The sequence below is a fragment of the Amblyomma americanum genome, chromosome 6 (genome assembly GCF_052857255.1).
Source record: "Amblyomma americanum isolate KBUSLIRL-KWMA chromosome 6, ASM5285725v1, whole genome shotgun sequence".
Classification (NCBI taxonomy): Eukaryota; Metazoa; Arthropoda; class Arachnida; order Ixodida; family Ixodidae; genus Amblyomma; species Amblyomma americanum.
Window position 1 is genome coordinate 70,102,120 of NC_135502.1, and position 144,179 is coordinate 70,246,298.

The following is a 144,179-nucleotide window of genomic DNA, read 5'->3' on the forward strand; positions in this document are numbered from 1 at the left end:
CATTTTTCAGACTCAAGCTGTTTAACTACCCATGGCGGCGTAAATTGATGATCACATGCTTGCTAGCGACTGAACTGTGTGTAGGGGGGAAGTCACTACAGGAATGCAAAGGCCTTTTTCGTCCCCTTTTCCGTCAAGTTACTGCCCGATTTTTTCGGCCTCACCACATTGTGTCGCAGGCAGACTCCGGTAGGCGCGCGCTCTGCTCCTCACAGACCGTGCGTGCGGCAGTTTTGGAGCAGGCAAAGGTGCTGTCACAGTGCAGGTTCCTGTAATGTGAAAAGCTGTTGTTATCATAATGAACGCTTGACGCTTCTTGCTTCCAGGAACTCTGGGGAATCCCAGACTGGAGCCAGCAGCATGGATGGTGAGCTTGACAGGCTGTACTCCAGGCCACTCTGCTCTCAGCCAGGCAAGTGGGCCGGAGGACAAAGCAGTGGCCCAGGCTGGGTGTAGGTTGCATCTCAAGTGCTCAGCCGAGAGATGTGTCCTGGCGAATGTTTCTGTCTGTGCTGCACAGCTGAGTTATTGTATTTTGATGTACAAAATGGCCAGTATTTGTTGCACTACATTGCAGAGTGTAATAGTTTCGATATTCTAAAAAACTAATACCATTATGGCCAGCGACAAATCTAGTTATGACAAGGTGTACCGGGCTGTAATAGTTATGAGGGTAACTGTTAGAATTTAACCAGCTTACTAGTTGCCCATGTCTCACTGGTTTTTTGATGTTTGCCACCACAAGTATTAAGGTAAGGTGAGACTGTTATGTGCAGCAAATCGCACTACTAGGTCTGCATCTGAGCTTGCTGCCAAGAACTAGCAATCAGTTCACGTCGCGAGTGGATTTAATTAGTGAACAGAACCGAACCTTAAAGGTTCACTAAAGAGTTATCTAAACTCTTCTCTTACCACAGGAACCCTGTCTACACTTTCCAGGCCTTCTTAGAAACTTCAAATTATTGTCCTGTGCGGCCGATTGCCCTAATTAAATGGGAATAAACATCCCGGCTCCCGCCTTTTTTTTTTTTTTAACTCAACGCGGTAGGTAGGAGGAGTCAACCAACGTGTCAGCCAGTCCCGCGGCAGCTTGCCGCTCTGCCATCGGTGGAGTGATACGCAAATCAGGGAGTCCATGTGTATTTTTATTTCCGTGGGCCCAATTTGAGGCTATGTTGTCTGCGACTGAAACCGTTTATTCACAGAAACATAAAAAACAAAGTAAAAGTGAAAGTGAAGCTGCCACTGGACTGGCTGAAGGCACTCTACGCGTTGGTTGACTCCGCCTACCTACCGCGTTCAGTTCAAAAAAAGGCGGGAGCCAGGATGTTTAATCTTATTTAATTAGGGCAATCGGCCACACAGCATAATAATTCGAAGTTTCCAAGAATGCACGGAACATGTAGATAGAGTTCCTGTGGTAAAAAGACGAGTTCGGATTCCTGTTTAGTGCACCTTTAAGGTGCATGGTGAAGAGCTTGAAAGACAAAAAATCATTTTGAAGTTCATTTCTCGTCTCGGGAAAATGGATGCTGTTATTACTACTTAGGTACAACGAAACCGTGAGTACCTCAAGTTATGAGGAGAGCAGTGAAATACAGCATTTCGTGAATGTTCTTCATACAGTTGAACAAAAAGGGTCGGGATGATGTGGCTCATTGAAAACCCTGTGGCAACTTTTGGGTGTACAGGCTGATGTGCAGGTGCAAGCAGCATGTAGGGGAATACTAATACCTCTGGCACACTGGAAGCTGTATACGATTTTCATTGAATGACATTCAGTCTAGTGCCATTTTTTTTTACTCGACTACAGTCGTTGCCACGCTGGTGGTGATGATGATTTGCTCAAGTTGAGTGAAAGTGGCTCAGAAATCTGCACTTTTGAATGCGTTGTAAGCAACTTGTAAGCATATTTGCACCAAGTTATTGAACACAACTAGCCATTGCGAGCCAAGCCAGTCAAGCCAGCTCTCGAGCGGCAGGCATGTGGTGGACCTTGGGATGGACAGTGCATCGCATTAAGTTCATTTCCAAGGAAAGCAGTGTGATAGCTACTGCGACAAATGACATGGGCATACTTCGTCACCATTGATGGCGCTCCCTCGGGGAACTTGGCAGAGTGCCAAGATGTTGTGTGCTCTAAGCTAAGGCTTAAACGTTCGCATTACCCTGTTTTACCCCCTGTGTTTCTTTTTTAACCTCCTCGTGTAAAAAAGCCTGACCTTCAGGATCGATGTTGGGCATGTTCGCGGTATCTCCCCGAGATTGGACGGTGCGGTGCAGCACCGTCTGCTACCACAAAATTGTCAGATCGCGTCAAAGTGAACAATGCTAAACACATCTGACCACGTGCCTGCGTTTGTTGAAAAGGGACAGGGACGGAGGTATATGAAATTTCGACCCTCCCAAAAAAAAAATCTCTTCAAACTTCTTTTTTCCCCTTGTAATGAACCCTCTCCCCCAAACTGATGGCAACATTTCTTTCCTGAAAAAAAAAAGGGGGGGGGGGGGGGGGGGGGGTTCATTATGAGTGTATATAGGGTATATTTTGTATTTGCATAACAATTCCTATAGGATGGACTTTACCAAGAGTCTTTTTGCTGGTAGATTGTTTTGTGATTTATTACAATAATTTTATCAAATTTATTATTGTCCCAATGTGCAGCATTTTCCGCTCTGTGCTATGCCTCCTTGTCCTTGCATTTTTACTGCAGAAATCTTTTACGTGAAAGTGGCCATTTGGAACGCACGACTAATGCTTTAGAACAGTACATCGTGCGCATGTGTGTTGCTCGGTAAAATGATGGCAGTGAGATGATAGGCTATTATCTGCATGTGGTTTGGCTACTCAGTTCTAGCAGGTTCAGCCACAAAATTTTGCCCCCCCCCCCCCCCCCCTTCCATTCTGGGGAACCTTTCCCCAGAATTACTGCCACAAGGTACCACACATCCTGTTTGTCCTCCTTTTGAAAGAAACTCTTTTTCAACGCTAAGTGGGTATTTATAACATGACAATAACTTTCTACAGGTGCGCAGTGTCCTGACCTGCCCTGACTAAGACCTTCATGACCGTTCAAGGCGCATTGTAATGCTGGTGCCATTCAGCACTCCTTTGATTCAGTATGGACCTTCAGTGAAGCCAAGGGCTCTCATAGAGTTCGAAAAAAAAAATGTTAGCATTGCACAGTTTGGTCTTCTCATGTGCCCGAGGATCCTTGGCTAGTATGTTCACCTGATGGAATTTTTAGGTAAGCAGGTTTGTAGAGCAGTTCTCTGTTGAAGTCGTGAACACTTGTTTGGTGTGTTTTCTTTTGGAGACAAAGAAGGGAACACCCTTCTTCAAATAGTGTCCTTAAGGCTGCAAGAAAAGCACAGTGAAGGTTAAGTGCTTGCTTATTTACTTGTGCGCTGTCAAGATCTCGCGAAGATGAAGTCATTGGCACTGCATTCAAGTTCAAGTGTGATGCATGTGCCTAGGACTTGAAGTTTTCCACTTCTCTGTGTATTCAAGTGTGGACTCGCGAACAGTACCTGTAAAGAAAGAACTTTTTGCCATCTGCAGTGCCAGAGCTGCTATGCTTTTACTTTGAGCTCTTTTTAAAGGCATTGCATGAATGTGCAGGCCTCTAATGTGTTCCACAAAAAATATGGGCACTGCATTAAAATAAAAAAAATCATTTGCACTGTGCTTTCTTCTCTCCATGCACTCTTTAACGAAGACAGAACGTTTCAAATTGGTTTTAACGGCTAGTACATGCAGGGCTGCATCAGCATAATGAGTTGGTTCACGTTGCATCTTATGCGTGATATGGTTAAATATTTTCAACCTTTGAATAACTCCATGTGCATTTGCACCGAGGATGTCTCGTACGTCGTTTCCATGAATTGTGGGCTTCTAGCAAATGGTGGCATCACTAATGTGGCCATCTGAGAGCTGACAGCTGTCCTGATACCAGGACAAGGTAGTTTGTTTGAAGTGCCAGGAATCCAGACTCAACAGTTACTGTTCCTTCTGTACCTTGCTCGCCGCACCTTTTGAAAGAAGTCGCCAGTCCGTTTGATGCGATGCGGATAGGTATTTCATTGTGTGCCTGCTTTTGTAATGCGGATACCAGACACTTTGTTTCTCCACTCTTTGAGGAACTTATATTTTGAGTTTCATGCAGTCAGTCCTTACTCTGCAGCTTGGTTCTGATTGCGGTTGGAAACGTAGACGCTGGCTTTCTGTCACTGCCTGTAGACCCATGTTCTTGTAGCAGCATTCATATTGAGATTTCTTTAAAGCCTGTTGATGCTTGTGTCTATAGTCCGGTGAACGTAAAGGGCTCCGAGGAGAGAAAGTGGTGTTCGATGCTTCAACTTGATTAGAAATGCCAGAAGTCTTCATTGCATAACTCACTGGTGACAGCATGCTTAAAAAAGAAGGGCAAAAAATGGTAAAACTGCTGTCAAGTCGTGAAGTTTGTTTTCACGCTCTCAACATGAACTGTGCTCTCCGAAGACAGGCTGTTTAGCGAAGGACAGCAGCTGTTGCCAACAAAATTTGTGAAAGATCTGCCCACACCTGTTGAGCAAACTTCCTCATGGACGATATATGAAGCATGTCCATCAGCCAGCTCAGAAATAAGGTGAAATCATTGCTGTATGATTCATGTCATCTACCTTTTGTGCTGACACCTAAAAACAGTGAGTTGGGGCAAGGTTGCTAATCAAAATCCAGGCCTGAGCCTATAAGCCCAAGCTTGACCATGCGTATATAACTTCATATTCCTTCAACACATTGACAGTGAAGTCCAGGCGGAGTGCCTTGACCGATAGGACGGGACCACAGGGCTACTGCTGCCAGCTGCTCGTGCCTCTGGAATCTGCGGCATTCTCATTTTGATTGTCCATATTGGCAGCCTGCTTACCCACATCAACAGCCTCCTCATCTACATCAGCAGCGGGCTCGCTCACTTCAGCAGCCTGCTTGTTCCACTGCTTCCTTTGGTAGTTTCTTCCTTTTGCTAGTGTAATATAGATATTCATAAAAGCATTGAGACACAATGCAGAAATTAATCTGCTCCAGTATACCATGAATGATTGACGAAGAATACTGCACAGGTGGTGTGTTCAGTCACTGTTAATTCGGGGCTCAGGTTTAAGGCAACGGTAACATCACTTATCGCATCGCATTGTGATCGGCATAGAGGGGTCCTAGTACTGCCCTGTATGAAGGCGGGAATATGGAGGGGTGATGGGCAGGGTGCCGCTCTTCATTTGCCTTAATGCCATGCAAAAAGTGCTCACTGCAGATTTTTTTGTAGCGGGTAGGTTGCCAGTCTGCGTTGTCTTTGCTGTGGATATCTAGGCCACTTATATGTTCAGTAAAAAGAGACACCTCATGCTCCACGACATCTAAGAAAAGGAAACTGTTGAAGTTAAATTTTCAAGGGGCTTTCAGAGAATTTATAAAGTGGGGTAAATCACAGTATTTGTGAACATCACAAAACAGATCACTCATGTGTTAACTTGTAAGCTGGTTTACTTATTTCCCATAGTTCACTGTTTATAGCTATTGTGGACAAGAACTTATTACCTCTTATTACCTTTGGTGCTGTGACTCAACAAATTTTGGCGCTCTTGCTCACCTTTCAGAACCTGCACATATTTGGTGCGTGCACAGCAGTGCTTACTAGCACATGTGAACCCGTGGGGACATGCCAACAGACCTCTGTCTCACACTCGGTACGGTACTCGCTGCTGCAGCCCACGCTGGAAAAAAAAAAAGGTCATGTTACATGTACGTTGTGGATTGACGTGCACGGAGCATTGCTGTGCGTGCGCCTTACAGTTGCCTGTCTAGTGGTGGTTCAACTAGCCCAATCTGCAGTTCTACAGTTGCCTGTCATTCCTTTCGTGCCATTTTTCGTTAAAAATGTCCATTCTTCATGGCTGTTACTAACCACCAGCTGCAAATCTCTGCACCCAGGTTCCCAACTGATATTTTGAAACTAAACTAATACAAATTAGTTAACCATCTTGCTAGTTGACATGTTGCATTGCTGTTTTGATGTCCTGCAACACTGGCATTCTGTGGTGCAAAAGCCACCTTTATGTCTTGGTGCATTGTTCAAAATTAATGGCAGGCTTCCCTGAATTGCCCGATGTTTGATGGAGCAATTAACATTACATTAACAGACACATCGTACCCTTCGGTGATTGGAGACGCATCTTTCGTAACTTTGTTGAGTATAAACCAAGCTTACCTCTACTCTCTATGACAGTGCTGAACATCGCTCAGAGCCTCTACATCCCAGTCAGTAGGATGTCGGTTGCCTAACTAGAGTCAATAGCATCACTAGGCACTAAGTTTGTATTAGACTGCCAGGGAAACCCGCCGTTCGGCACTATCTCGCCGCAAGAGAATGGCATGCTCCGTAACCATCGATTTCAGCCTGGTGATTAGACGAGTCTCTTTTTCGTTGCTTCGGAAGAATAAGAAGCCTTCCTGAACAGAAGTGCTTAAGGAGGAGGAGCAGATGGGAAGCATGGAGCTAATGTGTGGCATAAAACGAGACAAGGCCAAGAACGCGCAAATGAAGGGGAAAACAAAAGCGAGAATGTGTGGGCTGCATGAATCCTGAGCTGCCGAGCTGGCAGCGCCAAGAATTGCATTTTGGACGCCAGCCCAAATGCCAGGTTCCAAAATTCACGCTCTTGCGCCTCAAAGTCCTCTTATATTTGGCCCTTTCAGCCTTCATTCTTTTATCATCTTCTTAACCGCTTTTACTTCCTGCATGTGTTTCGCTTTTGATTCTTTTAACTTCCGCTTTGTTTTCTGCTCCGCTCTTTCCCTTCATTTTGTCATTTTCAACGCTGATTTCGCACTTTCAGGCTTCCCTGCAATACCCAGTGTTTGATGGAGCAATTAGCATAAGGACACCGCTGTTACAAAAGGCTCCCACAGAGGACGCCAACCACACCAGCCACTCATCGGGTCTTTGGCAATAGGACGGGCTGCGAGCAACGCATCAGACGCACGGGCTGTCGGCCGCTGCCTTCCTCCTCACTCTCATACAAACACGGAGCAGACGTCTCGCACTGCAAGTGTCTCCTCGCAAGCTGCTTTGCAGCTGACCCATCGCTGTATTTTTAGCAAGCACACCTATGTAATTGAGCCAGAATTAAAATCTGTTATCCCCTAGCAAAGAGAAGTCCCCAATTTATTAAGCCATCCTACAGTAAACAGGCACGAAACGACGGCTACCTTGCAATTCACAATCAAATTACAAAAATATGCACCTGTTTGGTAGAAAGTTGGTGCAAATTACTTACGAGAGCAATCCAGTGTTTCTGCCGTTCTGCTTCGTAAAGCTTGTTCGGAGCTCAAAAACTTAATCCTTAGAACGCAGCAGTTGTTCGGTTGTGGCATGCTGCCAATACAAACGACAAACACAATGTCCGCCTGGGCAGCTTCGCAGCGTTTGGTTGGTGTGCGGGGTCTCCCACACTATCTTCTCTGTGGTGGGAAAGTTGGCATGAAAGATGCGGCGTGGTGGCGATGATTTGGCTACAAAAACCCAAGCACCGTTTGTGGGTTTAGGTGCTCACCAAAGGTACACAGAGCAAAAACTAACTAGGGTAAGTACTGAAAACTGGAGACAAAGTGGCCAGCAAATGGGGCAAAGTTAAGTTAGAACAGAGCACTGTGCAAGAGCAGGAGGGGGAGAGCAAAGGGCAGGGGAAAAAAAATTCCTCGAGGGCAGAGATGAGAGTGGTAGTAAAACGAGAGAAGGAGTAAGGAAGTGGCAAAAAAATAAATACATTAAACTATTCTAAGCAAGAAAGAAAATTGCATTGAAATACCATTCCAGGAAAGAAAGACAAATACGGAAACATATTCAAATACGGGAGGGAACCTGGCGAAAAGCTTGAAAGTAAAAAATCCCTCAACCTACCACGCTTGGGGGAAAAAAGTGGCATTTCTCTTTGTGTGAGAATGGCCGAAGGAACTTTGAAATATTCTTCGGCAGAAGTAATTTCAAAGGGTTTATCATGTTTATTTACCTATGACAGTGGTGCCGGCTACTCCTTTTCACAAGGTCAAGAAAACACTTCACACAGAATACACAACATAGAGAACTCTGTGCTCATGCAAGAAATGTCTGATTTGTGCACATAAGCTTCAACTGTCCTTCTGGTGAGGCGGTTTTTGTATTTCGCGGTCCCTGCAGCGAGCACCAAGGTGCCAATTAATCAGTCTGCATTCTATCATGGGCACAGTGGCCCGTTTAATGAATGTAGTCCAGACCACAGGTTAATTCAGGGTTATGGAATAACAAACTGCATTGGCGGCGCGTCACCAGACATGATCTGTGGGTTTCTAGTGCACGAACTTTCCTTCTGCTGGGCAGGGTCAAATAGGCGCAGAAAATACAGGGGTGTTGTTGCATAGCAGCTCAGTTTTTTTCAGGTGGCGGAAAAAATTGCAAATGCAAGGGATTCTAAAGTGCCTTTCTTTTTTTCTCTTTTGGGAAGAATGCTATTCACCGAATCCTGGCATGACTGCCGGCTCACAGCCCGTTGGAATGAGAGTTGCCCGCCATTCTCATCGCTTTGCGTTGTAGAGCTCGTCTGGGGTCGTGAAAAACCTTGTCCCTTGCAAGTTCAAGTTATGTGCTATTGCAAATTGCTATGCAGCAATTCATGTGCGACCACAGAATGCCACCGATGCCAAGAATGAAGGAAGAATGTCTACACACGCCTGGGCAGTTTCACTGCATCTGTGCAGGGCAGGCGGGCGCATCTCCCGACAGGTCTGCCCTTTCTGCTGCTGTAGTTAGTCCTGCACGGAGCCTCTAGGAAGCGGTGCCGCAGCACGAGTGATTCAGTGCAGGCTTCCGCCAGAGCTGTACACTAAATATTTAAATACGTGTACAATGCTAATGTGTCAACACACAAGCGAGAAGGTTAGCTTGCAGCGTGACAGAAAAGATGAAAGCTGAGAAAAACTCTTCTGCTGGTCACCTTACAGCTCCTAAATACATAATGAAGGAGAAGCATAGGGACATATTCAAGTCAATGATGCGATGTTTATCATGAATGCCAAAAGGGCATGCAGGCCATGATCTGGAACAGTTTGGTTTGGTAAAGATAGAGCAGATGAAAAAAAAAATCAAAAGGATTCAACTAGACCCGGCTCCAATTTGAAGCACTGTGCATAGACTTCATATGCAATAGAGTTGATGCATGCAGATCAAGCTTGAGGAGACTCGGGATGTATGCCATTTGCAAGCATTTATGTTACCCATTGGTAAGCAATTGCAAGAAGCAGAAGATTTCAAGGCAGAAGCTAAATGGTGCGCAAAACATCTTAAATGTGTCGTGCTCATAACTAGTTTGTATAGGTCAGACCACAACTTTCATTGAAAGAGGGAGATAGACAACAGAGGTGTACAAAAAAAATCTTTTATTGGAATGCTTCAACCAGTACGGGAAACTGCAATTAAGGCCCATACCGTGCAGCAAGTAATGTCTACGCATTATGCAGCGTACACGTAATGTAAGTTATTACAATCTTGCCATAAAACTTTCTCCCCAGAGATACAGACCACAGCAATACTTATATAGATGCATACTAGCAATGTTTCTTGTGTCGCACGTAATAAACACGCAAATAACTATAACAGAAATAAAATATTTAAAACGGAACTCGAGAACTCTCTCATTCAACCAAACACCGTCGCATCAAACTAGAACTTGTGTTCCTCTTAGCTTGCCAAAAAGGGGGAAAAAAAAACTAACATCAGTGGCAGAGTACACACTTCAGAAATATACTTGTTCAACAATCAAAACATAGCCGTAACATAAAACAAAATGCAAAAATAAAAGTTGCCATGTTTTACACATGCAGTGAGCGCTTGCGTCCACTCGTTTAATCAAGGTGAAGAATCCCCACATAAACACACTTGCCCTGCCAAGCATTTCAACCTCAAAGCTGCACTGTCTGACAAAGTTTGCTGAAGTTCCACACTGTGTACATTAACATTGGACAGTTGAAGAAGTTTTCAACACACGTGTGAAAAGCTTGAAAGCACCAATGCAAAGCAGCAACACTGAGGAACTTCAAGCAGTACGCATCTCCAATTTATTTTCACACTCGAGGGGGGGAAGGGGTGTGAACAAAACAATAAGCAGACTCTGTTTTTTGGTACCATCATTTCCTAAGCCACCTTTTCAGACCACTGATCTTCACAATGGCCGAGCAAAACTAAGTGGGATGAAAAATGCTGTTCTTGCTCGCGAGATCATGAAGCCTTGGCCTTGCAAAGCGTTTCTGGCACTGTAGTGCCCCACTTAAAAGCACGTGGGAGGCAAAATCACCCCTTTGCTTGATACACCTATTGCTATCCATTATCACCAAGGGATACATAATAAAATATTTTCTAAGCTGAGCCATCACTTCCAGATAGAGCTGTGGCCTGACAGGCTTGTTTCTGGCTCTACTACTCAGTGGTGCAACCAGTGAGCATTCCCCATTTGACATCTATCATTTTATCTGCGTGTCGGTGCTCATGCTCCTTCATATTTCTGTTCCATGTTCACAGCTTACAACATGAGGAAACCATGGAAGAAGAAAAAAAGTGTCCTTTCAGAAAGAGTCAGTGAGCTAAGCACACTCAATCTAATTATCACAACTCAGCTTAAACATATTTGCTTGAGATTCCCACAGCAAGGTGTGTTACTAGCACCCACTTGACTTTCTCCATGCCATCGGAATGACAGGTAACGAAACAGCAACAACACCCCTGTACAAAGGCTTATACCATAGAAGAACAGAGAGTAAAATGTAGCCTCAACTACTGTCAGTCGGAAAACACAAAAAACTTAGTAAGCATAAAAAAAGTCTCGAACGGCAAAACTTTTCAATTGAAACATGCAAATGACTGCCAAGTTGGCAAGCACACAAAAGGAGTTCACACTGCTTATTTTAAGGTTCAACATAAGTCAACAATTACAAAACTATCCATATCAAATGTTCACATGAGTAGACAAATTTTGAAGAAACACATGTTAGAGCAGAACTAATACAGCTCTTCTATTGAAAAGGAGTCTCGCACCCTGAGCTCATTATTACATAAAAGATACACAGGAACAGCATCAACGTTCACAATGTATTATAATTGCAGGCAAAAATTCAAGTGACTAAGAGATGAGACCCGCAGGTGCTTGGTATGCAATTCACGAAACATATCGTTAATAATCGATGATTTCACTCGTTGCTAGTAGGACATCATAGTGAAGCACAAGTGTTTTCTGATCATGTATAACTGGACATCAAAGAAAAAAAAGCTTAATACTACAAAATTTATTATCTGATTAAATCCAGAGGCATTCATTCTGTGAGAGGAAAAGCATGCGCATAAATGGCTTCACAAAATATCTTACGCAACACAGCTTTTAATGGGTACAGAAAAATCGGAAGCGGATTGGAGCGACGACTGCAAGCAATGTTTAGTAGTAGCATCACTCTACTACAGTAGCCAGTTGATTTTCCAGACTTGGCAGGCCACAAAAAATGGCCGAAATAACTGGATTCTAATAAATCCATAACTTGAAAAAAGTCACTTGCTTGCAAAATAGCAATAATTTTGCCTTCTGCCATGTTTCGCCCACATGCACTTTTTTTGCCCACAGTATTGTCATCTCCAATGTTGCCCTTGCCGATGCTCTGTACGAACATGCTCCATGTGAGATCTCTGCACATGTGTGCCGTGCGTCAAGGATGGTCCGTTTCCAGGCAACGACGGCTGGGCAGACTATATGAGAGGACATGTGGGAAGCAGATGGCTATGATGGCACCCCCAGCTGCTACTTCCCGGTTCCCCATTCTAAGGGGCAGTGGTGTCTCGCATCTGAGCTGTGATCGCGTGCTCATCTTCATAGGCTGTGTTTCTTGCACTGCCATTGCTACTGGAGATCTCAGAAGGAACTGTGTGTGCTGCCTGGAGTGGCACAGAAAACTGCCATGCCTATCCAAGCCAATCTATCGGCAAATTAAATCTAGAATAGCACATCCCTCGGCGGCAAAGGGTTGGCTTGACTGTGGCAGCGATGCCCATTCGTGACTTAGTCTGAAAAATGGAAATTTACGGCACTGCAGAGCGAAATACTGATTGCGAATGTGTACATGTTCATATGAGGTGCGTGAAGGTTCCGCAATGAAGTCCGAAATGTCGCATGGGTCCAAATTATTGGAGTCCGATGGTTGCTGTAGTAGTGTCAATCGAAGAGCTTGCATTCGTGTTACGAGTAGTTCAAACGCCTTCATTTAAAACGAAGCTTGAAGTGATTTAAATTATTGCACTTCATTTGCCGCAAGAACTAATCTAACCATCAACATCCTTACTATGTCCCCTGCACATCAATGGCCTCTTTGTAGTGGGATGAGCATCTAATTGCCATCCCCCCTAAAGGCTGTGCTTCAGTGTTCAAGATAATCCGGTCTAAACTTTGCAGTAAGAAGCACATTCTTACAAGGGCATAGAAACTGCAAGTTCTGCATTCATTCTGCAATTAACCTTCACACAAGAAAAAAAAAAGCCTAGTGGAGTTAGTGCACTGGGTTGGCAGGAAATAGCCTTTTGCATTCAAGAGGCAGAACTGTCCCATGTAACACATGAAATAGAACCAGATAGTATATTCTTCAGTAAGAAGACATACTTGGACTTTGCGAAGTGTTGGTATCGTTAGGGTTCCTCAATGTAGCTTCCCTTGCCAGGGTGGCGACATTTCTGCCATTTTGAATCGCGGCTTCATTTAGCCGCATCGAAGTATTTTTGTGGAAATCAATATTTTTGTGTCCGATGCATGATGGTGTTTAGCGCTATGTCCAGATATCGAAGTTTTAATTTGAATTAAATTTTAGAACCTTTTCTCCATTCCAGGGGTCAGCGTGATGAATGTGGTTTAGAATGGCATCTTGCGATTGGCCAAAAAGGTGTCACTACCATTCCAAAGGAACGTTATATCGAGGCACACTACGTTGCATTCACATTATGTGCCCCCTTGTGGCAATGTACTGCACTTCTTCACAGCCACTTATCAGAAACATGCTGCAACCGGGAACCTATTTATCCTGATCTCCTCCTTGTTCTGGCAACAGTTCCGAATTTAAGATTTGTTCATGCCAGTCAAAAAGTGAGAAACAAGTCCCCCGAGCTTCTCCCCTTTCTCCTCGCACTGTCGCTGGCACGTGCCAGACTGGGCGTGACACATGCAATGCTGAGCCAATCTTATGTTGACATGCCATTCTCTCCCTCCCGTTTTTTTTCTATCAATACCCATTGGTAATACCCTTCCTTCCCCTTTCACAAGGGAGGTCTGCCCTGACTCAACGGAAGCCGTGAGGAATAGTAAGAGATTAAGAGATGCTGAGAGAGGTTAACAGTAGTGTTTCAGGCACATCAAGAGTTGCTTTTTCATAGATGGCATTATCAATTGTCGAGAAGCAAAGCAACTGTCAAGCAAGACCAAAGTTCTGGTCCCCAGGCAAGCAGAAAGTGTATGCAGGAAAGTATTCTTTCGTATACCTTGTCACGAATGACGAATTAACAGTTTCTGTTGCATGTATAACAAAATTAGCAAGTTAAACCTTGGCAATAAATGTCGCAAAAGAAAACAGCAACCATGATTTGGCCACACAAAAATGTAACAAATTTTTTCTGCAGAAAAGGCCTTTCAGCACATATGCACTATAATATATGAGATAAAAGGCTGCCTTATGTGTCTATAACAAGACATCAGGCAGACAAAAATACTGACCCTGAAGAAGCACGTGCAAAAGGAGACCTTGCTACATTAACTCAGATAAAAATAAATGCTGTCTAATGTCCTATGCCTTAAACATTTGCCCAAGCCATCCAGCCTTCCAATCCAATCCTCTCGTACTTTTGTTCTACTGCAACAACACAGTCAAGCTAACTAATGAGAATAATAAAAGCATTTGGCTGCAGCTTCTTTACAACACGCTGTTTGCGAACAACCTATCCATCAAACTACAGCGCACAAATAATTTTCTTGCATGGACTTGAGCTAGGGCTTAGAAGCGATGTGAACTCCTCACAAATATGATGAAAACGAATATCTCTATAGTTCTAAAGCCCACCAAAAAAATAGACCACACTGCCTAGCACACATCCCTTCACCCTTTCACTCACACACACACGCATCCAGGTATGCACAGGTGATTAGCCCATCTCCCAGACCACGATGCAGTGTCCTTTACTAGCTTTTGCTCACTTTTCATATAAATGTAGGTCAGGTGAGTTGCCCCCCCCCCCCCCCCAACCTCAAAAAAAAAAAAAACAGACTGTGGGTTTTGTGAATGCAACCAGGTGCTAGTTTGATTAGCTTGATGAGAGTATAGGCTAACAGCCTCTCTTTGGTGGGCAGGGTAGCGGGAAAGCCTTGAAAGCAGTGTCCGTGGCAGCTGGCTGACTACTGGACGAATACGGTTCGATTGTAGCTGATGAGCAGTTCGACCACGGCACTCTCGGTGTGCCAGGCACTCATCTGGTCCAGGCCCATGCCCATGATGTCCGGCGTGCGCATAACGGTCGGTGAAAACACGGTGCTTAGGTTCTTCGGCGACATGAGGTTCTTCTTCTGGTGCTCAGAGACCCTGCACCAACAGCAGACATGGACATGAGGAAGAAATATAATAGTAATCAACCTCGTCACTGAGCGCTCATGAAAGCATAAATACTTTGCAGTTGGCAATTTAGCACTGCATGCAAGGAACTAGCCACACTACACCGGTGTCATTGTTCACTTCAGCTCCAGCTGTTGCACTTCTCTCAAACATACTCAGTTACATCTTACATGACCTATACTACAACACGGTACAGAACACTGGTTTGATACTGCCACTCAACATGCTTCCCAAGTCAGTGCAACCCTGATGGATTTTGTGATGAATGGACCAGTGTGTTTAGCTGCAAAGTTCAACTGCAGTGAGTCTTCATTGAGTTAGCTGCTTGAAACACGCACAGTAGTTCTAAGATTTCATGGTTTCACAGCATACTGGAGTCTTCTGGTTTGGCTGGGCATCGGACAAGAAATGCCTGCCAGCCCAGGATGCAGAGAATTCAGAAAATAGAACACCATGAGCCGGTTTCTGCCATGTCTCATCAAAGGGGGTTGCACTTCCTGTGTGCCAATGGCAGCATAATGCTCATTTTAGCGGCTGCCATTTGTGGCTTGCCATTTTACAATTTTGACATTCTGACAGCATGTGCTAGGACTGAACACCACTCAACAGTCCGTAAGTTGCCGGAATACTGACCGAATGCCGACAACTAACAGCTGCAGCTATAGAACGGAACTTTTATTTCACCACCTGGTGATACAGGTTGTTCTTAAGTGAGCAGACTGAGGCTTTATGGCGGGGACTGCCATTAGAACCGTAATGCAGGAAATGCAGAACAAATAGTACCTATGACCTTGAAACATAGCACTAACTTTAATCACTAACTAGCGAGATGTAAAAACTTGGCGTGAATTTAAACGGTTGATTGGGTGAGGGGCATCGAGTCCAGACCAGAGCAATGACGTCGACCCCAAAAAGACCCAGCCCCAGCCGGTGAAGAACAAATTACCACTGTGAATAGTACTGGCTCTATAGGAAAATTTTCCAGTAATATTCACAGCCTTTCAAGGTCCTTTTAGAAAATTTTCAAGGACCAAATGCAATGGTGCATTTATAGGAAATCTTGGCCTGGCCATTCCAGAGGTGATGGCACTGCACTCTTAGAATTCTGGCAAAATCCAGTTCTGCTGTGCAGACCACAAAAGAGTACTCCACCAAGGAGTGGGCTGCTCTGAAAGAGCTGGGAAAGCACGTTAACTCGATCCTCATCGGCCAGCAAAAGACGCATTCTCTGCAGCAAGGGCACCGTAACGCCCTTAGGGGGGGCAAGGGGGGCGGTTGCTCCCCCCCCAGTCTCCAATTGCTTGCACTTGGGTCAAATTTCTGACAATTGAAACACTTCAGTTCCAGGACTCTTTTAATTCAAATCACAATGGGGCTGAGCTACTTCGATTCGTAGCCAGCTGTAAAGCATTTCGTATATGAGTAATCTAAACTAGTTACGTCTCAACAGAAGTCAAACTATGCACAAAGTTTTTTAATGCAGTTGATCACTCCTCATGCCTAAAGCTTCCCATTTCGCTTTGTTTTATATTGCCGTGAATATCTGCACCATTTGTTCGTTCGCAGTCAAAACCACTGGCACGCAGTTTTATCATTTCGTTTTGTAATGCGAGATGCGACCAGACTTATCTACTGTACGGGATCCGATGACGCCCATGGCTTTGTGGGAACCATCCACCCTTTTGTTGCTGGCTGGGCACCGCGGAGCGGCGATTTCCCCTCGCTAATCCCCGTTGGTGCGTTGGCAAGAAGTGGGCAAGGCGAGGCAGACAGACGGCGACCCTGGCAAAGGCGCCATAGCCCCCCCCCCCCTAGCAAAGACCACCTAGGCTGGAAGGTCGGCAGAGTTTTTTTTTTATTATTTAAAGGCTAAAACCGCCGTGCGAGACGGGTCCAAATGCTCGCGCTTGACTAGGAGTAATTAAGCACAGCGTATGGTCGGGCGCGGACGTAACTTGCCGGCGCCGCGGCGACTCCGATGCGCAAGGACGTTGTATGCTCTGGGGGAACGGGCTGGCTTAACAAAACGTAGCCAGAGAAAAAGAATGCCGCTGCGAAGGCAGCAATGACAGGCTTGGTGCCACTTTGCAGATTTTGGGGGACGCCTGTCAACAGTCGTCGCGAAGATGAGTAGTTTGTTACCCGCGGTGGCGGCGGCTCGGGTGAAATCGATAATTGCCCTAACGCTGGGAACCGCCAGGGTCACGGGTTCCCAGGGAGCTTGCGACACGTGAATGTGTTTCTGATGTATTTTCGTGGGCTTTTCTCTTTGCTTTTTAGGGGAGAGAGTTGAGTAATACTGTGGAAGTATGGGGCGTGGCACGTAAACCTAGTGGGCCAATCATTTTGGGGGTCCATTCCTGCAATGCCATTTTTTTAAAGCAACATTGACATTCTTTCTGTGTTGTGCATTTTAGAGAGAGGGTTTTCAATGTTGCGGGAAATGGAAGGCGTGCCATGCAGTTTGTTAACCAATCATGTGCTAGTATGTTTTGATTAGGTCGTGCAAAATGTGGGCTATGCTCTGAGGTCCTTAAAACCGGGCCCCGGAGCCTGGAAAATCGTTCTGGACTATGGCTATGCCGAGTAGAGGTCTCCCCTAGTGTTAGCCAGTTCCACCCTTTTTTGTTTAAACCTTTTTGCCGCTTTAAGTTGTCTCCTGTACACCAACTTGTATAATGTAAATTTTTCTACATAAAGCCTCAAGTCTTACTCCCTTAACACCTGCACCCTAATTCGTCGCAAGACTGTCTCTGACGGAGCACTCCTGGTGCGAAGAAGCGTTCAGTCAGCCAAATCAACGAACAGTCTCTGGCGGTGGGCACCCCTGGTGCAAAGAAGATAAAGAACCAAGTAGGTCAGCAAGAGACCAGTACATCTTTACTTCTCCACTGATTGTGGCCGCATGCAAATGCTGCCACGTTTTTATAGATTGTTGCAGTCGCTATTGGTTCTTTACCGAAGGTTCCTTGCTAGATTTAAATTGAGCGCGACCAAGAACTGCAGGCATTCAGTCGATGACCGCCGAGCATGCTTGTAGCTATCGCCACTGCAGAGTCGCTCAGTTCTTAGTGGGCGCGAGCCAGCCCCGTAAACAGTTTATTCTGGAAGCCTTTTCACTGTCTTCCCGACTGCTGGAGTGTCGTCACCACAATGCGGCAATTTGCATCAACCTTTAAACATTGAAAAAATAATAAAAATAAATTTATTATGTAAATAAGCATTAAAAAAATAAATACCAAAATAAGCCCGAAGTCTTGCCCCCGCCACTAAAAGTTCCGGAGTCCCTGCACTGGAGGCACTCAGTAGTGCCTGAACAGCAGTTCAAAGAGTTTTTCACAGTAGCCATCCCAACACCAATGGATTAGGGAGAGTGCATAAAAGCGTTGGCTTTGCACTGCAGTTGACTGCAATGACAGACTGCTCACTTCCTAACATATGGCTATGTGTGAGTGACGTGTGTCTCATATATACATTTGTCCCGAGAATGACTTAGTAACACGAGCGTCGCTAATTATTAGTTTTTTTTTTCTTCACCAGTGCAGTGTCTCGTGCCACCAGAGTAAGCGTTCTTCAAAGGCTGTGCACTGTGATAGCACGTAACAAGTGCAGTACTGTTGGCAGACACCTGAGGCATTAAAATTGATCTCTGAACAAAACTAAACTGGTCCAGATAAATGAACTCTCCAAACACGGGAAAAGTTTAAAATGGAGACTTTGCTTGTAGAGCAATAAAAACCAACAATTCGATTTTTGTAATCATAGCTTCAGTGTAGAAGTATTTTCCACATTCTGCACATGCCTGATGTGAAAAACGCCTGTGAAGAGAGTGCATGTTCTGAACACCCACTCTTGGCAATACTTCCTCACTGCCCATTACCAAGGCGAATGTGCGTTTTGCGTGGCTGCTGCCATCCACAAGCAGTAGCTGTTTAGTGCATCATCGTTGTGGCTTTGCACACTTCATTCAGAGCGTGAAAAAAAAAAGTTAGAATAAAAATCCCTTTTAGCAATTTGCATCATTCTGGATTCTAGTGACTGTCCACAATGATCTGGTTGAAAGTTCCCGCTTGCCTTGAGTGATTAAAAGGTTATTTAGCTAATGTTAGCAGATTCATTTGTACTCTTTGGAATGAATGTACGTATCTAATTGAGTGCAGGCTGCCGCAATTGTAGACGCTTCACTTTTATGTTCCGAATTGGCACGGGCGCTGTGAGACACCCAAGTGCAGGGCGCCGGATTAATTTCGACCATCTGGGGTTGTAAACATGCACCGACAATGCATAGCGCACAGGCCCTTTTGCATTTTGCCTCCATTGAAATGTGGCTGCCGCGGCCAAGATGCTCAGGTTACTCAATCCTGGTAACTCGCTTTACCGCCGGCTCAGGTTATGTGGGACACAGCACTACCTGAGCCATGCCTCCAATACTGTGGGCAAGAAACTGGAGAGTGACACACCAACACAGGCCATTCTTTCAATGTCTCACAGCAACACTTGCAGCAACAAGAAGCAACAGCCAGTTCCCCTGTGCGCCTTAACCGTGACAAGTTTCACCACAGATCAACATAGAACACGATGGCCTGGGTTTCAAAACAAGTTTACAAAGCAACTTCTCACAGTGGCGGTGGTAGCTTTAAGAAGCAGCCAGGGTAGCATCAACTGTGGAAAGAAAAAACTTGCCAGCAGAGGACACTTGCTGTTTTAGCAAGTGAAAAAACATGGATAAGTGTTCCGCACGTAAGGTAAATGACAGTACCAAAATTCCAGGCCATAATACCATTCGGCTCACTGAAACGTAGTGACTCGCTAATTGAAGTCACTTGTATGAAGCCCTGTCAATAGATATGCAACTGATGACAGCGCACTGTTCATTCCACAGAACATCAAGAAAAGAAAAAAGATAAGCTAGGAATGCATAGTTCAGGTTCACAAGAATGGTCCACATGATTTCTATTTCTGCTACACAACTTTGCATCCAAAAATCTGAGGGAGCCACAGCATACATGCAAGATCTGTGGGAACCAATCGTGCATACCTTTGCAAATGACATGCACTAGTAACTAACACTGCAACACTAGATTTGTCAAATAAGCACACTCAAGAGCCAAGGGACCAAATATTTTTTTTTTTTTTGAACATGCACAGGACACTAGTAACCAAGGAAAAAAAAATGACAGGTGACAAAACCTGCCTACAAAACTGCATTAAAGGATGTGCTACCAAGCTCACTGTTTTGAGAAATATTAGTTACAACATTTGAAAAATGAAAATTGGTTTTTGGGGAAAGGAAATGGCACAGTATCTGTCTCACATATCTGCCCTACTGTAAGTGAAGAGGCTGTGAAAGAAGAAAGGAAGAAAGAGGTGCTGTAGTGGAGGGCTCCGGAATAATTTCGACCACCTGGGGATCTTTAATGTGCACTGACATCACACAGCACACGGGCGCGTTTCGCCTCCATCCAAACACTGCCGCCGTGGTCCGAAACAAAGAAAGCGATGCTAGCAGAAGCATACACTCTGAAAAAAGTGCAAATCTGCAAAGCACTACTGCGTTCATTATGACTTGCAGCGCATGTGAAGTGAATCAACTGATGATCCCACTTTCTAGTAAATCGGCATGCCTTCATACAGAGCCCCCAACTTTAACAATGATTCATCATACCTTTTTCTCTGCATCAACTGCTAAGTGCACAAACTTACTACTTCACGAACTGAGCTCCTATCACGTCTTATGCATTACAGCTCAAGTTGAACGCGATAGTACACAACTGTATGCACAGCAGCAATTGAAGGTCGTTGACAAAGAGGTGCGCATGCCCTGCATGATCTCTGAGAAAAGCCAACTGGACAATACCTGTGGCCTTCTTCTTGTACTATACTCCATCTCATCAGTTCCTTGCAGCACTACTAAAGCTGCGATGAGTGCAGAGGCCTTGTTGTGACGCTACAGTATGTAGTGCAAGTATATGTATATTGGATAGCGTACGCTAAAATAACAGTGTGTTTCGTAGTATACATGTGCTGAACATAATTTCAAACTGAGCATCACCTTAGGCCATTTTCAGACTGTGTCTGTCATTGTTACTGCCTTTTTTGGTACATTCACTGGCCATAAATGGAGTCACCTCGCCTAAAAAAAAGCATGAGCGATAAATTTGCTCTATTTTTTTTATTTAGAGTGACGATTCTGCCAGTTCTGAGCCTAAAGAAAAGCGTCAGTTTGTTGACAAAAATGGTCCCCGTTCTAATGACCAGACGGCGCTGCTAGGCTGAGCTCGTCATCATGCATCCGTTTGCATATGCTGAACTAAAACTAAATGTGTGAATGTGACAAATGGCGCAACGTCTCACAAAATGCTTGCGTAGACAGTGTTGATTTATACTCTTTTCTAGCCATATCTGTGTACGCCATGAGCAGATGATGAGGTGTAGAGGAAGATGTTTAACAAGCTCTACTGATTGGCTGAGGAGGTCTCTACCTTCCATAGTGCTGCAAGGAACTTATGTATAGCCTTGAAATGAACACCTTTTATAGCAACTGCACACTGAATTCCTGCCCGGAGAAACTTGTCACTTGTGTGCAATTATGGAAACAAACATGAATTTTGGTCGTGTTAATCTGTGTGCTACCAAGAATGAGAAATCTGACAGCCTGGTGACGTTTTTGTTTTTCTAGCGTATCCTAGGTGGCAGCTCTTTTCAATGCATTTTTTTTTTGCTCCGCAGCTGCAACTCACGGCACTAGTCAATTCGAATTTCTTGCACCAGGGCTATTTCGTATTTCCAGCATCTGTTCAGCAGTATAGTAGAGAGGGACCTTACAACTGGCCATTTACACATGAAACGCACGAACATCCTTCTCCTCACAAAGCATCACATAAAGTATTGGTAAGATCGGAGCAATTTTCACAGCCCACATCTGATGACAACATTGACTCATTTGTCCTTAGTATAACTCAGTTCTGTGGCTTTTTCCAATGTTTTTTTTTTATAGAAACAGGATATTTATTGCTGAGAAAATAATATTTCAAAATAGAAAGTTTTTTCTTTGCCACATGATTCAAACTCATGATGTCAACATCAAAAATGAACCTGTGATTGCCATTTGGAACTGAATGCCAGTGTAACCTAGCCTCCGAGATCCACGTTAAAAAAAAACCTGCCTTGACATCACCACAATTGGTTTGTGAAGGCAGCGATATCTGTACTTCGTTTTTTGCCCTTTTCTAGATTATAAGAACTTTGCTGACCCACACATTATATGACACCTTCACATGCAAAGGGGTTTTTCAAAGCTTGCATTGAATAAACCAGAGAGATTTAACAGCTTTCGTGCAGACATTATTAATCCAGTCTTTCCAACTCAGACTGTCTCTTATATAGTAACTCCCAAGACATTTAACAGCCACCACTTCCCCAAGTACTACGCCATCTACAGAGTAAGGACACTGCAAAACTGATTTGTTCCTGCATACAGGGAGGACTGAGCACTTTTCAGTATTTAGGAACATATTCATTTCTTGCAACAACCAAAAATTTCAGCGAGGCTTTAGCCAAATATGGCCTGCTACAGGTTTATTGAGGTATAAAGAATGTAGTCACCTATGAAAAGCTTCATCCTAACATCAGTGTCATGGACATTTACAATATCATTATCATAAATAAGGAATAAAAATCAGTCCCAAAATTGAGCCCTGTGGCACCCCTGTGTAACCTGTAGGGTCTCTTAGCAGTACTTGTCAACCTGAACAAGCGATACTTAAGCCCCCTCTCTAATCTCGCACGGTTCCATGAAGCAGATTTTAGCATTTTTCGAAGAATGATGCGTTCGCAACCATGCTCTCTTTTTATGTTTTTATTATGGCCATCAGTAGGAATGGCAGAACGATGGATGAATGACTAATTTACAGTAGCAAAAAAATGTAATGCGAAGAAGGGGGAGTTCTACACCTCGAAAATTTTAAAAAGAATATATTGCAATCAATGCCAGATATCAAACTGTTCAGAATAGCCATAGATGTGCACCCCCCCCCCCCAAAAAAAAAAATCCGGAAACAGCATGCTAAAATACGGGTACAACGAATATGTTAATTTTATTTGAGAGGCACTGCTTCAACCTCCCTTGTAGCAGCAGCCACAGTCACCAATGTGCTGCCGCTGTTTAGTGTTTCATGCTGCCCAGTCCTGCGCCCATTTGACATTCTTACTTCTCCCTATACTCCTCTGAACCCTTAACTGTGCCTCTGTCAATGGCTCGCACCTGCCTCTATCCACGTTATAGCAACCTTCTGTTTTGCCCTTGAGTACATCGCGCTTTGCCTCAAGGTGGCTGATAATCTGGCTTCTCCTACCGACTCGCAAGCTTAGTGGCGAAGGTCGCTTTACTATCTTGAAGAGCCAGGGGGAGGGGGCCATATATCATGCTACAATTGTACATTGCTTCCACATGACTTGAATAATTTGAGGAAAAAGCTACGTGCTATATTCGTGCAAATACAGTAATCGTCTTGCATTCTCTTGAAAGCAATGATCTGGTAATGAACAAAGTCCTGACATAACGAAGTCCCGACATGCTTGCTAGCCTATCCCCTCCAGCAAGTTTCCGCATCTAGCGCGGCCACTCTGGCAATGACATGCTAACATTCTCAAATAGGATACTGGCACCTTTCGAAAGCAATATTACTAGTGGTGGCTTAAGCTTTTTTAGTTTTCAGTAATGCCTGGCATTAGCATTGGGGGCTTCCTCTTGTTGCAATATTAAACTGTCCAGTAATAAAAGTGAGCGTCAGGCAGGCGTCCGACTTTTGTAGGGCTGCATCTCATTTGCGGGAGTGGCCATGACAGCAGCTGCAGGATTGTGCACCATGGCATCATCAGAGAGCATGTTTTACACTCTGCTGATTTCATTCAGGTATGGCCCAAAGCACAGTCTAACAGGTGCAGCCATAAGCATCTTGAAAGCAATGTAATGGCCTGGCCTGAAACTATACCACATATGCACTGAGCAAGAAGTGAACTTTCCATTTCAAAACTTGTTTGCTGAAGTGCGCACGCAACCATTCCCACAAGCACCACGAAAAAGAGTATGGGACACGATCCCGATTCTTCAGCGGGCGCTCGAAGCGAGCGACGCGTTTTTTAGCTCTCCGCTCCTTCGGACGCTGGGCCTAAGGCTTCGCGGCGCTGCGGGGTCTCCCCATGGAGGCGACAGACACCGTGAACAAGCGACAGCCTGCGTTCGGCGGTGACAATGAGCAACGCAGGACAGGCCGCTCACGATCACGGAGACGGGCGGCATCCAGAGCAAAGTCGTCCAGCACCATTCGTCGGATGCAGGCCGAGATCGCTGATCTGTGAGACACGGTGAGGTGCCTGATGGCGGCGCTCATCACCACTTCGGAGAACCTCGAGTCCGTCATCGGGACCTTGGACGTGTCGCCGGTGGACCCACGCGTTCTAGCCTTGAGGGACGCCATGGCGCTTGCTCACCAGACGCAGGACTACATGGCGGCTCTCTCCCCGCCATTCCTGACCACCCCTGCGCTTTCTACCTTTTTCTGCGCTTTCAAAATTTTGCATCCAACACTACAAAGAACAGCGTCCGGGAATCCGGCGATGCGCAACCTTTGTAGTTGGCTTTTAAAGCTTTCTTCGCTATGATGCAGACATGATCTATTGAGAGTGCTTTTCATGCCGAGTCAATCATGTCCTGCCATGTCATGCCCTGTCAGTCATGTCAGCTTTGCTGCAAACTGTATTTTGAGGGCACTTAAATGTGCTTACGTGCAGGAATGCGAAAGCACGTTTTTTGAGGAAAGGACTCAGTAGCTCTAAGATCTCAACATCTCGGTGGAGACCTCAACCGCGTCTTAAAGCATGAAACTGAAGGTGCATATATCATCGGTCCGAAAGCCTGTCGCAAGTCTCAGCTTTAACCAGCCGCGGTGGATCAGTAGTTGCGCTCGGTCACTGATCTGGTGTACCAGAGTTCGAACCCGACTGCGGCGGCAGCGTTACGATGGAGGCGAAACGCAAAAGCGCCTGTGTGCTGTGCGATGTCTGTGCACATTAAAGATTCCCAGTGGTCGAAGTTATTCCGGAGCCCTCCACTACAGCACCTCTCTCTTACTTTCCTCTTTCACTCCCTCCTTTATCCCTTACCGCACGGCTCAGGTGTTAGCCGAGATGCGAGACAGATACTGTGCCATTTCTTCTCCCCTAAAAACCAATTAAAAAAAGTCTCGAAGCGTGCAATTCAAGACGCATGTCATTGGTACGAACCCCTGTGGCAAGCCAGACGCCATCCAGACGCTGTAGAATGGTTGTTCAAAATTTCGGTGAATTATGCGGGAATACTGCCACCACATTGTGGTCTACCAATGATGACAGCTGGGATGTCGTCTATACCTGCGATATCTGTTGCTCAAACCAATGTCGTCGGTTTGGCAGACGCGGTTTCACGTCGCGCGTCTTTAGATCATTAATTAGTAATGATGTCATCGTTTTTAATTTCGTGGTTTTCAAATTTACTAATTTTTATTAGTTACACTAATTGCTTTTTTAATTGTTTTGCTGATTATCGGTGTGACGACGTCATTCTTCATCGCGGCACATAACTGGTATTTATATAAAAGTTGCCATACACATTCCATCGTGACTATTATACACCAGATGACTCAGCACTTTCTGCGACCCAATTTGTGACCCATCACTCAGAACTTTTTGTGTTGAATTTTCTGTCCATGACTTCTGATCATGACTGATGACCACGACTCAATTTCTTCCTCAGACAATGACCCCGGTCTGACCACATCGATCATGATCATGACTAATGACTACGGACTCATGACTCAATTACAATGACTCACATGACCATGAAAATGATCTGGCACTATATCTATATACAAACAGTCATACGCATTCAATCATTACTACTATGCATATACTAGCTGATGACATTGTTTCGTGCTACACATTTCCCTTCCACATTTTGCGTCCACTTTTTGCGGACACGTCAGCTGACGTGTCAGCTGCCGACATAGCCTAGTAATGCTTTCGCATCAAAAAAATTACGACCACTGACCCAGGGAGCCGTTTATGCGCCCTTCCTTACCTCAAAATCATCGGAGTCTGGAACGTTGTCAACGCCAACGCCAATGAACATAACGAAGGCCGAAGACCTATAGTTTCACTGCCGCGTTTCTGCCACAACGACTCCTTAAGCAAGAAGTCATTGTGGCAGAAACGCGGCAGTGAAACTATAGGTCGTCGGATATAGGATTTACACTGTATGCAGACGATATAACTATCTGGACGACTAGGGGATCCCTTGCACAGAAGGAACAAGCCCTACAGGAAGCGGCATCGATTGTCGAAACATTTGCCGCTAGTAGTGGCCTTTGCTGTGCACCGGAGAAGTCAGAAGTAATCAGGGTGCACGGTCAAGAAAGGCATGCGCGAGGAAGACACTCTTCGTCTTGTACAGTCCTTGGTTATCTGCAGAATAGCATACGGCCGTCCGTATCGTCATCTCACAAAGGGAGAACTTAAGCAGGCCGACACTGTCATTCGCAGCGTGTACAAAACAGCTCTCGGCCTTCCTCCAAGCACCTCGACCGAACGTCTAATCAAGCTGGGAGTCCACAACACCATTGAGGAGATCAGAGATGTGGTCTTAGCATCGCAGAGAGCCCGACTCCAACAGACCACCACTGGAAGAGCCATTCTTCAGCGCATTGGTACACCACGAGATCTACAAGAGCTCTGGCGACACACTTCCCTACCTTCAAACATAAGACAGATCTCGGTGGCTCTGCTCCCAAAACATATGCATCCAGAAATCCACAAAGGCAGACGGGAGGCTAGGGTCACTCATCTCCGCCGGCGTCTAGAGTCAGATCACAAAGCAGTCTATGTAGACGTGGCGGCGTACACTGAACCGAGCATCTTTGTTGCAGTCGCCCTTGACCACAATTTTCAACTACTGACGAGTGTTTCACTACGAGCTGAGGATCCTGCCACGGCGGAAGCCTCCGCCATCGCCCTTGCCACAAGGCATTGTGATCTAGCGGACAAATCAGCTCACATAACTGACTCGAAGCGAGCCTGCACAATATTACATTACAGGGAGAGTCCCAAAAATGACAACGGCTCTACTCATACCGTCGGGCCTCTCACCTACACTTCAACGCCCCCATAACATTACTTGGACCCCGGGCCATTCAGGTCTTGAAGGCAACGAGGCGGCAAACGATCTAGCTCGTGAGCTAACAAACCCGAGCGGATCCTTGCCCGTACTTCACCCCTCTACCATCAAACTATGGGGAACGGCTGGAGATGCTTAGATTAGATCGTAGAATATATCCCCCTCCCCATATTCAACTCACCACAGAAGAAGCCACATTTTGGAGGCGAATACAAACTAATACCTTCCCTAACCTGTACTTGTACAGCTTCATTCACCCTTCCAAATACCGCCCCTTCTGTCCATGGTGCGGCGATAAGCCTACGCTGTTTCACATTTTCTGAAATTGTCCCCAAAAGCCACCTCATCTAAAAACATTACAGACATCATACGAGCAGTGGGAGGCAGCCCTGACCAGCAGTGGTCTGGAGGACCAGTGTCGCATCATCAGACTAGTCCAGGAATCCGCCCAAGCCACCAGAGTCCTGAACTGAGGAGTCCGCCTACCTGACTCGTAGAACACTTCAATGAAATAATAAATGTTTTATCTCTCTCTCTGCCACAACGTTGTCAATGTCAACGCATGCAGAGCGCATCTGTACTAAACCGCCACATGGTTAAAGCGCGACGGCTGCCCACTGTCCCAAGGGGCCTGTTATGCACCTTTGCTTTGCTATCGAAGCTCCTGCTCTTTATCGGTTAAGGCACAGCTGTGGCTCGGCGACGTCACGTGGTTCTCCTCGGTTCAAGGCCACATGAAATACACGCCGAACAAGCTTATGCTGAGCGATGTCAGTGCACTTTAAAACATCCCCAGGTTCTCGAAACACGAAAACGACCACTACGGCACCGGTTTTCTGTCTTCTTTCACTACCACGTTTTTATCTTCCCTTACGGCGCGGTTCAGGTGTCGACCACTACGGCACCGGTTTTCTGCCTTCTTTCACTACCACCTTTTTATCTTCCCTTACGGCGCGGTTCAGATGTCTCGAGATATGTTAGGAACTTACTGCGTCCTTTCCTTTCATCAAAATCCAACCAAGCGATTCCTTTAAAAAGCCGCCGCGGTGGCTCAGTGGTTATGGCGCGCGGCTAGTGACCCGAAAAGGACGCGGGTTTGATTCTGTCCGCGGTGGTCGAATTTCGATGGAGGAAAAATTCTAGAGGCCCGTGTACTGTGCGACGTCAGTGCACGCTGAAGAATCCCAGGTGGTCGAAATGTCCGGAGCCCCTCACTTCGGCGTCCCTCATAGCCTGAGCCGCTTAGGACGTTATACCTCCACAAACCATTGCCATAACTAAATTTACTTCGCAAACTGCAACCGCCGCGGTGACTCAGCGGTTAAGGCGCTCGTGTATTGAGCCAGCGTAACCGGGCTCAAACCCGACCGCGACGGCAGTGTTTCGATGGAGGCGAAAAGCAAAATGCGCCCGCAAAACGCAACGGCGGCCGTGTGCTGTGCGATGTTAAAGATCCCCGTTGAGGGTCCCCAGGAGGTCGAAATTATTCCGGAATCCAATACGGCACCTCTTTTTTCCTTTCTTCTTTTAGTCGCTCAGCCACTCGATTCAAATTTGTGACGTCTACATGAAAAGGACTCCATGACCACCGCGGTGAATTTACTGGTGGCGTATTATAGTCTCTGGGATCCGTGGTAAAACTTAGTCGATGCACGCATTTTACTTGCGAAATCGACCAGTGATGGCGACACCTGTATTTAATGTGATAAGATTTTCAAGCTTATTATGGGTTCGTTCCCATTGAAACTGGCGTCTCTACCATTAGAATGCGGTATTCTATCGATAAAGGCAAACTTTATTATGTCCCGAGTGTCCACTTCAATACTTGCAGTGAATAGCAATGGAGGGATTGTTTCCTGGAAGGCTGAGGGGAGTCTTCGTGCTTCTTGATAAGTTGTTTTCATTTGTCTTTATGGTTAATATTTCCTTCTGTCTCTTACAGGTCGGGCACGACGTAGAGTACGCGTGGTGATCCCTTTCGCAGTTTGCGCAGTGGTGAAGTATTGCAGTCCACTGACTCACGATTGTTTGACGAACATTTGGCACATGTTTGGCGGCCACGACATATCTGTGAGCCATGGCCAAATATTTGACATTTGAAGCATCGTCCGGGGTTTGGGATGTATGGTCTTGTATCTATTTTAAGATATCCTACTTCTATGGTTTCAGGAAGTTGGCTGGAGGCAAAGGTCAGGACTATATGTTTTGTTGGTATTTTCTCATCTTTTCGGATTTTGATAAGATGGACTTCAGTGGCGTTCTGGTCTTTCAGACCCTCCAACATCTCTTCAGAAATGTTCAGGAAATCATGCTCAGATATTACTCCTTTGGCTGTGTTCAGTGATCTGTGGGCAATTACGGTTACATGGACGTCTCCGAAGGACACTAAGGTTGGGAGTTTTGAGTATTGTGCTTTGTCTCGGATTTGGAGGAGGAAGTCGCCACTGGCTAACTTCGTCACCTTGTAGCCAAGGCCCAGGGCGTCAGTGAGAGATTTGGAAACAATGGAGACTTTTTTCTGGCTGGTTGCTCTGCATCTTCAATATGTACAAGATGATACCTAGGGAAATGTTCTTTTGTTTTTTGGAAACACTGGGCAGTTAAGTCTTCGGTCTGCACTCTTTAGAGCGCGATCATTTTGTGAGGGAGGGGGAGCCACCCACCATGGAGCCCAATATGGGGACGGAACAAGAACTTGCCAGCAAATCTTGCCCACGCCTGCTGTACACCTCAACTAAAACCAAATATGACACAACTAAGGGTAGTTGTTCACACAAGGTTAACCCTCGCCGCCCGGAAGAAAGAAAAAGCAATTGAGAGAGAAGACAGGAGAGTTCTGGGAAAGAAGATCTCCCCTCTATCCTGTCCTCCACTTTGCTAAGAGATAAGGGAGTGGACCGGAAAAGGCGACTGCCGATTTCCCCCGGTCCGGTCAGGTCGGAGGTGCTGCCTACAGGTAGCTGGTGCCAAAGTGGTGCGTTGCCTCCGAGGAGGCGCCTTAAAGGGACTATGCAACGAATAAAAAGTCACTTGCAAATGTTTTCAATGCTTAGAAATGATGCTAAGAAGCATTCACACAAAGTATGAGTCTTCAGAACTGAGCCGGCAATTTTTTATGAACTTTTAAAAACCGTGTTTTTTAAAACTCGCGGGCCGATTGGTGTGCTTGTAGTGACCGATTTTGGAGCTAAAATCGTGGAACAAAGACGTCACATTACCCATGACGTCGCCAGGCCACCACACGCTCTCATTCGCTGGAACGGCAGCCACGACGTCACGGGCACACTTCCGGTAGCCGTGAAAATCGTTTGCTCGTGCCGCCGCGCGACCTTCTCGTGCAAGCGCGAGCCAGGGCATTGCCTTCGCGCATATGGTTTCAATTTTCCTCTCCCTCCTCCTTCTGCCAGGAGTTCCGGAGCCACTCGCACGGCTCTTCGTGCGCACGCATAGGGCTCGGTGCCCATCGCGGGCGTAAAAGCGAGCAGTCGCACCTTGAGGTCCGGGTTTAGTACTGCTAATTACCACAGATGACAAGCGAAGAAACCCGACGCGCACCGCAATCCAGGAAGGCGAAGAGATCGGAGATGCCGCCACGCCGCCGACGCTGCTGCTGGGGGGGCTAGGAGCAATAACCGGAAGTTGCAAAATAAGCGTCAGCGGATGACGTATTCACGGGCGAGGCCGTCCCAGAGCTGGTTTCTTTATTTTTTCTGGTGCTCCTCGTGCACGAGTTGAGGGGGAGGAGGAGCGTAATTTTTAATCGTTTATATGTTCGCTGTTATTGATGCTAGCTCAAAAATTCTTGCACTGGGGTGACGAGTGATGAAATGCCTATCTCTCATCTGCTTTACGCAGTCTCAACTAATTTATTGCATAGTCCCTTTAAAGGTCCAAACGCCATCGGCTCAACCACCAGGATCCCCTTTTCCTCGGACACGGCGATGCCATGCAAGGCTAGGCGCGGGTGCTCGGGTCCGTGGTGATGCAGTTTTCACCGTCATCCTCCTGCGGGTCCCTGCGGATGCTCGGGAACCTGTGGTGTCGCCACTCAGTAATGCCTGCAAGCTGCAGACGCTATTAAAACCACAACTTTCGCTCTAAACAAGGTCACTAGTAGTTAAGCCACAGCTAATTTTTTAATGCGAAAGCATTAATAGGCTATGCTGACAGCTGACATGTACGCTGACGGGTCCGCAAAAAGTGGAAGGAAAATGTGTCGCACGAAACTTCATCAGCTAGTGCATGTATAGTAGTAATGTTATTCGTCTGGTTGGCACTTAAATCGAGGAGGCGCTGTGCATGAGCACGGGCTTTGCATCCAGAGTGCGTTCCTCCTCCCATCCACTATCAATGTGCCACGTCATCGTTTGCGATTTTATCACTGCTGTGGCTACTACCGTGCCTCGAGCGCCTGCACAGCTACTGATAGGTGAAGATAATGATTAAAACTATTACCACCAATGCAGGAGGTCCCCTACTCCTCGACCCTGGCGTGTCCGCAAAATGTAGATGTTTTCATTGATAAGACAGCTAGTCAGAGTTATGGGTTATAAGCTCTGATGGTATAAGCCTAACGGTGATGTCCAACAGGTACAGACTACAGGCATGGCGTACGCCATGCCTATAGTGGCGTGACACCACCGTATCACGCCACGATGATGATGGGATGGGGTTCAAGACCTCCGCGACTAAAGTTCAGCCACCAGGCGGACAGCTGACCAGCGGGGACCGCGCTTCGCAGCAGGGCCTCCCAGGCTTCTCTACTTTTAATATTGTCCCAAGCGCCCGATGATCCGCAGCGTTCCCAAATTTTGTGATCGGGGGTCGGCCTCTTTCGGCAGGTCTTACATTTATCGTCTTTCCCTTCGTCTACCTGGGTGCGAAAGAAATAGTCGGGGTTTGGAAAATTCTGGACGTTTTACGAGTATGTTTGCAAATGTTCATCTATCCCGTGGCAGTCGGTGGCTCTACGGTTATCCGGAAGTAGATTGTAGGCATGCGTGACGCCACCGTATCACGCCACGATGATGCTGATCTGATGGACGCCCCCTTTGTACGAGTGACTACCATTTTTGTGCTCTGGCCGAAAAAGAAGTAAAGCGGTAAAAAGAAAGGAGAAACACAGTGAGACTCACGTTTCACCCGCACACACACACTGCTGTACGATGGCACGCACTAGCAGAAGTGGTGCTCTTGGGAGTACTTCCCTGTAATACCTGGAAAGGAAGGCATGCATCACATCATGTCACTGCTGTTGGTTGCTCAGCCGCTCAAAGCTGTCCGCGCACTGTGCCATGTCGGACGAGTTGTTGTGGTGCCGGTACACCTGTGTGCGCGAGTCTTGTGATCGTGCTTCAAAAAAGAGCGTGCTACTAATGCATTTGTCGAGCACTGATACCCGTCTTGTGCTGGCAGTAGCATGGGTTTTTCTTGCATGCACCAAGCTGTGTTTGGCACTTGCTGGACGCGTCGGTGCTCTTCCGCGGTCCACTCCAATGCTGAATCCAGATATTGAGGTACCAAAGTGGTACCTACATGTGGCGGACACAGCGCACCCAATATGTCCGGAGATAGGCGTATGTGGTAGATATGTGGTAGTCGTAGAGTGGTGTTCACTGTACGACTAACGCCATCCGTCTTTTATGTGGGTCCCCAAACAGGTCACTGGTATGACCCCAGATGAAAATAAATGTCCTTTTGTAGCTGGAAATAGCCCTTTCCAGCTGGAAAACAAGAATTTCGAGCTAGAAAACGTCCAGTTGGAAATGACATTTTTCCAGCTGGAAAACAATAAATTCCAGATACAAGAAGGCAGTAACCTACACAGCTTAACTCTTTTTCTAGATGAAGCAAGGAATGTTAATAAAGATAGAATTCTCACTTATCCAGCCAGAAAACTTTCATTCAACTGCACTTCTTTCAGTGAGTTAGAGAGGGAGTTAAGCATAGTGGGTATATGAACGCGAGAACTTCATTTGCGCATTTACGACTCAATAAGTGATACAGCACCACTGTTCAGGCTTTTATACATAATGTCACTACATGGCAATATAGAATTCCAGATTTAAACACATAAGCAAACATCAGCACTACAAATTCATTGGAACCAGACCTGCAAGCTTTGATATGATCAAAAACTTTGTGAGCTTGACCCAGGTTATCATACAATGGGTATTAGAATTAGCTCGCTAATATGGCAAGCTTTTTTCTCACTGTCTCAAAGAACAATAACCTCTCATGATGAAATGGGCAGTAACAAAGCGATAACACATTAAGGAAAAGAACTTCAGTCGTCATATATACTGAACATTACTGCATGCATGCTGCACAAACTCAGTATGGTAGAGCATGTGGGACGTTTAATGCCCTGAAGTTGCATGTGGGGTATGAGGACAATGTAGTGAACATAGTGGGGCAGCTGTAGTGGTCAGGATTCATTCCAACAACGTTGGGCTCAGTAGCTTGAATGCAAAACCACTCTGGTAGGTGCTGGCTCAGTGGTTGGTGTGCTCTGCTATTAGTTTAAGTGTTAGGCTGCAAGCAACTACATTAGCATTTCGGCAGCAACGAGATGTAGACCGATGCACCATGGTTTCAGTAAGCCTAAATAAAGAAATGTAGTCGAAGTGATCTAGAACTGTCCAGTGCTAGATTAAAAGTTATTTGCTAACTTGGATACGAGTACCCTGGCCTAGTGCTCGGCTCCCTTAGGGTGAAATGCTTGGGAAGTGGGTCTTTGACCCCACCTTAATAAAAAAACCTCGTGTCATGGTGCTCTTTGGCCATAGATGCCTTTGTGCCATAAAAAATCGTCATCATCACAAATATAGCAAAAGACCCTCCCGTGGTGGCACAATGTTTGGAGCACTTGGCTGCTGAGCTGAGGACGTGAGTTCGATCCTGGCTGTGACAGTCGCGTTTGACGAAGACGAAATGCGAGAAGCCAGTGTGCTATGCGATGTCAGTACATGCTAAAAAATCCCAGGTTGTCGGAATTAATCCAGAGTCCTCCACTACTTTGGTGCACCTCATAACCGATGTTGGTTTGGGCTACCACTAAAAAAAAGCAAAAGACAATAAAAAAGCAATCTTCCCACTGGCTACATCAAACACTTGATGACCAAACGAAAATATTTACTAAATCACAAAAATACTCCCTCTTCTCAATTCGAAAATAAATGCAAGGATGTGTATATTTGTTAATTTTTACAAGCCTTTGTTGTCCTAGCTTCCTTGCAGCCTGGAGCTGTACATTGAGTGTCATAAATATGTGACAGCACATAGAAGCTGTCTTCACCAGATGTATCTTTAAAATGAATTATTCTTTGCACTTTCACATACGTTCCATCTTGCAATGCCAGTGCAGAACTATAAATTCTTTTATGCCTGGTATACAAAAGTGCATGCTCTGCACAAAACTGCCGTTCGAGCCTTTCAGGCTTTCCCAGTAATACAAGTGTGGAAGCACTAAATTCATTTATTTTTTCAGAGAGCATCTCCGGTGCTTCATCACTAGCCAATGCCGTTAAAGCAAAAAAGCTGCTTTGAAGAAACCTTGTGACAATCTGCAGGGCAACTCCATTCGCTGACGTGACCGGCTTAAGCAGTTGCCCCGAGTTTGTTTCGAATGTAAAACAAGAATGTGCCAAGAGCGGACCAAAAAGAATAATTTCCGCAAGTGCAAAATCTGGTGCACATTGTACGTCATATTACAATCCCAATACAGAAACTGTACCCCCACAACAAATTGTGTCAACAGTCTCGCGCTATTATTAACATCAGCATCAGACAGAATCTTTGAGGAGAATGTACACGACAGAAACAAGGAGACCTCCAATGCTCCAAAATGGTACGGTTCAAACATCAGTTAGACATGGCATGCTGTAATCCAGCAGCCAGTTCTGCCACTTTGAAGCTTTCCAAAATTTCCTTAAGGACAGTGACCTTGGCTGGCGACCGTCAATGAGTGCCAGCAAAGATGGCCTGCCACAATAAAAATCAGCTTCCATTTGGGAAAGCCAAATCTCCGTCATGTGGCGTGCAACGCCCAGAACCACCTATGCCTGTAATCGGGACACCATGTCCAGTTGTGGCTAAAACCCACAAAATTTTACCCATAATTCCAACAAAATTTTACGTATGATTGAAAAAACTCTTATTCACTGAAATGCATATTTCAATACAGGTGCCACGTGCTTGTTTTAGTGTTGTTTCAAGCATGAACTGCTCACAATAAACAACTAGTAATAACATAACAGGACCATGGCCACGGTACCTAGTTGCACCCAGGTTAAATTGATTTTTTTGTCACTTCCCTTAAATGTATAAATATAAAGCTATGCTGAAGGAACGGCTGAGTGAAGCAATGCTGGTACTAAGTTCTTGTAATTCTGGCTCACTGATGTTAAACTCAGGCAAGACCCACACTAGTTATGCTAACCTGTGAACTTTCCCCAGATAAAACTTTCTCCGATACCTTAAAAACTGATCCCTTTAAATTTTCCATTTCACGCGATCAGAAAAGCATAAATAACTGCAGAGAGTAATACACCGGTGATTATTTTACTACTAAAACAAGGAAAAGATGTTCAGTATAGCAGTGACAAACTGCACCTCCACTGGTCCCAGGGTGGCAGCACCAGCTGCAGCCATAGTATCCGCTGAACTCGATAACATGCTGCATGGCTGCTCGTGCTGGGGCATCAGCACAGCAACATATGCAGAACACCTGCAATAATAAAGACCATGATTGCTTTAATAGGCTAACAAAGCATTTCTCACACAGTAATCCTCAAGCATGGTTGCACCAAGGCCTGCTTGTGTGGTACTCAGCTGATAATAATTAACCACAAAACAAACATGCAATTCCAGTACCACAGACAATGCTGCTGTTGGTGTCAGTAGCCACCCTTCACAAAAGCTTCGGAGACCACAAAGCAACGATCATATGGGACTCCAAAAAGGGGTGCCCATAATTGATAATTACGGTTATATACCTTTGAGTGCACTGGCCTGTCATCATAGATCCATGTGATCTCCTGGTTATCGAGCTTCTCCAAATGGGAGACGTATGCCTTTATCAGCAACGTCATGTTAGGGTGCTCCTTGCCATACGAAAGTAATGGCATCATTACATTGCTCCAACGAAGCAATGGCGGCAGTTCACACTGGACTTCCGTCAGAGTTCAAAGTCAATGTTAGGTCGTATACTTGCTCATGCCAGCATGACTTGTTGTCATGCTTGATAATACAGAAGCTGCTGCATTTACAAAGGCAGGCTCGCAAAAAAACTCCCATAACGCATGGCGTCATGCCTGATATACAATTTCTGACACATGGTGCACTGAAGATCGAGCAGTCTGCATTCTTCCGCACTACAGTTTGACTCGACCAGTAGCGACATGCAATAGGTGCAGTAAAAATGGAATAGAATGTCGGTCATTTCTATGCAACAGAATTTTTGAACAGATATTTACTTTCAGGAAATGCTTTTTTTACCCCAAGAACGGGACGCTCAAGTCCTCGGCATCAAAAAGTTGACTCGGCCCGACATTCGGGTCCACTGAGTGATCATTTAGTGAGTCTCTTTGGTGCTATGGTGTTGGAGACGGCATCGGCGACGTGCCTGCTTCGTCGGGTGTTTGGAAAGTTGAACACCACACACTAAGAGAGTCATCATCATTGGTAAACTCAGGCGGCTCGTCGGAGGTTTGCAAAAATGACCTCCACTCACTGAGTCATCACTGGTACACTCGGATCACGAAGACACGCTTCTCTTGTTATCGTGCTGCAGGTCCTGCGAGATCGACGGTGGTGTAGCTGAAATTCCAAAACGATCAGGCGACAAAGGCACGCTATGGTCGTGCGGCAGGTCCCGCGAAGTCGACGTCACCGCTGCTTGGCGGTGGCATAGGCTCATTGCCGCAGTCGGACTCATCACTGTCAGCTGTGCTCACCGCTCGTGAGCCCCGTGGTGTCTGCTGGCAGCATGTTGCCTGTTATATCAGCGTCACCAGAGGGCTCCAACTATGCCTCACCTGTATGCCACATTGCTGTTCACGTAATTCGCAGCAACAAAAAAAACCACCATACTGCGTTGTGTACATCACGTGATCGCGACCCAGCGGCCGCGGCACAACGAAAACCTGGAACGGCTTGCGCCAAAGCATCAGTGGCGCGGGCGACTGCTCTGGCAACGAAAATCTGCTTCGGCATGCACCGAAGCGCGGGCTCCGCCAGCCGCGTACGCTTGGCTTTTTTTTTTTCCGTTGTTTTGCAGCTCTAGTACACTTGCAGCGCTTGTTTAACGCTAAACGCTATGGGTCAACTTCAATCTATGAGGAGCGGTGTTAGCCAGGGGCTCCTAGTTTGAATTCAACCATAGCAGATGTCGACTTGTTCGAACTGTCGCTGAAATGCACAGGGCTATGCCGGGACCCGGGCTCAGTTCGAATTAACGAGCTTTTACTGTACAAAACTCCGGTGATTCACATTGTCGCAGTCTCCAGCTCTGACCTTGGCTGTGCACTGATAACATCCCAGCATGTGGGCAGAGTGCCGAGTTTTAGATGCTCTTCCCTGCTTTGTCAAGTCTGTAGAGCCAAAGAAACTGCAACTTGCATGCGCTACGATGTCCCATAGCACATGCATAATCCTCGAGCAATAAAAGTGTCATAGCGCAGCACTCAAACAGTAAAACAGAAAATTTGTGCCAAAATGATGGAAAGTTGACGTCGAAATGTACTGTATTTTGTTTTGCCACTGCCACATGCATGATGCTTTAAGCAGAGCTCTGTGCTCAGGTGCTCACTAACGTCCATATAATCATCATCATGCAGTAGGGAGAATATATAGATTTGATTGATTAGAGAAATTAAAGAGAAATAAATTCCAAGCACAATGGCACTTGCTGCCACCCTGTTTCAAAGAGGATGCTGCCAACACTCATCCACCTTGAAAACCCCTTAATCTTCAGCAGTGATCAACGAAAGCATGCATCAATTGGATTGGAGCAAACTTTATTTGTGCCTGCAGTTTTCCCTTTCCCTTCTGGTTTCCCTTCCGGTAGCGCTTCCTTTTACACGAGGATGGGGATGAACGCCCAATATTAGTTGGGTGCTCGCGCGCCCCGACGAGGGCCTACGTCTACGAGGTTGCCGTTACTCGGCGCGGGTCTCCACTCGCCATTGCCGGCTCGCTGGGTCCCTGCCTTTCGAGCGCCCCAAGGACCTGCTGGACTGCCCATAGCTGTTGGTCTTGGTCGTTGCTCTTCGCGGCTGGACTGTTCTTGATCTTGCTTCCTTTGGATTTTTGATGCAGTCCCACAAGACGTCTACGAGGTCAACAAGTTGCATCCCGCGTTTATGTCGATGGAGTTTAGCATCGTTTGCTTCAAAGAATCTTCGGTGCATCAGGAAGTGATCTGACGACCTTATGATAGTCGATAGAGCCAGCAAATCGAATTTAGATAACACATTCTCTGAAAACTGGCCCTGATCGGTTAGCTGCATATTTTTTCGTGATGTTCCCACTTAGAATTATTGTTCAATTCACTCTCGCCGTACCAAATAAATTCTTGCTGTCCCAGTTAGCTCAGCTGGTAGAATGACTGCTCCGATGAAGCAGTGGTCCCGGTTTCGAACCCCGGACAAGGGAAATTTTTCTTTAACCGCGAAGTTTCTGTGGAAGCTGTGTAGCTTTCCTTTGTAGCCTTATGGCTGCCATAACTTTGTTTGCCTTCCTTTGAACAATTTGGTATCTGACACAAACCAAGCTGACTGCTGGCATAATACAAATTTGTGTCAAAATGACAAAAGGGTGAGTTGCTAGTTTTGCAGGCAAGACTATTACTCAGACAAAACATCATACTCAGCGATTGCTGAGAATCTGTGGTATCTGACACAAACTAAGTTGACTGCTGGCATAATTCTCAGCAATCGCCGAGTATGTTTTGTCTGAGTAATGTAAAGTCTCGCCTGCAAAACTACTACTTTGTGTAGTAGTGTTTTCAGACACTATGGACAAAAACGTGGGCATACAGAAGAACAAATTGAGGACGAAAAAAACATTTGCCTGTGGTTGTCACAAAAAACTTGTGAATAAATGTTTTGAACTATATTCTACTATTTTTTTTTCATGTAAAATCATTATATATGAATAGTGCTCCATTCATGTTGCTTCAAATTGCATACCTGCCATGTGGTGTTCCTTCATATTCAATACTAATTGCATGCATTTAACAAGTTAAAGTGCTAGTATACGTACACCTTATGAACTCGCTTCAGGCCAGTTGTTCAGGTGTATGTGATAGGCAGTTAACCTGACAGGCCATTCCAAAGCAGCTGGTCTGCAGTCTGGATGGCACAATACACCAGTCGAGCAGTGGAAAAACCACACCGGATCCTGGCGTTCACGTCACACCAGGATACCCGGGCTCATATTCACACCAGACCGGGCACCTCAGCCCGTGCACACTAAGACCCGTGTCACAAATCCCGGTGTACAACAGAAATGTGACGCATGTTCCAAAGCATAGGTATCGTGATTTCACCACAGAAAAACAATGAAATTACACATGCAGAGAACGAGGACTGGCCAAGTGCACGAGCTGCACCGCCACCAACACAAGCTGCAAGCAAGGTGGCCCAATCAGGCGGCTCTGTGCGCTTCCATCTTGCCGGCAAGATCACTTAGGCAGTGTGCAACAAAGGCACAATGCGATCTCTGCCCTAATAGAACAGCAAGGGCGCCTGGCCAGAACACACGACCGACTTGGCGCTCAGTAGAGCGCCAGGTCACTGACCGCATTATGTGTAATTTCATTGGAACCTTATTACGAGCAGGCAAGCTACTGTGATTGTCCGCACCATGTATCATGTGTGTTTTCGTTGGTATCTTATTACGGGCAGCTCGAGGTATAAGAAATTTTCTGTAGATTTTTAAAAAGGTATAAAAAATATCGCAGTGTAGAATGCTAAAAGGTTATACCCTTCTGCACAGTGTTGAGAGCAAAACAAGATATTAAAGGTTTCAAAGGAGGCTGGGTACCCTCACCAGCCCCGTCCTTGGCTGGGCAAGAACTGGAGGTCCCCAACCAATCAAAATAAAAACCTCAGCCCTTTTCTCTAGAATGCAAAAGTGGCTGAGGTACATCAGGCAAAGCACTGGGTCATGTTTTACATATTTTTAAGAACACCAGATTGTTAAAAATCTAAAACGCAGGACATGTCCACAATTGCATTTTCACCTAAAAGCAGTGATGGATAAAGTGACCAGACGTTCCGATTTAGGCGGGACAGTCCCGCTTTTGCAGTCATGGTCCCGGTGTCCCACCGAGGTACTTGTGGGACGGCGTTTCGTCCCGCTTTGGCTTTCCCGAACGAAGCTTTGTTTGATAAATAGCTCTCAGGATCATCTCCTTTGAAACATGCCGGTGCGAGCAACGCGAGCAAGTTTATTTTTTCCTTTTTCTGCTTTCCAAATCGCATGTTTTCGGAACGGCCTAGAAAGATACCTTGTCTCCATCACTAGTGGCTTTATCCGCTGTATCCATCTCAGTACGGTAGCACCACCTGACAAACGTTTCACCTGAACGTGGCCTCCACAAACTCGCGTTACAGCCTTCTAGAACACTGTACTCGCGTCTGCTTGCATGGCTGGCTGGATACTGGATAGGCCGGAGAAGGCTTGCCTCTGTGCTGGCTCGGAGGTCTGCGTTGTCCAGCGAGCCGAAGCCATAATCAAAGTTAAATGTCCCGATTTGTTGACGGTGCCTCGTAGTGGCTTTGTCAGATTTGTTTTTGGGTTTTCAACTTGTTTCGTCATCTTGCCGGCGACAATGCCGAAACGCAAGTGCAAAGTCACGGAACAGCTGGGAAAATAGTACCCGTTCGTGAAGAAAACTAAGCCAGAGGCGGATGCATGTGGGGCAGACTTTCAGTCACTCACGGTGGACGTTCGGATATAGTAAAACACATCAGCTCTGTCAAGCACAAGCAGAGTGTGTCGGCTGCTGCTAGTTCCAGTGCAGTAACCCGTTTCTTCAGACAGGAACGTGCCGTGTAAAAGGAGCTCCAACTTGCTGCATCAGAGGGTGTATTCGCCATACACACGATCGCTCACAACCATAGCTTCCGATCAATGTACTGCACTTGAAAGCTTCTGCAGAAATTGTTCAATGAAAAATTTTCCTGCGCTCGCACAAAGGCACAAGAGATTGTTTTGAACGTGCTTGCTCCGTCTGCAGACGAAGAATTGAAGACTGACCTGCAGGAGGCTAAATTTATCTGAATGTTCTGTGATGCTTCCAATCACAAAGATTTGAAGGTGCTCCCGATAATGGTGCGCTATTTCACAGCTGCTGCAGGAGTGCAAACGAAGCTCCTTCAGATTAACACCTTGCTAGGTGAGACTTCAGCTAGGGTGAGCCAATATATAATGGATGCACTCGAAGCCAACCAGTTTACACCAAAGCTCGTTGATTTCAGTGCCGACAACGCAAATTGCAACTTTGGTGGTGCTGCGCGGAATGGGAAGAACAATGTGTTCTCGAGATTGCAAGATTCTATGGATCACAACATCCTTGGAATTGGCTGCGTTGCGCACATAGTGCACAGCACCGTTCAAACTGCTGCCGATTGCCTGCCATTGGATATTGAAGCCGTGATTGTGAAAATCTACTCGTACTTTTACATTTACACGGTCAAGGTGGTCTTTCAAAGAGTTTTGTCGTTTTGCATCAGTGGAGTACCAGCGGCTTCTGGGCTATAGCAAGACCAGGTGGTTGGCATTGATGCCAGCTGTTGAGAGGGTCCTAAAGCTCTATCCAGCTTTAAAGGCAGCTTTAAAGGCATATATTTGAAGGCGTATTTTTTAAAGGCATATTTTCTGACTCTATTTTCCGCATTGTCAAGCTGCTATGTTTGAAGCTACTGTACTCCAAATTGAAGGAGACATGAAGACAGCTGTGCAAGTCTACAGCGCCTTAAGCCAGCTGCAGACCAAAGTGCGAGAAAGATTTGAGCAATCATTTCTGCCATCAAGTGTGCGCTCAAGGGCAACAGAGCTCGAAGAACAGGGACAAGTTCGAAAAGAACAGGTTGTGAATACTGTGGTGAATTTTTATGCAACCTGCGCGTCATACCTCGACCGATGGTGCTAGCAGTTTGATGAAGTCAGAGCCTTCTATGGGTCTCGCTTGGGTCATCCCCATGCTGGGATGACGTGCAGAAAACTGTAGAACTCGTAACTTCAGAGTTCAATCATGACACTGTTGATGAGAATGCCATGTTTGATGAAATCAGTGATGTTTCACATTATGTGACCGCTGAAAAAATTAAGGAATGGAAGGCACAGAAAATATCTGTTGGGGAACGCTGGGTGGAGATTCTCGGGCACTTCGAGGAGAATGATGTGCCTTGTGAGAACCTGATGACCGTGCTGGAATATTGCATGTGCCTGCCAGGTACAAATGCACCGGTATAGAGTGTGTTTTCTCTCATGAACAAGATATGGACCGCAGAGAAGGCACAGCTTAAAGTGGCGACATTAAAAGCCATGCTTGTGCTGAAGGTAAATGTACGCATGACGTGCGAGCAATACTTTGCGCATCTTTTCAAAAAGGAACATTTGCTAAAGAAAATACATTCTAGCCAGAAGTATTAAAGAAGGAGAAACTTTTCGCATAGGTTGATTTAGAAAAACGAAAATGGCTTTTGCGTGTTTGAAATAAGAATGTATGATTGGATGGTCTCTTCGTGCCTACCTACCCCCCCCCCCCCCCCGTCCTACTTTGGGTTCCATAGAATATGGTCACATTAGTGATGGATGAAAAGGGATGCGTTGGTTATAAAACGGAGAGAAGCACTTTTTCTATAGCTTTTTCAGTTTCGAACATGAAATTAAAATGTGACTGTAACTTCATCTCCACATCTATAAACTGGTTTGTCTTTTGTTAGCGGCAAGTTGCGAGTAATGCGTGTGTGGCCTTATTTTCCTTGCCTTACATTGTAATATGTTTTGTCCTTGAGCTAGTACTGTTGTATGTTGTGTATGAGGTCGCCAAGCAGTGGGGTTATTGCATTTCTAGAATGAACAGCTGTGAGCACACTTAGCAAGTTTACTATTTTTTCTATGGCTACACAGATAGCGCAACATTCCGCAGTGAAGATTGAAGCACACTTCACCGCGGCACTTCCAACATAAGCGTCTGTTTTTGAACTGTCTGTATAGAAAGCTGCGTAATTACTGTATTTTTGTTCAAGTGGAGAGTGGAGTGTCAGAGTGAGATCACAGGCTCGTTGGTTTCAACATAAAGACTGCTTATAGATGACGTCCTGTAAGCACCAGTTGAAAGGCGTAAACCTGAATTATGCACAGGGTCGAGTCGTTTCAAATACGATGGCATTGCTGAACCATATACTGCCATAGTCTAAGCAGGATCGTACCACAGAGCGGTAGATTTTTAGGAGGTTTGCCCTGTCAGAATCCCAGTGTTTATGTGAAAGGACTGAGTATATTCAGTGATCGGGAAGTTTTCTTTTTTAATGCATTAATATGAGGCAGGAAAGTGAGTTTTTTGTCAAATGTTACACCTAAAAATTTGTGCTCATTTTTCACGGGCAACTCGGTGTCATTCAGATGTATGGTCGGATATGCCTGTAATCCTCGTTTTAATGAGAACAGAATTGCTACTGATTTCTGTGGGGAAAACCGGAAACCATTTTTATCCGCCCATGCTGATAAGTTTATTTATTGCCAATTGTATTTGTCTTACACATGCTGATGAAGAGAGTTGTGCTTAAAATGCACCCCTGAGGTACTCCGTCTTCCTGAATGAAATTTCTTGAAAGGGTTGTACCCAGGCGGACATGAAATGAACGGTTAGATAAAAGGTTATACCCTCATCAGCACCGTCCTTGGCTGGGGAAGTACTGGAGGCCCCCAACCAATCAAAATAAAAAACCTCAGCCCTTTTCTTTAGGCAGTTCAACATTCTTCCTCGGATGCCAAGCTCGGCAAGGTCTTGAAGAATTCCGAACCACCAGGCCGTATCGTATGCCCATTCTAAAAATACAGCGAGACAGTGTTGCTTATGCATGAAAGCTTCTCGAACAGTATTTTCAAGATGGACTAGGTGATGTTGTGCAGCATCCCTTCTTAAAACCACACTGATGGGCATCAAGTTCACAGGATTCAAGAAAAAACGTTAATCTTATATTAAGGACACTTTCAAAGGATTTTGAGAGGCAACTAGTCAGGGCTATGGGTCTAACTACTAGGGAGGTTGGGGGTTTTCCAGGTTTAAGGAACGATACAATAATAGCTTTTTTCCAGGCTTCGGGTATTTTCCCTGATACCCATACTGTGTTAAGGAATCTTAAAAGTGCCTCTACAGCAGGCTTGGAAAGATGGGCAAGCATAGTGTATTTGGTCAGGTCCTGTAGCAGTTTTCTTACCGGCAGACAGTACAGTGTTGATTTCTTGGAGTGTAATAAGATTATTATATTTTTCATTAGTACCTCCACTTGTTGGGAGCCTTTGTTTTTTGGTTATATTTCTGTATTTAAGAAATGACTGCATATAGTGTGCTGAAACGGAAACTACAGCAAAGTGCTCTCACATTTTTTTTGATGCGGTTGAGCTGTTTATAGAAGAGACATAAGTTTGCCATGATGTTTTCTCGGCCCTGCGCCGGATATGCCTCGCATGTGCTCTCGCATTTTTGAAAAAAAATAAGGTTCTTATGAGATGGGTATCTGTGAGACTCCCCAAGCATTATTCTGCAGATTTTTTGCCTCCTAGCATTCTCGTGTGTACCAAATTTTGTGGTTCTGGCGCACTACTCCTGTGGATTTAGGAATTGATGCATGTGCAGCAGAAAGAATGCATGTTGTGAACATTTCATTTATCTCATCTATGCTGTGGTTTTTTTAAAATTATATCCTGTAAACTTGCTTTTTTTTGAAACAATGCCCAATCAACTAAATGTAGTTTCGAACGCTGCCGTTTTGTTGGAATAATTTTTGGCGAGGATGACAGACCTATTAAAACAGGGAGATGATAGCTTCCATATGGATTGTCTAAAACACACCAGTTAAAATCGCTAAAAACAGACGGTGAACTAAAAGACAAATCTAAAACACTCATTCTTCCTGAGGATGGGGAACAGTATGTGGGTTTACCCGAGTTCAGCAAACAGACATTAGTGGATATAATAAAATCCTCGATGAGCTGCCGTCTAGCGTCCGTTTTCTCGCTTCCCCAAAAACAAGAATGTGCATTAAAGTCGCAAACTAACAGGTATGGCTCTGGTAGCTGCTTTAAAAGACCCTCTAAGTGAAGGAGTCTTATTTTCAGCTGTGGCTCAATATATACAGAGAACACTGTAATAGTCTTATATGCAAGCAGAGTGGCTACTACAGCCTCGTCTTGTTTTTAGTTTAGGCTCACTAGCCGGGACACCGTTTTTCACTATAATTGCCACACCTCCTGACAGCCTGCTCACCTGTTCTCGGTCGCGGCGGAAAACAGCACAATTTTTAAGAAAATTATTGTTTTGAGGCCCTAAATTTGTCTCTTGTAGATATAATGCAACAGGAGCGTGTGATCCTCGAATATTTTTTATGTCACTGTAGTTATTCGTAAGTCCTCTACAGTTCCATTGCATTATGAAAGCCATCTTAGCTTTGTTTTCCTATGTAGTTAAAACTAGATTAAGTTATTTATGACCCCTTGATACGGGGCCTGTCTTTTTTGACCGATCCAGAGAGCGAAGCCGACCACCCGACGTGGATAGCACGGGGCTGCCCTGGGTCGTGTCCATCGCCTCTGCAGAGGCGCTGGACGACCGTGAGGAGGGCACGTGGACGTTAAGAGTTGGACCTCGACCTGTGGGAAGAGGTCTTGGGGGCTGCGGACACGGGGGTCTGCGAGGCCTCATTTTGGGTTGGCGGGACAGTGTTACCTACTCCACCTGGGGGTGCGGATGGCCCCACCACCGGCTCACTGGGAGTGGCCTAGGCAGGTGCCGAAGCCTGTTGTAGTGTGCCGCACCCACGCACCACATCAGCAGTTTGTTTTTGCTGTGAAGGAGAACGTGCTTGTTTGTGTGCATCGCCTTCTTGCTTCTCTGAACGAAATGTTTTCAGCAGTTTTGAGTGCGATTATTGCCTTTTCTTTCTTCCAGGACGGACACGCCCTGGAGTATGCATGGTCTCCCTCACGGTTTGCGCAGCGTGGGGCGCCGTCGCAGTCATCAGAAGAGTGATCTTTTGAAGCACATTTTGCGAAGTTTTACGACCGCAGCAACTCACTGAGCCGTGGCCGCACCTTTGACAGTTAAAGGATCGCTGAGGGTTAGGAATGTAGGGTCTCAGATTTATTTTTAGATAACCCACTTAAATTTTGTCTGGGAGAGTACTATGTGCAAATGTCAACACCCCGGACTGTATTGAGGGATCGGTGGGCAGATATGATGCCAGCCACCCACCATGGAGCCCAACTTGGGGACGGGACAGGAACTTGCACACAAGTCCTATCCATGCCAGCTGTACACCCCAACTATAACCCAATATGACACAACTCAGGGTGGTTGGCCACACACGGTTAACCCTCGCCGCCAGGAAAAAAATGAAGAAACTAGAAGTGAGTAGGAGACAGGAGAGTTGTGAGAAAGGGGTAGGAAAGTGAAAGATAGAGGGGAGGATAGGAAAAGGCGACTGCGGATTTCCCCCGGTCGGGTGAGGCAGGAGGTGCCGTCTACAGGAAGCTGGGGCCAAAGTGGTGTGTTGCCTCCGCCGAGGGGCCTTAAGGGTCCAAACGCTCGGCATTGGCTCAACCACCAGGATCCCCTTTTCCCCGGACATGGCGATGCCACGCACGGCGAGGCACGGGTGCTCGGGTCCTCGGTGATGCACTGTTCACCATCATTCCCCTGCGGATGCTCGGGAACCCGTGGTGTCGCCACCCACCAACGCCTGCAAGCTGCAGACGCCCCCCCTGCGGAGAGCATCGAGGCCTTTAAAGGAAGAGAAAATGCTGGTGCAGATTTTATGAGAAGAATGTCGGAGATGCGGAAAACCTAACAGCTGAGAGGTGAGTACGACTGGCTGCAAAATGTTAAAGCAACGTATAGGTAAAAATTCTCTCGTTACTTTGGGCTTTATGCATGCATTAACATTTTGTATGCTGTTGCTGGAGTTGTGATGGGTGGCCGGTGCATAAAAGTAAGGAAGTGACATCTGTTCTTACACAATGCCTTAATGCGGTGGTCAGTGGAAGAGTTGCGGTGGTGAAAACTGGTGTATGAAGTGGTGAGGTATTCGTGTGGTGGTGGTTTCGTGCGCTTAGGACAGCAGTAAAACACAAGACCTAAAGAAAGGCACGTTAATTGGTACATGGCACTTCAGAGAAAAAGAGTGCAGTGGTATTTTCGGAAGAGATAGAGAAGACGACGACGAAACCAAAAACTAGGCGGAAGTAACGCTGTGAGCGCTGCAAAACATGGGACCCAGATAACAAAAAAGATATTGTACAACTTGAGCGTGTCCACTCAATATAGAAGGCAATACAGGAGACAATAAAGGAAGCACAAAGATAACCATGGAGTTATCTCAAAGAAAAAGACTGCACATGAAACGCGGGCCCTGTGTCAATGCCTCTGGAACGAGGACTAAAGCCAGCGGCTGTTGCTACCTCCCAAACTTCGCCATCGGTACGAGGACGCTTGAAAGCCGACATCCAGCTAAGGGCAACGTGGCGGCACCGACTCCCATTACCCGATCCTCCTCAACACTCCTCTCGTGGAACAGCGGCATCTCTTGAAACAAGGTACCACCTGGGTTTTTGTCCGTACTCCGCGTCCGAGAGCTGCAGCAGTTGTAGCACCTTCCTCATTAGCTTAGTGAATGCTTGTAACTTTCCCACCTCACTTCCCCTTTAGGTATGAGAGCCATATGCAGAACTACAGGCAAAGGGCTGCCGAACCCGGAGGCAGTGCTGAGCCCAACTGACGTCAGCTGCTGTTGGCATGCCACCACCAGCTGCAGTTTCTCTTTCCCGAGCAAGCAGCACAGTGCAGACCGGCACAGCTGCAACAACTTTCCACAGCAAGTGGTGGCTACTAACAGGCAGGAGCTGAAATCGCAACGCAACTCTGCAAGCGGATAACAGAATGACACAAGCATGCATGCTGGCCGTGCATAAAGTGACATAGCTTTTGTTCCCATATCACCGGGGTACATTCGTAACATCCTTCTGAAAACCTGCCGCAGCAAAAGTTGTTGGATGATGGCAGGAAAGTTACGAGAGGGTTTATTTACATTGTTACAGGAGGAATAATCACAATGGAGGATGCAAAATGGAGCATCCCAAAAGGAGCATCGAGGAGGAGCATTTAAAAGGGAGCACGAAAGAGGATCAAGATATTGCCAGGTGGCGTTCGTGGCGCTCGGAAAGAAGACGACGCTCGTGGTGCTCTCGTTTTGAAAGACGTTGAAGTTTGCCGTCTCGCCAACTGAAGGACGTGCTGCCGAGCCCTGCCTTCTAACAGGTCCTCTCTTGTCACCAACACCGTGACAAATCTGGTGGAGGTCGGATCGATCTCATGTCCCGTACCCCAACCGTTAGTCGGAGCTCCAGTCCAATTCCCGTCACGACGCCTGGCGCGATGGAGCCTTCGCCTGCAGGAGTTTGACCTCACCATTGTTTATAAGTCCGGACATAAGCATGAAGACGCCGACACCCTCTCTCGTGCGCCTGTCGAACTCGCAACCCCCGACACGGACGACGACATCAGTTTCCTTGGGGCTATCAATTCTTCTGATTTCTCAACCCAACAACGCGCCGATCCAGTGCTACGACCCCTCATCGATTATTTGGAAGGCCAGCCAGCCACCGTTCCTAAATGTTTTTCTCGACACCTGTCGTCGTTTTCCCTGCAACGAGGCGTGCTCTATAAGAAGAACCCTGGTTCCAGTTCGCGCGTGTATCTCCTCGTCGTGCCGACAACACTTCAGGAGGAAATACTTTCTGCGTGCCATGACGAACCAACCTCTGGCCATTTAGGATACTCTCGCACGCTTTCCAGAATCCGCCAGCTGTTCTACTGGCCCAAACTCGCCACTGTTGTCAAACGCTATGTGCAGAGCTGTCGGCAATGTCAGCGCCGTAAGGCCCCGACCGCCAAGCCTCCGGGACTCCTCCAACCTATTGCACCACCACGCGCCCCATTCGATCAGGTCGGCATTGACCTTCTCGGTCCGTTCCCTTTGTCCTCGGGTGGCAACCGGTACATCATCATTGCCACAGACTACCTCACTCGATACGCCGAGGCCAAAGCCTTACCCCGTGGCACAGCGTCCGAGGTTGCGGATTTCTTCGTGCATCAGATCGTACTTCGGCACGGCGCCCCGACCTACGTCATTACCGACCGAGGAACCTCATTTACTTCCCAGATGATGGCCGAAATTTTTCAGCTAAGCGGGACGACCCACCGGAAAACTACTGCTTACCACCCGCAGGCAAATGGGCTGACAGAGCGGCTTAATAAGACTATGGCGGACATGCTGGCGATGTACGTCGATGTACAACACAGGAATTGGGATACGATCATACCGTACGTGACATTCGCCTACAACACAGCAGTTCAAGAGACGACCCGTTTCACACCGTTCCGCCTCCTCTACGGCAGGGAGGTTCAGACGATGCTCGACGCAATGCTCCCTTGCGCAACCGATGACCATCTTTCTGCTGACGCTGAGGAGTTTACCCACGAAGCCGAGCAGGCTCGTCAGCTAGCCCGTATTCACATCACCCAGCAACAAGACAAAGACTCGCGGCGATACAACCTCCGGCACAGACAAGTCTCCTACCATCCCGGCGACCAGGTTTGGGTATGGATACCTGTTTGACGACGCGGCTTGTCCGAAAAACTCATTTGCCGCTATTTCGGTCCCTACAAAGTCTTGCGGCGCGTCAGCGACGTTAATTACGAGGTAGAACCGGACGCTGAACTTTCCCAGCAGAGAACCCGTCGAAAGCCCCGTCCAGAGATCGTCCATGTTTTGCGCCTGAAGCCGTATTTGGCACGGGGACCCACCCAGAATCTTCGTGCCTCTCTTGTGTGATTAATTGTGCTTGTGTGTGCTTGTGTGTGTGCTTGTGTTCGCGCGCTCTTCTGCGCGTGTTTTTTTTTTTTAAGAGGGGAGGAATGCCAGGTGGCGTTCGTGGCGCTCGGAAAGAAGACGACGCTCGTGGTGCTCTCGTTTTGAAAGACGTTGAAGTTCGCCGTCTCGCCAACTGAAGGACGTGCTGCCGAGCCCTGCCTTCTAACAGGTCCTCTCTTGTCACCAACACCGTGACAATATTCACTGCACTTGCTGTCCAATTTTAAAACCGATCCAAGCAGATGATCACGCACAAAGCAAACCATCCGGCACTTGCTTATTAATGTCTGGTTCTTGTGAGATGTCAGTGATGACGTCACGAGGGCGTGCAGCATGGCTTAATTTAAGTAATGGTGCCTTTTAGTGAGAAAAAGAGATTGTATTAAAGCACATGTAACGCATTGCCGCGGCTCGCTTGCCGCTCGCTCCTCTAGCAGTACCACCAAAGGTTTTGTACGTGTAAAAACACTGACCTCCAGATTTTAGGCGAATAAAAATGGATGGAAATTCTGTTAATCGTCCATCTGATGAGAAAACTTTCCATTCATATATGGCGGCCACAGGTCAAGGACATGGTGGACTTCTTTAGCCAGTACATCAAGTGCGACAAGATGAGCCTGACTGCCGAGAACCTCGTCTTGGCCGATATGTTAGACGGTGGTAATTAACTCGCACCACTGCCGTGACCTGGCGCGCAAATGTGCCGTCAACCAAGATCGACTTCGCCAAGTGCGGTGACCTCAAGGGCTTCCAGAACTCTGAGAATCCACTCATGTAAGCAGACTTCACGGAGAATCTAGACACAAAGAACACCTACTCTTCTCTTTATCTTCAGATTGCCAAGGTTAAGGACGTCTCCACCAGGGTGGGAGTGTCGAGCCAGCAAGAGAGGATGTCGTCTGAGTCCACGCCGACTGCGGAGGGAGACGTTTTCTAGCGAGCCGAAAGTTCCCACGCGGGGCTGACACCTGTTTCTTCATTCACAGGTCGGCCTACTCTAAGCCAAATTGATTGTGCCATTAGCCAACGCGCCGGACATGATCGCATGGTCGGGTCCAGTAGCCGAAAGGGTCGCTTCGTTCCAGCCGACGCCTGCGAAGGCTGGCGGACGATGACCGCTAATCCGACGCTGTTTTCCCACGCAGACCGTCTTTTACCGGGAACCAGGCCGCATTAGTTCCGTCAAGAGTCCATCCAGTGCAGCGCCACACTCGGTGCGGCCAGGGAGCGATCCTCAGATGCTAGGCGCTCGACATGGTGGACTTCTTTAGCCAGTACATCAAGTGCGACAAGATGAGCCTGACTGCCGAGAACCTCGTCTTGGCCGATATGTTAGACGGTGGTAATTAACTCGCACCACTGCCGTGACCTGGCGCGCAAATGTGCCGTCAGCCTAGATAGACTTCGCCAAGTGCGGTGACCTCAAGGGCTTCCAGAACTCTGAGAATCCACTCATGTAAGCAGACTTCACGGAGAATCTAGACACAAAGAACACCTACTCTTCTCTTTATCTTCAGATTGCCCAGGTTAAGGACGTCTCCACCAGGGTGGGAGTGTCGAGCCAGCAAGAGAGGATGTCGTCTGAGTCCACGCCGACTGCGGAGGGAGACGTTTTCTAGCGAGCCGAAAGTTCCCACGCGGGGCTGACACCTGTTTCTTCATTCACAGGTCGGCCTACTCTAAGCCAAATTGATTGTGCCATTAGCCAACACGCCGGACATGATCGCATGGTCGGGTCCAGTAGCCGAAAGGGTCGCTTCGTTCCTGCCGACGCCTGCGAAGGCTGGCGGACGATGACCGCTAATCCGACGCTGTTTTCCCACGCAGACCGTCTTCTACCGGGAACCAGGCCGCATTAGTTCCGTCAAGAGTCCATCCAGTGCGGCCAGGGAGCGATCCTCAGATGCTAGGCGCTCTCTGCGGCGGCGTTCCTTGGGCCTTCACTCCCCTTACTTGGTTCCCGGAATCCATCCGGCGATGATGCTCATCGGGGTACTGGGGAGGTTGCGTGCGAGCGACCCTTGTCGCGGGGATCGGAACCACCCCGAAGAAGCTTAGTGCTGGCTTCCAGGGTGATCCTTGCCGACGACGCTGCAAATACAGACGGGCGGGCGCCCGAATGTAACACCGTCGAAAGCATCACCAGAAATCAATGCTTGCATTGCCGCTGAAGTATAACAGAACTGTGAGTGTTCATCTTATGCACTCGCAGGCACCCAGCTCAACGCCACAGGCGTCGCAAGTCATGGCCGAGCATTATTATTGCTCAGAACAAGCTTTGCCATGTATTTCAGTAGACAACAGCTGTCTAAGCCTGGTGCAGATGATGACACCAGTTACAACTATGGTGAAAAATAACTATCAAACTATCAGTTGGCAAATAAAGCTAATATTTACACTAAACAAACTTTTCAGTAAAACACCTCTGCTTTTGCAGTCAAACTTTTATGCATTTATGGCAAAAAAAAACTATATATGGCACTACATTTCAATGTATGCTACCTGAAATGAAAAAAGGTGTACGACTGAAAAATGCTCTTGCAGTAAAGTAAGGCATAAGAGAATGCCACAGAAATGTGACGCATGTTTCAAAGCATAGGTGTATTGTGATTTCACCACAAAAATAAGTGCACGAGCTGCACCACCACCAACAGAACATTTCTCGGCCTTTTGGCGGTAGGTGAGGCAGTCACTCTGCCCGTCGGACCAGCGGATTTTCCAGCGCTCGTGACCAGGCGGGCCCCAAATCCTGCGTCCCGGAGGTCCTGCCTGCTGTCATGCTGGCCCCCACCCCCTTCGAGCTTCCCACCTGTTGATCCTGGCCCAGCAACAGCATAGCTTCTACCGGTCCCGCTGGTGGACCAACGTTCAACGCGCCTCCCCCAAAGGCGCACTGCTTCAACTTCTCGTTGAACACGGAGGCCTCGGCCGACGACTTAGTCTACGGCATCGAGGCTGTTGTCGGCCCCAAGGGGCTGGAGTCGCTCCAGTGCTAGGGCGGTTTCAAGTTTTGCGTCGCCGTAGTCTCGCCTGCGGCGGCCCAAAAGTTTCTCGTTGCAAGGGCCTTCCCTGTGAACGGCACCCCAGTCCGGGTCTCCTGCAGTCATGAACATCACGGTGTTCCGCCTGCCGCTCTTCGTAAGCGACACCTCGCTCACCTCTGCAATCAGCCCTTATGGGAAAGTGCTCGAGGTTATCCACCAAACCCTGAGGGGCCGGCGGCACGTCGACAACGGACAGCGGCTGGTCCGGATGGAAAAGCAGTAGCCCGTGCCCAATTTCATATCCGTCCTGGGGCACCGCGCCATGTGCGATTACCGCGGCATCCGCAAAGTGTGTTCCCGCTGCGGGCAGGAGGGCCACGTTGGCGACAAGGGGCCTGCAGGCTTGTACATGATGCATTTGTCATGAGCTTGATTAATTCACTCTTATTGCTGATGCCATGCTGTCACTTCCTCGTGTCTTAGACCCCTCAGTCGACCACAAAAAAAGCGCAGAGTAATACATCCTTCCTTATTTTTTCGTGTGGACTACTTCCATACCTTTCTCAGCACCCTGCTGCTTCCCTTTCCTGCCTAGAGAAGGGGAGGGGGCAGCAGGAGGTATGTTGCTGGTTGCTCAGTGTCGCTGCTTCGGCGGATGTGATTGTTGGGTGGGCACCTCTTTCAACTCTCCTCTAGTCTGCATGTGGCTACGATTGGAATGCGCCTGGCATAGCTCACATTGCCTTGTTCCGTGTTGCTAGTAGGCGTCGTCGTACATAGATCGTCCCACGCGGCACATAGCCATACCTCGATTGGCGAAGTTGACAGCAGCGAGAAGTTGTAGCAGTTCGGCTTGGTCATCGCCCTGTGTCTACAAAGGTACGTTGCAGCACCGTGTACATAATGTACGGAATGAGTTTTTTTAGCTATGCCCAAAGCGAGAGCAATGACATGGGCAGCACGCGCAGCTGCAAGAAATACTCGTGCTACATTTTCTGTGCTTGGAAGTCTCGGCGAATGTGCAGGAGTGCATAAACCAGAACCAGCAGTTCGAGAGCTGGTCCACAGTGACAGCCCGGAACCCACCTCTCAAATGTACAATCCAGAGAATATTCCCGCCGCGCAGGGAAACCACTGTCAAACTGCTGTCAAAGCATAGCTGCTTTGCAGATTTGCTACGCGACTGCGGAAGCCTCCTAAAAACTCCTAGGTCAACGGCACTTTCTGCGAATATAACCTCCCTTACGCCGGGCAAGTACTGCCACTTCAGACTTGCTAATGGACTGCTGAAAACTCTATAGTTCTCAGCGGAGACACCTTCTGTGTTGGCTCTCTATATTAATACAGACGGACTTCCTCTGTTTAAAAGTTCCAAGGTGCAGCTATGGCCAATACAGTGCAAGATAGCAAAAAGTGACCTCCCTCCTTTCATTGTTGGCGTGTTTGAAGGAAAAGCCAAGCCACAATCTGGAAATGACTTTTTGCGCAGGGTTCATTACCGAACTGAGTCATATCGTGCAAAATGGTCTAGTCAGAAAACGTCAGGAGTGTTTCACTCAAAGGCTTTGTATGTGACACCCCAGCCAGGCCATTTGTTTTCATGACAGAAGGATATAGCAGTTACAATTCTTGCCCGAAATGTACTGTGCAAGGAAGTTACGTACAAGGAAGAATTTGTTTTCCAGATGCAACAGCTGCCAAACGCACAGACAACTCATTTCGCATCCAGACATACATAGAATACCACCATGGTGTATCCATCTTAACTGAACTCCCTCTGGACTTCATTAGAGATGCACATGCAGTCTTTTCTTAACATTTTATTATTTGCTGCTAACAAGAGAAAACCCTATTAAATCGGGTTAAACGTCCAGGCTTCTGCCTTCTTTTTTTTAAGTGGCCATCGAGAGTAGGAAGAGTCGCGTGGCGGCTTGCCGCTCGGCCATCGATGGAGTGGGCTGCAAAAGCAGAGTATGCGCGTATTTTTATTTCCGTGCGCCTAATTTGCTGCCATGTCTGCGACTAAAACTATTTATTCACGAAAACTTAAAAAACAAAATAAAAGCGAAATCGAGACTGTCACACGACTGGCTGGCTGAAAGGCATTCCGTGCATTAACTCCTCTTACTCTCGATGGTCAGCTAAAAAAAAATGGCAGGGGCCGGGATGTTTAATCCGATTTAATAGGTAAATCGGTTACACAGGATAACAAGTTATTCTAAGTGTCTACGAATTCTTGGAGCGTACAGATTGTGTTCCCACGGTAAAAAGACGAGCGCAGAATCCTCTTTAGCTAACAAGTTATTCTAAGTGTCTACGAATTCTTGGAGCGTACAGATTGTGTTCCCACGGTAAAAAGACGAGCTCAGAATCCTCTTTAGCTCACCTTAACACTAAGTGCTATGAACATGACAACACACACACATGCAGTGTTTTCTTTCTTTAGCAGGAAATAATCTTGTTCAGTTATATGTGCAGCAAGTATGAAGTGTTTAGGCTTGCCACTGTTTCTGCCTAATCTGCCTTAGAAAAACCTCCTTTTTGTATTTATTTAATGACAGTCTTTATAAAGGGAGAGCCGTTTTTCAGAATGGCTAAATAATTTCATTTTTTATGTTACCCAGCCTCATGTGGTTTGGGCAGATTGAAGCTGACTAGGTGCCAGTTCACATCGGATCTGTCTTCAACTGAAGATGAGAGGTCAAGACGACGAATTAGACCCCATCGCTATATATCATAGTCTGACACTGAAGCAGACGGGCAGCGAAAAATTCCAAGAAAGAACCATCAGTTCAACCCTGCACCTCCAAATGACTTTCCTTCCACTGCACTTTCGGGTCAGTGGTAAGGTTTAAATTAACTGCACTTTAAAGGGTTGCATATTAGGGTGATTGTTTGAAATTGTTATTGGTTCCACTCTCATTAAAATGCACACTTAATATCTTCTTGTACTGTACGATGTCAGTGCACGTTTAAGGACCCCAGGTGGTTGAAATTTCCGGAGCCTTTCACTACGTCGTCTCTCATAGCCCATGGCCCGAGTCACTTTGGGACGTTAAACCCATGTCTCGATTATTTCTAGCACCGCAGCAACACAAGATCATGGGGGAGGACATGGCAAATCTTTTGACTCCACAACAAGGTATTTCGAGAGGTCTTGATTTTTTCTAACAGCATATGCGGCGCCTAATCAAGGACAGTCCACAGCAGCTCCACCTATTCCAGAACGAGGTATCGCCACACTTTTTTTGGTAATGGTTGAAGCTGAGTGTGTAAACATGGTCGCATAGCAAGGCATTTGAAATGCATATAAGGTTAAAATGCCACACCTGCGGCGAGCCTCCAGTAAGGGGTTCAGACCTTCAGCTTTGCATGAGAGAAGCGGAAATTTTCGCTAAGTGCCAAGCAGTTTATCTGATATTTCTGCCCTTTTTTTTCTTATGAAGTGCGTCAGCTTTACTGGTGTAGACATTGTGTATTCGCTCTTAGTCATATGCTCTTGTTGTGCTTTGCCATCAGTGTTCCAAAGGCAAGTTATGAGGCAGCTGCAGGTCATCCGCCACATAGTGAAGCAAAACCGGGAGCAAAAATGCTAGGGTCAAAAAAAAGAGGCAGCGCTGCTGACACTGGTGTGCCAACCGTTTGATGACCTCCAGGAATGAAGGGTTTTTGACAGTGGACGAATTTTGTACATTAACCCATTAAGGACCAGCGTGCCCATATGGTCACGCTAGTATGCAAGAAGCATTTCGATTTATACAGATTCAAAAACCCGCGCCAAAATCTCCTCCTATACACCGTTTGAAAGCTTAGTGTTTACTTTATTGGTCGCCAGCTGTCACGAGCTGTCCATGTTTTGTGTCAGCTGCTCCAAAAGGTGGGAAATAGTGTTCTTGTGAGAGGTGCGTCGCCATGCAACGCTCCCGTGGGTGTGTGTTTTTTGCACTGTTCCTCTAGGCAATAGGAGGATGCACTTACCTCCGTGTAGCCCATTGAATATGCGACCACCGGTGAGCATTTTAGAGGGATTGATGTTTGTTTTATGAACAAAAGAGCGCATGCTTTACTGCGTTACCATATGGTCACGCTGGGCCTTAGGGCTCCGTAAATTTTTTATTTTTCATATCTGCATTATTTTCACTCGCACTGTGGCAAGATTGTTCCCGCAATACTCATTTAATGCATTATTGTCTAAATAGGTTGACGTTGGAAGAAATAGCGAAGATACTCGAAGAAGAAGATGACGACGTGTCAGCAATTTACATAGAACCACCAGAAGCTAGCACATATTCGGATGAGGACTCCGCAGATGAGGACTCTGGCGGGCCCATTGACAATCTGAGTGGGAGGCAGCTGAGAGCCGGAGCCGAAACTGTTTTCACGGACGGATTGGTGGATGTGATTCTGACGACGACGATGACGACCATGGCGGGCAAGGCGACGGAGCATCGAACACCTCGTCACCTGCGGGTGATGCAGGCGTTTCTGCGAAATTACCTCTGACTTCGAAGTGGAAGAAGGGGGATCTTCAAAAGAGTCCTGCCATATTTCCCGACCCAAACTTTTCCTCTTACAGGGACTTTTCCGCTGTGGAATTGTTCGAACTCTTTTTCGATGAAGCCGTAGTGGAGCTGCTCGTTGAGCAAACACGAAAATACGCGCTATTTTTGAATATGCCTGATCCGGAGGTCACCACAGAAGAAATGAGATGCTTTATCGGAGTCCTCGTCTTGTCCGGCTATACCCGCTTGCCAGGAAAAAAGTGCTACTGGGATAGCGGCACGGACATGCGCAACACAATGGTCTACAACGCCATGCGAAGAAACCGCTTCATACAGATAATGAGGTTTCTGCACTGTGCGGACAACGCGAGCCTGACACTCAGCGACAAGTAAACAAAGTTGCGCCCATTGATGACACTGTTGAAAGCGAGCTTTCTGAAGCACTTCCAGCCTGTGCGTCACTTGAGCTATGATGAAAGTATGATTGAGTACTACGGTCGCCATGGCTGTAAACAGTTCATACGTGGAAAGCCAATTCGCTTCGGATATAAAGTTTGGTGTCTAAATGCCAAGAATGGCTACCTTGTAAACTTTGAAGTGTATCAAGGCAAGCAGGGGAACCCAGGGAGGTCTGCAACATATGAAAAGGACTTTGGGAAAGCTGCGGCGCCACTTCTTCAAATGGTGGATGAACTCCCGGCAGAAGCTCACCATCTTCCATTCTTTTTCTATTTTGACAATTTATTCACGAGCATCCCTCTACTTAGGCATCTCAAGGGACAGGGCTACGAAGGTACGGGCACAGTGAGGCAGAACCGTGTTCCGAAAGAGTGCCCTATCGCTCGACCGGATTTCGTGAAGCGCCAACCTCGCGGACACGAAGAGCACGTGTTGAGCGACGATGGAATAATCGTTGTCCGCTGGATGGACAATTCTGTAGTAACCATCGCGAGCACCATACACGGTGTAGAGCCAGTGTCTTCTGCAGAAAGGTACTCCCGTGCACAGAAGAAAAGAATCAAAGTACCCCGTCCAAATACTTTCGCTCAATACAACAGCTTTATGGGAGGTACAGACCAGATGGATGCGAACGTAGGTGCCTAAAGGATCGGAATCCGTGGCAAGAAATGGTGGTGGCCGATCTTCACATGGCTTTGCGATGTGTCAATCAGCAATGCTTGGGCACTTATTCGTAGCACAGGGTCCAACGTCACTCAGCTTGAGTTCCGTAGGTAAATCGCACAAAGTTATCTGATGTGATGGGACAATAAACCGAAAGGACCTGGTCGACGAAGAACCCCGAAGACTGGTGACGTCTTGACTGGTGCGCGGTATGACCAAGTGGCCCACTTTGGTGCACCGGTTCCCAATAGCAAGAGGCGAAGATGCGCTGGGGACAATTGCAACAGTGCGGCGGTGCGCACACAATGCTCAAAGTGTGACATTGGCATGTGTATCCCATGCTTTAAACCATACCACACTAAATAAGTGGCCAAATATTCGCTTAGTATGTTTTTTGTCATTTCTCGCCACTTGAAATAAACATTTGTTACTCCGTGCACTTTTCTGTAGCATAAGGGCCCAGCGTGACCATATGGTCACGGGCTATATTTTCTAAACTAATAACACAATAGCGATAGTTTTTTTGCATGGGTCTTATGTGTATGGAATTAAGTTCAAATATAACATTTTCTTCAAGAAAACCGAAAAAAAAAAGAAACCGGTCCTTAATGGGTTAATTAGCTGCTTACAAGTAACACCAACATGCCGAAGCGACCACTGTAAGCCGCTGGGGCAACCGTTTCTCAGGAGTGCCGAAATTCGCGGCGCTCGCCGGCGTATGCTCACCTGCCCGGTGGGGCGTGTCTGGCGGTGGACCAGAATGACTCAGAACCCTGATTCAAGCTCTTTTTATCAATTCTTGGCCTTTTGGCTAAGAGAGGCTGTGACGCTGCCCGTCGAGCCAGCGGTTTTTCCAGCGTTCCTGATCAGGCGGGCCCCCGGATCCTGTGTCCCGGAGGTCCTGCCTGCCCAGCACCGCGCTGCTGTCGTGGTGACCCGAGCGGAGCCATGGAGCGACCCTGCCCAGCTGTGCACCCTACCAAGGCGCAGTGTTTCCTGTTTACAGTGCCGGAACCTGTTCCGGCCGACCGCCTCATCGATATCCTCGAGGAGGTGGTCGGAGTCTGGGGGCTGACTATCTTCAGCACCTCGGAGGTCTTCGATTCCTGGCTGCCGTGGCTTCCATGGCTCAGGTGTCCAAGATGTTGGCGAGAGGCTGCCTGCTGATCGCTGGCAAAGAAGTACCGCTGGAACAGATGGGAGTTCCGGTGGTCCACATGACGGTTTACCGTCTTCCACCATGCGTGAGTAACGCCAACCTGGTCGCGGCATTCGCGCTGTACGGGAAGGTCCGGCTGGTCACCGAGACGGCCTTCCTGAGCAGGAAAAGCATCGGGAACGGGACCCGCCTCGTCTGGTTGGAGATGACCAAGTCTCCACCCAACTTCCTGACGGTGGCCGGGACTAGAGCAATAATCGAGTATCGCGGCATGAGGCGGGTCTGTTCCCGTTGCGGAGGAGAGGGGCACTTCGATGCTGCCTGCAAGCAGGTGCGGCCGTCCGCGTATTACCGCGCTATTGAAGGTTTCAAGCGGGCACTGGACGCCGACCTCCCGGAGGTCGACCTTTCGGATACGGCGCCCATGGCCATCAGCCAGCAAATCGCGTGCGTCCGCCTCTCTGAGGATGAGGCGCGAAGGACAGCCACATCTGAATGAATGGACTGGGCGACGGGCCGCTTGCCCAGTGAGGTGGCGGATTTTGAGTGGCATAGGTGTTGGGGCGTCCTTTCCACGCGCCAACGCCTATCCGCCTGGGGAGTGGTGCCAAATGACCAGTGCACCAATTGCGGCACGACAGAAAGCCTGTCGCGTGTATTTTTTTAATGTGTTGTGGCGTTGTGGCGCGGATGATGTGGCGCCTTGTATATAGAATGTACAGCATTCGAAGTGTTCATGGCGCAAGGCAAGAGCCTGGTCTTTTTTCTAAGCTGGTTGTGGCAGCCACCATGTATGTATTGTGGCGGTGTCGCTGCCTCACTGAGGCACGACGGATCCCGGCTCGTGCAATGTATCCGGCGCTGCCGACTCTCTGCCTCGTCATTTGGAAATACTCTCTGACCAGTTCGATACAGATGGTGAGGCGAGGTTCCTGCGGTATTGGCATACGCGTTTCTTTGTGGTACGAGGGGGGGGGGCTTGAGATGCCGGTTTTATTATACTAACCCCCCCCTTTTTCTTTTCACCTTGTTTATTTTTTCATGCAGTTGGTGTTTTGCTCTTGTAGCAACTGTGCATGGTGCCCTCTGTCGGCACCTTGGGTGTTTGGTGGGCTCAATAGAAGCCCGACAAGAGTACCTTGTACATGTTCAGGAGATTACGATTCGATGGTTCCCTTTAACTAGTGGCCTGGAATTGTGAACGCCTTTTCAACATGTCTGTTTGATTGTTGATGATGATGGATTTTTATGGCGCAAGGGCATCTATGGCCAAAGAGCGCCATGGCACAAGGTATTTTTCAAATTCTCAAGGTGGGGTCGAAGACCTATTTCCCAAGCATTTCACCCTAAATAAGCCGAGCACCAGACCAGGGGAAAGCTTGTACCCACTGTATCACCGGTGGGTACCCGGCGGCAGTGGGGATCGAACCCCGCACCTCCCGCATGCGAGGCGGACTGTTTGATTGTTAATTGTATGGAGCCGGCTCCCTAGGGTGTGTGTGTGTGTGCACGTTCTGTACGGATCTGATTGTACACAATAAACTTCTCTTTGTGTAGTATGATTCAGCCAGCGGTTCTTCCAGCGTTCCCGACCAGGTGGGCCCCCGGATCCTGCGTCCCAGAGGTCCTGCCTGCCATCCTGCTGCCCAGCGCCGCGCTCCTGTCGTGGTGACCCGGGCGGAGCCATGGAGCGACCCTGGCCAGCTGTGCGCCCTACCAAGGCACAGTGTTTCCTGTTTACAGTGCCGGAACCTGTTCCGGCCGACCGCCTCATCGACATCCTCGAGGAGGTGGGCTGACTTAGCACCTCGGAGGTTTTCGATTCCTGGCTGCCGTGGCTTCCATGGCTCAGGTGTCCAAGATGTTGGCGAGAGGCAGCCTGCTGATCGCCGGAAAAGTGCCGCTGGAACAGATGGGAGTTCCGGCGTTTCATGTGACGGTCTACCGTTTTTCGCCATGCGTTAGCGACGCAGACCTGATCGCGGCGTTCACGCCGTCCAGGCAATAACTGAAACGGCCTTCCTGAGCAAGAACAGCATCAGGAATGAGACGCGCCTCGTCAAGTTGGAGATGACAAAGTCTCCACCCAACTTACTGACGGTGGCCGGGACTCGAGCCATGATCGAGTACCGCGGCATGAGGCGCGTCTGTTCCCGTTGCGGAGGAGAGGGCCACTTCGGTGCTGCCTGCAAGGCGGTGCGCTGTGGACAGTGCGGCGCTTACGGGCATGTGGGCGCGAATTGCAGGCCCGTATGCAAGCGCTGCGGTGGGGCCCATTCCACGCCCGACTGCATCCGGCCGTGTTCCTTTGCGTCGGCAGTGGCGTCGGTGGCAGCCAAGGCGCCTCAGGAGCCTGGCGATCAGCCCGGACTGGCGGAATCATCTCAGGCAGCTGGCGCTGTTTCCAGCGGCGCGGCGGAGGAGGTGGTGACGAGCCTGGCCGAGCCTGCTGTCCAGCGGGACGATGTCGTGACCAGCCCCGCTGACGACCAGGTGGGGAAGGAGCTGGCAAGCTCCTCGTCTTCCCAGTCCGCGACGGAGCAGACGGAGGGCACCTGCGATGCCGAGCAGTCGGCTTCGGCCGATTCGCTGGGCGAGTCGTCTCTGGAGGAGCCTCCGAGCCTGGATGCCTCCCTCCTCGACGTTCCGACAGTGGCACAGCACTACGACACGGAGGCCGATACTGAGTCGCCTGCCTCCTCCTCCCCCAGTGATGACCTACACACTCCGGTGAAGGGCGCCCAGGGCAGAGACAGCTCGAGCGAGCCGCGACCGCAGGTGCCGCACATCCCGGTTGCCCTGCCCCCGCGAGGCCCGTGCGTAGCAAAGGTGCGAGCGGGTGTCCGGAAGGTCCTAGACCTGGAGGACCCCAAGCGCCAGCTTTCGTCATCTTTTGAGGGCAATGCGCCTTCTTCAGCCACATCGGCGCCGAAGAAGGCGAGGACGGCGGACGACGTCCTCATGGACGTCACCGGAAACGAATAGTTTCCGACATGGCGCCCTCGCCCAGCACGCCGGGCTTTAGTGGCCGCCCTTCTCCTCTGCTCGGCGGCGGCTCGGGCGCCGCGCTGTCGGCGCTCCCCGGACACCGTTATCTTATCGGCGCGCTGGCTCCGCCGGCGCTTCTGGTGAACGATGAACGGTGTTTGTGCGGTGGTGTGTTTGGTGCGTGTGTGACTGGTTTCCTGCCACAGCCCCGCCCATCGGCCGGACCTTTCCGCCGCGTAACCATTGGCACCGCCTGGCATCGTCCCGCCGCCGCGGGTTCGTCAGCCTGGACGCCAGCAGGGATTTGGGACGCCTCCCAAGAGCCTCGACGCCCCTTCCCTAGCGCCGGTGTATCAACGCACCCAGACTCTACCCGCAGAACTTTGCCGTGAGTCCGTCACCGTAATGTTTCGTTGTTTTATCTCGTTGCATTGGTTTCTTCTTTATTTTCATGATGGCTGCTTTTTGTTTCGCTTCTTTTAATGTGCAGGGTTTTCGCACTCCCGATAAGCAGCGGGAGGTGCTTCACCTTGCGCGTTAGTTGCACATTGATGTTTTGTTTTTGCAAGACTAATTTCCGCACTCCTGCAGACGTTATTTCTTTTCGTTCACGGTTTCATGTCCATGCTTTCTTTTCTCTGACGAACTCGCGATGTTGCGGAGTGGGTGTTGTGTTTTTGAGCCCGGCGTTTCGCACCGGCGCGCATTGTACCTTTGGTTACGATCGTCGATCAAGTATTGGTGGTAGACATTTTTCTCGACGGGCGGAGTAGTCGCTTTGTAAACCTGTACGCGCCTATCACGCGATCATTGACAGGCGAGTTTTTCCGCTTGCTTACATCCTACCTGCTTGAATCCGTGCCACATGCCCTACTAGGGGATTTTAATTGCGTCCTGGACACGCTGCGTGACATTCAAGGCCCCGGTCAAGGCGCGTCAAATTACCACGCCAAAGAGCTAGGCAAGCTGGCTCGCCAGCTACACCTTACGGACGCGTGGGTTGAGCTGCACGGGGACCTTTTCGTGGTCACACAAGCTAGGGGCCGCAGCGCCAGCAGAATCGACCGGGTGTACCTACCTGCAGGCCTCGTGCCGCATTTAGTGTCCTGCGAGGTGGTGCCATTTCCACCTGGTGTCGGAGCACTGAGTGACCACGTACCGGTCGCAGTATCCTTGAGGTGCGCTTCGGGCCGAATTGCGAGCCCCGCTACCTGGAGAATGGATGTCTCCCTCTTAGCGGATGATCTCAGCATTCGTGACATCCGTGCAGAGTTGGCACTTTCTATTGCCCAAGCTGATGAGTTCAGCCCTCTGATTTCGGATACCCTCAAAGCACAATGGCGCGAGATTTTAACTCGGGCTGGTAGAGCAAAACGTGTGCGAAAGACTCCTGCACTCAACGACGTGCTGCGCTGCATGCACATCGTGAAGCAAGGGGGTGAGCTCACCTTTGCCATGCGAGAATACCTTGACACTCTTTGCGTCCGGTACCACTGCACCCTGGAGGAGGGATCCCAGGCCTCCTGCACCGCTGCGAACCTCCGCATGCCGTCACAGGAACGCGCTGACCTCATGCACGCGAACAGCTGCCGCCACAAGAGCGACCGACCGGCCCGTGTTGAAAGCGTAATTATGCCGGATGGCGCGATTGGCGAGCAGGTCGAGGATATCGAACACATCTTCCGCGACACTTTGCCCATCTCTTTGCGTCGCAATGCCTGTGCGAGTGGGAGGGGTTTGACGCTGCTATGGACTCCTTTTGCGCCACCTTCCCGCACCCTCCCAACAAAGCAGAACCAGCTCTTTGCGCTCGCGCCACACGGGAAGAGGTATACGCCGTCCTAAGAGACATGAATCGCATCTTCGTACCAGGACCAGATGGTCTAGTCGCCGGGTTTTACCGCACCTTTTTTGATGTGCTCGGCGACTTCCTCACGCGTTTGGTGAATGCCTTCCTCGAGGGGGGAGCTAAACCACCGTCTTTCAGTGTAGGCCGGATCGTGCTGGTGCCAAAGCAGGGAATGACATCATGCCCCACGGCGTGGCGGCCAATAAACCTGCTTAATACTGACTACAAACTAGTCGCCTCGCTCCAAGTAAGTCGCTTGCGTCTTTTGACAAACCTCGTTAGCCCCTTCCAGGCTTGCGCCGTGCCTGGCCGCTCGATCTTTGCCTCGCTGACGCTCACGCGCAATGTATTTGCATAAGCACACGCGAAAAGGACTAGCGGGGTTTTTGTATCCCTAGACCAAGCTAAGGCCTTTGAGAAGGTAGAGGGTCTCGAGACCCTCTCGCGCTGCCAAAAAGGACTGCCTGCCGCACGACGGCGTGTTCGAACACAACTTCGTGCTGCAGGAGCACCTTGACGCGGCGCGGGCCGGCTGTGGGGAGCTCTGCGTGGCTTTCCTGGACTTCGCCAATGCCTTCGGCTCCGTCACCCGCAACGCCATCGTCGACGCCCTGTGAGGAGCCGGCACTGGAGACGACTTCTGCGCCATTGTCGCCGATCTGCACCGTGACAACACCACCCGCATCATGGCAAAGGACAGAGTGACCCAGTCCATACACATCTCCGCCGGAATTTGCCACGGCTGCCCCCTCAGCGGACTACTCTTCAACCTCGTCATCGATCCAGTGCTACGAGAAGTTCAAGGAGACGAGCGACAGCACAACATCCTGGCCTACGCCGACGATCTGACCCCGCTGGCGGACAACCCAACTATTAATGATTTTGAATCGCAATCTTTTCTACGACGTCCCATCGGATTCAGCGTGTTCCCGGATACTGCAACAGTCGACGACGCCATCAGCGTAGGCCACCATCACCTGCTGACCTCAATGCTCGCGCCGTGGCACAGGTTGGACGCTGTCCAGACATTCGTGTACCCAGCGCTCAACTTCTCCATGCGGTGCGGGCTGTTGGGGAAGGCAGAGTGAGAGCGCCTCGACGAAGACCTGCGACCACTGATTAAACGCACCCTCTACCTTCCAGCGACTGCCACCAATGACACTATATCTACGGCAGTGCAGCTGCAGGCACGGCGGGAATTCCCCTAGTAGCGGAGCTCAGCGACATCTGCCGCATCGACAGCGCTTTCAAGCTTCTTTCTTCTCCCGACGCAGAGGTGCGAGACCTGGCGAAGCGAGCAGTCACCGAGGTCACCACCAAAAGACTAGGCCGTGAAGTGACCGAGGTGGACGTCGCAGCCTACCTTAGCGGGGAGACGGAGGGAGACTTTAGGGCGCGGGCCACGCAGCTGAAGTCCGCACAGACGGAGGTGCGAAAGGTGTCCCGGCGTCTCAAGGTTACGTGGGAAATGCAGGAAGGTGGGCCCACATCACCTATGCCGACGTGACCCTGGCGCCGAAGCACCGAACAAAGGTCGTGAAGAAGCTGCACTCAATCGCCACGGCCCACGAAATCACTCTCTCCAACAGAAACCCAACCAGGGGAAAGTGATGGAGTGCGTCGCCGCCGATCCCAGCAGTTCTCATTTCATGCGTTCTGGTCTTTTCACCCGTTTCTGTGACTGGCGCTTTCTTCACAGGGCAAGGTTGAACCTCCTGCCACTCAACGGTGCAGAGCGTGCGGGTACAGCAAGGAAACACTCCCCCACGTGCTCTGCCACTGCATGCGTCAGAGTGCTGCCTACACCGCCCGGCACAATAAAATCGTGAACCGGCTGAAAGCTGCCGCAGGGAAGCGATTCACAATCACCCATGAGAATCGTTCTGCGAGAACGACTAACCTCAAACCAGACTTTGTTCTGGCGCGAGGGGAGTCGGCGATTGTCATAGATGTCACTTGCCCCTTTGACAATCGCAGAACGGCTTTCTATGCGGCACGGGAGAGTAAGGTCGCCAAGTACGAACCCGTGCACCAATACCTGTTGCGAAAATTCCAGCGGGTCAGTATCGAGGCAATTGTTGTTGGAGCACTCAGCTCTTTTGGGACCAAAACAACGATAAAGTGATGAAGAGGCTCTGTAGCAAAAGCTACTTGCGTCTCTTTCAAGAAGCTGGCGATCAGCGACACCATCGCTCCTTCACACGATGTCTATTCCAGACACGTGGCTGCAAAGTTGAGGGGCTCGCACTTCGGTGGACCTCAGCAGTCACGCGTTGGAAGACTTCGAACACACACAACAGTGCACTCACACCACAGGAATAAATCTTATGAACGAGACTTCCGATAGAAATGAACGAACAATAATCAGATATGCGGATGAGAACTAGGAAATGTCCCGAAACATTTCGGAAAAAACTCTACGCTTTGATGCTGGTTTGTTTCGCTACTTGGGAGCACGAACTGGTTCTTGTGAAAGGTTCGGGACGAGCGATGTGGAGGTGGGCTCTTGCGGTCTGCCCTTCGTAGGAGGTCCCCATGGGGGCCTTCTAATATCTGTTTTAGGGCTAATGGGAGGGTCTGTGAGCACGACTTTGGCCCGAGTGTCTGGTTAGCTGGTCTCCACGTCATAGCATTCCAGAGCTCGAGCCACTGGCGCGTCCCGGGGTACAGTCACTGTGTGGCATCTCGCTGGCGTATGCTCACCTGTCCCGTGGGGCATGTCTAAGACCAAAGTGTTGTTGACTCTGTACTTTGATGCTGGTTTGTTTGCTACAAAAGGAGCAGGAGCTGGTTCTAATGAAAGGTTGGGACGAGCGATGCTACCCATTTATCAGGTAAGCCGGTGGACCTCCTGGAGCTTTACTGCTTTTTGGCAGTAGTGCTGCTTATGGGCCTGGTGCGGAAGAACACCCTGTTATTGGTCAGCAGACCCGATGCTGGTGACCCCTTTTTTTCGGGAGATTTTTCTATGAACCACTTTGCTCTTCTGCTGCGCATCCTGCACTTCAGTTCAATAACGGAGCAATCCTATCGCCTAAGGGCCATCAGACAGGTCATGGAGGCCATTCAGGAAAAAATTTTCCCAGCTTTTTCTTCCATACCAAGATTTATGCATAGATGAATCTGATGCCTTGGAGAGGCCGCCTTTCATTCCGGCAGTACACACCATCCAAAAGACACCGGTTCGGATTGAAGATGTTTATGATGTGCGACGTGAAAACTGGGTATATACTGAGGTTTCTAGTTTATACAGGAGCAACAGTTAGCCTGGCCAAAAGAAAGGAGCTTTGTTATGTGGAGGCTGTTGTTGCTGACCGCCTGGCGGACTTTCTTGGAAAAGGACACTCTCTTTTTGTGGACAATTGGTACACAAGCCCAGTGCTCTTTGAATTTCTGCAGAGCAACAGAACAAATGCAAGCAGAACTGTGCATATCAATAGGAAGGGCCTACCCTCTTTCAAAAAGAAGTTGAAGAAGGGTGAAATACAAAGCTTCCACACACACTCTGCTTGCCTTGAAATGGTGCGACAAGCACGAAGTCACTATGTTGACAACAATGCATGGACGGGAGATGCAAGATTCCGATAAGGTGGACAGAGCAACCGGAGAAAAAATGTGTACTTGAATACACGAAGAAAATGGGACTCGTCGACAGAGTAGGCATGCAGCTGAGCTTCAGTGAAAGCATCAGGAAGACTCTGAAATAGAACAAAAAGTTCTTTTTTCACCTGCTCGACATAACACTGCTGAACACATTCTCTACCGCGAGAGAACTGGCACCCCGGTAAAGCTTGCTATGTTCAGAAAGAAAGCCCACAGGCTCGCCTCCACCGAGCAGCCAGCACTTGTCGCCGTCACTAACACATCCTCTTTCCCCAGGTAACTTCGAAGCCACACTTCTCAGAGAGGCTGCCTCAGACCTCTGCCCAAGGCAGCCGCAAGCAAAATGTCATATGTGTGCCAGCACAACTCGTCGTTCCAAGAGGAGAACAGACACTCGTTTTATGTGTGCCATCTGTGATAAGGCGCTGTGCGTGGACCCGTGTTTCAAGAAGTAGCACAATCTGAAATTCTACTAAACATTTTCCAGTTGTGAGTGATGCTGACACCAAAGTACTGTTCTCAATTTTTTGTTACTATTTATTCCTGACTTTATACATTTTGTACATTCAAAACGCGCAATAAAGTAATTTGACCACCTGGGAAAGTTTTTTTTCAAAATAATTCGACCCTCAAACAGTTAAAACAACAACCACCGGTGTTGCTAGCTCCAGACATGGAAAATACGTTTGTTTTGCAGACAGATGCTTCAGAGCTCTCGGAGCTGAGCAGAATTACTCCACTGCAGGAAAAGAGTGTCTTGCTTTGGTGTGGCCGGTGAAACGTTTCCATCTATATTTGTGGGGGAAACCGTTCCGATCACCAGCCGCTGGAATATTTGAATAAAAGTAAGATGACGAATGGCAGAGTGAATGACATGAAGTCAGACATTACAGGAGCATTTTTTTTAATATTGAGTACATTAAAGGAGGAGAAAATTCTGGTGCAGATTTTATGAGCACAACATCTCACAACAAGGTGCGGAAACCGTAACAACTGAGAGGTTGAGTAAGACAGAGGTTGAGTAAGTACTTAACTAGCTCGCGTTACTTTGGGCTTTATTCGTGCATTAACATTTTGTATGCTGTTGCTGGAAATGTGATGAGTGGCCAGTGCATAAAAGTAAGGAAGTGACATTTGTTCTTATACAGTGCCTTAATGCAGTGGTCTGTGGAGCAGTTGTGGTGGTGAAAACATTGGTGTATGAAGTGGTGAGGTGTTCGTGTGGTGGTGGTTTCATGTGCTTCAAGGTGCTGTCAGTGCACGCATTGTTATTCCCTCCTCTTGCTGTGGTTCTCTGTTGTGCCGTGACCTAGGACTGCAAATAACGCTGTGCGCGCTGCAAAGCGTTACATCAATCTGCTTAGGAACCAGACTGGCATCTTGTAAGCCACAGCTGTGCCCTTCAACGACGAAAGCGGCAGCAGGAAGCTTGCATAGAGACTTTGACCATGCCCTGGCCAGCGACAGCCGCTGCGAAGTCGTGCCAAGATGCTTGTCCCACGGCATGTAATGTGGGACAGAGCTTCAACTGCGTACCGTGTGCAATAAACCCCGTGAGCAGCGGCCAGAATTAAGCCACAATTGACCGCGCGTCCGCCGATCCCGCCGCATCTGCCAATGTTCCACAAACTACTGTGCTGGTTTGTTAATACTGAAGCAGTGGCGAAGCCAGCGGGAACAGCAGACCAGTAGCCAAAGTTCTTCAATCCAACAATTTACAAAGCGGGATCTAAATTCATGCACCACCTGCTGCCTGCCTGTCCCGGTTGCAGCATTGACTGCCTTGTTAATATACTGTATCAATGGCGTAGCCGAACCTGGACAAGGCTTTGAGGCCAGTTATTGGCGCCGCTAACAAAATGCTCATTACATAATGACCTCAGGAGACTTTCGAGGCGATTCGCAGACTTTTGCACCCATACCGCGGATGTGTGCGGTGGGGCGGATATGATATGGGACACTGGCGACCTAGGTTGCTTATGCGCAGCTCCATGCCAAATCGGAACAGGTTCAGTTTTTGCTGCCGGTCTGGCAAAACGTCTCATAAGACTGAAAGACCTTGTGGAAAATGACGAAGTGAAGCTTACAGATGAGGGGAGTACAGACAAAAAGTGAAATGAATTCGGCTGCAGGTACGATGCGCAGCCACACAGCGAATAAAGTAAAACCAGGCAAATAACTTGTCTATGTCTATGGATCACGCACCAGGGTGATTTATTGGTATTTTTGGAGACAAATAACGGTGTAACAGTCGGGAAAGTACAACTGCCAGTAGTTGCTATAAAACTTAAAACTGGCTTCTCAGCCCAATTCCGACAAGATCTGGCAGTCAGCCCCCAGAAGATTTGTAGGCTGAGCTTGCTATTGCTGCTCTGCCAGATCTCAGAAGGCATTGAAGGCCTCACCTTCCAGGGACCGGGGTCCACCAGCCGTGGTCTCACTCGACGAGTCATACGCCCACAGTCAGTACAAAAAGACTGGTTTATTACGGACCAAACGAACACTTCAAAACAAAGAAAACAGGTGCTACAGCTGAGCTCTGCCGAACAAATATACAGAGTCGAAGAAGCAGTTACAAAGGACGTCACAGAAAACACAGTAAGACGCGGAGAACACCAAGCGGCAGCGATGAGGGCTTGAAACGCTAGATGAAACCTGGCTGCTTGCGTAGCAGCCACTCATGCCAAAGGGCTATTCCATCCTTGCAGATGCCATTTCCATCTGCGCTCTTCATCCCGGAACCGTGCCACCCCGCCGTTCGTGTACCGTGCAAATTTTTTTACGTGTTCAAAGGCTGTATTCGTTTGTACCAAGGCTTGGAATTGGTCTAAATTCTAGCGTGATTTGAAGGTTATCGCACAAGCGTCGACCGAGGAAAGGAACAGCGCCATGGCCGAGAATCCTCTGCTGTGGCGAGGGAAGTGTCCGGCCAGGTTCCCTCACTCTCTTTGCTGTTTGTTAAGCAGTCGCCACTCGCTTCTAGGCAAGCAGCTTCTTAAAAGGCCGTTAACAGGCTTCTGAACATGCAGTGATGGTATTGCGCGCGATGTAATCTTCGCGATTATCAGGAATTGGATGCTACGAAGGTGCATCTGGCGTGTGTAACAGCAGTTATACCCTTATGAAGAAATTTTTTGAGATTTCATCTATGGAAAAAGACAGTATGATGAGGCGAGTTTGTGATGGTATATTTTTTGCAAGTCGGAAAGTCGTTCAAACATAAGAGGTAAAACAAAGTGCACACTTGATTGCAAAGAATGGAAAGCTTAGAATAAATAGAGGGTGGTAATTTCGTCGCGGGGGTGATGGTTCTAGTTTGGAACAGCATGCAGGTCTGGGCCACGGGGCCAGCAACGCGATGCTGGCACAAACACGCCAGCGCCTGTGGGCGCAGCTCGAGGCCAAGTTGAACGGGCTAAGGCTGGTAACGTGCTCGCAGGAAGGCTGGAAGAGTTTCTGGCAGCAGCGGGTGAGGCAAGTGCGAACTGCTGACTCGCTAGTCGGTGCCGAACACAGGTGAGCTAATGTGCTTTTGGAGCGCGGCATGGTACGGTTACACTTTCAGCATTACGTGTCTGCTCTTCGGTGCCCGCGAATTTTGCCCATCCGTCCAGTTTATGTGTTAGCGGTCGCATTACTTACGTGCCACGCGGACCCAACATGCAAGTACAAGACACTTAACGCTCCTGCGCTGCGACCACGAGGCATCCCTCACCGGCTCTCTCTCCGGCTCACGAGGTGAGCGCCGAGCAAAACAACGCCTTCAGGGGGGGACTGCTTTAGAATCACGCTGACTGGGAATCGGCCGCACATCCATTCTGAAACCTGTCAACACAGACCCAGTGACCCAAGACACGCGACTCCGTGCCACAAAAACCATGCGATCATGAGGCCTGTACTCATGTCCGTACTCCGAACTCCTAAAACTCCCAAGCCTCGTGATCATGCAAGCGAATAACGACGTAATGCGAGCCATCGACAGACCACTGCGAGACTCAAAGCTTCGAGCGAGAGCATTTTTTCAGAGAGAGACGAACGAGAGACGCCGACAAATCGAGACCTGTCAGCACGGTCCTCCCAGCTCTGCAGATTCTTCGAACTACTACGTATTAATGAACCAGCTCATTTTACCCTTGCATCCTTAAGCTCAAATAAACCAGCTTGCTTTTAATCGAGAAGAATGGGGCCACTTCTTTGCTGACATATGCGTGCATTAACATTTTGTATGCTGTTGCTGGAGATGTGATGGGTGGCCTGTGCATAAAAGTAGGGAAGTGACATTTGTTCTTATACAGTTCTTATAAAACTTATGTTTTAATAAACATGCAGTGGTCAATGGAACAGTGGAATGCGCTGGCATCCCAAATATATCAAATCGTTGGCCGGAAGAAACACCCTACATGAATGAAAAATAAAGGGTCCACATGACCATAGAACATCGGCGAGCTTTACTCAACCGGAATATACACTCATGAACATCGGCCAGTTCTACTAAACTAGAATAAACATACAAATGAACAGCAAATCACTTTCTAAAGAAGTCAGGCGACTCTAATTGCAATGAAATATAATGTCTGACATGAAACAGTACTATAGGTGCACAAAGAAACTAGAATATTCATAGAAGACTGAAAGTTCCAGTGAAAGTTGCATAGTATGCAAGTATGCATAGTAGGCTGAAAGTTGTTCGTACAACTTTCTGAACAGTTGAGCATTATCATGTTTTCATATCATCTTTATCGTGTTAGACTATAACTTCGAAGAATGTTCTTATTGAAAAATGCAAGCAGGCCACGAGGATGGCATCCTCAAGCTGGTGACACTACCGACGGTGATGGAGGCAATCAAGATGCAGAGGCGGAAACTGAATAATCCTGATAATAATATAATATTACGCTTATAATATATATATATATATATTACAAATTATTTCACGTAAATGTGCTCAAGATGAAGAACAAAGAAAGGGGCAGGAATGGCGTGCAGTGCGATTCATGATGAGAAAGATGTAGACAGTCTCCCCACGTTTAACACCAGAAAGACAATGGGCTCTCAGAAGGTCACCATAAAAATTCAGGCTTGGGTGAGATCTCGGAGAGAAGGAAGTAAAAGAAATGTTGGAGCTTGGCGTGGTTGAGAGATCAAATCCTTGCTTTTTTTTTTTTGTCGGAGACTGTGCTTTAGATAGAGTATGTGATGCCCGCCGTCCAGGCCATGGGCGACCCTACGCCGAGGGCACGATCACTGTGGGATATTTGTGTTCAATTTTGTTTGACCGATGCGTGGGTAAAGAGCAACACGGTGACAGTTTTGGTGGTACTTGGGAGCGGGGCAGGTCGGCTAGTCGCCTTGACAAGTTCCTATTGCTGCGCGAAATGGAGTGTTGTGTGGTGTCATGTAGTGCGCTCGCGTTTCCCCTGGGCACCCCATGCATTAGCGATCATCGACCTCTGTCAGCAATACTGGACATGGGCGGGGGCACCCTACGTTTACACGCGTGGCGTATGGTCTGCTGACAGATTGGTCAAGTGTGACAGCCATTGAACATGCTTTGGGAGGCCCAGGTGGAGGCGTCGAAAGTTCCAAAACCTAAGACGAGAGTAAATCGGCATGATGGGGCGCTTTTAGTTTAAACACCACCCTCAGCCCGTATTCGCGCCGTGCCGCTCACTTTCGCCATGCACAATTATCTCGCTTTGTTAAAGGCACGGTACCACACGTTAAATCCTCGCAGGCAGCGAGTCAGGCGCTAGCGCATTAATAGACCAGTGTCAGATCCTCCCGTATTACGGCAAATGCTGGCAGGCAGTCTCGACTGGACGCAGCAGGCCCGCGTGGAGGAGGTTGTTTTGGCGGACGGTTCCAGGAGCAGCGCTGCTGTCATCTCCGACGCTTTTGAGCGTCACTTTTCACAGCTGTTTGCTCTTGGGGCTGGACGGCGGGACTCCGCCTTCTTTGCGGACGCTTTACATAGCTTTTGCGGTCAGTTGCCACAAGTGCCAAGTGATGTCGGCACACAGCTTAGCGCCCCTGTCAGTTCAGACAAATTGTTTGCCACCATTAAAGGCATGAACAAAGAAAAGGAAATATGCATAGTAGCCAGACAAATCGTACAACTGTCGGGTCAGTTGAGCATTATCATATCATCTTTATCATGTTAGACTATAAGTGCGAAGAATGTTCTTATTGAGAAATGCAAGCAGGCCACGAGGACGGCATCCTCTAGCTGGTGTCACTACTGATGGTCGATGGATGCAATCAGGATGCAGAGGTGGAAAATGGTGGAAATGGTGGAAAATGGAAATCACCTAGTAATAATAATATTATACTGAATAATCCCAATAATATAATATTATGCCGATAATATTATAATAATAATGAGGGGGGTCATGAACCACGTATTTATTGCACAATTTTTGAAGCATTGCAGCTCCCGGATTGCAATATTTTTGAATAAAAGAAAATGGATTTCCCAGTGTTCCTGTCCAGGCAGACCCCCGGATCCTGCGTCCTGGAGGTCCTGCCTGCTGTCCTCCTGCCCGGCGCCGCGGTCTTGTCGTGGTGACCCGGGCGGAGCCATAAAGCGACCCTGTCCTCAAGTGAGCCTTACCAAGGCGCAATTTTTTTTGTTCACAGTGCCAGGACCTGTTGCGGCCAACCGCCTCATCGACATCCCCGAGGAGGTGGCCGGAGTCGGAGGGCTGACTTTCCTTAAGCACCTCGGAAATCCACGTTTCCTGGCCGCCATGGCTTCCATGCCACAGGTAGAGAAGATAACTTAAACAATAACAATATTCCCCCCCCCCCCCCCCCCCCCCCCCCCCCCCCCCCCCCCCCCCCCCCCCCATTCCAGGAACGCTCCAGGTGCGGAGGTTGCCGCACGGCCGACAGCTGCTGCAGGAGGTGCTGCGAGGCCCACTGACCAGGCCTGGTCTCCACTGGCTGATGCACCACAACTCTGACCCCATCTTCGGAATGCCCGAAGTCCTTTGAAGGGGTCTCAGAAGTCTTTTGAGGGGGTCAAGGACCACGTATTTAATGCACTTTTTTTGAAGCGTTGCAGCTACACGCTTGCAATATTTTTGAAGAAAAGAAAATTAATGGATCTTCCAGTGTTCCTGTCCAGGAGGGCCCCCGGATCCTGAGGCGTGCAGGAAACACCGCAACATGTGTTTTACGACTGCGTTGTGGAAAGATCGATATGGCGCCTCGTGCAGCGCATGCTTCATGTGCGTGTCGGTCGAGGGGCCAGGCGTCAACGAGGCCCCTTTGCTAGTTTAGTGCTGGCTGCCACTATGTTTGTTTTGTGGCATCGGCGTTGCCTCGCGGAAACTCGTTGAACCCTCGCTCAGGCTATGCTGCGCCTCGTCATCTAAGGATACTTGTCTGGCCAGTTATCTACATATGGCGAGGAGCTGCTTCTGCGGTGCTGGCACACACGGTTCTTAGTAATCTCCAACGGCAGGCTAGAGATGAAGACTTTACTAGCCTGCCGTCTCCCCCCCTCCTTTTGTTTCCATATTGAGTTCGTTGATCATGTGACAGCATTGTAATTTGTTGTGCCCCTCTATTTGAAGCCGTGAGGGCTCACCCCTTTATCCATGATTTTTTAGTTATTGAGAGCCAAACTGCCATGTCAGTGTCCAATTGTATTTAAGTGCACTCTTGGAATTTGTTCTGTTTGAAAGTGCTGTTTCAATATATGTGTGAGAGTAATAAACTTCTCTTTATGTACTTGACTCCGCTTTGATGCTTGTTCAATGCTACAATAAGAGCAGGAACAGGTTTCTTGAAAGGTTGGGACGGGCGATGTTACCCGTTTATTGTGTAATAGGGTAGATCCTTGCGGTCTGCTTTCTGCAGGAGGTCCCCTGTAAGACTTCTGCTATCCGTTTAGGGAGATTGGGAGGGGCTGAGAGCACGATTTTGGCCTGAGTGGCCGGTGTCAGGATGCTAGACATTATCTTGCCGGTCGCAACGCCTTAACACTCCAGTCCTCGAGCCACTGGTGCGTCCCGGGGTACAGGTACTGTGCGGCGTCTCGACCATAGGGATGGCCACGTACCCGCATAGCGATCCGCCCGGACCACGTCAGCTCCCCTATCTAGGGAAAAAATCAAAGCGGCGGGCGTGATGATTTGGACCGTAGGCGCTGCGCGGGGGTGCGGCCGTCTGCTGAATCGTGCTTCTGCACAGCGAACCGCTCGGGCGCACGGTGGTTCTACATGTGGGCTGCCAACTATAGACAGTTCACTTCTACTTTTTTCAGCCACCCATTAATACTCTAAATGTCCCGAAACATTCATGAAAACCATCTATTCTGATCAGTATTTTTTTAGCATCGAGTACATTGAAGAAAGAGAAATTGACAGTGTAGATTTTATGAGCTGAATGTTGGTCGACAAGGTGCGGAAAACGTAAAAGCTGAGAGGTTGAGTACGACTAGATAATGTGGCTATACTTTGTTTTGCGGACAGATGCTTCAGAGCTCTCAGAGCTTTGTTGCAGGATCAAGATGCGTTTTTGAATCCAATGTCTTACGCCAGTAAGAAGCTAAATAAAGCTGAGCAGAATTACTCCACTGTAGAAAAAGAATGCCTTGCTTTGGTGTGGGTGGTGAAACGTTTCCTCCTATATTTGTGGGGGAAATCGTTCCGAGAGCAGACTGATCACCAGCCGGTGGAATATTTGAGGTAAGGTGACGAATGATAGTGATGAGATGGAGTCTGACACAACAGGAGTATTTTTTTAGCATCGAGTATATTAAAGGAAGAGAAAATGCTGGCGCAGATTTTATGACCTGAGTGTCGGATGACAAAGTGCGGAAAACGTAACAGCTGAGAGGTTGAGCACGACTTGTTTTGCGGACAGATGCTTCAGAGCTTTGTTGGAGGAACAAGATGCGTTTTTGAATCCAGTGTCTTACGGCAGTAAGAAGCTAAATAAAGCTGAGCAGAATTACTCCACTGTAGAAAAATAATGTCTTGCTTTTGTGGGGGAAATCATTCCGAGCGTAAACTGATCACCAGCCGCTGGAATATTTTGAAGTAAGATGACGAATGGCAGGATGATGAGATGGAGTCTGACACTACAGGAGTATTTTTTAGCATCGAGTACCTTAAAGGAAGAGAAAATGCTGGTGCAGATTTTATGAGCTGAATGTCGGACACAAGGTGCGAAAAACATAACAGCTGAGAGGTTGAGTACGACTAGCTAATGTGGCTGTACAGTGGAACCCCGGTTATACGTCCCCCGGTTTTGCGACGACCCGGGTTTTACGAGCAAACCGGTGGAGCGAGGTCAGCTTTCTTTCCTGCCTCGTATCATCGTTCGTTTCTCTTTCCCCCACCAGCTGCCCTCCGCGACGCCCACTGTGCTGAAATAGCGGGTTTTCTTCTCCACAATCACTTTCTCCCTTTCGCTCCCTCTCTTCTCGGCGGCGGCGTCTCTCGTCGCGTTCGGGAAGCGTTTCTTTCTTTCCAGTTTCCCAGCAGCAGATCACCGACAAGGTAGCGTGGATAGGCCTAGGTTCATCGCACGTGATCTTCGTCGTAATCCTAGCGACCAGCGTTCAGCAAGGTTTTGAGTTGTGTGGAGCAACGCGACGCACGATGTCCCGAAAGCGGACAGTTCTTCGCTCGGTGATAAGCTCCATATTATCGAGGAAGCGCAAAAGCGGCATGGAGCCACGAAAGCCAGCGTTGCCCGGGACCTTAAGATACCCGAATCTTTGCTTAAAATGATCCTGGCAAACAAAGCGGTGATATTGCAAAACACCAACAAGTTCGGGCTCAAGCGGAAAGCGGCAAAAGAATGACAGCATGAGAAGCCAGAAAAAGTTCTCGTCAGGTGTCTGCATCAGGCACGGATCTTTCCGATCAACGTGGATGGCGGCATTCTAAAAGAAAAGGCGGACCTTGTGGCATTGCGTCTGGGCATCGGCTACTTTCAGGCATCGAACGGGTGGCTGGATCGGTTTAAAAAACTAAACAGGATTGTGTACAGCCGCTCCTGCGGACAAAGCACTTCCGTGGACGTTTCGACGGTGAACGAGTGGATGAAGTCGCTGCCGGAGATGATTGCTGCATACAAGCCCTGCGACGTTTTCTACGCCGATGAGAGCGGTATTTTTTACCATATGCAGCCCGAGCAAACCCTTGCGTTTAAAGGCGACAGCTGCCATGGTGGCAAGCGCAGTAAAGAGCGGGTGACAGCACTATTCTGCGCTAACGAGGACGGTTGCGAGAGGCTGCCTGTGCTCGTCAGAAATTTGCAAAGCCACGGTGCTTTAAGAACTTGAAGACGCTGCCATGCAGCTACAAATTTAACAAAAAGGCGTGGATGACGTCTTCTCTCTTCTGCAATTTTTTGCAGCAATGGGATTGCAAAATGGGTTCCAAGGCAAGGAAAATATTGCTTTTCGTGGTCAACACACCGTGCCACCCACCCGATACGTCCAGCCTGAGGAACGTAAAGGTTGTTTTTTTTTCTGCCCAACTGCACAAGCCAACTGCAGCCGCTGGATGCCGGCATCATGTGCGTGAAGCAAGGGTACCGGAAGCGGTTAGTGCAGCGTTGGCTGGCGGCTATGGAGCGCAGCGAGTCGGAAAGAAAGATCACTGTGCTCGACGCCATGCATTTTATTGTCAGTTCGTGGAACGCAGTGTCGCAAAGCACAATCACCAACTCATTCAAGAACTGTGGCTTTAAGCAAGAGACTGCCTCCTCTGCTGGGGACGCAACGACCTCGATGCCGCTTGAGGCCAATGCAGGCTTCGCCGACAACGATTTAGAGGGTTTAAACCTCGCCACGATCTTCGCCGAGTATGTGGAGGCCGACGACAACATTGCCATCTGCGGCAAGGTGTCGCTGGATGATGCAATCACGGAGGCTTTGCCTAGTGGCGACACCACTGTGACATAAAACGAGGACAAAAACGACGCCACAGATGCTGTACCTGTGCGAACCACATTCACTGAGGTGCTACGGCACATAGACGGCATCTGGAACTTCACCTGTTCATGCGACGCTGCGGAGGACCTCCTTTTGGACGTTGCCCAACTCGAGCGAAAGCTTTTGCAAGTTCACGGATCATATAAGGTTCAAAAGAAACTGACCGACTTTCACCTTTAAAGTTCGCGATGGCTGGCGGGAATCGCGGCAGTGGGCAGTGGAGTGCCGGAAAGGTCCGTTTGAATAAAGCATGATTGGTACCTGTACTGCAGCATTAACTCTTATCGCATTTACTTTTTGGTAATTTCGGTTTCAAGCCCTGCAGAGTATGTTAGTAGTTTACACTGAAGTTTCTCGTAAATTCGTCGCGCGAAAAAAGTATTTTTATAGGCATAATTTATGTTTGAATTTTACGACGCTTTTTCACAGTCCCAAGAAAGTCGTATAATCGGGGTTCCAATGTAATTACGAATTATAAGTCTCACAGAAATTATTAGAAATCAACTCAACCTTGGGGGATTCCCCTTCAGATTGAAGCAGCATCCTTGATCAGGATTCAGTCATTTAAGATGAAGACAGGTACCTTCCCTAGGCGATTGACGTCAACTGTTTCGTCGTGGCTTAAGAGGGGACACGGGTCTTTTGGGCCGAAAAATGGCGGAAAAATTGTTTTTCTGAAAATGCTTTTTCGAAATTACTGGCCATAATACCAATCGGTCATAATACCAATTTATATTATCCTTGTCGCCATAATTTGAGCTGAAATCTGCGCCGAAATGGCAGTTTTCCGTGATGTGTAGTGTCCGTTCCATGCGTGGCACCGTAGCCATGTTGGTCACATTTGAAAGAGTCGTTTTTTGCCCTCTATTTCCCGCCAGTGCTGCTTCGTTTCGCCCGTTGGTTGGCGAGCAAAAAGCATAAAAGGAAAGGTGGCATTCAAAATCCTATTGGTGGAGCTGGCTGGCAGCGTCTGCTCGGCGCGTCTGGGCCGCGGGGAGACGCGAATTTGTGCCAGACCGGCGCGCCGGGGCCGCAGAGAGACGCGACTTTGTGCCGGATCATGTAGCACAAGAAACGCACAACAATGCCTGGTTCCGCGCGCAAGGTGCATTCATAGCATAAATTTAATGGCAAGAGAAGGAAGAAGTCGCTCGTCGATAACTTGAAAAGTTAGTTATATTGATTTTAATGGCGCAAAAGCAACTGAGGCTATGATGCGCCAAACACACGGTTAGAGCTTTTGTTAAAGGTTACGCTTTTTATATCTAAAGTTTGTTTAAAACATTGGCTTCTCCGAGAAACTTAAAAATTCTTGAAGAATCAATCAGCGCTTGATCTCCTAAAAGTAACATGTGGTGTAGTGGGATGTATTCATTGTAGAATGTTGTGAAATATTTTTTCTTCAGTTGTTCCAGTTTTTTGCATACAATTAAAATGTGGTTTACCGTGAGTTCATTGCCACACATTTCGCAGAGAGGTTTGTCTTTTTTTGTCAGTAAGAAGTTGTGAGTAAGGTGTGTGTGTCCAATGCGTAGTCGACACAAAATAACTTCTATGAAACGCTCCTGATGTGTACATGATCTCCATTCTCCCAAAACGGGTTTTATAGAATGTAGTTTGTTGTTTGTCTGTTCGTCCCATGCAACCTGACACTTATTTTGTGAGTTTACTGTGCAGTAATTTAGAAAAATCCCTCTGTGGTATGCTAACTTGTTTTATATGACCAATTCGAGCTTGTGCTGCGCAAGCATCTGCTCTCTCATTACCTAAAATTCTAACATGGCTAGGGACCCAGCAGAATATAATGTTATGTTTTTGCTTTGTCATTTTAACTATGCTATGTATGATTTTTCCTATTATGGGTTCAGCAGCATTTGTAGAGTGCAGCGCTTTGAGCATACTCAGTGAATCGGTGTAATGATGCTATTTTTTGTTTTGTTTTACTATTTGTTCTACGGCTACGAGGATGGCATAACACTCCGCAGTAAATACCGATGCATACTGTGGCAATCGTATCATTTTTTCGTTTTTTCCTTGAATTACTGCACTTCCGACATGACTTTCTGTTTTTGAGCCATCAGTGTAAAATTCAGTGTAGGTGTCATTTTTCTTGTAAGGCAAAGAACTCTTGCAGTATGTGCTCATGTGGCATTTGCTCTTTGTTTACGTGTGTAAATGTGATGTTACACACCGTAGGAAGGCTGTACAGTAAAACCTCGTTAATTCGAACTTCTGGCTAATTCGAACTGACGGCTGGGTCCCGGCAAAGCCCTGTGTATTTCAATGGGTCAAAACTCCCGATAATTCGAATATGCCGGTATCCACGTCGGTTAATTCGAACTAGGCGCCGATGGCTGGCATTGCTCCTCGCATATAGAAGTCACCTCGTAGCAAATACAATGCGCTGAAAATTAAAAAAAAAAGCAGAATGATGAGAAAAAAAATAAGCCAGCACGCATGTCAGCACGCACGAGGTGAGACGTGAATTTCGTTGCCCGAACCAACCCTCCAGTGCATGCCATAGCAGGTTTTCGCTGCCGGAGCGTCGAAGCATTGGCTTGTCTATTTTTGGCTGATGCGCGGTCACGCGGGTAGCCACCCTATTGCGGGCGTCGCCTATGCTCCGGCCACGGTGGCTCCAGCGCAAGCCGTTGCAGATTTCCGCTGCGCCGAGGCGGTCGTGACCATTGGAGATGCATGCGACCATGGAGGAAATAAGTACTCGGGAGAGGCAGTTACGTCACATTTTTTTGAAGCCGCGCTTTTTTTCTGATGGAAATAAACGTTTCAATCAAGCGGGCCTCCCCTCCCCGTTCCCCCGCTTCCCTCTACTTGGGCGCCGTCCCAGCGCGCCTGCCCATGCAGCAGACGACGCCGCTGCGCCCAGCGTTCTATTGGCTCCGCCGTCGGCTAAACTCTCCCAGTAGCCCTTGCGAGAACGTGTGACTTCCAGTACCCTTTTTTTGTGCAGCTCGGGAAGCGAAGACTCTTTCCTTTCCTTCATCCTGCACGCAGCACCCGCCCCCTCTTGCGCCTAGTCTTTGTTACCGCGGTGTCTAGCGAAGTTTGTGTTGCATGATATTCCTCGTTTGTTTGGTGTCTTTCCCGTGGTATTGCGGTCTCTCAGGGGGGTCTTTCTGGCCACTTGAGGTGGACGCTTTAGTCGTCCGCCCCTCTGAAGACCGCATGCCGTGTTTTTGTCTGTGTGTGTGCTTGTGTAGGTGAATGTGTTTTTAACGTGTTTTTTTTGGTGTGTGTATGTGTTTTCTTTTGCATTATTTTCTAGATCATATCATTCTTTTCGGGCAGTTTTTTTTTGCACTCTATTTTTTTTTCTTCTGTGCCCTTGTCTCCTTTTTTCCAGCCTTCTTCACGTGTTCATCGTCTGCCTTCTCTTCACTGCTTTCCACCTCATATCTTCATTTTCATGATTTTTTTTTTATTTTCTTGTATGAGTGTTTTTGTATTTGTTTTTGTTTCCCCCCCTCTTTTTTGGCCACCTTCATCTTCCATTAAAACAATTTATCTTTCACGAATAAAACAGCTCTCGCGGGAATTTTTCATCCCTCTGTGCTCGCTGCGCCCTTAGAACATCGTTTCGGTTACCGTGCCCACCACTTTATTTTTCTAATTGGCTTTTTCCACCAAATTAAACCTTTGGCCACTTGGCCCTGTTCATTTTTATTTCATTGGTTTAAGCCTGGTGATGCTTTTTGCAGGTACAGGCAACTTCTCATTCCACTTTATTTTTGTTGTTACTTTCGATTTTAGCCGGGAATGAGACTTCGATTGGGGCATCAGTGACTTTGCGGCGTCAAATGGCTGGATCGACCGTTTCCGGAAGAGGCACGGCATCGCGTATAAGATGGTATCCGGGGAAGCAGCAAGTGTAAACTTGGAAACAGTCGACGATTGGAAGGCCACACTATCTGCCATAATTGAGGGGTATGAGCCTCGTGACATTTACAATGCCAACGAAACGGGTCTTTTCTTTTGGGTGCAGCCATCCAAGTCGTTAAGCCTGAAGGGCGAAGCATGCCACGGAGGCAAATGCAGCAAAGAACGATTGACGGTGCTCCTTTGCTGCAACAGATGGCTCGGACAAGCTGAAGCCATGGGTAATCGGAAAATACCGAAACCCACGGTGCTTAAAGAACATTCGCCTGCTGCCATGTCACTATAGAAGCAACAGTCGTGCATGGATGACGGGTTCTTTGTTCGAAGAATTTCTTCGTTACTTCGACAACAAGATGGGCTCCCAGTGCAGGAGTGTTGTCCTTTTTCTGGACAATTGTGCTGCCCACCCGAGAGACCCGTCGTTTCTTCGGAATGTTAAGCTTGTTTTTTTTCCTGCAAACACTACAAGCCACTTGCAGCCATTGGATGCCGGCGTCATAAAGAACTTAAAGCACTCGTACAGGAAGTCCATCGTAAAGCGCTGTCTGGCGCGTATTGATCGCGGACAGCAGCCTATGATCGTTTCAATACTGGACGCTATGCTCGAAGCTGCAATGGGAAGTCAGTCAGTGTAAGCGTAAGCGTGGACTGCAGTGAGCGCATCAACTGCACAGCACTGCTTCGCGCGGTGTGGCTTTCGCATGGACGGCGGAGAGGAAACTGCCACGGAAGCTGAAGAGACTGAAGCAGCCTCTTATGATCAAGAGCTGAGTGAAGCTTTGAATGCGCTGGGTGCCACGGGAGTCGCGTATGACGACTAAGTCGCCGTGGATGCTGCTGTCGCGACGTCTGAGTGTCAGAGTATCGCCGAGATCGTTGCAGACTCGGTCGCGAGTGAAGCCTCAGACTGTGATGACGACGAGGAGCACGAGCCGCATGATTCCGGGGAGTTGGCGGACCCGAGCTTTGGAGAAGCCGTCGCGGCTCTGGACCTCCTCCGCAGGTACGTCGCACCTCAAAGCGACGCCAAGAGCAAAGCGGCTTTCCAGGCCATCGAGAATCGAGTGTTTTCCAGCGAGCGGAAAAAATGGCAATCGACCATTCTCGATTTTTTAAAGACCTAAGCTCACTTGATGTCGAAATAAATTGTTTCAAGGCAAAGCTGCACTGTGTTCATTTATTTTTGGACCTTTCCTCACTGTTGCGTTTTTTTTTTCGCGGTCCGGTTCCGTGGTTCCATAAACGGGGTTCCACTGTATCAAAAAAAATTGGTGGTGTTTTAGCTTTGGTTAAACCTGGAGCGACACGAGAGCTACAGCTCGCCGAGTGTAACCTAGTCACGTGACCAACCACGCGACGAATCACATGATCAGCCATGGCGCCACACCGCCGGCAGCTGCTGCGCACCACGTGACCAACCACGCGACGAACCACATGATCAGCCACGGCGCCACACCGCCGGCAGCTGCTGCGCACCACGTGACCAACCACGCGACGAATCACATGATCAGCCATGGCGCCACACCGCCGGCAGCTGCTGCGCACCACGTGACCAACCACGCGCCGCCACGCTGAAGGCTCGAAATCCTATCGTAATGTAGCTATCGCTACACGAGACTAAAAGCCATTGCCACATGCCCATATGGGCGTATGTGCCCATATGGCATATGGTGCCACAGGGTGTCGCGCCGCCACGCTGACGGCTCGAAATCCTACCGTAATGTAGCTATCGCTACACGAGACTAAAAGCCATTGCAAATAGCTGGATGCAATAAATGTCATCTAATATAACAAATTCAGTGTTGTGAGTTGGGTAAAAATAAGAAAAGAAGTTTAAATGGGAGCTAACAGCTGGGCTTTCCCACGAGCAAGAGGGCGAGGAGTTCTCTCCCACCGTGCTGGGTTACGGCGCCCTCTTGTCGGTGACAGGGTACCCTTATCATCAAGTTAATCTGCGCCAATAAAAAATTAGTTCACATGATTATTAAAAATATGATTCCATTTAAATAAATTATGACGACGTGAAATGCTACAATAAGGCCATCTTGTAATAAAAGCAAAGTATGAAATGGTATGTGATAGTAGCAAAATTTTCCAAAATGTGCGCGACGACGAGTTTCATAAAAAGCACAGGTTAGAAGAACTCGAAAAACTGAAAGCAGTCCATTTTAGAGCTCGCAATCTGGCGACTGTGCTCCCAAAAGCAAGTACTTTTGTGTTAAGTGTCTCGACAGCCCCCTTTGGCTTCGTGTGGTCGCAAGAAAGACAACACCAGTACCCGAGAAGATAGCAACTGTGCAGCAGCATGCCTTCAAAGCATGCTGCATGCAGTCAACCTTTCGGCTGCGCCGCATCTGTCTCCAGTCATTGAAAGCAAACAAGGTACCCAACTACTCGACAAGAAGTGGTTACATCTGCCTGCCCAAGCCACAGCGCTTTCCCGATAATACTGTATGTGAGCGATTGATTTTCCTTCACATTCCTTTTGTGCAAATACATCTGAAGGGCAGTATGAAATAAAAAGACTGGTAGTTAATGTGGCAGTGGACATTGGGGAGATGCTTACAGCACTCTATTTAAACGTTGAGCACGATGGATAGATCCGTCCGCGTCAACATCAAACGGCGGACAGTAGCCAGACATGTCTACCTTTCTAGGCTTGATCAAGAAAGGAGAAATGGTTACACCGCCTCGAAGATATCCAGACCTAGTCGAGCAATTGAGTCAGAGTCCTGCTCATGAAGAAACTGTAGAGGCGGGTGGTGACTGCTTGGAGGTCTCCGACCCAGTTCAAGTCGTTACTTCTCTCTCACTCAGGCAGCAGACTGTGGTTTGGGACGACATTCTTCTTACAATGACACCTGGTGGGGGTAAGACACCACTTATATCCTTTACGACGAGCACGCAGAGGTCCTTCCCCCAAATCTACCTCGGTGAACGACGTAAGGTTAACTATGCAGTTCAACCCGCGCCATACACAATGGCGTTTAGCGAAACCCATCGAACAGACCGTACAGGCTTCACTCCTTTGCATGTCCTCCACATTGCAATGAAAGTAATGAGGTACTGAATCTGTTCTTCCACGACTCTCTTTAGAAATTCTTGCCTCAAGCGGGAGGTCACCAAAGCACAGCTGTCAGATATGAAAGCTTCATCGAAAGAGCTGGCCAACACAATATGGTTGTTACGAAAAATATACCAAACACTGCTCAGTATTGGCACAGCAGGAAGAACATCTCTTTGCAATGGTTTGACACTTGGGAAAGCCCACAGTCTTCCTCACCGTCTTGCCTCTTAGGTACATTGGCATACTCTTCTCCGGCTACTACAGAAGTTACGTCTCAGACCAAGCCAGGTCCATTTCCATTGAGAATATGAAGTGTTACTGAAGAGCCGAGCTTGTGAATTAAGATCCTGTGGTGTGTGCCATTAACTTCGACTATATGCCACACGTCATACTAAATCTCCTCGCTAACAAGGACTCTCCGTTTGCACCTCACACGGTCCTGGAATACTTCAAGAGAAATGAGTTTCAGCACAGGGGTAGTGCACACGCACATATTCTCTGGTTGAATAACGCTCCAAACAAAGCTATCGACCGATATGCCCGAAACCATCTGGATGGCAGAAACGTTGCTCTCAGTAGACCATGCGGGTCTCGGTAGACAGTGGACACAGATCCAAAATCAAAAGTCGGAAAGTTCGATTTTTCAGACTAATTTCAGTCGCCTGCGGGCCAAAATCAGCCACCTTATCAGCTTTTCGCCGACACAAAAGGTGCCATCTTGGATTGAGGTGGATTTACGCTGCAGTTGGATTGACTTGACATACTTTCAGTACCTCATTGCTGCCAGTAGAGGTCCCTGCGATCTCTGACACTTCGAGGTGGCAGCCGGATTGTCATCGCCGTCAACTTGTTTTCGTCGCCGACGTTGTCGCGGGCAGTTATTGCTTGTCCCATACGTTGAAAGTTTGTTGTTGGGGGAAGGAATGTGCAGGAGCTATCTCGCATCTTGGCCTGGCCGGAAGGAATAAAGGAGGGACTGAGAGAAGGAAGGAAGAAAGAGGTGCCATAATGGAGGGCTCCGGAATAATTTCGACCACCTGGGGATCTTTAAGGGGGGACACTGCTCTTTGGCACTGAAATCGGCCCAAAAATCAGATTTTCAATCTTTTCCTCGCACCATTCCGCATCTGTATGCAAATATTCATCACTACACCACACGCCGGCCGTGAGCTCAAGTGGGAGCCACTTTGTGTATCGTTCTTAGAGCGCTTTGCAGCAATGTCAGCACCTAAGTTCCGCACGGCGCACAAGTTCGGAAAAAAGAGGAAGAAGACGCTGACTGACAACTTCAAGAAGAAGAGCTCTGCGGAAACCGCAAGCATCACATCTGAATCGCAGTGCGATGTGGAGACCGTGTTAGGCCTAGGCCTAACGGCGACCGCGGACATTGGAACATCGGACAGCGGTCGCGTTCAGCGAGACACCCCGATGCTGCAACCTTCCGAGATAGCAGCAATTACAAAGAAAGCGCATGGGAAACAGCAGCAGATGGCATCGACTCCTGCAACGGAGCGCAAAGCTGCTTTCTTCGGTGCAACCGCAGACGCTGCGACTACCACTGCCGAACCGCTCGGCGACGCGACTGACGCAACCTTCACGATGGTTAGTTTGGAGTTTGTGAATGCGCTACTAGCGTGTGTGAAGTGCAAAGTGTGCTGCGGTAATGTGAACATCGGCAAATGTGACAACGAGTACGGCCTTGCTGTGAAATTGACGCTTTCGTGCGTAAATCGCGGCGACGTTTCTTCCGAATGGAGTTCGCCGCGTGTGATCGGCGGTCAAAAAAAGAATCCGTTCGTTGTGAACATTCTTGCCGCGCGTGCCATGCAAGCAACCGGAAATCAGCGTGCTGCACTAAATGATATATTCTCGGCAATGAATATATCTCATAGGGGTTTGCACACGAAAACGTGGCAAAAGTACGTCAAAAAAAAGTTGACGCCCGCGGTGGATCGTGCAGCCCTGAGGATGACAGCCGACTGCGGACGATGCGTTCGCGAGGTGTACTCTGAGCTAAATCTCGGACACCCAGGTAACATCGCAGTCTCATTTGACGGCTCGTGGATGACACGCGGGCATTCCTCGCACATTGGAATCGGGACAGTTATCGAGCTCTTTACTGGACTTGTGCTCGATTACGTCGTGCTCAGTAATTTTTGCGCCGCGTGCAAACGGGGCCCAAAAGATGATGACCCGACGTACTCAGCGTGGAAAGCAAGCCACACATGCCAGAAGAACACCAACAAGAAGGCTTCCGAAATGGAGGTAGAGGCTGCACTCATCTTATTCAAGCGGTCTCTAGAACTGCACAAAGTCCGGTACACAACCATACTGTCCGATGGGGACAGCCGCACTTTCCTTGCTTTGCAAGAAGAAGTCTATGGGTACATTCCAATTACCAAAGAAGACTGCATAAATCATGTGCAGAAGCGCATGGGAACCGCTCTGCGCAATGTGGTCTCAAAACAGAGAGGTTCTAATGGAGAATCCCTTGGTGGCAAAGGAAAGCTTACGGCAGATTTAATTTCTACATTGAGTCCATACTATGCATGGGCTCTGAAATCACACATTGGTGATGTGGAGGCCACACATAGGGCTGTGATGGCCACCTATCATCATGTCACTTTTAATGACATCACCGCCAACCACAGCTTTTGTCCAACAGGCCCCGAGTCTTGGTGCAGACAGAATGCTGCAGAGGCCCGAGGTGATGCCATGCCATGTCACCGACACAACCTGCCTGCTCATGTCTGCAACGCTTTGCTGCCTGTATACGAAAGACTTTCTAACAAGGGGCTTCTTGAGCGCGTCCAACGAGGCAAAACTCAGAATAATAATGAATCCTTACACTCAATGATATGGGCACTTGCCCGAAAGGAGCGCCACGCCTCACTTTTTGCCGTTCAGGCTGCTGTGGCTGAGGCTGTAATGAAGTTTAATGCAGGAAATGACAACTGCTGCAAGAGCTGAACCTGACCTCCAGCCCCCAGGCAACCAAGCGCATGCAAGAGAAAGACAAACAAAGGAATGTGCACAAAAGCACAAATCGGCAGAAAATGTGCACCGCATGCTGAAAAAGCGCCACTTCAATGATAGCAAGCAATCAGACTACATTCCGGGAGGCTATTAGGAATTTTTCTTCAATAAACAGCACTCTGTTTTTCTCATTTTTCTCAGAATGCAAATTTTGGTCTCTGAGCAAATTTCTAAGCGGCATATCTCAGCATCTATAGCTGACAGAACTATAATTTTTTTTTAGTGTGTACCTAGGTGATCTGAGCATGCAATGTTGGAAGCAGATTTTTCAATTAAGCCTCAGAAAATTTTTTAATGATCTAGTTCCTGATTGCATGTTAGCCACAGTTTATCGCATGAATTTCATTGTACTGTGAAATCACTAATGATGGTAAAATTAGAAAACTGTCTCCAACATTGCTTTCCATTTTCTTTCTGGAGTAACAATGTGCAGTTTTTGAGCTTTTATGCTTTACTTTTCTCTCAATGTTCTGGTGAACAATGGCAGTTAATTATATCTTGAGAACTAATTAACCTAACAATAAAGTAACTGCATTTTTGAAATCAGCACGAGGAGCTGGTGAAGGATATGCAATTTCATTAAGTTTGGTGGAGAAATAAATAATTTTCCTCCAGAAGCAGTCTTCCCCATTAATGCATGCATCCCAAAGCAATGCCATGCCAAAAACTGTACTTACAGAAAAAGCCATTCACAAATTTCCCAGCCTGCTCTCCTGGTCACTGGCGCCAATCGCACGCAACTTGGTGGCTTGCACAACTTCCATGCAACCCTTGGTTTTTAGCTGGAAAAAAATTGAGGGATCAGTGAGATATCAAATTTGATATCAATTGCTTTGTTTGAATGACAGACTAAGAAAAAAAGTGTTCATTGTGGGCACAATTATTATTTCACACCAGCTTTGTACAGTAAACCACGTTTATTGCGACCTCGTTAACACAGACTTGCTGCACGGTTGCTTTGCCTCGGACTCACATTCAACAATACTTTAAGGCAGCTTACAACATTCATTGATGGCACGCGGAAAGAAAAGCAGTTTGAACCCATTAGTACAGCATTATATCTCACGTATTTTCCAGCCGTGGTCGCGCCTTCTGGATACAAAATTTAACTTTATTCGTAAATGGCGCTCCTACAGAGAGTCCCAGTTCAGCTCCTGTTTGACACTGATACTTTGATAATTAAAACAATATTTGTTGGTGACAAGCCGCGCTGCACAATTTTGAACGTGTTCCAGCATATCACAATAGGCTCCGACGAGAAGGTCCCACAATGCATTGGCATACTCCATAACTGGTCCATGTTAGTGAAGTATAAAAGTTCAACCTTCTGAGGAGCGTCCCAAAAATTCCTTTCCAAAAAATTTAGCTTTCTTGATGCCTCTGCCAGAATGTATTGTCTGCTTTCTCCCTCATTATTCTCATTTTAGCAGTGCACTCTCCACAGCAAAAGTGCTGGACATTGTACTATCAAGACGTTTGTGTGGCGTGCAAGCGGCTTGTATCATGATGAATAGATGTAAATACAGCCAAGCCAATTTTCCATGCCGCAACTACAGCTGCAGCCAGATATCATTTTGTGAAGCAGCACAATGGAATTCAATTTTACAGTGGCGAATTGTGCAGCATTTTGTTTCAAACATGCGTGTGAAAGGAAGACTGTTTATGTTGCATGAAAAGAAAAGAATGACATGCATACTGGAGTTTGCAACAATACCCTGTGGACATTATAAAACACTGCCATAAAATCCATAAATCCATAAATCATCTGAAAATACTTTGGTTCATAAAGACAAACTGCCGTGCACTCATTTGAGCACAGTGGACTTTCCCTCAAGACAAACTTGACTAAATCAATGTCTCACTGTATTTGGCAAAGCTAATTGCAGTGAAGATCTGCACTGTATTCCAGTGAGTCGGTGCATCATAGGGAAGGTTATGGAAACAAATGCAAGTTTATGAGCTTCATAAGCATATGAGCTTGCCCAATCTATTTATGCATGTAACTGAGAAATTTGCCTTGAAAAAGATATTTACCGCTGCAGGTCAGAGCACTCCTGTGCCAGGTAGCCTATTAAAAAAGTCTGCAAAGATAGCGCAATAAGTAAGTGTGGTTGAATATAAAACTGACTATCCTTGAATATATATATTATTAACTCTCTCAAGGTTACATCAGCAACAAAGGAGAGAGGGCGGAAGGCAAAAAGCTGCGTTGTTGCAGCTTGAGAGCCACCCTGCGCCCTCTGCCGGTGTGTATAGCCCAACAGCTGATCAAAACAACAGTGGAAGAGCGCACACACAAACACAAAGTATCTACATCTGACATTTGCATGAAGGTACGCCTCTAATATCATTGGACGTTATTTCACAAAAACTACTCCACATTTCTATGTACAGGGAACATTTACAACATATAGAACTTACTATCCAGGCCATAGCTCTTGGATCTAAGTTTCACATATTTCTGCATAATACTATACTGCAGATACAACTAACAAAGCAACAGACCGAGAGAGTTTTCTAATGGAATAAAAATCAGAATAATTAGCTGACATTCAAAATCACTGACCTGCTACTGAGCGAGGAACGGAACAACAGAGGCAGAGATGAAGGAAAAGAGGTGCAGAAAATTGTTAATGTTTAGAAAATAATTATAAATTTAGAGAAATCTCCAGAAATGATGTAGCCAAAAATTTTGCTTTGTTTTATGGGGCTTAACGGCACAAAGCGGTGCAGGCAATGTGAGATATTTGAGGAATGGATAAATCTTTAAGTGTGCTAACATGACAGAGTTCCTGCACCTCTAGCATCTTGCCTCCATCAAAATGAGACCACTGCAGCACTTGCATCTTTCGGGTCAGCAGTTGAGCACCATACCACGGCACCCATTAGGGTGACATGCTTAGTTTAGTTTATTTGGGTTTAACATCCCAAAGCGACTCGGGGCACGAGGGACATTGTAGTGAAGGGATGACACGCAACGAAGTGGTGACTACCGGGGTTTACAAATTTCACTACAGAGAGTGTGAGCATTGTTGAGGTTTTAGAGTTTATCTAGTGTACAAATGCCATATAACTTCACAGATAATTCATTACAAGTATATGCTCCCTATGGCAGGGTCTGGAACCTAAAGCACAAAGCAATAGTACATAAAATGAAGGCAAGAGCAGAGTTCCCTGCTGCCAGCAACCACTACTACCCAAAACGACAGCCAGCCTTTAAAAATGCATGTCCTGCCTATGCCTATTCATGATCTCAGCTCAGATTTTATTCGCAGTTATTGCCAACTCACGCAGCTTTCTCCTCCATTTCTTAGCATGAACCCTATGATTTTTCTTTCAGTGGTTCACTGCACTCTTCGCAATTTTAAACCTTATAGTTTTCGCAATTTTAAACCTTATAACTTTTTTTGCCTGAAAGATTTGTACCATCAAGGCAGTTTAAAATTTTAGTTTTTGAGCATACTGCAAGGCGCTGTTCGTAACTCCTGCGTGCATGCCAAAGGACTTAAAACCCCATTCTTCTTGCAACTATTTCTCTCAATTGCTCTGCATTTGTGCACGACCTGGCCTAGATGTAGTCTGTTACCTCTTCTAGTACCTCACTGCATACCGTAAAATGTTCTTTTTTCGGATTGTTGAGTATTTTAACCCTCTTTTGCGCACTGAGTATTTATGTCCTTAATCATGAACTGCAATTCCTCATCACTGATACTACGGCAATAACATCCCAAAATCAGATGTAACTAAGCCGTTCTCCACAAGTCTTCACATTTCCTAAACCAATCCATTGCTAGACAGAGAGGGTCATTTCATCTAGCATTGTCACATACCATTCACTCTATGTGCGTTCTACAAACTAAGCAACCCTTGATTCCATGTCACTGCTGTCAAAACTACACTTATGACTAGCTTCATACTTCATAGCTTCTGCAATCGTCATCACACAAAGTACTGACTAGGCCTTCTCGTCACAGAAGGAGGCTAGCACTGACTACACTTTAAGAAGGTGCTGTTTATCCCTCGTCAGTGTTGACGCATGAACACATGCAGTGCAATTCGTTACTCTTTCCGCTCAACATAGTGACAAAGCCGAGAGAGGCTACTCAGTTAATTGTCTCGTCGGTGACAAGTTTTCGATTACCAGCTTTCTGCCAAGGCCTGGATAGGCGACTGTCAGAGTCTTGTCGGCATCGCTCGTTAGAAAGCCTTTAACACCACTGAATACCTGGCCATCGTTAGTGCTACTGCAGTAATTCTAGAGTGACCACAGAGGTTTTATGTGCGTGACCGACCGGTGCTATGCCAACAGGTTCTGCTAGCTAGCCCACAGGACCCCATCAGCATCACTAGCAAGCAGCGACTATTGAGGCAATATCAACGACATTCCAATATTTGAGGCTGCGCCCCTTGTTTTCACTTAATGTGGGTGAAAGGTTGAAGTGACCCCTAGGTAGACAAATATTATGTTCCACTCAGTACCTGTGATTGAAACTTGCTAGAATGTACCTGCTTACGACCAGCAAAAAAAAAATTACTATTGTACCTCTCCCCTCTAAACAGCAAGAGCGCAGCTGCTGATGCAAGAATAGTCATATCTTGACTAAATCGAAATAAGAGGAAGTGCAACGCATGTGTAATGCAAAAAAGAAATAAACAATACCACACAAAAAGACTGGGAAGATTCCAAGAGTAGGTGAATGCATGAATGGGTGGCAGTCAGGTGACCAAATAGGAAATTTGAGGCAAAAGGGCTGTAGCAGCTGGCACAGGACACAGTTACTTACAGATCAACTGGAGAACCATTTCTCTACACTGATGTTAATGACAGATGCACACGACAGACAAAATCACAAACTCTAGGCATGGGCTGTGCATCATGCGACTCAATGTCAATCGCCATTGCAAATGGCACCAGCACCGCGGACAGCACATGAGAAAAAGAAGATACTTTTGCTCTCCACTTTGCTCAACTTTGAGCGGCAGTCAGCTGCGCTTTTAAGAGCAAAGCTCTCAAGTACGGCAACATTGGCACTTTATGTTTTACTGACATGAGGGTCCTCGTGAGGGTGCAAGTACCGTGTTTGTTTTGCACCAAATGTGTTAATTGCGAGTTATGTTTAACTAAAGAGGGGGCATCTGCTACGGCACCTCTTCTGTAACTCCCTCCTATATCCCTTCCCTTACATCATGGTTCAAGTGTCCACCAAAATGTGAGGCAGTTACTGTGCCATTTTTTTCAATTAATTTAAAATATTTCAAGGATGCAGTCTTAAGAAGGTAGAGGTACAAGCTGTGGAGTATAACCATACGCCATGGCAGTAAACCAACAATAAATTTGTGCTGACAGCAGCTTGCCCAGTGCACTGCAAGGATGCTATGCCTTACAATGATTGGCGTCATCGTGCAATGTTACATTACTGACAGACATTTTGGTTTGTGTACCAGAAATACTGGTAAACCATCGTTGTAGAGCACAATGTTTTTAACGAGATAAATAAACATATTGGGCCTTTTCGGGGGCACATATGCATAACAGGCAACAGGTGTGCAATGTCAAGGCACCTTTATGTTACCAGCAGCTGCATCAAAAAGGTACATGAGCGACTATATTTGGTACAGGTCTACAGTTCCAGTAATTACAAGCTGAGGTACTGCTGTGACGTGCATGTAGAGTTTGCATGCATTTCTACACCTAGCTGCAAGATGTTGAAAATATTTTTCTAATTAGGCAGCTAAGAAATGCATCACTGAAAAGGAATAACTACCATGAACGGCTCAGGAGGGATGACACAGCCGAAGGCAGGAAGCACGCATGGCCCAACAGATGCTGGCAGCTGGCAACTGCAAATAAATACATACAGAGAAACAGCTGTCAGAGGCTATAGCATTGTCATGAACGTCAACAAAGGAAATTTTCTACTGCTTTAGAAACTAAAATTAGACGTAATATAAGTAAATAAAAAACCGGTGAGCTAGCCCATGACAAAAGAAATGAACAGATTTTATGTAATGCACCCATATACATTCTTTGAGAAGAGTCACGACTGTCATAACCACACTGAAAGATGAGCTGGCTGAAATACCGCATAACAATTTGAATATAGGATACGCCGGTTTTCATTAATTCCCATCAGGGTGCCTTGCACAGCGTCTAAGGTATTCTTAAATTTAACGTTGCGACCAGTCTGTCTACTATCTCCTGATATCTCATGTCACAGCTTAGCATCATGCAAAAATTGGTAGCACATTTAACAAATCTGCATACAATTATAAACCGCACAAATTTGTCGACTGGGAATGCAAGTAAGGGCAAGAGAAACAAAATATACCAAAGAACACAGGTGAGTGCGGTGAAGGGAGGTCTGTGGGTAGGATCCCGTGCCTGGGAAGAGTTCCGAGCTCGGAGAATCGCCGACAGCACAGCTGGTGGCACGCAACCAAGAATGAATAACGAAGTGGAAATAAGTAACAAAAAACCATCGCCCATGGCGAACGACTTGAATATAGCAAAAAGGTAGAAATCCTAAATAAGTGTGCAGTTGCATCCCTGACAGCTCGCAGTCCTCAGGAGAAGAGAAAGCATAGGCGCTTACAGCTCAGGAGAGACGCAAGACTGATCTAACTTTGACATAACACTGCCTCAAATCCTGTTCCATTAGGGAAGCACAGACAGGTTTACAAATGACAAGGCGAGGAATATGCACAAGCCTTTTACATGAGATCACGGTCTCAGAATAATTTAGTATGACGAATATTAAGCCGCAAGCACTAATTCGATAAGTACTAACCCTGAGCAAAATAATGCGCTGTCTGTACGCGGCTGGCCTAGCGCGAGCGCTCCAGCGCGCGGCACTTCTCACTCATCGTCTCCAACGCAGTGCAAATCCATGCTTTCGCAATAAGCGTCGCAGCGCTAGCAAGCGACAGCGCAACTCTATTGTGATATCTGGTGGCATTTTTATTTACCACGGCACACGAGTACTAAACGCACATAAAGACAATGAGAACAACACTTGTAATGCAGGACATAGGTCCTGCATTACAAGCGAATAAGCGACAGCGCGTCGAGAAAGCAATGTGATCAACAAGTGCCAAATACCATTGAGCGAGGAGCCCTTTGAGAGAGCAGCGACGCTGACTCCTCGCTTAGAATAACGAAATTGTTCATTTCGACACCACTGTACTGATTGCAGCACGCGTGCATAGATATCTACAAGATTTTGTGAGCTCAAATGCATGCGGTCGCGTACCTTTCGATGCCCGCTCAGCCGTGGCTACCATCGGCTGCGGTTTTCTTCGGCACCTTCGCTTCAGGGAGGAAAGACAGGCATTTCGATCCAAGATTCGGTCGTTTTCTCCAAAAAAAGTCACATTTCAGGTCTAGTGAAGCGTTTATTTCCACGATAACAACATTTCCGTGCAAAGAACACAGCAGCGCTCGTCGGCCATGGCGGCCATGTTGGCGGCGGCAGCCAAACCGGAAAAGCGGGCTTCCTGCGCTGCTATTGGCTTGCTCCGGCTGCCGCTTCCGGTCTCGCCGGACGCCGCGCGTGAATACGTCCGTTCGATTCGTCTGCGCTCCCTGCACCAGTTCTGTAAAGTTCCGCTGCGGTGCCGCCAGCGTGCAGCGCCAGTTCCAGCAGTTCAAGTCCTGCCTACTTCCAAAACGAATGGTCGAGTGCAGGCCTGGTCGTCTGCTAGCCTTGGCGTCGCCACCAAATTGCAGCCAGTAGTGTTCCTGTATATGCTCTATACAGGAACACTAGCAGCCAGCAGCGTGGCGCCCAAATCAACAGCCCCCAACATCACGAACCGCGTGAAGAATTTTCAAACAGCACATATCGCAGCGAAGTGTTGCCATGAATCAGCCTCGATGCAACCTCGCGGCAGCTAAGCGAAACGAACGTGTGTTCTTTTACTGAACACGACTGAGGTATGTGCGCGCCGAATTGCATCCTAAGCGGTTGTTGCAACAACGTGCATCATGCGCTGCATGCACGTGTTTACTTTTTAGTTGACATAACCGGCTTCGAGTTCTGATACAACTTTATTAGTAGAAAGGAAAGACGCCGGTTACGGGTCCCTAGAGAGCACGATGGTCGAGAGATGCAAGGTGTCGGCGAGGGCCGCCGACACCTTGCATCTCAGGCCGGCACCTTGTTATCCTCGACGAGTAGAATAATTTGAGTATATCCGCCGTTTATCGCTACGCGCAAGCCGTCGTCTGCTTCCATGGCGACTGCAGCTGCACCATTTCGGCACCGACCATTGAGGAGGTGCACAGTTTTCGTACACTTTTTTGAAACGAATGGCGTCGTGCAGACGGCGCCACCTTGCACCGCTGAAACGAATTGCAAAAAGTGCAGCACCGCGAGAACCAGTTCACGTAGTGCAGACGAATCGAACGGACCTAATATCCGGGAGGGAAGGGGGGAGGCAGGGGAGGGGCAGATGGGCAGCGGCGGGCGTTTTTTTTTTTTCGAGGCTGGGCGTCAAATGTGCGCCGTTGGGCGAAAATCGCCGACAAAACGCTCCATGTATCCAGGGCGTTTTTTCCGACGATGTTCGCGCGGCAGAAAACGTTGCGGCGGCGCGACGCCCGGCCGGAGATACATGGAGCGAAAAAGCGGCAGCCCGCCGCCGCGTATCTCTCAGCGCGAAAGCAATATGATCAACAAGTGGCAAATACCATTGAGCAAGGAGCTCTTTGAGAGCAGCGACGCTGACTCCTTATTCAGAATAACGAAATTGTTTATTTAGACACCACTGTACTGATTGAAGCACGCGTCCATAGATATCTACAAGGTTTTGCGCGCTCGAATGCATGCGGTCGCGTACCTTTCGATGCCCGCTCAGCCGTGGCTACCATCGGCTGCGGTTTTCTTCGGCACCTTCGCTTCAGGGAGGAAAAGCGGGCATTGCGATCCAAGATTCGGTCGTGTTCTCCAAAAAAAAGTGACATTTCATGTCTCGTGAAGCGTTTATTTTCATGATAACAACATTTTCCTGCAATAAACACAGCAGAGCTCGTCGGCCATGGCGGAGGCGGCCAAACCGGATGAGCGGGCTTTCTGCGCTGCTATTGGCTTGCTCCGGCTGCCGCTTCCGGTCTCTCCGGACGCCGCGCGTCAATATCTGGCGGGGCCAGATCGGCGGCGGCGGGCGTTTTTTTCGAGGCCGGGCGTCAAATGCGCGCCGTCGGGCGAAAATCGCCCAAAAAACGCTCCATGTAGCCCGGGATACATGGAGCGCTGTTTGGGCGATTTTCGCCCGACGGCGCGCATTTGACGCCCGGCCTCGAAAAAAACGCCCGCCGCCGCCGATCTGGCCCCGCCAGATATTGACGCGCGGCGTCCGACGAGACCGGAAGCGGCAGCCGAAGCAAGCCAATAGCAGCGCAGAAAGCCCGCTCTTCCGGTTTGGCCGCCTCCGCTAAAATGGCCGCCATGGCCGACGAGCGCTGCTTTGTTTATTGCACGGAAATATCGTGAAAATAAACGCTTCACGAGACATGAAATGTCACTTTTTTGGAGAACACGACCGAATCTTGGATCGAAATGACCACTTTTCCTCCCTGGAGGGAAGGTGCCGAAGAAAACCGCAGCCGATAGTAGCCACGGCTGAGCGGGCATCGAAAGGTACGCGACCGCATGCGTTCGAGCACGCAAAACCTTGTAGATATCTATGGACGCGTGCTGCAATCAGTACAGTGGGGTCTAAATGAACAATTTCGTTATTCTGACAGAGGAGTCAGCGTCGCTGCTTTCAAAGAGCTCCTCGCTAAATGGTATTTGCCACTTGTTGATCATATTGCTTTCGCGCTGTGAGATACGCGGCGGCGGGCTGCCGCTTATTCGCTCTATGTATCTCCGGCCGGCCGTCGCGCCGCCCCGACGTTTTCTGCCGCGCGGACATCGTCGAAAAAAACGTCGCAACCGCACGCAGACAGCCTCCACTCACATCCCTATATAGCCGCATAGAAATAGCGCGTGTGAATACAGATCAGTAGCAAAGAAACGCAGTTCGGGACTCACAGGTCATGCGATTCATCCAGGCTTGGTAAAACCGCGCAGGAATCTTCGTTGCCTTTACATATGACAAGACGTCGCAGCACTGCATCTCCATGGCTTACCCGTTGAAACTCGCCAATGTTGACAGTGCGTAATTCTTGGCGTTGGCTTGCAAAGCACACGCCTGCTCACCTTCCTATTGAATGAGTTGTTCTTCACACGGTCTGCCGTACCAGCACTCAAGCAACACCTCAAAGAGGCAAATAATACAAAACGCGAAGCACCGTTTGCGACGGCTGCACTTTGGCGTCGTTAAAAAAACTGCAAGTCTGCAACCCGCAAACAAGTTTGTTTTTTAAACAACAAAATATTAAATTTTGGTCACACCAAATAGAGTATATTTTTTGAAATTTATTTCTGCTATATTTATGAATCTCAAAGCCCTTTCAGTTACTTTTCCTGGCATATCGTTAGTCGAAGCTGCGATCCTGTGATCCCATGAAGTAACCCGGATGTTCTAGCAGACGACGCTGTTGACGGAATGCAATTTCGTTTGATGACAGAAAAATCACTAAGTTGCGACAGAAAAAGCAAATAAATGCACCGTATCTCAAGCTGGAGAATATCGTGGATATGCTGAACGCGAGTGCACGACGGAGAACACCTGCAATGCAATAATTTGCGCGACACTGGAACGCTCACCGGATATCGTGCGTAATCTGTGACTAGAACAAGCGGATTGCTTTGATATCCACTGAGTTACGAAACTACGTCGATACTTGCGTCACACTTTAGCTAATATGCAACAGCGGCTGGCACTCGCCTCATCCTGTTCGCGTCTAATTTCACAAGAAAGAGCCCACTAGCGCATCGAAGCAACCGTGTTTTCGAGTTCATATCGTTCCGAGATATACGAGCTGTTTTGGCACGTACTGGAATTGAAGTTCTAAGCCTGTGCGTTACGAGCGGTGACGATGGCGTCGCAGGCCAGCTCAATTAAGACGCCGCAAAGTAACCGATACCCCAAGCATATGGACGTTAAAATTGGTTCACCAGTACTGCAAACATGGGCGTGAAATATCGCTCAGTCGGAGGGCAGTCGCTCGCTGCTCGATTTTCCAGCCTTGCGAGAGCAAGTCGCAAGCTCCTGAGCCAATTAGTGAGGGAGCCGCAGTGAGCGAGCCGAGATTTCGGCAACGACGGGGCCGCGCCGGGCAATGAACTGCGCGCTGCTCCCTGGTTGCCCTTAGAGTCACTAAATAAAGCCTAAATAAAGTCTTTATTTAGTGACTCTAGTTGCCCTAGTCGTCGCTAAGCCTAGCCGGTTTCACATCGGTGCTGCAGCTGACTGCACTTCGGAACTGGCTAGCGCTGAGGTGCTACTCTTGTCATCGTTTTACTGTGAGCCTCGTCTCATAGTACAATTAAGATATGCTCGGTTTCCACAACACCTTCAGGAGCGGAGCCAGCTGAGGCCAGGAGAGCCGCAATTGAGCAGCAGCAATTAAAGGCTCTATGGGAAGACATTTATTACCTGTTGTCGTTTCTACCAACAACTTGATATTGACCAACGATACTCCATCCGACGGCTTAGTATATATATGGACTTGAACAAACATTACTATCGCATTTTTATGACGCTGGAGGCCGACATCCATGCTGGCATGCCGGCCGGCCCCGAGAAGGGCGCCCTGCTTACGTTATCATGACGCTTAATTGTATAGCCGTGGTGCACATCAAAACCACCAGACATCCTCCTACACACTCTGGTTGTCGTAGCACACTGTCACACTGGGGACCATGCAGAGCACTTTAGAGGCGCGAGCGCGCAGGAGCTAGATTGGGGCAAAGCAGACGAAACCTTCGAAAGCGCGCGATTCACCTCAGTCGCAAGACTTAATTCTCATTTAACGCGAGAATCTAGCGACAAGGAGGCCCGCAGGTCGCCCCTGCAGGTGTGAGCAATGGCGTTGTTGAGCTGCTGCCTGATCGCAAGCGACTGAGCTGGTCGCATGCCCTTTGCGACCTGCAAGTCTAATGGGCATTAAAGGTGCGTTCACAGTAGCCAGTCCCATAGTTCGCTCAAGTTAAATAAACCCATTGGTCAGGGGGGGGCGGAGCTTCGAACAATTAAGTACACCCTTTTGGGGAAGTCGCTCGCGACATCATTTCACAGAACCATAGCGTCTCGGGGTATATTGCCATGTCTCCTGACCAATGTCCGGGTTCTTGCTCCGCCGGGGAATTGGAGCGAAGGCGCGAGGCAGTGCCCCATGCACGGGTCGTTTCTGGGCGTCTATGTTCAAATTGGTTCAAACACGCCGGCGGCCACATTTCCCCTTCGGCTGCATACGCTCTTTTCTATAGCGAGATTTTCGTGTCACTGTCATACAATTTTCAGCGAAGGCGTGTTGTTGTGTTGTGTTGGGTTTTATGGCGCATAAGCAACCAAGGCTATCATGCGCCAAGCTCAAGGGATCAGGTATTGGTTTATGCAGATTTTTACAGATAAAGTCTTATGGCTAAGTAGAAAGCTTGAAAAGGTAATTCCTTCTACCCAGTATTCAGGGCAAAAACAAGATTTATAAATGGCTAACATTAAAAGTTGTAAAGGAGGTTGGGTAACCTCATCACCCGTCCTTGGCTGAGCAAGGACTGGAGGCCCCTAACCAACCAAATAAAACAACCTCAGCCCTTTTCCTCCGGAATTAGAAAGTGGTTGATATGTACTAAAATACAGACTAGTAGGTAAAAAATTTTAGTTTATTTCAGAAAGCTAAAAACACATGATATATCAATAATTGCATCATCTCCTAAAAGCAGTGCAGGATGAAAAGGAATGCATTTGGTATAAAATTTAGTAAAGTACTTTTTCCTTAGTTTTTCTAGTTTCGCACAAGACAATAATATATGGTTAATCGTAACTTTGTCTCCGCATTCTTCGCAAACAAGTTGATCTTGTTTTGTGAGTAGGAAATTGTGCGTGAGGTGCGTGTGTCCTACACGAAGACGGTAGAAAATCACTTCCTTAAAACGTTCCTGATGGGTGCAGGACTTCCATTCACTTACAACTGGTTTCACATTGTGTAGTTTGTTTTTTACTTCGTTGTTCCACGCGGACTGCCATTTCTGTCTTATGTTACGATGTATTAAGTTAATGCAATCTTTTAATGGAATGTTTACTTTCTTTATTTGCTTGTCAGGTGCTTGAGCAGCCCATAAGTCTGCTCTCTCATTGCCTTTAATTCCGATATGGCTTGGTACCCAACAGAGTTTTAGGTTTTGTCCTTTAGCTATGGCTCTTACTATGTTGTGTATGATATCACCAAGTATAGGAGTGACTGCATTTCTGGAGTGGAGAGCTGTAAGTATACTAAGGGAGTCGGTGTAAATGATACTGCTTTTGAGGTTCTCCTTTACTATTTGTTCAATGTCTACATAGACGGCGTAACATTCCGCAGTGAAAATTGATGCACACTGTGGAAGCCTTACTATTTCACTGCGGTTTCCTTGTACCACTGCACATCCAACGTAAACATCTGTTTTCAAGCCATCCGTATAAACAGTTCAGCAAGTACTGTATTTTTCCTCGTGTGCAAAAAATTCTTGTAATATATGCTGTTGTGGAGTGTTTTTTGTACCATGGTGGCAGTGGATCTTGTCTTCCAGCAATGCCAGGCAATGTGTCTAGTACGCCGAGATTTTGGCACATCTCTTCAAAACGCAAGAGCAGTGGCCTGGTACTTTGCGGCTTGTTGTTAAACAACATTCTGGATGGGCACTTAGTCACTATTTGGTGACAGATGTGTTTAGGTAGTGAACGGATTTTAAGCATGTAGGAACAGACTGATACATAACTTGGCAATCTTACTATTTTTTCCCATTTCCCCTGAACTACGGCACTTCCAGCGTGCATCGCTGTTTTTGAGCCATCCGTGTAAAGCTCCACGTAGCTTGAATATTTCTCTTTCAAAGCCAAGTATTCTTGTTGTAGATGTTCATGTGGTGTTTGTTTTTTACGAAACTGTGTTAGCGTGAAGTTTCAAGCAACGGGAAGACAGTACCATGGTAGCAATGGATCATGCCTCGGGGCAATTTTAGGTAGAGCATCTAATATTCCCAGTTCATGAAATATATCTTCAAAGCCTAATAACAAAGGTCTGATTGATTATGGTTTATTATTGAACAGTCTTCTAGATGTGCACTTGGTAACTGTGGGGTAGCAAAGATGTTTTGTAAGGATCTTATCTTTAGTACATATGCACAGGTAAGTATTGCTCGTCTCTTTGCAAGAGATGGTTCATTTGTTTCTGCATATAGGCTATTTATGGGGGATGTTCTGTATGCACCAGTTGATATACGAAGACCCAGGTTATGTACGGGATCAAGTTTATTAAGTATGATGGTCTTGCAGTCCCATACACAATGCATCCATAGTCCAAAGTAGACCGTACTACGGTGCGGTAGATCTGTAAAAGGCATATCCTGTCGGACCCCCAGTGTTTCCGTGAGAGCACCTTCAGTATATTTAGAGATCGAGAAGCTTTCTTTTTGAGGGTGTTTATGTGGGGTAAGAAAGTGAGCTTTCGATTAAAAGTTACGCCTACGAATTTATGCTCGTTTTATTTGTAGAACACTTTCATTCAAGTGCAGGGTGGGATCAATCTGCACGCCCCTTTTAAGTGAGAAAAAGACGGCAACTGTTTTTTTGTGAAGAGAGCTTAAATCCATTTTGGTCTGCCCAAGTCACTAGTTTGTTCAATGTAAACTGTATCTGTCTTTCGCATGTTGATAAGCTGGAAGATGTGCATGAAATTTGAAGGTCATCCACATATACGGAATACATGATGGTCTTTGGAATTATTCGAGATATTGAGTTCATTTTTACAATAGAGAGTGTGGTCTTAGAATGCACCCCTGCGGTACGCCATTTTTTTTGATGATTTTTTTCGAAAGCGTGCAGCCTAGACGTACACGAAAGGAACGGTCAGAAAGAAAGTCTTTTAGACAGTTCAGCATCCTGCCACAGATGCCTTGATCCGCGAGGTCACGAAGAATCCCATACCTCCAGGTAGTATCATAAGCTTTTTCCAAGTCGAAAAAAACTGCTAGACAGTGTTGTTTGTGTATGAATGCTTCACGGACTGTGTTTTCGAGACGGACGAGATGGTTATTTGTACAGCATGCTTTTTTAAAGCCACATTGTTGGATATCAAGAAGTTTTCGAGATTCAAGGATGAACATTAACCTAATATTTAGCACACTTTCAAAACTTTTAGCAAGACAACTCGTAAGTGCTATTGGCCTAGCTGTAATTACCAGCCGAAGTTGGTGGTTTTCCATATTTCAGGATAGGCACAACCACAGCGTTTTTCCACGCCTCTGGAATTTTTCTGGACTGTCATATTTTATTGAAGAAATTTAGAAGAGCTTCTACAGCATATTCGGAGAGGTGAGCAAGCATTTCATAATGTATTTCGTCTGGGCCTGGTGCTGTCTGTTTTCCGGCCGAAAGTACTGTACGGATTTCTTGTAGTGTAATTAATTTATTGTAAAGTTCATTTCCACTGCCACTTGTCGGTAGTCGTTTTTCTCTTGTGTTCTTGTACTTTATAAATGATTGGGTGTAGTGTGAGGAGCTTGAAACCGTGGCGAAGTGTTCCCCTAGTTTGTCGACCTGTTCACTAATGCTTGTTTGTGTGTCCGGAGCTGTTAGGAAAGGAATTGTGAAAGAAGTAAAGCTGCCATTAAGTTTGCGGACTGGCTCCCACATTTGTTTCGATGTAATTGAACTATTTATGGACAACACATAGTTTTTCCATGAAGTTTTCTCAGCATTGCGACGTATGTACCATGCTTTTGCTCTCGCCTTTTTAAAATTTATGAGGTTGTCGTGTGTGGGGTACCTTCGGAAAGTTCCCCAGGCTTTGTTTTGATTCTTTTTTGCTTCTCTGCAATCTTGGTTATACCAAACCTTGTGGTTTCGGCGTACTACTCCTGACGACTGCGGAATAGCTAGACGTGCAGCCGAAATTATACATGTTGTAAGAATTTCATATATTTTGTCAATGCTAAGATCATCTGAAAATATTCCTCCAGACAGGCCTTTTCTTGAAATAGTGGCCAGTCTGCTAAGTGCAGTTTCCAACGGCGTGGTTTTGTTGTGAGTATTGGTGGTGGTGATGCACAGTTAATTACCACTGGAAATTGAACACCTCCGTACGGGTTATCAAGAATATCACACTTAAAATCGGTAAAAACGGATGGAGAGCTAGAAGACAAGTCTATGCAACTCATTTTACCTGAGGATGAAGAGCAATATTTGGGTTTGCCTGTATTGAGCAAGCAGACGTTGTTGCACAGAATAAAATCTTCTAAAATCCGACCACTAGTGTCTGTCTGTTCACTACCCCAAAACGAGGAGTGCGCGTTAAAATCCTCGACTACCAGATATGGCTCTGGTAGCTGCCTAAAAAGCTCCTCTAGACCTTGTAGTGTAACAGTGAGATGTGGTGGAAGGTATATAGAGCATACGGTAGTTGTTTTAAAGCTTAGGACGGTGACTGCAACGGCTTCATAATTCGTCTGGAGCTTGATTTCATGGGTTGCAACGCCGCTCTGAACTACAACAGCAACGCCTACAGAAAGCCTCTTTGCTTGCTCACGGTCTGGGCGAAAGACTTTATACTTTTTAAAAATATTTTTATGAGAAGGTCCCAAGTTGGTCTCCTTCAGACACAGTGCCACAGGAGATAGAGAATTCATGATATCTGTTGCATCGCTATAGTTATTTAGAATTCCACGGCAGTTCCAGTGGATAAGGAACGCCATGATGATTTTTTTTTTGGGGGGGGGGGGGATTGTATTGAGACCTTAGGTCCCTCCTTGCTGAGGGCCTGTTATTAAGGTTTTTTTCTTTTTGCGATTAAGGGAGCCCCGCCGCCAATGCGGCCGAGGCGAGCTCTGAGTTGTATCCATCGCCTCAGCGGAGGCGCTGGAGTTCCGTGGGGAACTCACGGGCAGTGGGGTGATGGACTTCTCCCGAATGGGGAAACCTTCCGGGCTGCCGACTTGGAGGTCGACGGGCCCTTTTGGGGGGGGGGGGGGGAGGTGGCATAGCAGCTCTCGCTGCATCTGTCAGGGGCGCGGATGGCCCTGCCTCAACCTCACGTAGTGTGAGCTGGGCAGGTGCCGAAGGCCGCTGTGGTGCGCCGCGCCCACGCACCACATCGGCGAAAATTGTATGTGCGTTGAAAGAAAATGAGCTCCGGGTCATTACGTAGCGCTGTCTTGCCTCTTTAAATGTAACATTCGCTTTGGTCTTGATGGTAATAATATCCTTTTCTCTTTTCCAAGCAGGACAGGATCTTGAATAAGCGGCGTGGTCGCCTTCGCAGTTTGCGCAGCGTGATGCAGCATCGCAGTCTTCGGATTTATGATGATTGGAGGCACATTTGGCACATTTATCGCGGCCGCGACAGCTTTGGGAGCCATGGCCAAACCTTTGGCATTTGTAGCATCGTCTGGGTTTAGGGATATATGGTCGGACGGATATTTTTACGTACCCTACCTGGATTGATTCGGGCAGGGTGCAGGAAGCAAGGTCAGTACCAGGTGTTTTGTTGGAATTTCTTTGTTTTCTTTGCGTATTTTTATCCTATATACATTGGTTACATATTTTATTCGGACAGTCCTTCCAGCATTTCCTCTTCTGTCAGGTGCAAAAAGTCGTTGTCGGAGATGACACCACGTACAATGTTTAGCGATATATGGGGTGTTACAGACACAGGGACGTCACCGAAAGTTTCGATGTCTGCCAGTTTCGAGATTTGAGTGATGTCAACAAGTTCTAGCAGGAGGTCTCCGCTAGCCAGTTTTGTTACTTTATACTTCGGACCTAATGAATCAGTGGGAGCTATGAATGGGGATATTAGTCTAGCTGGCTTTTCTTTGCGTTCTCTGTGCACAATATGATACTTTGGGATAGTTAATTGTTTTCTTTTTGTCGAAAAATTGTGAGGTCACATCGGTCACATCGACCACTCGGGAAAGGACAAGAGCAGCACCGTGGTCTTGTAACCTTATGACGTCATCGCCTTCCCTACCAATCGGTGACTTTTGTGACGATTGTAATACGTCACCCAGTCACGTGCCCATGCTACGTCATCGCTCTCTCGACCAACCAGCGACTTTGTAACCAACGGACGCGAAATCGCAAGATGCGGTCTAATGCTCTAGCAATAATATAGGAAAGGAACTATCGCATGAAAAGGAGAAAAAAGCCCATGGCAGTGGAGGACTTGTATTTCACAACAGATACGCACGACTAAGAGCGCGTGTATGGGCCGCTTCATCTAACTCGAGAACCAGTAACCTGAAACGAAAAATGGCATATCGGTCGCGCTCTACGTAATGCTCTGATGTGAGTAAAAGTGGATCAGGAGGTAGGACCATACATTTTGTCAACAAGTCAGCTACCTCCAGCGGAGCCCTGCACAAGGGGCACCGACCATCCGGCTCATGCGAATTCTTCTTTTGGCTAAACAGAAGCTGCTCTACGCTCAGACATCTAGAGCTGCGGCGTGGTCGCCCACTGCGTACGTTGCTCACCCTTAAAGTTATGACGAAGCTTTATGACCAGTGAATGTACTGAAGGACTCTGATTGTTATCGCTGCAATCGGCAGTGTCCTTGTTAACTTCAAAGCCTTTAAAAATTATGGCATTTAAAAAGATTCTAATCTATTACGATTTCATACTTATTTCAGTATTATTAAAAATCTTTTCCATTTTCTCAGAAACCTATCCTATTATCGTTCGGTTCCATCGAGAGAAGAAATTCAATCTCTTGTTTGGGTTTCCTCCAAATTCTGGCCAATCCTCCGCCGTGGGTGTGTGCAATTTCTACAGATCCTAACAACAACAGCGACGACTGCGGTGGCGGCAGGAAACGGCTCGTTGCAATCAGATCATGAGGCGCGAGTCAGAAGACAAAGAAGGCAGAGGTTCGTGTCGCCTGTCCCTAATGACGTTATATTTGCAGAGAACTGCCAACCCGACGTCACATTCCTCTGTATCGGCGAAATCGGCAGAGAAAGAGCTCTTTTCGAGGCAGCAACCAGGGTGGAGAGCTCCACCTGGCATCCTCGAGGCTCCACAGGGCTTCTTCAGCCTCCTCGAGGGACCTTGCTTGAAGACCCTGCTGTTCCAGATGGATCAGCCACCAACCCTACCGGGCGACCCTGTCCAGCCGCACTCACAGGAAGTGGGGCAGGAACCGGTACTGGCCACTGGAACCACCATCGGAGAGTGCGTGTATGGACCGGAAGGAAAGAGGGGCAACTCCTGGTCATCACCGTCGACCGAGGATAGCTCCGACGACACGCCCTGGTCAAGGTACTGTCCATTATTCTCGTGGCAAGGGGGCGTGAAACAAAGCCATGTAACGGGTGACGATTGTCCCATTTGGAGGAAGAGCAGTCAGTTATGGTTCGGGCTGGCGGACATTGGCTCAACCAACTGATGTACACTGAAGCTGAACATCATTTTCAAAGCATTTCTTAGTAAGAAAAAGTCTTAAAACCAAGCAGTGCTCAGTTTCGTTGCTTAGTGCTTGAATTTTTGGCGAGAACAGGCTTAATGCGCGCTGTGCTGTGCTGCTTTGCCTTTTTGCTAACAAAGCACAGGCCATCTACAGTAAATTCACTATAGCATGGCGCGTCTGTGTGAAGTCAAGATAAGCGTAATTAGCAGTTGCGTTGCTTTTTCATTGCTTTTCACTGTGCGCAACTACGCCCTTATAGATCTGTGCTCCTGAGTTCCATGTCTCATACAAGGCTGCGGATCGGTAGCGCGCAATAAATTATAACTCTGCTGGCATACGTAGGATAACTGAGCTCCGGCAACTGTGCGACAAGTTGACGTGTCACCAGCCCGAAGCGACGTAGCGACAATCGTGGATGATGTATACGAGTGCAATAATTCTCTGTCGCGTATCCTATATCACAAGCTTTGAGCGCGGCCAAAAGCCAGGATGATCCCGGGACCAGCGTCCTCGATTACTACGTCTGCATAAAAATACTTTGCTTTGTTCCCTACTCCACGAAAGCAGGTCCATGAAACTGCTTCCGAGAGGGGCAGATATCCGCGTCCAAAGCGCAAAGGGAATTGTGTATTTCCAATGTAAAATAACGTATGTACATCGATATAACCCCCACCCTTTCGTGTGGCTGCACATGTAAGCTTCAAAAGGGATCAACGACTAAGGCCGCCGCGAACCCCTTATGGTCCTCGCATTTTCAGGGGCCGTAAACAGGGGCGGTCGTCGTCTCTTAGACACCGGGCGAGCAACATCAGTGCCAGTGAAGCGCGCAGCATGGCACCGTTCTGGCTGCTGGAAGACATCTGCCACTACTTCCCCCGTTGTCAGGAGGACTACGGCGACCCCAGGGGCGGAGCTGGTCGCCCTTCCACAAGGGTGGTCCCCTCGACGTTGCAGTTCTTGAGGCAGCCACACTACGCACTGGCAACGCTCTGCATCGTCGTCGTGTTCGCACTCACCTTCGCGACCATCAAAACGGACGTCTACGTCAGCATAAGGCATGAATCGAGGGGATACCCACGCTCTCATCGATCCGCTGCCAAGCCGCACCCCAGACGAAGACGATCCGATGTATCCGCATCCCAGCCCACGTCGCTGTCCTGCGCATGGGTGAACCCGCCTCAGCAACAGCTCCTGGCCCGGCTCCACCCTTGGCTGAGGGGTCCACCAGGTATCGTCAAGATCCCACAGGGCTTCTTCAGCTTCCCCAAGGGTGCCTCCTCAAAGGCTTTGCGCTTCCAGACGGACCACCCACCAACGTCGCCACCGGAGGGCCTGGCCCAGCTGTATTGACCGGCACAGGTTCTGCAGCACCAGGCGTTAGCCACGGGAAACGCCACAGGAGAGGACCCGGGCGGATCCAGAGCAGAGAAATGCGATTCGTCGTCACGAAAACTGACCGAGGACAGCTACGACGACAACACCCCGTCTGGGTACAGTCGCTGGACACTGCTGCTTCCTTTGGCGTCGTCTACAACGCCTCATTGTTATTAGACATTAGCAGTTGCTGAGGTATACAGCCATGTGTCGTTTCTTGGCGTTTTAGAAACGCGATTATTTTCGTGGCTGCTGCGCCAGAATTTTCGTTTTTGTCGGCAGATCAAATTGAGACCAAGTGGCTGAACTGCACACGCAGCCATATCCACGAGTATACATTAATTTGTGGCGCATGGGTCAGGGGTCTTTTCTATGCGCCAGGAGAAGGGGTGCATACATTGTCTCCTTTTGCAAAACTAACCGAGCAACGGCGTTTTCTTCTCAGCCAAACTGCGGAACCCTTACGGCACTCCTAGGAACCAAAAGGTTCCGGATGGTAAGGGCAAGGGTTATCGTTACTTTAAACAAATTTACAGCTTAAGGGCTGCCATAATTGCCCTGCTGCACGGCCAAGAACAAAAACCCGTTAATCCGTTCGTGACCCTTTGCTATGCACCCTTGAGGGCGGGGGAGAAGGTTCCTTCCTGCTGTTGCCTCGCCACACTCACGTGAAACTATTAATAAGTGAAGTATTAATACAAAAAACTGACAAAATTCGTTCTGTGCTGCTTATTAACGCGATAGCGATCAGGCTGCCGTTCAGCGGAAAACCCGGCGTCGTCCGGGCGGCATTGTGCCGAAAAACCTACGTCTCGTGTGTCCGCCTGAAATGAACATAATAGAAAAGAGAGCTAGAAATGCGAAATAAAGTACGGCGCATGTCTCAGACTCGAATTTATAAAGTTGGTTATTTTACGTAAAGACAAGATTTTTCATAAATTTCTCCCGAGAATCGAACCCTCGACTGTCGGGTAGCCAGTCAGGCACGCTACCGACTTGGTCCCGTGGTCGCGTTGACTTGGGTTAGGTAGAATGGGGAGGGTGATGTCTGTGTAGGGTTGGCTTAACTTGAAGGCGGGACTAAAGTTAACCCCTAATTTTTATTTTTCTTGGCCGTTAATAGGCTGGACCGCATAGAAGAATGGCGCGTTAGTGACTAGAAATTGCTGGAGCATTTAATGGCAGCCAGCTACAAATCAATCACATACAATCAGGTGCACAAGTGGAAATATTGATTAAAATTTATTCCGCTAGCGTCTTCTTGGCGTTCCCATTTCTATCACTGAAATTGTGAAGAGACCATCTTTGCACATGGAAATGTTTCAAAAATATTGAGATTATTCGTTGAAAGATCCGGTATACTCATTTGCTACGTGCTGTCTGAACCAGTGCTAAGTGAGCGGGCCATATACGGAATTATGTTAGAAAGGTGCCATAATTTTGTTGCGATAGCTACATTAGGCTAGCATTTCGAGCCTTCAGTGTGGCGGCGCCGCCACGTGGTACGGAGCAGCTACCGGCGAAGCCGAGGAGGGGAGGGGGAGAGCGGAGAGGGGGAGAGAGAATCACGTCCAGGGACGAAGATGAAGAAGCACCGCCCAGCGAAACGGAGCGGCGAAACGTTAACTCTGCAATTCGACTGAACGTGTTCCACTAGGCCAACTGTAGCTATCGCGTCCCTCCAGGTTGGTGGTGGTGGTGGCGAAAACATTAGTTATAGGCAGAGGTGTTGGGGGTCGTGACCTGAAGGGTCACGTCCTTACAACCACTAGGTGGGATATGCCTAGTCAGGCACCCCACTGGTGGTTCCCTCAGCCCGTGCGCGCTGCGTTAAGGCCCTTTGGGCCTCGAGGGTGCAGCAGCCGGACAGGGTCGCCTCCCAGTCCTCTCGGGTGGGGTTTGGGATAGGGGGTAGGGATGGGTTCTGCTGACAGGCCCACACCATGTGGTAGGCCGCCCGTCGAATTGAGGATTGAAATGCTTTAGAGTTGCCGGGTACAGCATTGTGTTAGTGAGCAAGCGCAAGAGTACCCGACACTCACCGCGTCCTATGTCATCTTCTTTTTATGCGTTGCATATTGCAATCACTCAGTTCAGGCCTTGGGTGCGGCCGGGCAGCCACCAAACCACGTGACGTGACGTCACGACAGCCGGAGGAAAAGCTTGGCCCCAACTCGCGCGGTCGCGCGCGGCCGCAGCCACCACCTGACTCCCGCTCCTCCCGCTAGGGGCGCTGCGCCGGCGTGTGACGTCACGGAGGAAAAGCTGGGCCGCAACTCGCGCGGTCGCGCGCGGCCGCAGCCACCACCTGACTCCCGCTAGGGGCGCTGCGCCGGCGCGTGACGTCACTTAGGAAAAGCTTGGATGGTCACCTCACTGCCGACAGAAGTCTGAAAGCTCCCGGTTGCAAAAATCCGAAGCGGGCAGAGAACTTTCGCTTCTGTCGGCAGTCCGGTCGGCCCCTTTGCCCCGATTTGGCCCTCAAGATCAGCACACAGCCTACGCACCAGCGCCTTACTCATCCTGAAATGGCGGCGGAAATCTTACTCCGGCAGATCGAAGGCATCTTCCCTGTTTCTGGGTCTTCTCTGCCCAGTGCTGCCGCAAAGAGCCGCGAAAAGATACTGGGTAATGGGCGCCGCCATGTTTGTTTACAAGCGTGCAGCAGCGCTTCCCGCGAAACGGACCTACTCGCCGCGGTTCTTGTGCCGGCCGGCGAAACGGTTCCTTTCGGCGCCGTGGCCACGCCCCGTGACGTAGACGAAAAACGCGGAGCCGCCTCCGGAAGTTTTTCGTCACGCCGGACGTGACGACGGACGGCCAATGAGAGGAGGCGAAAGGAACTGGTTCCCGGACGGAACCGCAGTGGGATCTGGCCCCTGGGCCCCAACTGGCGCGGTCGCGCGCGGCCGCAGCCACCACCTGACTCCCGCTCCTCCCGCTAGGGGCGCTGCGCTATGATTGACGTCACGGCATATGTATAAAAGAGCTGCGCTCCTTCGCCGCAGTGATGCCAACCCTAGGGATTTATCCCTAGATCTAGTGATTTTCTCTTTGCTTTAGGGATTTAGCGTCTTTTGGTGAAATCTAGGGATTTTGAGGCCTTTTAATTCGTATCTGATTATACTGCCTTTCGAACAGAAAAAAACAATGAAAAATCCTAGTTACTACTCCTCTATTTTTGGGTGATGTTGTGCCCAGCCGATAGATGGCGACACCAGTTCTGCAACGCGAAATAATCGGCTGCTGCACAGAGAGGAGAAACGAAACCATATGAATTTCAAACTGTTTAATCGTGCGTGTCATCACTGGCGCTACGAGTGACTGCTGCTCTACGAAAGAAAAAAGTTGAGTTTTGACTTGTATTGTCTGGATCAACGCGCTACGTTTACACTCACCGCGTACCTTGTCCGTTCAAACGTGCTGCATGTCAGATGGCAACTTCTGGACCGGGAGACTTTGAGGAAGGTGAGCCAAGCAAAAAGAAAGCGAAAGCATACAACCAAAAATATTTGACAAAATGGGATGCGGATCCAAAGTACAGAGGCTGGTTATCAGTCAGTAAAAAAGGGCCCTTGTTCTTTTCCTGCAAAGCATGCAGATCCGATTACAAAGGGGGAAAATCCGAAATCGACCGCCACCTTGCGAGCTCCAAACACAAAAAAGCGCTGCGAGCTTGCAATCGACCCGCGCGCTGACATCCATGCCTTCAATAAGTGGGCAAACTCAAGTAGACAAATCTGTCAAAGAGGCTGAAATAAGACTCGCGGCGTTTATCACGGAACACAATCTAACCTTTAATGCCATGGGGCATTTAGTTGATGTTGTCAAAGCGTCGTGTGACGACTCGCAGATTGCAAAGAACTTGAGTTGCCGCCGGACGAAGTGCGCTGCCATCATAAAGAATGTGCTTGGAGAGGAGAGTCGCAAAGAGCTCTGTGAGCTTTTGCGCAAACAGAAGTTCTCCCTTCTAGTCGACGAATCCACTGACAAGGCAACGGTGAAGCATCTGTCCCTCGTAGCCCGAGTAATGAACGTCGACGGCGGCATAATGGATGCGTTTTTGGACTGAGTACCACTCAGTGATGCGACTGCCAGCTCTCTCTACACTATCCTGAAGGCAGTGTTCAGTGCTGCGGAAAATCCGCACGACAAAAATTTTATTGGTTTTGCGGCCGACGGAGCGAACGTGATGATGGGTGCACATCATTCCGTCGCGTCGCTGCTACAGGCAGAAATTCCAGGCCTCTTCATTATGAAGTGCGTTTGTCATTCGTTCCATCTGTGCGCCTCGTATGCATGTAACACACTTCCGAGAGGAGTTGAGCATCTGGCACGCGATGTTTTCAACTACTTTTTGTCGCCGAAGCAGACATCTGCCTTCCAAGAATTCCAGAAGCTTGCAGAGGTGAAACCACACAAGCTGTTGCCCTCAAGCCAAACAAGGTGGCTGTCTCTACAAGTTGTTGTGACACGCTTACTTGAGCAGATGCCTGCCCTGATTTTGTTTTTCAAAAAAGCCGCCACTGACGACCGCCTGCTTGCTGCAGAAGCCATTCTGGAAAAACTGATTGACCCGTCAACGAAACTCTACCTCGAGTTCCTTGAGTATGTCCTGTCTTTTTTCACTAGCCTAAATAAGGAAATGCAGTCGGAAGAAACCAGAATCCACTTGCTCCATGAGAAAGTTTCGGCCATGCTGAAATGCATACTTGAATGCTACATCAAGCGGGACTACTTGGAGGCCACAGCGTTGTCCGATGTGCGGTACAAAGACCCAGCCAAGTTCCTGCCATTGGAAGAAATTTACCTCGGAGCAAAGCCAACTGCCGCACTAGCGGTAACACGCACGGCTTAAACGATAATCAGGTTCACAACTTTCGGCTGCGGTGTTTAGAGTTTTTTATTGAAGCAGCTCATCAGATCTACCTGCGGTTCCCCCTAAAAAGTGAACAGATGAAAAACCTTCGAGTCATAGACCCGAAAGTTGTCGCTTGCGGTCTCCTTTCCTCTGATAGTGAAAGAAAACGAAGTGAATGAACTGGACAGGGAATGGCGACTTCTCCGCAACATGGAGCTGAGCGACTACGCTGACTTGACTGCGAGCCAGTTCCGGCACAAAGTGTCTCAAATGAAAAAAGGAGACGGTTCACAAGAGTACCCCTTGCTGTCAAGTTTTATGAAGAACCTTTTGTGCCTGCCACACTCCAGCGCCGCTGTCGAACGCGTGTGAAACTTCCAGACGGCTGGAAGAGTAAGTGAAGTGCAACATTATTCAGAGCAGGAGTGTTGTCGACAGCACGGCCTTCGAGCCGACCACATCAGTGAAATGAGGAGTAAACAATAACTAAGCATATAGTGTTGCTCTTGTAATGACAGAAAGAAAGCGAAGAGTACCAACTGTTGTCCCTGGACGAGTGACTAACACAGTGAGGACTTCCTGCACGGTGCCAGGCTTTGCTGTCGACAACCAACTACTCTGATCTAGTTGAAGTTGAAATTGCCAGTTTTTTGTGATTCCAAAAGAAGTTACAAGAATGTACAGCGAGAAGTCCCTAGTTACAAGAACATAGGTGGGACCCGCCCATGAGAATTAATTTCAATTCGCAACTAATCGGCAGACAGAAGCTAAAGAAAGATCAACCTGCACGAATTATGTTGCGAAACAACACAGACAATAAACCATGAGGTACCTAGTATGATTTTCAAAACCGACACATTAGAATAGAGAAGAAAGTAAAATAACACACGGTGTGATACCGTGATACTTAGGATAAATCATACTGGTGTAATGAAAATGACATATAAAGAAGGAAAAGTAGGAAAGTAAGAAAAGAAAAGTTGAAAAGGCAAAGTGCCAATTCTTCGTGAACGACACACTAACACGTACAATGAGGATAAAAGAAGTAGCCATCGAAGCCGGGCGCCGTGCATAAAAACAAGCGGATGAGCTTGATGTAGCGTATCATAGAATCTTTCGGCGGCCAACGCTGGTCGCGATTCGCAGCTCTGAACGGAATTTGAGAGCGCTTGCATTGTAGATACGCTCGAAAGAACTCGACGCATGCGCAGGGACGAGCGGACACCAGTGCCTGCCGGAGCTGTCGGTTTGGATAGCGCAGGCGGCCATGAAGAGCGCCCCATATCTGAGGCGCCACTACGGTCCAAGAGTGGCCGTATAGTAGCTGGCGAGGCGGAAACCGAAGGAGACGACGACCTGCCAAGGCCAATAAACATGGACCACATGGGCACGGCGAAGTACGTGGTGGATGTCATACTTTCGACCACAATTCGCGTAAACTGCCCAACATTTTTACCTTTCTCTGCCTATATATACAGTTGAGCTACTTGTTACACAAAACAGTGTATGACATGCGCAGCATAGAGCCTTGGAATGTTAAGGCATATTGTGCCAATTATGGCTATCAGATGTTGGAATACACTGTACCTAAGTTATTGAACCAGCTGCACTGTCGTGACAATCTTAACTTGTCCGACGTTTCTCTACAAGAACTGCAACAAAGATTCATGTAGGTGTATGTTGGTTTTGTCGTGAGCACCTCCCTTCACCCCCACCACCCTCCTGTGGTCTTTTTCCTTCTGCGTGCTGTATACTGTTATTTTTATATATAAGTATATATGTATTATATGGTACATATTGTCACCGACAAACGGGAGAAGCACTCAAACCAGGTTTAATTAGGCGTGCCGGAAGTGCCAGACAGCAGAGAGCTCGAGCGAGGAAGAAGGCGAATTTCCTATCCCCTCGAGTGCGCAAGGCATGGCAAGTCCGATCTAATCCAGTTCGGCCGCGGTACGGCGCCACTGGATTGCTTGGTACTGTGGCATTACTCCCCCTCTCTGAAGGGCAACGACTCGGTGCCGCAACAATCCGAAGCAGGAAGGCAAGGGACGGCGAATGTTCCGGCGGCTGGTGTAGACACACCTGAAGCGCTAGCGGGCGTGGTAAGGCTTCATCCGTGCGACATTGATGACTTCGGGGGTCGGCCGTCTAGAGGAGCGAACTGTTCCCTGGGGGAGAACTTCATATTTGACCTCACTGACTTGGCGGAGTACCTCGTAGGGGCCAAAATATCGGCGCAGAAACTTTTCGGAGTGCCCACGCATGCGGATTGGGCTCCACACCCAGACTTGTTCGCCGGGCTGGTAACTAACAGCTCGGTGGCGGAGGTTATAGCGGCGAGCGTCGAGGGCTTGCTGGTGCCGGATGCGCTGTCGGGCGAGTTGGCGGGCGGCCTCGGCGTGACGAACGAATTGCGCAGCACCCATAACAGATGAGGTACAACTAGTCGGGAGCAACATGGCGTCCAGCATGGTTGTGGCTTCGCGACCGTGCACTAAACGAAATGGAGTGAAGCGTGTCGTTTCTTGTAGAGCAGTGTTATAGGCAAATGTGACGTAAGGGAGTATGGCGACCCAGTTGCGGTGGTCTGCGTCAACATACATGGAAATCATGTCGGCGATCGTCTTGTTGAGCCGTTCGGTGAGGACGTTCGTTTGAGGGTGGTAAGCGGTTGTCTTGCGGTGACTGGTGCCGCTCAGGCGCATAACCTCCTGCGTAAGGGCCGAGGTGAACGCCGTTCCTCTGTAAGTTAAAACGATGGCGGGTGCACCGTGACGAAGCACATATTTTGAACGAAAAAGTTCGCAATTTCGTCAGCGGTACCACGATGGAGAGCTTTAGTTTCACAGTACCGGCTGAGGTAGCCGGTGGCGACCACAATGTAGCGGTTACCCATCAAGGACACCGGAAATGGGCCGAGTAAGTCCATGCCGACTTGGTGGAAGGGGACTGTTGGCGGATCAATAGGCTGTAGTAGCCCCGCTGGCTTAGTCGGCGGCGTCTTGCGACGTTGGCACTCGCGGCAAGTTCGGACGTAACGCTGGACAATTGCAGCAACCTTGGGCCAGTAGTACTTTTGGCGTATCCGCGCCAAACTGCGGGAAAAACCCAGGTGACCAGAAGATGGGTCATCATGGCACGCCTGCAGGACTTCGTCGCGCAAGGCCGCAGGTAAGACGAGCAGATAAGCAGCTTCCGTCGGGTTTTAGTTTTTCTTATACAGAACGCCATCGCGCAAACAGAATGATGACAGTCCACGTGAGAATATTCGCGGGGGCGACGCAGCGCTTCCTTCAAGATACTCAATGAGAGGCCGTAGTTCACTGTCGTCCCTTTGGTGTTGAGTGAGGACGGACGTGGAGATGGCGCCGAGAAAAATAGAATCGTCGTCGGGATCAGCTCGGTTATCCTCGATAGGAGCACGAGACAGACAGTCGGCATCACTGTGCTTCCTACCGGACTTATATATGATGGTGACATCGAACTCTTGAAGGCGAAGGCTCCAGCGTGCAAGCCGTCCCGAGGGATCTTTGAGGTTCGCCAGCCAACAAAGCGAATGGTGATCAATGACGACTCTAAAAGGGCGGCCGTATAAATACGGGCGAAATTTGGTCACTGCCCACAGAACTGCCAGGCATTCTTTTTTAGTAGTGGAATAGTTCGCCTCCGAGCATGACAAGGTGCGGCTTGCGTATGCGATGACGCGTTCGATACCATCCTGCCACTGCACAAGGACCGCACCGAGGCCGATGTTGCTGGCGCCGATGTGCAGTTCAGTGTCGGCTGACTCATCGAAGTGGCCAAGGATGGGCGTACTATGGAGACGAGTGCGGAGGTCTTCGAAGGCCTGTTGTTGCTCCTGGCCCCAGAGGAACGGTTAGGCATATTTCGTGAGGCGGGTGAGGGGCTCAGCGATCTAGGAGAAGTTCGGCACAAAACGTCGATAATAGGCGCAGAGACCCAGAAAGCGGCGCACACTGCGCTTATCGGTTGGCACGGGAAAATCAGCGACGGCGGCTGTCTTATCGGGATCAGTCCTGACTCCCTTAGCGTTCACGATGTGGCCGAGAAACTTCAACTCCTGGAGGGCGAAGTGACACTTTTCGGGCTTGAGGGAAAGACCGGCCGAACGAATTGCTGCGAACACAGCGCGCAGGCGCCTCAGGTGCTCTTCGAACGTGGCGGAGAAGATGACTACTCCATCTGGGTACACTAGGCAGGACTGCCATTTTAGATCGGCAAGTACGGTGTTCATCATCCGCTGAAAGGTAGCAGGAGCCGAGCACAGGCCGAAATGAAGCACCCGGAACTCGTACAGACCGTCCGGTGTAATAAAGGCGGTCTTTTCCCGGTCGCGTTCGTCCACCTCGATTTGCCAATAGCCGCTTCGTAAATCTAGCGACGAGAAGCACGTGGCGTGGCGTAACCGGTCCAGGGAGTCATCGATGCGTGGCAGAGGATAAACGTCTTTTTTGGTGACTTTGTTTAGGCGCCTGTAATCAACACAGAACCGCAGGGTTCCATCTTCCTTCGCCACTAAAACAACAGGCGATGCCCACGGGCTCTTCGACGGTTGTATGACGTCGTATTGGAGCATTTCTTGAACTTGTCGGCGAATGGCATCCGGTTCCTTCGAAGAGATCCGATAAGGCGGCTGGCATAACGGTCGCTGGTTTGCGTCAAATATAATTCGGTGCTTTATGAGCGGAGTCTGCCCAACCTTGGAGGTCGAGGCAAAACAGTCACGGAAAAATTCGATAATGCTCTCGAGGCAGTGTGTCTGATTAGACGGGAGGTTCAGGTTCACGTCGCTTTTTATGAGAGTGTTCGGTGCCTCCACTGATGCCGGGATTTCGGACAGCGAATGCTGTCCCGCGAATTCGCTAAGTTCTTCGGAATACGCCATAGCTGTTTTGCCAGGCGAACACTGGGGTTCAGAACCAAAATTGGTCACTAAAAGTTCGGTTCGCCCACTGTTCAATTCAACAATTTCGCGAGCTACAGAGACTTGCCTACCCAGGAGCAGAGAGATGTTGGTTTCAGCGATGCCGCGAGTGCTGGGGCTGTTATCACACTCGACGGTAACAAACATGCTGGCTCTGGACGGGATCAATACGTGGTCGCCACAGACGCGTAACTTAGCCCTGCGTGGCTCGGTATCGTCGTCGACAGGGCTTTGGGTGGAAAACGACACTATTAGCTCCTGGAGGTTGATAACGGCACCGTACTCCTGAAGGAAATCCAAACTGAGTATGAGGTCTTTGGAGCACTCGGGTAACACAGCAAAGTAGCCAGGGAAAGTAACACCGCGGATCTGGATTCGCGAAGTGCAGACACCGATCGGAGTTACCACGTGGCCACCAGCTGTCCGGATCTGCGGCCCAGACCAAGGGGTCAGACAGAACCTTCCTCAAGGCCGTGGCTAACCGTCTGCTCATTACAGAAAAATCGGTGCCGGTATACACGAGTGCGGTAACGTCATGGTTGTCGGCGGATACTGGTATTTCGGCGGAGACCAGCCGGTCGCAACGCGTCGTCGAGGTCGTCGGTTCAGGTCGTCGTCGGTCGGAGCGTCGCGGCAAATCGTCGGGTGGAGGCTCTTGACTCGGTCCTGTAGCGTCAGCCCTATCCCCGGAACACGCCGTCTTCAGTTTTCCCGACTTGGGGACGTGCCTCTGAACTGGCCAGAGGATGACGGGCGGCCGGGCGAAGAGAACCGCCTTGGGGATGGCGATTGGGACTGGCGTCGCTGCGTGGTCGAAGATTGCACGTTATCAGCCAAGTACTGTTCGATATCACGTGGTCTTTCACCGTAGCGTGGTGGAGGTGCGCACGTGGAAACCCCCTTAAACCCAATCTGCGGTAGGGGCAGTGGCGGAGGATGTGGCCGGGCTCACCGCAGTGGTAACAGAGCGGCCGATTGTTTGGCGTACGCCAAACGTGCGCTTTGCTCACGGATGACCTGAACTCCTGCGGCACGGAGGGTAAAATTGCGACTGGCCCCTGCAGGAATGGCACAGGAGCGACAGGGGAAAAGGCTCGCATCGCTGGCCCGGGACTTCGTAGCGCCTCGCTGTACGTCATAACGGAGGGCGCCTGGTGTGGAGCTGGGGTGGCGGCACAACTCATCGGATTTCTTCGCGGACCACGTCCGTTACGGCGTCGACGCTGACCTGTGGAGCTTCAAAGCGAAGTTTCGCCAGTTCCTCGCGCACAAGGCTTCTTATAAGCTCCCGAAGATCCTCGGCGGGCAGCGACGTAGGCGTGTACTGGGAGGCGGCTGCTACAGTAGCCTGACGTCCGTAGTGGGCGCCCCGTTCCTGCAGAGAGCGCTCGATACCCATTGCCTCTTGGTGAAGTCGTACACTGTTCGTGGCGGGTCACGGACCAGTCCGGCAAATAGCTGCTCTTTTACGCCACGCATTAAGTGGCGTACCTTCTGAGCTTCGGGCATAGCAGGGTCGGCCCGATTGAACAGTCGCGTCATGTCCTCTATGAACATCGCGACGCTCTCTTTCGGCTGCTGTGATCTTGAGCGCAGGGCGATTTCAGCCTTCTCTTTTCTTTCGCTGCTGGTAAATGTCGCCAGCAGCTCTCGACGAAAAGCCTCCCAGGTGGTAAAGGAAGCTTCGTGGTTCTCAAACCACGTTTTGGCCGAGTCCTGCAGCGCAAAGTGGACGTTGCGCAGCTTGCGCTCGCCGTCCCACTCATTGAAACCCGCCACACGGTCAAAGCTGGCCAACCAGTCTTCGACGTCCTCAAACCACTCACCGTGGAATGATGGGGGCGACCGAGGCGTGTGAAGGACGAACCGCGGGGCATTCCCAGAATGCTGACTCGTCTGGCTAGCCGTAGCGGACGTCAAGGCCCTTGCTGGTCTTGCGAGTTGGCCGAACTCTGGCTGTAGGCCTCGCAGGCGGCGGCTCGCCTTGTGGACTGGTGTTGCAGCCACGCGCTGAGAACTGACGTCAAGAGTGTCCTCGAGGTCAGCGTACATGGACCATTACCCAGCGGCTCCACCAACTATGTCACCGACAAACGGGAGAAGCACTCAAACCGGGTTTAATTAGGCGTGCTGGAAGTTATTAGCCTATCAAAAGATGGCACATACCCACACTGGGGGATCGGCCAAGAATCGGGTGGCTATTCACCTGAACGCAGTTAACAAAAAGGAAAAGCACGTGGGAGCATAACACCGGTGAATTTTTCGTCATGAACAGAAAAGGGATGAGTGTTTTGATTTTAAAATTTTAAGAATAATAATAAAGAGAGTGATTAAATATTAATGATTTAGTCAAAATGTAATAATTGATAGAAAAGAAAAGGTTGAAACACTTAGCAAGGCAGTCGGTGAGATTCTATCAGGAAATTTTGAACAGCGGTGCAAACAGATCTGGGGCTGAACCCAAATGTGGTGGCGCCAAATGATAGCAAGAGCGGGCTGCTCAAACTAAGGCCAAGATGCTGCAAGGGCTCCTCCAGCAACCTTTTTCTCAGTGAGTTGAATCGGCGACAATACAGCCAAAAATGTTCAATGGATTCTGGCTCACGGCAAAATGCACAAAGGGGAGAGAGCGCCAAACCCGACTTGTGTAAATAGAAATTTAGAGGGGGGATGCGGCAGCGTAGCCTCGTCAGTGATACTTCAAGCTGCCGAGAGCAACAAATTTTCCTGTTCCAATAATATTTAAGGTGCTCATAATCCGCCGATGTTAAAAGTGATGTGTCTTGCGAGCTTAAAAACGCACGTCGCCGAAATCTAGATGCTGTAATGTAGGCTGTAGCCGGGATGATTGGCAACACGGGGCCGCTGAGGGAAGCCTTTGCGAGATTATCAGCAATCTCATTTACTGTCACACTGCTGTGGCCGGGAACCCATACTAAATGAACAAGGCTCAAATGCGGAGGAAGTAGGGATAAGAAAGTTGATAAAATGGGACCGTCAACCTGTGCAGCGAGGGACGAACACAAAGATAAAGAATCAGTAATTACTGCAACTGCCGTAATAGAGGGGTCTAGCTTGCGTAGAGCAAGTACAACTGCTAGAAACTCTGCTTGAAAAATAGAGGTGAAATCTGGAAGGCGCAGAGAAAAGGACCAGTCTAAATGGGAGCAAAATATTCCCACACCTGCTTTTTCATTGCATTGCGATGCATCAGTGGCTATTGCTATATCGGTTGGTAGGGTCCTCAGATGATCTTCTAGAAGGCCATTTAGAATACTCGGTGGCAAAAGTTTTGCATTTTTGGGAATATGTCGTCGAAAACAATGTGGATAGTGGGCCCATTCCGAAGCACAGGAAGGATATCATAAATGTTTACATCTAAAGGCTGAAGTAATCTTTGCACAAACACTACCTGAGGGGAATTGAAACGAGACCAGGGGACACCAAAAAAGGAGGTCGGCTGAGAACAGAAAATGCTTTGGGAACGGTGGAAATGGGATTCATAGATCCTGAGGTAAGTTTGCACAGTTAAAAATTGAAGTCGTGATAAGAGAGACGGAATGCGGGCTTCAAGGTACAGCACATTGATAGCCACACATTTTGGAAGGCCGAGGCACATGCGAAGTGCTTCCCTCTCTAAAAGGACGAGAGGGCGAAGTTTATATGTAGCCGAGCCTGAAAACAACACTGATCCAAATTCTAAAATTGGCCTGACATACATTATGTAGATCATTAATAGCGCATCTCTGCGCATGCCGTACCGGTGATGACATAATCTCCGTAACATGCCCACGGCACGAGCCCCTTTCGCCGCGACATGGTCAATGTGAGGTCGCCAGGTGAGTTTGTTGTCATAAATGACCCCTAGGTATTTTAGGGATTGAACCTGCGGTATTATTTTTAACTGGCAAGTGAGAGAGACCACTACAGGAGTGAATAGAGGGAAAACAAGAGTAGCGCACTTGCCAACATTTAACTTCAGGTGTAATGCACTCAACCAGTGCTCAAGTGTATTCAAATATGACTGCAACAGACCATACAGAGAATGTATATCCGGCGCAGCAGCAAAAAACGCAATGTCGTCCGCATAGACGTAAGTGCGTACATGGCGGTGGAGAGGAATTGAGCTTAACAGAATATTAAAGAGCACAGGAGAAAGAACAGCTCCTTGCGGTACACCTCGCGTTTGTCTATACCTCTCTGAATGAACACCATTATGGACGCAAAAGAATTCCCTGTTATGAAGAAATGCAGATATCCATGGAACTATATAATCTGGAAATTGAAGAGACTGTAGCCTATGTATCAGGATGGAGTGTTCTACACTGTCGTAAGCTTTGGCGACATCTAACGTAACCAAAGCCGCGACCAGGCGTTGACGACGAGCAAGGAGAATTCTGCTCTCAAGATCAGCATGTACATTCCATATCGAACACCGTGGCCGGAAACCGAGTTGGCACGGGCTGAGTATACTTTTGCGGTCCACAATGGCTGACAGCCGAATTAGTAACAACCTTTCTATCAACTTTACCACGTTTGATGTTAAAGAAATTGGCCTAATATTATCCAATTCATAGCCTCCACCCTGATTTTTAAGTAAAGGGATCACCTTGGACAGCTTCCACTCAGAAGGTATCCAAGCGTGCTTGAGAGAGTAGTTTATTAGGTGCAATAAGGAGTTGGGAGACTCTTCAAATAGAATCTTGAGCATCTTTGTGGTAACACCATCAGGGCCAGGAGCAGCAGCTGGCAATCTCTGGACAACTTGTGAAAGCTCTGATAGATTTACTTGTGAGTCATTATCATTTGGTACGACTGGTGCAAACAACAATGGTCGCATAGGTAGTAAAGACGAGAACCGCTTTTGCAGGCGTGTGGCTATTAATTCAACCGCCTGGATAGCTTCTAGAGGTGACATAACTAATGACTGAAAATTATGAGAGGACATGAGCTGTTTCCTAGACCGTAGAAAGCCGAATAGTGCACGTCGGTTGCCCGCCTTTGAAAGATAATCGAAGTGTTCTGAGTCATATTTTTCCTTTGCGCGAGAAACTGTGCGTTTAAAGGTGGCTGCAATAAATTTATAATCACTCCAGTTATTCGGACATTGGTTATGAAGAAGCTTTTTCCATGCTGCCTTCCTCCGCCTGTAATCTCTTGTACAGTCCGCATTCCACCAGTTAAAAGAATTCCCTTTTATTGGCCTCACCAGGAACTCCGACTTTTTACGGCTTTCCTCAATAGCCAGACATATGCTTGCTGACTGGTGGACCTCGGCGATGTTAGACACTGGAGCAAGGGAGCTCGAGCGAGGAAGAAGACGAATCCCCTATCCCCTCGAGTGCGCAAGGCATGGTAAGTTTGATCTAAAACAGTTCGGCCGCGGTACGGCGCCACTGGATTGCTTGGTACTGTGGCAATATGCTTTCATGATGTTCCCATTTTTCCTTTTATTTGTTCTTTGTTCTCGTGTTTCCACCACTGTCAATTCTGCTGTGTAAAGGGGAAGTCAGGATCCATCAAGCTGTATATACAGCTATTTCCCTAACCTTTCTTGCAACACTTTGTTGCAAAATAAACTTCAACTTCAACTTCAACTTCAACCCGAAAATGTCCGTGGTGGAAGCGCGTTCCTCCGTGTAGTTATTTGGATATGGGCTGAACAGGTTATCAAGCGGAGTACACTTTGCGGAGAATCCACTTTGTTGCGCTAAGGGACCATCGATTATCAACTCTCCACATAGCTTGACCTTTCCTTGCCCATTTCCTGCTCTTTAATTTGGCCTGGATATCATTAACTGGCGTTTGATCCCCAATCCACTCTGATGTCTTCCTGCCTCTTAAGGTTAGCCCCTTGTGCCCACTGACGGTGCGGGAAGGGCTCTTTATTTTTATTTATTTTTGATGGCCAAACTAATCTATGTCTCTTAAGGTTACCGTATTGTTTTACTTTTCATAGCTCAGTTGGTTACCACAATTTACTTTAGCTAACGTCAAAGCTTCTGCCCCACTGGATACTACCGGCAAGATAGTATTATATGCTCTTCGGAGATATTGATACTTTGTTATTCAAGACCAAGGAACCTGTCAAATGCACGTCGCACCATTGTTATTCTTGTAGCAATTCCTTTCCTATGGTTCGAATATGTGGTCACTAAATGGCCTGGATAGATGCCCTCCCCCTTCCGAGACTTAGCTGCCTATCTCAAACTGATGTTCATTTTCAAGACGAACATTAATTTATTTGATATTAATTTATTCACGTTTGATTTTATTTTGGGTGCATAACGTGAATTCTGCTCGGCAATTCCTGCCCCGAGTGACTTACAGTTAATCTAATCACGTAATCCGAGCTGTCTAAGCTGTGCTACAGTAACCTCTATTCCTAGCTCTTGCCAATGAACTCTCTTAAAAGAGCATTAAGGACAACTTCGTTCAATTTTTGTTCGTAGTAAAACTCGATTCTGTGACTCCTCCCCGGTATTCTCATGTTTACCCGGCAAAAAAAAAAAAAAGACGCATTTGTTGCTGAGAAAATTGCATTTAAAAAATATCCCGCCACTTGATTCAAATTTGTGACGATTACACGGAAAGGAAGAAAGAGGTGCTGTAATTAAGGCGCTTGTCTACTGAGCCGGAATATCCGCCTTCGAACCCGGCCGCGGCGGCCGCGTTTCGATGGAGGCGAAACGCAAAAAGCGCCCATGTACTCTTCGACATCAGTGCAAGTTAGAGATTCCCAGTCGCACGGAATTATTCCGGAGATTTAAACTACGGCACCTCTTTCTTCCTTTCTTTTTTATTCCCTCCTTTATCCCTTACCTTAAGGCACGGATAAGGTGTCCGCCGAGATAGGTGAGACGTTTACTACGCGATTTCCTTTCCTCAAAAACCAATTTGCATTTTCTCTTTCTTTCTTTCTCTTTTTTTCTCTGCCTTTCTCGCTTCTGTCAGTCACTCCTTGCTTACTTCCATCAAGGCGCGCTTGAAGTGTGCACTGATAAGTGAGACAGCAAAAGAAGGAAAGAATAATAATAACTGGTTTTTGAGGAAAGGAAATGGCGCAGTATCTGTCTCATATATCGGCGGACACCTGAACCGCGGCTTAAGGGAAGAAATAAAGGAGAGAGTGAAAGGAAGTAAGGAAAAAAGAGGTGCTGGTGTGGTGGGCTCCGGAATAATTTCGACCACCTGGAGATTTTATCGTACACTGACATCGTACAGTCAAAGAAAGAAAGAAAAATTGGTTTTGGGGGAAAATAAACGGCGCAGTATCTGTCTCACATATCGGCCGACACCTGAATCGTGCGGTAAGGGGAGGGATAAAGGGTGGACTAAGAGAGGAAAGGAAGAGGTGCTGCTAGCACTAGCGGAGGGCTCCGGAATAATTTAGACGACCTGGGGATCTTTAACGTGCACTGACATCGCACAGCACACGGGCACCTTAGCGTTTCGCCTCCACCGAAACGCGGCGGCCGATGTCGGGTTCGAACCCGTGTACTCCGGATCAGTAGCCGAGCGCCCGCTTCCCCTGCAATTTTGTCGCAGATTCTGCTGATTAGGTTTAAGACATGCTGTGTTTTGTGCAGTACGCTATCCCAAATAAGTTTCTGCTATAGCTTTACTAAAGTGCCTCCATGATGCTCTGCTAAACTTCAAACTGAGCCTGCACAGCTTCAGTCATTTCAGATGATAGGATGGAAATTGGAATGCGTCATATTTTGTTTTTAATTGCAGTCCGTGGTGATAACGTTTCAGGCACTTTCAACCCGTTCTAATGCCATTGTCGAATAAGTTTGTTTCTGAGCACACCACTTTCAGCCTGTTGCGAAAATTGGCTGGTGGTTTAGCACTGATCAGTTTGAGATGTGCGTCAGCACAGTTTTCAAAAGCTTTCCTACACTAGGTGAAGCCGATTTCGCCGTGCGTTGACGGTTGGCCTTCAAGTTAGCCAGAGGTCATGTGTGGCATAGGCATTACCTATGTGGTCCAGGATCATGTCGCACTACTTGACATTGACTTTTGACCTCTCCATTCGCCGGTAGAGGGTGGTAAAATAGGCCGCAGCTTTCAACCACTAACTGCCACCTGCCAGGGTCGCAAGCTGGGCGCGCTGCTGCTTATTCAGTATGCAGAACGCACTCAAGGTTACAGACCCCAAGCCGCGTTTACTTGCCCGATACAGCACAGCTTTCGATCTCTAGCTAGGTTCAGCAGTAGTTAAACCGCAGCGAATTTAAAAGCGAAAGCTTTTACCACTTTGGTCAGAGCGACTTCGCCGTCGCCACGCGTTTGATCTTGAACATTATTGTGCTGTGCTGTTGGTGACAGGAAGAATGAAAGAAAAGTACACGGGCCTGCCCACTGGCTCAAGCCGAGCCACGCTCGCTGCCGCGTGCTGAAAGGAGAGTTAAAGGATAAGAGAGGAAAGATAGAAACGGCGCCGCGCGCTAATGGCCCATAGGCCCCGGGCCGATCCCGGAGGCAGTGCAATACCGGGCCGACCCGTGCCAGAGTGTGTCTAGCACTTCGCCATATTCCAAAAATAAATATCTTGGGTCCAAGGACCAGCAGCAGATAATAAATTATCAGGTACGATGCAGGCGATATAGATAGATAGATAGTTGCCAGGAAGAAAGAAAAGGAAAGTGCACAGGCCTGCTCACTGGCTCAAGAAGGGCCACAGTCGCTACCACGTGCAGATAGCAGGAGAGTTGAAAGATCGGATAGAAAGACAGGATAGTAAAGACGCGCTAAAGGCAAGGCCGATCCCGGAGGTAGTGCAATACCGGGCCAACCGGTGGCGGGAGTGAAGCATCCTTCAAACTCTCCGCCGCATTTCCAAAAAAAAAGTCCAACTGGACTCGTAACAGATACTCTACGGAGTCCGGACATTTTTGCAGGCGCCCATTACACCTCCGCCTTTTATACGCAATGCTGCGCAAGCGACGCGCGGCGAGGCTGCGACGAAGCGCGCGGCGCACCCGCCGAAATCGGAATTCGTGCATGTGCGGCCCTCGCGCACTTGTTCGGCACAAATCCATCTCTCCTTGAAAAGTGGCCCCATTCACTAATGCAAGGAAATAAGAGTCATCGGACTCTTCATACACAACCAGCGACGCTGTGACACAGCACTTGCCTAGCTCCGGCAGGTGGGGGACCAGGTGGGCCGCACGGACCGCCGGGTTTCCAACAAGCGCGGTGGGTTACGATGCAAAGACGCCTTGCGGCTGGCGAACGCATTCTTGACCAGTCGAATCTTGTATTCGAATCCCTACCTCCACCTGCGGAAACAGGAAGAGGATGCCCTTGAGGTCATCCTCCGCAAAATCCTGAAACAATCGAGCGCTGGACCTCCCGGTCTCTACCTCTACCAGCCACCTCATGGCACTGGGCATGGTGAACACTTTCAGGGAGCTTCGAGAGGCCCACCTCAGCAACCAATACACTCGTCTCACAAAGACGGGGTCGGGTCGCCGCCTTCTAGCCCGTCTTGACATCCAGCACACCCAATTCACAGAGGAGAGATGCCGCCTTCCCGTACACTGGAGACGCGCCCTCCACATGCGGCCTCTCCCCACCAACATATCCAAAGAGGACCATAATGACAGGCGCCTGGCGCGGGCGGAAGCCTCACACCGCCATTTTGGGAGCAAACCAGGAGTCTTCTACGTGGACGCCTCCGACCTGGACCCCAGGGGATGGTACACGGCCGCGGTCGTCCACGAGGGCAAAACAGTAGACGGCCTTACTTTCAAGGCCCAGTCAGCAATTCACGCAGAAGAGGTTGCCATCTCCCTGGAGGCCTCAGACTGTACCTCCAAATACATAATCATCGACTCGCGAGGGGCTTGTCGAAACGTCGAGCAATTGTGGGCTACTCCCTTAGCTTATCGCATCTACCAAAATTGTAGCCGATCTCTCGTCTGGGCTCCAGGTCACCAAGGCCTCCGCGGAAACGAAGCAGCCGATGCCGCCGCCCGCGCGCTCTCTCTCCGGGCATTTCCCACGGGACCCGACGCTGACCAGGACTCCGATTTCAATCCGACTTACACTTTTAAGGAAATATGCGATTATCACAAATCCACGCAATAAACTCTTACCACCCCGTGCAAAAGGTTGGGGAAGGCCACCGAGCGTGTATTTTTGCGCCTGCTCACTTTCAGGAACGATGCTGTGTCCGGCAACTCTAAAACATTTCGATCCTCAATTTGACGGGCTGTGGTCAGTGTGGGGAGGTGTCTGACATTTACCACATTGTGTGAGCCAGCCAGTAGAGCCCATCCCAGACCCTATCCCAAACCCCACCCGAGAGGACTTGGAGGCGACCCTGTCCGGCTGCTGCACTCTCGAGGCCCAAAGGGCCTTAACGAAGCGTACCCGGGCCGTGGCAACCGCCAATGGGGTGCCTGACTAGGCATCCCACCTAGTGGTTGTAAGGGCGTGACCCTTCAGGTCACGACCCCCAGTACCTCTCTCTATGATTAATAAATGGTTTCACCACCACCACCACCAGCAGCAGCTGTGGGTTCTCTCTGGGTACCATAATATCGGCTTATGCACACAACGGCTCATCTGCGTGACGTCACGGGCGGCACCGACGGTGGAGCGGGCGCGCGGTAGCGGCGAATGCGAAGCGCACGCCGCCCCTGCTGCTCCTCTCCTGTTGCCATGGTAACGGCTCATGCGCACAACTGTCCTCTCCCGGCCACAGCGAAATGCTCGACTGGTAGCCCAGTGTAGCTCTCGCTACAAAAAAAAAAATAGCGGTGGCATAGCTCTGCCATGCCTGGTATACGTAGCGAAATGAACCATTAACTGATGGAGCCGAACTGACGTCAACCTGTGAGTCTGTCGGCCTCTTCTCCTAATCGGGCTTAGGCTTCGGCCGAGCCTGAGAGGGGGTAGGGAGACCACCATCTGCCGGAAATAAAGTTTTTCTGATCTGATCTGATCTGATTAGTCATGCCGAGCAGCCCGGGCAACGACTTCCGGGTCCGTCGAGTTCATTTCCCGATGCCTACGTTGATTTCACAACAAGCACGGCCTCTCTTCTACCATGGCTTGAAACTGACGGCCGAGCGCATCGCCTCCCGTATTCATTCGACCCCACGCGTATGCGCAGTAACGCGTATAGGTAGTGGTGGCGTCAACGCGCAGCGGCGGCGCAGCAGTGACGTCACGCACGGCGCACCTGTGGCGAAACTCGCGTTTGCGCAGTTGGAGCAGATGGCCAAGACTGGCGAAATCTTTCCGTCTAGCGTAGTGTAGCTTTGCTGGTGGTGGTAGTGGTTTTTTATTAAAATAATAGTGAAAAGGAAGGAAAACATTTTTGCTAGCCCCGGCATCTATAATATAATAATTGGTTTTTTGGGGAAAGGAAATGGCGCAGTATCTGTCTCATATATCTTTGGACACCTGAACCGCGCCGTAAGGGAAGTGATAAAGGAGGGAGTGAAAGAAAGGAAGAATAGGTGCCATAGTGGAGGGCTCCGGAATAATTTCGACCACCTGGGGATCTTTAACGTGCACTGACATCGCACAGCACACGGGCGCCTTAGCGTTTTTCCTCCATAAAAACGCAGCCGCCGCGGTCGGGTTCGAACCCGGGCATCTGCCATCGATACTGAAGCACCTGAGCTGGGGCAGCGGAAATAAAGGATAGCAGGTAGAATGGAGAAATGAAACTAAATAGGTGAGGAGACAGAAAGAGAGGATAGGGGGAGAAGTAATATGTACAAACTATTTACACAATAAGAAATGTGTCCAGGTTGTGCGCGTGATTAGTTCATTTTAGAGGAATTTAATCACACACTCGCACAGCACTGTGTTGGCTACAACTGGAGTTGGGCGTCCAGTTATTAATCGTTCAAGGTAGAGCTCGCGGAGCGTTCAGTCACTGCGTGTAACTACCTGACGGAGAACAGACGGGACGTCAAGCCCGTGTGTTCGAGGAATGCACAGAGGCTCACCAAAGTTCGCTCACGAGTGCGCGCACTGCCCTGCGGCCACAATAGCGTCTTGATGGAGTCTGGTAGTATGCCCTGCGCCCTATAGGCCGCGAGCATATCGCGACGAGCATCGGAGAACGCGGCACAGTGAAGGAGAAGGTGTTCTAGTGTTTCCACTGCACCGCATCCGTCACACACATCACTCGTCGCGATTCCGTGACGCACCCGTCGTTCCTTGGGCCACACGCAGCTAATGCGCGCGCGGAGGATCATTGCACGTTGTGACCGTGTAAGTGCGCGACACACCGGTGGTACTGTCGATGCGCTCACCTCCTGCGATGCGTGGGCCGGGTCTGCTTTCGGAGATGGTCGTGGATGGCCGCACGCACGTCCTCCAGCGCAAGGGGCAGATCGCTGGCAGGTAGTTGGTGTGCAGCGGTCGCGAGGTCGTCAGCTTGTTCGTTGCCGGTGGTGCCGCAGTGACCGGGCACCCACAATGCACGCACGGCACATCCTCTCTGTGCGAGGCGCTCGATGCGCGAGCGAATTTCCCGCACCAGTGGGGTACCGCAGCCGTTAGATTGCAGGCGGCTGAGAGCGACGCGGGAGTCGCACAACAGAGCACTCCTGGGCGGCGGAGGGCCGAGGGTGAGCAGCAGGTCCAGCCTGAGCCGGCTCCCTATCAACTCCGCCGTGGTGGAGCCCAGGAAGGTTGCGTGTTGCTGGCTGTACAGTCGCAGGGGGGGGGGGGGGATGGTAGCCGCCGCAGCAAGGGAGCAGCTGTCGCGGGCTACTGAGCCGTCGGTGTACCCGAGGAGATGGTCCTGGAGCTCTTCGTGTATGACGGCTCTGGCCAGCTGCTGCGCAGCACAGAGGGGTGTGCTCCGCTTTCCCGCAATGCCGACGATCTCTCGCTGTGCCTCCGAGGCAGCAGGCCAGGGCGCGCAGGAGCCGTAGGAGCCATTGCTGCAAAAGGAATTTTGAGGGCACTTAAGTCTGCTTACGTGGAGGAATAATAATAATAATAATTGGTTTTTGGGGAAAGGAAATGCGCAGTATCTGTCTCATATATCATTGGACACCTGAACCGCGCCGTAAGGGAAGGGATAAAGGAGGGAGTGAAAGAAGAAAGGAAGAGAGAGGTGCCGTAGTGGAGGGCTCCGGAATCCGTGGAGGAATGCGAAACCTTGTTTTTTGAAGACGCAGTAGCTCAGATCTCGACATCTCGGTGGAGACCTCAACCGCGTCTTAAAGCATGCAACTGAAGGTGCATATATCATCGATGCTCCACATGTGAAGGAGTCTGCTGTCGACCGCGTCCGATTCGCGATTGCTCGGGATCTCAGATGTCGCTGTAGCGACGTCCTTTGTGAGTTCTGCCACCCAGCTCGCAAGGTGTTTGATTTGAATGGGGGCGTCGTTCCGCAGGTTCCGAAACTTGTCCGAGTCTGTGATCTGCAGCTTCTGTTTCATGAAGGGGTGATTGAGTTTAGCGAGAGTGAGGTTTCAGTTGTGCAGTGGTTGCTGCCTAGGGAGGTCTGCGTGTACGACCACTGACATTGTGTGATATTCTTTGTGAGTGTGAGATCGGGAGTGGTGTTGTGTTGCACGCCGTTACCGATGCGCGTATGTTGTTGCGGATTATTGACGAGGGTGAGTCCCTGCTTCTGAATTAGCGTCCAGAGCTATGCTCTGTTCCTGCAGTTGAATTTGTAGCCCCAGCTGACGTGTCTGGCATTAAAGTCACAAAGCACTATAAGCGGGTGTTAAGCGCGGATATGGAGCGCTTTGCGTATGGCTGCGAAGAGGGGGGCTGCTATGCCTTTCGGGCTGCTGTATGTGTTGAGGATGTATAGGCTAGAGCTATCTCTAGTTTTGGGAAGGAGCTCTATTAGGTTACAATCTATGTCTTCAACATCTATGGGGTGATCTGGAGCGGTGTATGCCCTTTGAACTAGGGTTGCTACCCTTTCAGTGGCTTTGCTCATAGACGTGTGGGGAGTGTAGTTGACTAATCTGACAGGAGCTTGAGTTTCCTGTAGTGCGGTGACTGTGAGGACTTTTGTGTCGGAGGGAGATTGAATGTGGAGTTGCAGATTGCTTCGCTTGGCGCGATATCCTCTGTAATTCCACGGCCGCAGTCTAAGTTCCTTATGGTTTGCTGCCATCATTCACTGGTCTGAAAGCGAATGGGTTGAATTTGATTTATGGGGGGGGGGGGCACTTGGTCTATTTTGCTCTGCACCTGAGCAGCGATGGCGTCGTGGGCGCTAGAACTCTGCTCGAGCGTCGTCATTCTGTTGTTGAGATTGCTCGTCCATGTGCTCAAGTCTTTGGCCATGGCTTCGAATTTCTTTTCCATTTTCTGTTCGAGAATAATGATCGCGTTGATCAGGGTTTCTAACGTTGTGGCGTCCTCAGTGGTAGTGTTATCTTTTCCTTCCCCATTTTACTTGCAAATTTTGCGTCTACTTTTTGCAGACACTTCAGCTGACGTGTCAGCTGTCGAGATAGCCTGGTAATGCTTGCGCATTAAAAATTAGTTGGGGTTTAACACTGCTGAAATTGGTTAGAGAGCGAAAGCTGTGGTTTTCTTAGCGAACAAAGTGCGATTGAGGCGTCCACTGACCCAGGGAGCCAGTTATGCGCCCCTCTTTTCCTCCAACCTCCTTTCCTCAAAATCATCGGAGTCTCGAACGTCGTCAACGGCAACGCCAATGAACGTAACTAAGGCAGACGACCTATAGTTTCAGTGCGGCGCCTGTGCCACAGCGTTGTCAATGTCAACGCCAATGAACGTAACGAAGGCCGACGACCTATAATTTCAGTGCCGCGTCTCTTCCACAACGTTGTCAATGTCAACGCCAATGAACATAACGAAGGCCGACGACCTATAGTTTCAGTGCCGCGTTTCTGCCACAACGTTGTCAATGTCAACGCCAATGAACGTAACGAAGGCCGACGACCTATAGTTTCAGTGCCGCGTTTCTGCCACAACGTTGTCAATGTCAACGCCAAAGATCCTAACGAAGGCCGACGACCTATAGTTTCAGTGTCGCGTTACTGCCACAACGTTGTCAATGCCAACGCCAATGAACATAACGAAGGCCGACGATCTATAGTTTCAGTGCCGCGTTTCTGCCACAACGTTGTCAATGTCAACGCCAATGAACATAACGAAGGCCGACGACCTATAGTTTCAGTGCCGCGTCTCTTCCACAACGTTGTCAATGTCAACGCCAAAAAAATAACGAAGGCCGACGACCTATAGTTTCAGTGCCGCGTTTTTGCCACAACGTTGTCAATATCAACGCCGAAGAACCTAACGAAGGCTGACGACCTATAGTTTCAGTGCCGCGTTTCTGCGACGTTGTCAATGTTAATGCTAATGAACGTAACGAAGGCCGACGACCTATAGTTTCAGTGCCGCGTTTCTGCACACAACGTTGTCAATGCCAACGCCAATGAACATAACGAAGGCCGACGATCTATATTTTCAGTGCCGCGTTTCTGCCACAACGTTGTCAATGTCAACGCCAATGAACATAACGAAGGCAGACGACCTATAGTTTCAGTGCCGCGTTTCTGCCACAACGTTGTCAGTGTCAACGCCAATGAACGTAACGAAGGCCGACGACCTATAGTTTCAGTGCCGCGTTTCTGCCACAACGTTGTCAATGTCAACGCCAAAGAATCTACCGAAGGCCGACGACCTATAGTTTCAGTGCCGCGTCTCTGCCACAACGTTGTCAATGTCAACGCCAAAGAACCTACCGAAGGCCGACGACCTATAGTTTCAGTGCCGCGTTTCTGCGACAACGTTGTCAATGTCAACGCCAAAGAACCTACCGAAGGCCGACGACCTATAGTTTCAGTGCCGCGTTTCTGCCACAACGTTGTCAATGTCAACGCCAAAGAACCTACCGAAGGCCGACGACCTATAGTTTCAGTGCCGCGTTTCTGCGACAACGTTGTCAATGTCAACGCCAATGAACGTAACGAAGGCCGACGACGTATAGTTTCAGTGCCGCGTCTCTGCCACAACGTTGTCAATGTCAACGCATGCAGCACGCATGTCACTATACCGCCACATGGTCAAAGCGCGACGGCTGCCCACTGTCCCAGAGGGCCTGTTATGCGTCTTTGCTCTCGACGTTCCTGATCGGTCACGGCAGAGCTTTGGCTCGGCGGCGTCACGTGGTTCTCCTCGGTTCAAGGCCATATGAAATACACGCCGAACAAGCTTATGCTGTGCGATGTCAGTGCACTTTAAAAGATCCCCAGGTGCTCGAAACCCGGAAACGACCACTACGGCACCGGTTTTCTCTATCGTCTTTCACTACCACCTTTCTATCTTCCCTTACGGTGCGGTTCAGGTGTCCCGAGATATGTGAGGCAGTTACTGCGTCATTTCCTTTCATCAAAAACCAACCAACCGATTCCCTTAAATAGCCGCCGCGGTGGCTCAATGGTTATGGCGCGCGGATACTGACCGGAAAGAGACGCGGGTTCGATTCCGTCCGCGGTGGTCGAATTTCGATGGAGGCAAAATTCTAGATGCCCGTGCACTGTGCGATGTCAGTGCACGTTTAAGAACCCCAGGTGGTCGAAATTTCCGGAGCCCCTCACTTCGGCGTTCCTCATAGCCTTAGCCGCTTTGGGACGTTAAACCTCCACAAACCAATGCCATAAATAAACGTAGTCCGCAAATTGCAACCGCCGCGGTGGCTCAGTGGTTAAGGCGCACGTGTACCGAGCCGGCGTACCCGGGTTCAAAACCGACCGTGGCAGTAGCGTTTCGATGGAAGCGAAAAGCAAAATGATCCGCAAAACGCAAAGGCGGCCGTGTGCTGTGCGGCGTCAATGCACGTTAAAGATCCTCAGGTGGTCGAAATTATTCCGTAACCCTCCACTACGCACCTCTTTCTACCTTTCTTCTTTTAGTAGCTCTGCCACTCGATCCAAATTTGTGACGACTACACGGAAAGGACTCCATGATCCCTGCTGCGAATTTAGTGGTATTGTTATATAGTCTCTGGGATCCGTTGACAAAAAGCTTAGTCGATGCACGCAGTTTAAATGGGAAATCGGCCGGTGATGGGGACACATGTATTTAATTTGATGGGATTTTCAAGCATATTAAGGGTTAGTGTCCATTGAAACTGGCATCTCTACCATTAGAATGCAGTAGTCTATTGATAAAGGCAAACTTCAATTTGTCCTTAGTGTCCTGTTCTAAACTCGCAGTGAATAGCAATGAAGAGATAGCTTCCTTGGCTGGCACCGTTCCGTGAATGTAAAGTAGAGAGCCCAACTTTCTCGGGCAAAAAAAATTTCAAAATTGTAACTTTCTAAGGCTTTGTTATAGAAATATTGAAAGTAATAGTCTATTATTCTGATACGTAGCAAAATATTTTGTTTGAAAGTGTTTCAAGCGATCGCATCGAACAGTTAAGACTGCCATTAGAAACCAATGGGGAACGCTTTTGACAATTGCAAAAATGTGAATAGAAAAAGAAACACAAGACTTCCGTAGGGCGATCTGCGGATATATTGATTGTTATAGGGAAATCTTACATTAAACGAAAACATTGCGTTCATATACGATTTTCCGCTCTAAAATGCTCAAAAATCACCAGCATGACAATGGCAGCTGGTGCCCTTCGAACAACCTAGGAGGAATGTGGAATCCTAGGTCACGTGACCTTAAAGCGTCATCACAACCTGCCCAACGGATATTGGGCAAACCACCCATCGTGGCATGTGACAGTTAAACTAGTGACTGGCCGCTCGAGAAGAGCAACCTGGTCCGCACAGGGCCCGGCGCTGGGAGCACCTGCCAACGCAGGGCATTGGCGTATCGCTTAACCGCTACACCACTGCTCCAGAAGGGTTATGAGGGCTTCCAGGGATCTATGAACCTTCTGCATATATGGGAATTAATTACGCTATCGCGTCATACCCTTAAGGCAGAGCTTACGTGTCCCCTCCAATATTTTTTAATCAACCGAGTGTAAGGTGACCGATCAACAATTCTTCGAATGTTTAATGTCCCGTTTCCTGTAGATTAATGTGATCGCATTGTTCTTTGCTTGTAAGCTTTGATGGTAAAAGCCTAACGATGATGTACCGCAGGTGCAGACCAAGGTATGGTGTAGAACGCGCGTGTTTGCGTTTTGTTTCAGCTCCTGGCCGGGGTTTTGCTAGAAGCGCGAGGCAAACGCCCGCGTGTCCACAACAACGGACGGTGCGGGCGTCTGCAGCCAAGGCCCAAACAGGCTCCCGTCGAGTCAGAGCTGTCGGCAGCACTGCATCGAGAACGACCAAGCGGCCAAGCAATGCGGCAAGGGAGATCCATATTCGAAGAATATGTGAGGTGCGGAGCGGCGGAAAACTCCCCTTCCCTTTGCGCGAGCCTTGGAGTCCGGAAGAGCCTATGCAATACCTGAATGCGTGATGAGGAAACTCCTCCCTTTTTTGTTGTCTTCACGGCCGGAAGACTTTCTGCAAGGGACGAAGAGTGGTATAAAACAGCGGAGTGTTCGAAAGATCTGCAAATAATCTTGGCATCTTGGCATCTTAAATTACTGTTGTGTTTAATACCCCTGTCACGGCCACAGCAGAATGCCTTTGAGAATCTAGTCCTCATATTCAAAGGCTTAAGGCGCGCAGCTATAGAGCACAAGTGTTGCGCCTTTGTCGCTTAGAGCCTTGGGATAGAAGTTCCCCGTCTGGGTCCATTGCAGCCCAAAGGAGCGGCCTCCTAGTATCTCCGATCTAATCAGCTAACAGTACTTGAAAACAACTTATCAATATAAAAAAGTTTGGTTTCACTTCTTGGACGGGACTGTTATTTTATGCTGAGATCCCTAGGCAGTACAAATGTTGCAGCAACACCGAGTGGCCATGGCGGCCAAGGCGATCGACAAAACCTGCTGCTGCTGGTGTGAGAAGATGTCAGCAGTTTTGTATAGAGGAATAAGATGAGGTAAATTTCAAAGCTGAAGAAATGCATAAAATGCTTCTCTAACGTAGAGTATTTTATAACTTTCTTTTCATCAACGGGCGCTACAGTTAAACGATAGCTTCATTTTTTAGCTTATCCATGTGGCTGCGTCGTTGTTCCTTTGAGGATTTACTTCTTTGGTGAAAAGAGGCACATTTTCTGGAAACGCCCTGGAAAAGTGTCGTGTGACGGGATATAAACTAGATTGGGGACGCTTGCTGGCAGTGGTGTTTCTACATTGCGTCTGAAAGGCGGCATTAATTTGACCGACCTAGTGTATGCCAACACACCACCGAAACTCAACGTGCCTTGTCTTGCACTGCCACTACAATTTCATTTAACTTAGTGAGCACGTGGCAGATTTGTCAATGGACTAATACCATAATGCGACCGGTTTCTACGTAGTCATATTGCGGAATAGATCACCTATTTTCACAGATCTTTTGCTCAGTAATTTGTATTCTAAGAACTGTGTTTATATTTTATTTTCCCTGCTCACTGTCTCTCTGCTTTCTCTGATCAGCCGAGCATGACCGTGACCCGTCCAGCTGCAAAGTGCTTTAAGTGCCGCCTATATCCCCCTTCCATGAGTGGCGCGCTTAACGTGAACACTACATCTAGACCCAACATGTACGTTTTTTATGCTGTTCATCGTATCTTTACACCAACAGCAAATTGAGCAACAAACATTGTACCAACAGCGTCGCCGCTCTCGAGCGGCCAGAGGTCTGGGTTCAGAGCCACAGCCACGGGCATCGACCCTACCGCAAGCACAGAAGGACATGTCCTGCGTCGACCAGAGAGCAGGAGGCCGGGCTGCCATTCAGTGTCCGCGGCCAACCAGCTCGACCGGCTGTGCTTGGCAGGCGCCAACGAATATCCGCAGTTCTATAAGGCGTGGCGCATGTCTGGCGTGACCGCCGGCGCCCCAGTTCAGTGCCTGCGCTCGCCTGTGTATTGGGCGTCAAAGTGCTCTTGATTCCTTGACGCGCGCAATCTTTAAATGGAGGGATAAAAATAGGCAACTTCGAATATAACGATTTCAGCGTTTCTAAGTTTTTTTTATAGGAAGCTGAACCGCGATGGGTTTCGGGGAGCGGTTAATAACCGCCAAGCTGTTCAGCAGCACGAGCGATCCTCGAGCAACCGTGGTCGCTTTGTCGTCTGCGTTTCGGAGTATAGGTCGCGCTGGCTGTGCAGCTTGTAATCCATGGAGAACGCGGGACCGTAGGGTCCGTCGCAGTTTGCAGCTGAGGTACAGTGGGCTTGTGAGCGTAGGAAGAAAACTTGACAGCGTTAAATCCAGGTGTACGTGACTTGGGAGGCTTCGCGGTCAAACAGAATATCTGCGCGACCTATGTTCGGGAGCATCGCACGCGTAAGCAGTACACTTCCTTGTCTGCCTTTCCCCAAGCCACGCTGGAATCATTGGCGGACATGCCGCCTGCTAAACGAGTGCTGAAGGATGAACAATCCAGAAGGCAGCTGGAACGCCATCGCGAGGAGAGCTTTTCGCTTAATGCTTCGTGTTAAACAGCAGCTTAGCCGTTGTAATTTTGTTCTTTTCTATTTGGCTGTGTTTTGATCAACTTTCAAAAACTGAAGCAAAGCTTGCCATATAAAATTGCTTTGGCGAAACCAATAAATCGGTTTGTACACTCGTAACAGAGCTCCACAGAGGTTATAGCCACGAGCTGGAACTTTCATGGCGCTGTGTTCTACTATAGTAAGAATTTTTTCCAAATAGTCGGTTTTCCTAATAATTGTCATTACGTAATACCCAACTTCTGGGGCTTTTAAGGAAATGAAATGTGGAACATTCCAGACAATTACCGAAATATATGTGCGGAACAGCGTTCCACCCTTGTGTAGGAATTATATTGTGGAATCACGTTTCATGTAGGTGGCTTGAATACATTGAGTCTCCATCTCATCGAAGGTATCGCTGCCTTATGGCTTATGAAACAAAGGTGTCTAAACGACAATAAATATAACTGCAATGTTGTAGAGTAAATCAACTTGCGTATAAGACTGACAAGCCGGGATTTGAAGCAGCCAGAGCAGAAAAACAGCATTTCCACGAATCTCAATGGTAGTGGGATGGCGATAAGCATTACATGAGTGATTTATGAAATATCCACACTTCGAAACATATCACTTTAAATGCCTGCCAAGTGGGCTACTACTGAGGAAACTTTTTATGTCTCTACCTTGTGGTTGGGAACGATGCGGTGTAAATGGCTCTTACATTGCGTCATGGCATCTTAAATGGGCGAGGAAACTGCTCCAGCTATGATCTGTGGAGTCAAAATAGCTTGGATTTGTTTTTCACGGTTGGCAACGGATGTCCTTATGGTATATGAATTAGGCGCTTGGCTAGCGTTACAAAGGCCTTTAGTGCAAAAGTTTGGCACTGCTCTCAGCGATAAGTCGATATTTTCTGAAGCCTCAGGATACCACGTTGCTCTAAGCGCAGTACTCTAGCAGACCTTTGCAACAAAAAATGTCACCTGATAGACTTCAATGGCGCTCGACTAACATTGAGGCTGACGTAAATAAATTTATACGTCAACGCGCCTATAGGGGTCGTCCCTGGACGAGCAAAATTTTTTTCTTCTGTTTCGAATGTTCTGATAAGGTTTCATAGCTTTTCTTTTTAGCAATATGGATGCGCGCAGGTGGATATTAATTAGCTTAAAGAGAGAAAAAAAATTAATGTCAATTAGCCCAGCTAATCCAGGATATAAAAGGCGAAAGATGTCGGCGTTCACTGTGTTCATTGGCGTTGGCGTTGACAGTGTTCTAGACGGCGATGGCTTTGGAAGGGCGCATAACTGGCTCCATGGGTATGCGGACGCCTCATTCGTGCTTTGATATATGTGGCGGTGGTGCGAGAGAGATGTGGCCTGAATGCATTAGTGCTGACAGCGTTGTAGCTGACATGCGGCACTGCAGCAATAACTAGGCCGCAGCGTTCATTTGGTGATCAATTTCTCGCGATCAACCACTAACTGCATGGCACCTTCCAGGGTGGCAAGGAGGGCGCGCTGCCTATCCAGTGTGCGGAACACAATCAAAGCAGGCATGTGCAGTTGGACATCGTCACGTACATGAAAGCGAGATTGGGGTCTCCACTGACACCCGCCACGGTGGCTCAGTCGTTAGAGCGCTCGGCTACTGATCCGGAGTTCCCGGGATCGAACCCCACTGCGGCGGCTGCGTTTTTATGGAGGCAAAACGCTAAGGCGCCCGTGTGCTGTGCGATGTCAGTGGACGATAAAGATCCCCAGGGGGTCGAAATTATTCCGGAGCCCTCCACTACAACACCTCTTCTTTCACTCCCTTCTTTATCCCTTTCCTTATGGCGCGGTTCAGGTGTCCAGCGATATATGAGACAGATAGTGCGCCATTTCCTTTCCCAAATAAACATTATTATTATTCTCCACTGACCCACGGAGCCGGTTTTGCGCCTTTCCTTTCGTGAAAATGAACGACCTTTGCAAAGTTGGTTGTGAACGACAATGAACTCTAAGAACGCTGTCGGCTCACTTGTTTTTTTTTTCGTTTTTGAGGAAAGGAGCTGGCACAGTAACCGCCTCACATATCCCGGTGGACACCCGAACCGCGCCATAAAGTAGTAGTAGTAGTAGAAAACATTCATTCCAAAAAGGTAGGATAGAGAGGCGAAAATGCAGATTTTGGGTGGAGTCCTTATTTCAGGACCCCAATGTCCACCGCAATTGCTCTTGCTTGGGATATCAGCTTTCGCTGCTTCGCCAAGTCAGAGCTGAGCAGGGCAGACTCCCACTGTTCCTCGGAGTGATGTTTGTCTAGTTCGGGGGGCTTGGGACCGGAGCAGCCTCATGTTACATATGTTGTTGGAATTCCGCCACACCAGGGGCAGATTCTGTCATATCTGTCGGGGAAGATGATGTGGTATTTGTGTAGGTTAGGAAAGGTGTTCGTCTGTAGTCGCCATTCCCTCGCCTCTGCCGCCGTTAGCTAACGGTGTGGTGGGGGACAGACGTCTTTGTGTTCGGAGAAGGAGGAGGCGCTCGCCGTACGTAGAGGGGAGAGGGGTGAGGTCGGGGTGAGCTCGGTTAGTACATCCTCGAGCTAGACTGTCCGCGGCCTCGTGTCGCTCGAGCCCCTCGTGCCCAGGAGTCCAAGTGATTTGGTGCTTGCATGTGGAATTTTGAACTTGTGGGGTAGTCAGAATGGGAGCGACGGAGTGTGGAAGTCTGCCAGAGAGGAAGAGGCGACACGCCGACTGGGAGTCGGTAATGATTTTTAGCTCATTTCCCGTAGCATCGGCGTGCTGGATTGCGAAAGCAACTGCAGCAAGTTCTGCTACTGTGGGAGAGCAGTTTCGTAGGGAGGCGCTGGCGATTTCCTTGAAATTGGTGTCCAATACGATCGCCACCGCGTTTGTTGAATCGGGGTACATGGCTGCGTCGACGTATACAGCATTTTCTGCCTGTCGATGTGTGCGGCGCAGATAGTCCACTCGCGCCTTTCGTCGTCCCTTTTGTGAATCCGAGTGCATGTTCTTCGGGAGTGGAGCTACATACACGCGAGTTCGCAGAGTTGAGGGTAGGTCTCGGTTGTCCTGGACGGCGCGTATGTTAGCCGGGGAACCCACTCTTTCCAAGATTGCGCGTCCAGCTTTGGTGGTGAGGAGGCGTTCCTTTTGCGATGCTAGGACGGCTTCTCGAATTTCTTCTATTGTGTTGGTCAGACCCAGGTCCTCGAGGTGGCAGCTGGCCGTGTACATCGGGAGGCCTAACGCATGTTTGTAGGCGGTACGGATGATGGCGTCTGCTTTGTCTCGCTCATTCCCCAGAAGTGGTAGGAATGGGAGACCGTATGACAGGCGGCTCATAACTAGAGCCTGTATCAGTCGAATTGTATTCTCCTCTCTCATGCCTATTTGGTTGCGAGTCATGTAGTAGTAGCAGTGGTTTTAATAAAAATAATAGTAAAAAGGAAGGAAAAGATTTTTGCTAGCCCCGGCATCTGCCATTGATACTGAAGCACCTGAGCTGGGGCAGCGGCAATAAAGGATAGCAGGCAGAATGGAGAAATGAAATGAAAGAGGTGAGGGGACAGGAATCATGCGGGAGATCTGGAGGGCAGTTGTCCGGAGACGCTGTAACGTGTGGTTGGCTTTCCTGTCGCTCTGAAGCCAAAGGCCCATGATGCGGATAAGAGGGACTTCCTTTATTCTCGTGCCTCCGAGGTAAACCTCGATGTCGCCG

At 48.5% G+C, this 144,179-nt stretch overlaps 2 protein-coding genes, 1 long non-coding RNA gene and 2 pseudogenes across 9 annotated transcripts in view; 4 read left to right on the forward strand and 1 right to left on the reverse strand.

The window, feature by feature from the left end:
- Positions 1-7,161, forward strand: part of LOC144094763 (uncharacterized) — an 8,269-nt gene extending 1,108 nt beyond the window's left edge. The window contains exons 2-4 of the long non-coding RNA XR_013306564.1: positions 327-452; positions 3,029-3,248; positions 5,638-7,161. This is a non-coding gene — a long non-coding RNA (uncharacterized LOC144094763). The remainder of the gene's footprint in view (positions 1-326; positions 453-3,028; positions 3,249-5,637) is intronic.
- A 2,273-nt stretch (positions 7,162-9,434) lies between these two features.
- LOC144093660 (uncharacterized) lies at positions 9,435-96,702 on the reverse strand. 7 transcript variants are annotated; one of them, XM_077627249.1, is made up of 8 exons: positions 96,480-96,702; positions 95,559-95,652; positions 94,995-95,070; positions 91,264-91,310; positions 89,907-89,999; positions 35,517-35,631; positions 32,039-32,119; positions 9,435-14,665 (listed from the first exon to the last, which is right to left on the reverse strand). In XM_077627249.1, the coding sequence occupies exons 1-7, from the start codon at positions 96,508-96,510 to the stop codon at positions 32,042-32,044; spliced, it is 534 nt and encodes a 177-aa protein (XP_077483375.1). In that variant the 5' UTR covers positions 96,511-96,702; the 3' UTR covers positions 9,435-14,665; positions 32,039-32,041. The 7 variants fall into 7 exon arrangements, with proteins under 7 accessions (XP_077483375.1, XP_077483374.1, XP_077483378.1 ...); XM_077627248.1 differs by having other exon boundaries at positions 9,435-14,906; positions 32,027-32,119; XM_077627252.1 differs by lacking the exon at positions 32,039-32,119.
- On the forward strand, positions 38,230-48,377 carry LOC144093659 (uncharacterized; annotated as a pseudogene).
- On the forward strand, positions 63,902-75,062 carry LOC144093657 (uncharacterized; annotated as a pseudogene).
- Positions 96,703-108,175: 11,473 nt separating the features above from the next.
- On the forward strand, positions 108,176-110,355 carry LOC144094764 (uncharacterized). Its single transcript, XM_077628671.1, has 2 exons — positions 108,176-108,633; positions 109,540-110,355. Exons 1-2 carry the CDS (start codon positions 108,209-108,211, stop codon positions 110,129-110,131), a joined length of 1,017 nt encoding a protein of 338 aa, XP_077484797.1. The 5' UTR covers positions 108,176-108,208; the 3' UTR covers positions 110,132-110,355.
- Positions 110,356-144,179: the final 33,824 nt, after the last annotated feature.

Bases quoted from the DNA above. Each gene is read 5' to 3' on its own strand.
- LOC144093660 (XM_077627249.1), bottom strand. From the start codon at position 96,510: ATGGTAGCCACGGCTGAGCGGGCATCGAAAG. The intron at 95,653-96,479 runs GTACGCGACCGC...GCGTGCCACCAG, and splicing joins GGCTGAGCGGGCATCGAAAG to CTGTGCTGTCGGCGATTCTC. The intron at 91,311-94,994 runs GTAGTTATTCCT...CTATCTTTGCAG, and splicing joins TCCCTCCTGAGCCGTTCATG to ACTTTTTTAATAGGCTACCT.
- LOC144094764 (XM_077628671.1), top strand. From the start codon at position 108,209: ATGAGGCGCGAGTCAGAAGACAAAGAAGGCAGAGGTTCGTGTCGCCTG. The intron at 108,634-109,539 runs GTACTGTCCATT...TCGCATTTTCAG, and splicing joins GACGACACGCCCTGGTCAAG to GGGCCGTAAACAGGGGCGGT.